The sequence below is a fragment of the Diadema antillarum genome, unplaced genomic scaffold (assembly GCF_040938485.1).
Source record: "Diadema antillarum isolate AM-2024a unplaced genomic scaffold, OU_Dant_1.0 seq00000786_RagTag, whole genome shotgun sequence".
In the NCBI taxonomy this organism is placed as follows: Eukaryota; Metazoa; Echinodermata; class Echinoidea; order Diadematoida; family Diadematidae; genus Diadema; species Diadema antillarum.
Window position 1 is genome coordinate 600,284 of NW_027271674.1, and position 130,156 is coordinate 730,439.

Below are 130,156 nucleotides of genomic sequence, written 5' to 3' on the forward strand. Positions count from 1 at the left end.
TCAGTTAACCATGCCAGATCATGTGCACTGTACATCATTCAACAGTCAAAGCTTTGTTCAGGTTTTCACTGAACTGTGTTTTGGTGACAACTTTCAAGCAATACAAACTTGGTCCTGGAATTCATTCTGCAAGGAGAGTTTCCGCCTCTCCTGTTCTACATACATGTTCACATACATTGTATACATTTGATATTTATTTACTCAAATTGATAATTGATCACAGTGTAGCAAAATGACATTAAGGAGCTCTTGCAGTGCAGTAGACTTTATAGACAATTTCTTCACTCAACAAATGATTACGATTATTTTATGTGTATATTTGAGTAAATAAGAATCTGCTTTATTTACGATGGCACCATGCTAATACAGAGTATTACCAACCTCGTGACCTATAGAACATGAGGCAATCCCATTATTGTATTAAATACACATTCAGATTGACTATTATTTCATGCTGAATGGAATTCTAATCAACCTTAACTGTGTGACACACATGCTATAACAATCTGTTTTCTGTATTTCCTTTCCCTATAAAACTTCTTATTGCACATTGCAATTCAGAAAAAATTAAACAAAAAGGCAGCATTCAAACAAAAATTTTGCAAAGTAAGATAAGCCTAACAGACTGCTTTTGCATACTAGTGCAAAGTCACCACCTATTTAGACTCTGCACCTTTTTACACACAATTTGCACGTACACTTAGCACAAAATGCCTTGTCAGTTCCCAACCTTACTTCCTGATCACATGGGAGTTTCTGTCACTTAAATCTAATGAGAAAACGTGGACATTTGATACCGGTACATCGTATTGCATTTTTTTTTTTTTTCCAGGGAAGGCGCACTAGCCACCAAATGTGTTCTCTCCATGATATGGCATGCAGTGTTTGTCACAAACATAAAAAAACCTCTACACTGGTTCCTAACCCATCATGATTGTCATGATTAAGAACACAATACACTGTAACCCTCCCCCTAGCACTCTAGAAGTTGTTTTGTTCGTTTGTTTGTTTGTTTGTTTGTTTTTTCAATGTTGACATCTACTTACTGAATGATGCAGCAAATTTCACATAATGTTGCACAGATTGAGATGGAGTGATTGCATATCTATGATAATCTAAAAAAATTTAAATTTATATTGCGCAGTGTCTAAAGCAGCATACTCAACTGTGCACAACAATACATGCATACTGGTAGTCAAAATACAGTGAGAACACAGAAAAGTGAAAGTACTGGTAATAGCATGTTATAATGAAATGATGGAGATAAACGGGCAAAGCAGGGCCCCGTCTTATAAAGCCTTCAAATCAATCACAAGTCCCCAAATCAATCGCAACTTGCATTGAAGCTCACATAAAACTTGTGATTGATTTCTATCACAAGTCTTTATAAGACAGCTGAGCAACACACATTTGTACAATGCTATATGTATGTGCCTACAAGACTGTAGTAAAGAAACACAAATTTTCACACACAAGGCTCCCCCCCCCCCCCCCCACACACACACACTCACAGACACATACATTGTCTATGCACACAGACACACATAATATATGCGCAAGGGTGACCCCGCAGGCAATTCAGTAATTCTGGAGAGAGGCAGCCTGGGTGGGTCAATGCCAAAAGACTTGACATCCCCACCAGGTCTCTGATAATCAGACTTGTCTCCCTTTGGTCTTCCTTTGTCATACATTAGACACGACACACATACACATTAATCACCAATACACACAGGAATGTGACAAGTGTTACACCCCTAAATTTTGTACAGTGATAGCTGAAAAATATGGCATATCTTCAATAAAATGCAGCTGTAATGTATGTCATATGGGTCCGAATTCACAAAGATGGTATAAATTAAGCTATGGTTTATGTAAATTTCTTCTGCATAAATACAATTGATAGACTGCGTACACCAACAGACGTCCAGTAACAAACGTAATGTTGTTACGTGCATGTCAAAGGTACGCCTATTTAATGCTTATTTTAAACATGGTCTAAATTTGTACCATGGTCTAAGTTTAAACCACCTTCATGAATTAGGGCCATAAAGTCCACATCATCATCTCATGAATAAATACATATTACTTGGGATAGCTTTTATTCATTATCACAAGGTTTCCCTTTAACTCTTTGTTACATGTTAAATCTGTTTCTGAAGAAGATACAGTGCACTCCCGTTATAACGAAATGCTCGGGACCGGCAGTTTTCTTTCGTTATAACGAAATTTCCTTATAATCAAACAAAGACAATGTATAACGAAAACAAGGAAACCATGCATATATATTCTGTTTACTGAATACTCATCATACACTGGAAAGATATGTGAAATGGGACGGGATTATTGTACAGTATTACAATATTAAACGCAAGCTCCCCTCAGAAACTGTGTGTGACACACGGAGCGAACACACAGTGATGTGAAGCGTTCGCCCATGCAGAGATGCTATAAATGCTTGTTCCGCTACGTATTTCGAAAGCAATTCGTATTTCGTTATAACGGAGCACAATTTTTTTGTTTTTCTTTGTCAGTGGCGCTCGAAAAAGACTTTGTTATATTGAACATTTGTGACCCGCTACAACAAAAGGGTCCTAAAGTCGCGCACAGTCGAAGCCGTGAAAATCGAGTTTGAAGTCAGAGCACCAAAATTGGTCAAAACTTATGATTTTCTGATTTTGACATATTATTGTAGTCTGACATATCTTCTATCATTTGTCGAAATTTTGAAGCAAAATGGTGAAAGGAAAGACCAAAAAATAGCGTTTTTCTGGGCCATGTTTTTTGGCGTTTCAACGAAGCAGAAACTGGTTCCAAAATTTGGATTGAGCGCCACAGATAGGCTCCACCCCTAGCAACGACCAGAGTGATCTCATTGGTCAGTTTGCTGCTTGCCGCTAACCGAAGCGTGAAGCTCACACACTGCCCAGTCGATTGGTGCGTGCAGGCGGGGTGCGCTATGCCCAGCCGCTTCTCCTGGCATACTGGTCACTGATTGGTCGGTGAGGAGACCGCCGACGCTGTGCTTGAATGAGCATTTCGGGAGTTGCTAGGGCTTGCCTTCTATTGTCCAGAGGTGAAAACTGACTTGCGTGTCCCTTGATCGCGATTGCGTCGCAAGGAAAACTTCCAGGGTGCTTTTTTCGAAACAGTGATTTCCCAGACGTCTCGACATGCTCTCTTTTAAACATCGATATCTCCGCAGCCGATTATTTTTATAAGATGTGTTATATATCAATTTAAAGCAGAAAGATTAGGAAATTATGCCATGCAATTTTCAAATAATTGACCTCACCCGACTTTAGGATCATTTTGTTATAGCGGGTCACATTTCGTTATAACCGGGTTCGTTATAAGTGAATTTTGTACCATAGACTTTAATGGTGATAATTTTGGGACCAGAAGTTCGTTATTACGAAATTTCGTAATAACCGCGTTCGTCGTTGTAACGGGAGTGCACTGTTGTATATCATTAATGCCCTGGAAAATGGGCGGCAAGGTGGCTCATCAGATCAGTCCACAGCAAGTCTGCCTTACAATCAAATGGCTCCTATTTTGAGTCCCACCGAGGTTGTCGAGCATTGTCATGTGTTATCATGCTGTCCCCACTGAGGCAAAACACTCTGTACCTTGGATAGGGCATTAAATGAAGCTCCTGAAAGTGAGGGGGTCACAAGTCACACATGTCAAAGATCCAGCTTCACTCTTCATTGCAGAGAGCGGGGTGCAAACCTGGTGACGTGGCCCCCCAATATACCCACAGGAAAATGGGCAGAAGATGCCAACCCCTCATGGTCCACACCAGGGGACTAGCAATAGTCATCCAACATTCTCATCCAGGCATGTGGCTCCACACATTAGATGAGAGAAATAAGATGAAAAAAATAAAACTTACAGTAGCTTATGCAATCTAAAACAAACTGCTGGAATAGCACTCAAAAGATCCTGATACCAATTAACTACCTCCACAGGATCTTTAACCTCGACAAGAAATTGATATTGAAAACACACAAGTTGCTGATGGTAAGAACAGAGTTAATGCTTTACTAATTCCATCTGAGTAGGAAAATGCGATGCCCATTATCATTCTCAGTCTCTTGCCCTTTTTGTTAAATCAAGGGCACCATCATCTTGTTCCCATCATTATTGTTGAAAGAAGCATCAACCTGTTACGAGATCGAAAGACCTACAATTGTAATATCTGGTGAAGATGGAAAGCTCAACTGTGACTCTGGCAAGAGTTGTCTCAATCCTCCCCAGAAGGCCCTTTCTTTGCCTTCATTTTCATGATCAAGAAGAGAATGTTGGGTAGAAGGGTGCGCAGCAACACCGCCGCTTTGTGATGGAAGGGTCCCACGAGGACATCGTTTTGTTTCCAAGCAACTGCATCCACAACCCTGTCTGCCATGTACGATGCCGACATTCCTTTGGCAATGGTAGAGTCCATTTCTACATAACACAAAGTGATGCAATGAAATCATGTATCACAGTAGTCATGGCATTTGTGATATATGACACTGCAAACATACTTTTCCATTCGATGCAAACTTTTAATAGGAGCATATGAATTGAATCACCCTTCAAGTATGGTTAACAAAGAGGGGAATACAAAGAACACAGCCCTGCAATAATGAGTGAAAATCGACCAACATTGCAAAGAGTTTTAGTCATTTTAATGTCACTTGATGATCACACTTGGAACAAGCAAGAGTAGACAGCTATGACATGAAGCTTAAATAAAGTAGACAGATTTGACATGTGGCTGTGGGCCAGCTTGTAAAGATTTCATGCATAGTTATCAGTGCATCATTCATTTCACATTTCCAAGACAGGTAAATCTGCTTTCCATAAAAATGGAAGGCTATCTTTTAAATTGTGTACAAAAAGTTATTCAGAGTCAGAAGGGCCTTTTCCAGGGAAAGAGAAGAATTACTGCACTTATCTAGTTTGTTCACAAAACAAATGAGACAGTCTGTTGTGACCTGCACACAGATCATTATATATTAGAAATCAGTGTGTGCATAAGTACAAAATGTATGGTCATGAAGAATTCAGATATTGCTGGCTGGTAAACCTCCCGACATATGAGACAATGTGAAAATACAAATGTACTGAGTAGAACTTTCCCACTTGTTCATTATCTTTGTGTAGGTTTCCCTGAAATATCTGTGACCAAGTCAGACATACAGCGCACTCCTGTTATAACCAACACATTTATAACGATATTCACAATACAATGAAGTACAGATTTAGGTCCTAATCATTGCCATTATATCTTTGTATACTTTACGGTTCCGCTATAACAAAAAATTCAATACAACAAAAGAAAGCTGCCGGTCCCGAGGACTTCCTTAACAGGAGTAGCTGATAAAATGACAACTTACTCGCATGGGCAGAGCCATCACCATCCAGAGCATTAAGAGAAATCTTGGTCCTGATGTAGCTGGGACTGAGCACCGAGACGTGGATGTTGTGGCAGGCCACCTCTGCTCTAAGGGAGTCGCAGAAGGCTTGCAAGGCATGTTTGGAGGCTGCATCTAAACCCAAGGACCAATAAGTTGTTTGTGTCAAAATCCACCATATTTTTCAAATTTCCTTCATGGGCTTCATCATAATATTAAAGCCAAACTAAGGAAGGGGTGTAAACTACCATTGTATTCAAAATCCAATATTCAATAGCAAATCTTTGTTCACAAGTTTGTGCATGTCTATCATCTGAATGTATAAAATCTGTACTGCTATCTATATCAAGTTCTCATATTGAAATCATTCTCTAAACATTTATATTAAGTGGGGTACTTAGATTCGAGAATTTAGTAGACCCTACAGCAGCTTCAGCTCATCTTTATTCTCCAGGATTGAAATAGAACAGGTGAGAGTGATAGAGAATGCTCAATGTAAAATCATACAAATCTGGCCATTTACTGGCCCTGACAGCTCATGCAATCTGATAACATTAGGGTCCTGTAAGCTGTTGCTTTCCCTACCCCTCCAAGGCCCCAGAAAATCAAACACAACAACACAAACACATAATAAACATGCAAACACACACACACACACACCCACACACACACCCACACACACACACACAGACAAATGCCTTATATGGCCTTACAAACTGGGATTCAAGCTTGACTTGTCATAATAAGAGTTATGAGCATATGGCCCAGTGAAGAAAAAAAATGACAGCAACGCTAATTTTTTTTCTTTTTTTTTTCTAATTGGGCTCAACACATATGTCGGTGAATAGCTGTAAGTCATAACTTGGCACAAACAGGGTAGCAACAAAGGCTACACCATTTTGAACAAATGCACAGGCTCTTCAAGTACAATGTATCATGATGTTATGCCTTCTTTGGCTGATGTCCTACCAGCATTTTTCACTCTGCTAACATTTGTTTGATATGACTGGGATGTGAAACAAGGCCGACATCATTCATATGGAGATTGGTAATTTGAGAGACTGCATAGTGCTAGGTACATGTACCTGATGAGTGACGACAATTCAATATTACTATTAAGCACCAACTGTCTGGTTACTGCACTGAATCGTATTACATTTATTTCAAACCGTGTAAATTGTATACCATAATCCTTTGAAGACAAAAAGATACTGTAAAACAAGAAATTTTCATATGCATGAAACTTCCACAAATTTCACAAGCAACTATGATTCGCGAAAGTAAATTGCATGCTAAATGTGAAAAAGGCTGGCGGATCTAATTCCCCAAAGTTTCATGCTGTGAATATTTCTTTTAAACAGATTTCTGAAAGTTCAAAGTGCCATATTCATGATTAAATATTCATTCGTTCTACTCTTGTAAATGAATGAGCATTCCATCAAACTATAATCGATAAGGTCTATGGTAGATCTAGTCACAAAAGATAAACTTACTGGTTTCAACCAAATTTTGCAGAGTTTGCAATTTCAGAGAATGAGGAATTATCAGTGGAACACTATTGTCAATCTTTGGTAGCATCAAAACAGTGCTTGGACAGAGGAAAGCTCAATTGGAATCCCATTTCAAATATGAGAAGTGATGACCCTTCCACACATTAAAACAGTGAACTTGCTTTGACTGCCCTCACATCTGTCACTTGCACTAGAAGTACATATTTGTAAAAACATCAACTTAACCAAAATAATTTAGACAACCATATCGTCGCTGGGGTGACAAGACCTCGTATCTGCAATTTTGGTGAAAATGACTTTTTTGGATTAATGGTCAAATAATGGGTTAAGTGATGTCCTGTCCAAATCCCAACTGTCTTACTCCAAAAATGAAGCCACCACGGCATGTCAAAGGAAAGGCTATCCCATTCACCACAGTGCTTTGGCCGCCATGTTTTTTGGCTCTCCTGAACATTTGACATTTTGTAGATACGAGGTCTTGTCGCCCCAGCAACGATATGCTTTGAATAATTTGTGGTTTGAGACAAGAGATATGACATTCTTAAGTACACTCCATTTTCCCGTTGGTTTTCTCATTATTATAATGAATAAATGTGGTAATGTATTCACATATCCAGAAAAGCAGAAAATTTTTCACCATGTACAGTTGAACCTCTCGTATCCGGAAAAGTCGGGACCGGGGCTCGTCTGGATAAGGGATTTGGCCGGATACGGGCGACTCAATGCTTTATACATACATATACATACACATGTACTGATGTAGCCCATTGTAGTACCACATGTAGTAATGTGTATACTGCAACCTTTTCATTGTTACACTCAGTAACAGATCCCAAAATAGAGGTTCGTGTTTGCAAGAATCAAATCATTTTCTTTTATAAATTCTTGGGATGATTTACCTAAATAATTATTAAGAAACGCATCAAGTAGATCTTGAAAATAAACAGTACGAGTCGACGAAACTACGCTTCAAAATTCGATCATCACGGCTCGGCAAAGTCGACTGTAGGTCGCCATTGTTAGATGGTCTCCCTCTCTCTCTCTTTGTGTGTGTACTGTGTGTGAACAATTTTTGAGTGTTCAATATCATTCGCTGCTCAGCCAATGACTCGAAACAATGCATTTCTATCTAGTCATATCGACGGCTATATGGACCTATATGTGGCAATGCGATATGAGAGGACTCGAGCGCATTATCTGCCCATGTTCTTGCGATGATTTGGGGATGTTAAAATGTCTGAAGGTGAGCAATTTGGAAGGAAATTTGAAGTAATTTATGTTAATCATGTTGGAAGTAATATGTAATTCATGTGTGTTAGTGTAGGAGTTCTCAAGGAGTTGGGAATCCCCCTTTCCTCCCATAATTATTTTAAAAAAAAATCATGGCGAGATTGCGTCCGTATAATAGAGAGATCCGGATAAAGGGAGGCCAGATAAGAGAGGTTCAACTGTAGCTGGTGCTTCTTTCACACAGTGTCATGGGGGAAAGAGTATGAGGATCAAGGTCAAATACCAGGAAACCAATTTGGATAAAAAATAGACCCCCTTGAAAACAAAGTTTAGAGGGACTGTACAGTACTGGTTGAGGTGGGGATTGATGTTTTGAACATTCCTAAGTGAGATAATGAGAAACCTCTTATGAAATATGAAAGAGCATGTGATTTTAAGAAGGATTCAACATTTGATGAAAATTGGTTTTCAAATGGCCGAGATATCCAAAAAGTGATAATAATAAAAGGCGGCAGGCCACGCCTTTTATTAGGATCTCTTTGTTTCACCTTGTTTTTGGATATCTCAGCCATTTCAAAACCGATTTTCATCAAATAAACTTTTGATACCCTTTAGAATTGCATGCTCTTTGACCTCTCATAGAGTGGTTTCTGAATATCTCGCAAAATGTTAAAAGCTAAATCCTCACCTCAACCAGAACTGTACATACCCTTTAATGCCTGAAAACCACTATCTACCAGTGTGCCATTGACTTCCCTTGCTCTGAATCTAAAAAGGCTGACAGCAGTTTATAACTCTAATCTATTTGTATAATCTATCACACTGGCAATAATACCTGCCAAGTTTGTAGAAAAATTGGCCATGCGTTTTCAACATGAAGATCAAATTGTGAAAACTAGCCCCCAATTTGGTCATCCATGGATTTGCCTGAAAGAAACTTAAAAGCAGACTCACTAATGTATGCTAAATTTACTCAGAGTATTTCTGCTTTTAGAAAAGAAGATTCACCCCTTTTTTTTTCTTTAAAAATTCGGTATTTGAGGGTTCTGTGACCCTGGGCGGCCCTAAATGGGGCATAGTGCCCATTTGTGCAAATAAAATACTTCACATCATAGCAATAGCACCTGCCAAGCTTGGTGAAAATTTAACAATGCATTTTTAAGAAGATAAAATTGTTTAAATTGGGCCTCAATTTGAAACTAAAGTTACCAGTGCACTTACTCATGGCACTAACTTAGCTCTATCACTTCTGGTTCTAGAGGAAAAGACTTTTAGAGATGAATAATTTAGGAGCTACCTGCCAAGTTTGGTGAAGAACTGCTGTGAGGTTTTCAAGAAGCTGATAATGTAAAAAGTTTATGGATGACGCATGCCAGATGTCAGAAGATGAAATATAGCAGTAGCTCTCTCTGGCTCAGGTGAGCTGAAAACAGATGGCAGTGGTGAATTAATAAGAACTCCATAAAACTAATGTGTATGAGAGATAGGAACCAGAAGACAGGTACTATCTTCACAGCATACTCACAGGCACTCCTGAAGGGGATGGCCATCCGACCCTGGATACTGCTGACAGCCACTATATGTCCACATCCTCTGGATATCATGCTGGGTAACAGAGCTGTCCAGTGGTGGTGGTGGTGGTGGTGGAGGGAGGAGGGGGAAGGGGGGAGGGGAGGTTACAGAAAGCAATTAGAGTTGGATACCAAGAACCTACCGGTTGTCTGGCTGGTAGAGCCTGAGAAATGCAGTAATGGCCTAGAATCATTTCATTTGACACGCCTTTTAAAAGGAGCCATTCCAAAACATTTTGCCCAACTGTTCTTCAAACTCTTCCAAATAAGCTTGGGACATACTTTCTTCTGACATTTACTTGAAAAAGATATCTTTTCCTTGCAATGTTATTTTACAGGTATTCATTGACTAAACATAATTATCTACCACATGAAAACATTTATGTCTGCTGCAGTCTTGTCTTGCAAGGCACCTTGTTCATGGTCACACACATTGGTTATCAAATGAACACACCTGTCGTTAAGACAAGTGAGCCGAAGTAGTTCACATTCATAATCTTCTGATGGACAGGCAGCAGCGTGTCTGACACGCCCCCTCGCATGCTGAGACCACCGTTGTTGATGAGAATGTCTACATGGCCGTGTACATCCAGGGCCTGTTTTGCCTTGGCGGGAAGTTCATCCAACTTCTCCAAGTCTAGGGGTACGATGTGCGGGGTGTGAGCCTCCACGCCTTGCTTCTATGTGTTTGGATGTGAGATACGGTATTGTTATAGTTGTCTATTTTTTTTTGGGGGGGGGGGGGTAATGGCATCATAGGGAAGTCAGGACAACTTTGAAAACTGTCTCACTATGGTAAAGTTGAGAAATTGACTGTCATGGTCTAAAATATGAACATTGATATCATAATTTTTTTAAAATCAAGATTAAGCATTATAGCATTGTTCACTGCACGAGAGTGACATATTTTGATGTCATATGAAAAGAATGAGTAGCAGAGAAAGAGAACAAAGAGAGGGGAGCTAGAGAGGGACAGAGACTATAGGAAATATTGAACATAAAGTCACAACACTCAAGATTATCACAGGTAAGTTTCATGTCATTAGGCAAAAAGCTCTAATTGCAGGTTCTAATTAAAGACAGACATGACGTGTTACGTATGGGACAGTTACGTATGGGACAGTTTGTCCCCCATTCATTTAGTGTGTGAAGAACCATGTTTACGGGTATTTTGCATAATTATTGAAGTAGAATCAGTTGAAACTACTCAAATACTGATCCAGATTGTCAAGGAAACAATATTCTACAAATATTCACCATCATAATCATATTCAATCATATTTTTATATTTTTATGACCAACCTGGGTATGCATGTTCTTTGTCTCCCATTCGTTTAGTGTGTGGAGAAGCATGTTTATGGGTATTTTGCAAAATAATTTTACAAAATACCCATAAACAAATTTTTGCATAATTATTGAGGTGGAATCCGTTGAAATTACTCAAATACCGATCCAGATTGACAAGGGAACAATATTCCCCGATATTTACCATCATAATCACATTCAATCATATTCTATATTTTTCATGAATAACCTGAGTATGTATGCCCTATTTTTATCAGGATAGTTACTACTGAAAAATTGAATACCTGGTAGTTTAAAGTGTTTGCTTCCATTGATGAAGGGCAGTTTGCCATTAAGTTTCAATAAAAAACAACTTGACACAAGAAATATTAAGTTTAATAAATAAGCAATACCTGCTGCGTGGAACCCCAGTGATCGAGTAGATATATGATGTCTGTCTAGCAGTCAGGTCATTGATTCGAGTCACACCTCAGTATGTATACCCATAAATTTTGTTGTGGCTACTACTGAAAACTGAATAAGGACAATTTGTGTATCACTTGCAATTAAAAAAAAAAAATCATTTTACTTTTTATTTTTTTTCTATATAATCACAACCATTTCAAATTGGATCTCCATCACATAAACTTTGAATTCTGCTAGTCTTAGGATTTTATGCTCTTAAGTAATTCATATAATTGGTTTCCAATCATCTCTTTAAATGTTGAAAACTGAATCCCACTTCTACAAAAAAAACTATACCATCCCTTTAATGCTGATTTTTCATTGTGTATTTTGCCATTTTCCCCTCCCCCTTTTTGAAAATTGTTCAGTCAAGTTCATGTATTGTTTCAAGTGTCTATAACTCAAAAAGTAGCTAGAATGTTGGGATGCTTTCTTCAGGATGATTGACCATTTGTGTACTGAGAGACCTTCCCAGCTAGCTACATGCATTCACATGCAATATGTATGAGGATGTCCCATACGTAACGCATTTGTCCCATACGTAACATTATTTCAATGCCTAATAAAAAAATGTTTCTTTTACTTTTTTTCTTTTTTCTCTGGTATTTAATTTCTCTAAACAATACATTAGAACTTTCCAAAAGGGCATTAAAATAACCTTAGCAATTTCAGAAAAAACCTAAAAAAATGACCTCATTTTGTTACGTATGGGACATCTCATGATAGGACACGAGCTAATTTGCATAATCAACACAAAACACGACTTGGATATCAAAATATACTTTCTTGTATTGACTTGAATACATGTATACAATTTCTCAAATAGGTAATCAGAAGAAATCTAAGCAAAATAAACACTGATACAGAGTGTACATCTTATATTTGGCAAAAGAATTTATAGATTAACTCTCCAACTTTACCTATATCATTAGCATTCTATGACTATCTTTTATTATTCTTTGATTGCAACTTTCTTGTGGTACTGATTATTTCTCAGAAGAGGGTTTGCAGCATTGAGGATCATGACTGTATCTTACCAGCTTCAGGGTCATGAGATCATTTTTTACTCTTTCCAATTCAGACACTCTCCTGGCACAGAGGATAACTTTGCAGCCAAGCCTGTGGAATGCTCTCGCACATTCTGAAAGTCAAAAACAGCCAATTTACTGTCAGGTAGAATAATATGGTTTTTAGTTAATATTCCATGTGAATTTGAGAATGATGCTGCTATATGGCTGCTACACTGTTTATGCACACTTCACTGATAGCTTATTCCCCATCATTACAAAGTAGGCCTAGATTCTACTATTCAATGCCATATTGGCATGTTTTCTGTGGATTTTCTTTGTCTATTAAAAAGTTTTTTAAAAAGAAACATTGCATATGAACATATACTCAATGATTTTGAAACTTCAGTGGTTTTCTTGATATTATATTCATCTTTCAATGGCTACTGCACAAAAGTAGTGTAGTGCAAATGAGAATGAAAACGCATACTTTATGGATTACACAGTTCATTTATGCAGAATCTCTCTATATTACCAATGTATGGGATAGAATAATAAGCAGAGATAGACACAAATAGAGAGTTAATGCAAGGGCTTTGCAAAATAGTGAATATTTTAGGAGAGAGTATCAAAACACAGAGCTACTGACACTGTATAACTTATTCACATCCTTAGAGACCTTATCAAATCAGATGTCAAGAGTCTACATCATAATACTGTAAAAAATGGAAATTGAAGGCAATTAATCTTCCAAAATAGCACTGTTTTTATTTTGCATTGAGTGTAATGACTTGTACTTCAAATATTTCCTGTTCATTGTAGATTTCTTTGCTATTATCAGTGAAATGGAAAACCTTTTCAAAACACTTTACAGACAATGTCATAGAGATAGAGTATCAGGCTTCCACATCTGACATACATCACAACCTTGTTTCTCCATTTGATTTTAGTTGCTGAATTGGATTTAATATACGGTACTTTACTAGAATCTATATTTCTTTTAATGTGTCAGCACTTATAGCTTCATACCTTCGCCTACACCAGAGCTCGCTCCTGTGATGAGCACCACTTTGCCCTGAAGAGCCGCCCTCCTCTGCTGGGAGCGTAGCCGCCGACAGAGCCACAGCAACCCCATGCTCCCGACGATAGCCGCCGTGGCAATGCCAACAGAGTTCATCATGATGTTGATGATGGCAACAGGATAGGATACGACACTTCGTACTCAGGTAAATCTGGCTTGGTGGATAACTTTGAACCAGCCCAAGTAAGAGGAGAACAACAAGTGAGAAAAGAGCAAAGGTTTTGTAAAGGTTCAAATATTTCATACAAGGAAAAATTCAATAATTTTTCTTATCGGAAATCACATCAGACATGAACTTGTGAAGGGCATTTCTCATAACGTATTTTATAACGTATGGGACTGATACGTAAAGATAACCGCCGACGGACAGAAGTGTAGGCCTAGATCTAACGTTGGGTTAACATAATACCACGGTAGTTGTTCATTTTTCTCTGACTGAATTCGACTCAGCATGCTCTGGGAAAATCTTACCAAGGTTGCTGCTTCTGATGACAGCTGAGACCTCGACCTGTCAGGGAGGTGAGACGAAGGGATTACAAGTCTCCGCAGCCGATGGTCGAACCATACTCCAAACTGAACAAGCGAGCACGAAAGGATTTTCTGATGATCGATGATGAATGATCGTATCGTCGAAGCAAAGATCGTGTGAGTGTATGAGTACGATCTTTGGTCGAAGTGCTGCGCGGATCCGCGGCGCCGAAGCAAAGATCCTAGGATCTTTCTTTTGGCGGAAGCATCGGATGTTCACAGGTTACCATGGTCACAAACCATCTGTGCTAAATTTATAACACCTGCAACCATCCAGGGGTTTGTTGAATGAGCTGTTTGACTGCACGCATCATCCACCACACCCCTTTCTCTGCTCCTTGACGTACTGTACATTGATTAAACTAGGGCCTATAGATTTGAATTGGCTTTTAAACACTTATTTGTGTCGGTCTAAGAAAGAAAGGGGGGGGGGGCTTCCACGTACACAATAAGAAGAAAATATGATTCAATGGGTTGTGCATTGAGTCAGGTGCCTTAACTTGTAAGTGCATAAATCAACTTTTAGTATAAAGGGTGTTGCTAGAAACTTGCAATTAATTGCAAGTCCCCAAAATCTATTGCAAATCCTGAAATACATTGAAAATTTGCAATTAATTGCAAGCTCCCTTCTTGCCACAGCAACTTGCGATTGATTGCTAGTTGCAATAGATCTATCTATTGCAAAGTTGCAATAGATATTTGCAATTAATCGCAACTCGACTTTCTTGCAACACCACTGAAAATTCTCTATCGCTCCCTCTCTCTTTCCCTAACCCTTATTCCACGAGACTCCCTTCATTGTGTTAATGTTATTCATTATCGGTTGCCAAACAGTCAAGCTTTGTGCATATTCTTTAGGCAATCGTTCTGTTTGCAAATGAAAGATGTTGACCTAACTCGTGTGATTATATTACAGACCGCGGTTGACGATAATTGTTGAAAATAGACATATTATGCCCTATTGTTATTTTGAATCGATGTAGGACCTACTTGTAAAAAAAGGGGGAAAAAAGCATAGAGAATAGATAAAATAAAATAAACATCAAATATAGATGTTTATTGAAATTCTTTATATATATCTAAATCTATATAGGCCTTTATATCCAAATACATACATGTATGGACCTATACCTGCGTACTTACATAGGCCCTTCATTGTAAATTTTAGGGCCTATATCCACACCGCAATATGACCCTTGAGTAACCTATGATATAGGCCTAATTCGATCTCAGTGCTATTCCCATTAATTTTAATCAATCCGAATGTGACTATAGTTGTCCCCTCTCATAGCTCTTGAGTTTATTTTTTATGCCTCCGCCACGAAGTGGTGCCGGAGGCATTATGTTTTCGGGTTGTCCGTCCGTCCGTACGTCCGTACGTCCGTACTACGTACGTCCGCTTTCGTTTACGCGATAACTTGAGTAATATCGACTGGAATTTTACCAAACTTGGTCCAAGTATGAAGTATGATGGGGCAATTATTCGATCAGATTTTGGGTGAAATCAGCCAAAGGTCAAAGGTCAAAGGTCAAGGTCAAATCATGAAATTGTATCCGTTTACGCGATAACTCAAGACTGGATCGAACAAATTTCACCAAACTTTGTCGGAGGATGATGCATGATGGGGCAATTACTTGATTAGTTTTTTAGTGAAATCGGACAGAGGTCAAAGGTCAAAGATCAAGGTCAAATCCTAAAATTTATCTGTTTACGTGATAACTCAAAACTGGATGAAGCAGCTTTCACCAAACTTGGTCCAAGGATGATGTATGATGGGACAATTAGTTGAGTAGATTTTAGTGACATTGGCTAGAGGTCAAAGGTCAAAAGGTCAAGGTCAAATTCTAAAAATGTTGCTATTTCCCCCATATCTATGCAATGCCCAAAGGTATTTTCTTCAAACTTAGTGTAGACATGTACTACTGCGTAAATATTCTCCAGAGAGAGTTTCATGTCATAAGGTCAAAGGTCAAAAGGTCAAAGGTTAGGTGAAAATGTTGCGATATCACTTTTCTCGCAAATGGTTCAATGTATCTCATACAGATAGTAATTCATTTTTGGATAATTTTGATGTCTTATTAGAGCTGATTAATCAAGAAAACAAAGATGTATATATTATGGGTGATTTTAACATTGATCTTCTGAGAGAAGAGCACATTCTTAGAAATGAATTTTGCAATATTTTGCAAGCAAATTTTTGTAATATTACAATTGATAAGCCCTCGAGAATTACGGTCGACTCATCAACGTTGATCGATAATATTTTTACGAATATTGACACAGATTATTCGAAATCTGGTCTTTTGTATAGTGATATTTCTGACCATTTACCTATATTTTTCATTTGTGGCGACACACGGAATTCTTATGTTAAGCAAAAACAACGTAAGAAAAAGCGGAAATTCACACTAGAAAATATATCATTACTGAACGATGATTTAATTACGGAAACGTGGGATGATGTATTTATACTTTCTGCAGACCCAAACATTGCTTATGACAACTTCTGGAATATATTCCTTTCTTATTTTGACAAACGTATCCCCACAATTGAAAAGAAAAACAATAAAAAAATCAACAATCCGTGGATAACAAAGGGAATTTTTCGTTCCATTAAGAAAAGAAATGTTTTATATAAAAGTAGTTTACGGTATCCTGATAATGATAATGTTAATCGATATAAAACATATAGAAATAAACTTACACAGATTATCAGGCTCTCCCGCAGAATGTATTATACGGAAGCTTTTGAAAATGCTACTGGAAATATATCAGCCACCTGGAAGGTTATTAATGACGTCATTGGTAAGCAAAAGAAGGTGCCAACATCTCAAATTACGAATAATGGACAAACGTTTTGTAATCTTAAAGATGTAGCATGCTGTTTTAATGAGTACTTTGTTAATGTAGGTCCTAGTCAAGCTTCTAAGATTGATCATACACAGACAGATTTCTCGCAGTACTTGGGCACGTCAAACGATAATTCATTATTTTTCAAACCAACAGATTTTAGTGAGATCCTTGATATTGTGCATTCTTTAAAATCAAGTCATACATGTGGTCATGATGAAATGAGCACGTCTCTTTTAAAACAAATTGTTGGGAGTATATTGACACCTTTAGTACATATTTGTTATTTATCATTGTCAACTGGTGTATTTCCGAACGCATGTAAAATTGCAAAAGTTATTCCAATATACAAAAAAGATGACTCTTCTTTTGTTTCGAATTACCGACATATCTCTATTCTTCCTAGTCTTTCTAAAGTCATAGAAAGACTCGTTTATAACAGACTGTATGATTTTTTGTTACAAAATGATATACTGAACCAAGACCAATATGGTTTCAAGAAATTTCATTCTACTGATATGGCACTAGCCCAATTGTATGACAGAGTGTCGACTGCCTTAGCTGAACAAAAACATGTCATTGGTGTTTTCATGGACCTAAGCAAGGTATTCGACACTCTTGACCACACTATCCTTTTACGCAAATTACATTGTTATGGAGTTCGTGGCATTCCACTTGAATGGTTTGATGATTATTTATCGAATAGACAGCAATATGAATCGGTAAATTCTGAAGTTTTACCTATACATTGTGGCGTCCCACAAGGATCCATATTGGGACCACTACTATTTCTAGTGTATATGAATGATATCACAAATTCTTCTAAGTTACTGCAATATATTCTGTACGCCGATGACACCAATGCATTTTGTTCCAATTCTGATTTTCAGTCGCTTTTAAGAACTCTTAATACTGAATTGCCGAAATTATCTACATGGTTTAAGAGCAATAGATTGTCTCTCAACTTAAAAAAGACAAATTTTATTCATTTTCACAACAAGAAGCATAAAAATGAAATGCACCATTTGAATATTATGGTGGATGGTATATCATTGGAACAAAAAGAAAGTGTTAAATTCCTTGGAATACATATCAATGAAAATTTGAAATGGAATGCTCATGTGCAATATATCTCAGATAAAGTGTCTCGTAATGTTGGTATACTCTGTAAGCTTAAGTATTATGTCCCAAAGAATATTTTACTCATGCTTTATAATTCCTTGATATTATCGAACATCTCATATTGTAACATTGTTTGGGCAACTGCAAAAAGTCACATTGACAGTATATTGCTTCTACAAAAGAAAGCTATACGTATATGCACCAATTCAGGTTATCGAGACCATTCAGATCCTTTGTTCGTAGAATTAAAAAACACTTAAGGTAAATGATATTAATTTTTTGCAAAATTCACTTTTTATGTTTCGTTTGTATAACGGTCAGTTGCCATCTTCTTTTTTCTCATTATTTCATTTAAACAAGGATATACATTCTTATCCCACAAGGCAATCTGATAAATTTCATTTACAAAATCCTAAAACGGTGATGGCTCTGAAATCTATCAGACACACTGGACCTGATATTTGGAACTCTCTTCCTTCAGAAATTCGAACTTTAAAGTCTATGTATTCTTTCAAGAAAGCTGTAAAGGCAATGCTGCTCTCTGGATATCAGTGATCTTATAATGTCAGTGCAATTGTATTGTATATGAAATTCCCTCGTGGAATTATCGTTGTTCTGAATTTATTGCGTAATGTTATGTAACCGACCATGACCTGTAACTGTTCACCTGTCCCTCGGTGAGAAAATACTTTGCCATGCTTTACTATTTAGTGATCCAGGTGATCTAACTTTGTGTATTAGTGAAAGCAGACAGACCTCTCCTCTCTCCTTTCTCCTATCCTATCTCTATGCAAGTCATCCCTCCCCCTATTTTCCTATATGTATTATGTACGAGGGCTGCATGCAAATCAAGCAATGCTTAAGCTGTAGCCCTTCTGCGTTATTCATTGCATCACTGTTCTGTTGGACATTGTACAGGCAATGAAGAAATGTATTGCTGTATGTTCTAAAAGTAATGAAAAAACCTCACTTTGTTAGCAACTAATGTTCATGTATCCATTTATATGTATGGTACCATTAATGTATATAATGGTATGTTTGTATCTGCATGAGCAATGATATACTTATCCGAAACAAAAACCCTGAACAAATCCCTACACTACACTAAGTCGCTGTCATGCCGGAAAAGAGAGGAGAGAAACAAAATAGTATGTGTGTGTGTGTGTGTGTGTGTGTGTGTGTGTGTGTGTGTGTGTGTGAGTGTGTGTGTGTGTGTGTATGAGAGAGAGGGGGGGGGGGAGAAAGCAGCTTAATGCGTGGTGTGAAGATAAGAGACAAAAAAAAAATAGAAGGACACGAGAGGTATAAGTGGATGGATGGAGCCGCTTAGCTGTAATTCCAATAGAATATAAGGTTGGATTTTACACTTCTTTGCAACCAATAAAGAATCAACAATTCTTATAACTGTTCAAAATATTTTTCTTCAGATTACTCTTAAAGGAACTTAAACTTGGAGATGTCCTCAAACTGTTAGAAAGGTTGTTCCAATATTTAGGTCCAGCAAATGTATATATAGAATGTGTAAACATTGTTCTAGTTAAAGGCAGATGGAATTCATCTGAAATGCAGGAACCAATAAAATCAAATCAAATCAAATCAAATCAAATCAAAATCTTCATGGAACTTGGTACATACGCATGTACTGACTGGCAGGGATTATCTAGGGAAATAGGGGTCATGGGTCAATAGTCAGGGGGTCAAAGGTCAAGGTCAACTCCTCAAAATTTTACTATGATATTTCCCTCATATACTAGTATATGCAATGCTTGCATTATTAGTTTAAAAACTTAATATATACATTCATTACCAGGTACCTAATGGAGATTCTCCGGGAAATTTCCAGCCAGAAGGTCAAAGGTCAAAGGTTAAGGGTCAAAGGCCAGGTTTCAATGTCCCCAAGAAATATATTTTGTACTGTAATTACACTCTTTCTTCATACCTTTGAAATTACTCAATGCATAAACTTATAAAAGGGTCTGTCAGAGGTCAAGCAAAATTGAGCACTCTTAGACAATTATAGCAAACCCAGTTCAAGGAAAGTGAACATTCAAGATATTTCTGACAAACCTGTCATTTCGATATTTTGCCAGTTATGTGAAACTGTCATCACACATTGTGAAGACATTGTACTATACACCTATTGGGAGAATCATGCATTATGGCGGAGGCATCAGTCGCCATAGCGACATTTCTAGTTTATTATTCATTTATTCATTTATTTTCATTTTCTTGTTCATCTATACCGATATATTTATTTATCAGTTATCGTCTTCCGGAGTATAATTTATTATGTGTCAACATGGTCTATACCATCTTGATCGCACTCATGGTAACTACAAACCTCTGATGTATATTATACACACTACAGTTGAATCCAATCCAGATAACCCTTTTCTGCTTAAACTGAATGAATATCACACGATCTCATTTACTTATCTAATCAAAAACACAGTAGGCCCTATAGTACACAAAATAATTGAACTTGTAACAGTGAGACCATGAATGATTGACTGTAGCCGGCAATAAAAGCATGCTATTTTCTCAATTGCCCATAAAAAGGATTCACACATTTTGATGGCGCACATGACATTAAAATGGATACTGATCAGTGGCGGATCCAGAGGGGGGCGCAACCGGCGCACGCGCCCCCTTTAATTTTCGTAAAAAACAAAAGAAATAAGAAGAAAAACAATGAAATGAAACCCGGAAGTGGCACTAGAAATATTAGTCACGCCCCCCCCTTTTTTTTACAGAATTCCTGGATCCGCCCCTGCTGATTCGTCATTGCAGCATCGCTCTAAAAAAAGAAAGCAAAAACCTGTTAGCTACCGTGGCAGCTGGAATGACGGGTCGTTAGAATAATAACGAAGGAGGTTGACAGGTGAACAGCCCAAAATAGTGTCGCCATTAATCACCATCAGTCGAGGCATGGTTTAGAATATTACCTCCGTAATAAACATGAAGACATTAGATTTTCTCCTGTTTTTAGATAGATCGCATCTGTATTTTCTCTTTGCTCAGTGTCATCAAATATATCCCAAATTACGAAGAAAAAAATGTCTTTCCGGAGCACATTCTGACTATTTTATATTCTATACTGATTTGATATCAATGCGAATACCTGAAGTGTGTTTTATTTGAGAAGATATCATTTGGCAATGGGTCACGTCAAAGTGTTTGAATGGTTTTCAATTATTTTGTGTACTCTATTGTGAAAATTTGATTAATATCAGTGTCATTCTACCATTACAGTGTTACCATGGCAACGGCGACAGTTTAATTTGCACGCAATCTCCAGCTCGTGATTGATCGTGTAAGTAATCAATAAAAATCAGAGGTCTTTATTAAACGTGCTGTCACTCACAAGTCAAGGGTCTAAAAGCAAACATAATTCCTCTGTATCAGGATACACACGACTTCTTTGTTGTCGTTGTTGAAATAGAAATTTATGATATGGCGTCAAAAGATGAGCTCTGCTGTATCATTTTCCGGCATGAATTCTCACCATGATGTCATGTTGCCAACAGTAGACGGATGCTGAATAAAATCTAAATGAAAATGTTCATAATACCTCCAAGGTGATACGACAATTCAGTGTATTGAGGATATTACATGTCAAAATTTGAGAATGATATGCATTATCATGGACCCCAAGACCCCTCAATATTATGAAAGAGATAATTTAGAATGATGATACGTATTTGATTAGATCATATCTGTATTACGTTTGATGAATCATGTATACATCTATATATATATATATATGTATATATATATATATATATATATATATATATACACATTAAGTATCCCTATATACAATTACTGTATCATTATATAATTGTGTCATATAATCATCATATGACACGATGCAAATATACATTAATTTATCAATTGTCTTGGATGGCTGACAGCTGATTAGAATCATATTGACTTGAGGTATTTCCCTAAACTTTCGATTAAGCTCTTCGTTTATGATCCACCAGTCATAATACAGGCATGCACGCTTGATTTATGATAATGTATAATAGGGAAGGGCGAGTGGGGGGGGGGGGGGCAGAGCAGATTTACCCAGAATCCCGAAATGTCTGAATTCCTTGACAGTCCTTTGAATGGGCGTTGGAAGCTACGGAAGCTCATTCGTGCCACGCAGGATAAGACTTTCAGTGGAGCTAACTGGCGGCCGCCACTTGATTATCTGGCGGCCGCCACATAATTATCGATATCGCTAAACGATAATTAAGTGGCGGCATCACTTAATTATCTGGCTGCCGCCACATAATTATCTGGCGGCCGCCACTTAATTATCGTTTAGCGATATCGATATCGATACTTATGTGGCGGCCGCCAGATAATTAAGTGGCGGCCGCCAGGTAGCTCCATCGATCCACTGAAAATTTTATCCTTGCGTGGCACGAATGGGCTTCCATAGTACGGAAGCGGTCTACATTAGATCATGTTTCATTTACACTCGATCCATTAAGGTTTCTGCAACCTTGGCTAGATTCTATCAAATCTTTATGAATCTGATTAGTCAAAAAAAAAAGAAAATAATGTCGCTATGGCGACAAGTATCGCATTAAGTCTGTTGTACACATTGGTAGTGTGAGACGACAGTTTCACACGATTGGTAAAAAACTTAAATGGCATGTATGAAATTTTGATGGCACAACCCCATTTGTTGTTGTTGTTGTTGTTGTGTTCATACATTCCTTGAACCACATTCCAATTGGATGATAAAGTGTTTCAGAGCGGCAGGCAGCCTATTCGGTAATTTGAGCATATTCGCTAGACATTTGTCTTTGACCATTGCCCTTAGACCCGCACATCTTTATTCAAATAATCACCAACTGCCGTGGTATCCAATTTTCATGACAATATTTTGATCCTTTTTTTTTCTCAAAATACGGGGAAAATTGTGACATTTCAACATGATCCACTAACCTTTGACTCCATGACCCAACTTTTCCTTACAGAATGATTGCGCATAATACAGGAGTAATTTCATTAAGTGTATGCACAGAGTAATTTGCGAGGTTTGGAGAACATGTGTGTAACATCAGAAGTATTTATAGCAGATTTTCGGACTTTCACCTGTCCTTTGATCCTTGACTTTTGACCTCATGACCCAAGATTTCTCAAGAGAATCATTGTCAAATAACCTTAGCCGTTTCCAAGATATGGAGAAAATAGCGAAATATTATATTTTTCACTTGACCTTTGACCTTTGAACTTTGACCCCCGTGGTCTAAAACTTGCCAGAGAGAATCTTTACCGGGGGTCCGTTTCATGAAGTCATCACATAAAAGCCTTTACGTGAATCTTAGAATGGCAAAAGTCGCTCCTATGTATAGCTATGAGAGATTTTCAAAGAGCAGTAAAATCCACTTCACGAAGTCTCTCAAAAGTGTGTCTTATGAGCGAAGAGTCTCTCATAAGACTTTCATGAAACGGACCCCTGTGATACATGACATGCACTAAGTTTACCTCCAGGTATGGCAGAGATATGGGGGGAAAGGTGATATCTTAAGAATTTGGCCTTAAGCGTGTGCATCCAAACGTTGGCAGCAACAATTTCGTCGATTCGTAGATACAAATCATGTGCCAAATTTCCTTTGAATGTCTTTAAAAAGGATTATTAAGTTACGCTATAGGACTGAGGGTTATAAACACAATAGGGAAGTAACTTCTAATATTTGCATTCAACGCTGCTGCTTTAGATACGCTATAATCTTCAAAGACGTCAGTCGACAGGTGTTTTTTTCACTATCAAGTAGTACTTGTCTCGATATAAACAGTAGGTGTTTAAGTTTCATGAAAAGTTGGTGGCAGACATTTGAATGTGTCAATAGATACAATACACAAATGTATAAGTGCGAGAAGAATATATATTTATTTGATATTTGACTTATTTTGACAGAATAATATTTACATGAAAATTAAAAACAAAGAGGTAACAACAACATCAACAAAATACATAGCTCACAAAACAGAAAAATCCAAATGTTGACATGCATCATTAACCTGTACCATTCCTAATGGAACGTACCTGAAAAATTCAATTTTCTAACGAGTAAACACCTACAAACAATGAAGTGTATGTATTATAAATATTAACGAAGTTGACCGTGATGCACTCGTTTTGTTCCTAAGAACTAGTAAGTTTATAGAATTAACTCCTTAATATATTGTGATGTTTGAATATATGGTTCGATACATGCATGTATGTACAAAAGTGAAGTTGTTTTAAGAGAACCAAAAGTTAGCGCGAAAGCTAGTACATGCATAACAATGCGTATAAACCTATTGCATTTGTTATTCACCAAATATTTCTACCTTGTATTCTTGTGAATGAAAATATAATGTGTATGTCATGCATTTCATGACAGGCTCTCTGTGTATTGGCTTTTTGGTTAATGTCCCTCGGCAAGAACTTCCTGAATTCAACTCCAGTACAAAATAGGATGTTGACAGTTACAGTAACCTACCATCATTTTACATTTAGGCAAATAAAGTAAGCCGTCCGTTCTTTCATCTCTTGTTGCATAAGAGTGTTGAATACACACTGACAATATTCTACCATAATCATGTCGTTTTAGATAGCCTGTCAGCAAAACAAACATAAATCGTTCAAGTGGAATATCTATCTTCATTCGAAAACACTCATGACGGCCAGTTTCGTGAAGATGGCTTTGGTCTTGTTCGTAACGGACTAAAAATAAATAGACGATCGCTCTCGTTGTCATTTTTTTTTTTTTTTTTTTTTTGGGGGGGGGGGGGGTTGACAACGGTGAAATGCAATTCAAACTAAATTTGCATAAAGTTCCCCACACCCCAGTTCCAGACATGTTATCAGGGGCGGATCTAGCTTTTTATAAAGGGGGGGGGGTTGGGGCGGTATGCGAGGGAGCGTAGCGACCGAGCCCGAGCGAGCGGAGCGAGCGAGGGGGGGGGGGGGGGAGGGTGTGGGAGGGGGGGTGTCCCCCCTCCCACAGTAGGGAGAATTTTTGAAAATCCGTGTGTGAAAATGGCGTTTTCTTGCATTTAAAACACCACTATTTTTGGTAAAATGGTCCCGGGATTTTTTTTGGACATCTTTTGTCATCCCCCCCCCCTCTAGATCCGCTTCTGGTTATGTTACTGAATGAATGTTTGTAAAGCAAATTAGAATTTGCAGTGGGACAATAACTCGTAGTCAGAAATTACGCCAACTTTCCCTTTTACACAAGATTTCATTCCATCATGGATGTGGTTCTTCCATGTAAAATAACTGTTCATGTAAATAAAAAAAAAGATGCCCCTCCACCTTTCTAATCTAACTACCTGAATTCATTCTCCCTTCGATAACATCCTGTCACCTTTGAACTTTTTATAATCACATGTCATTTGTTTTCTTAATTTTTTACTGTTTGGAAATCTGATGAACGCCGCAGAAAAAGGAACGACACTTCGTCAGTGTTTTCGTCCTGACAAAAGATGTCATATCCCATAAATATTCGTACAATGTATGAAAGAAAGTGGTAGCTTCACAAGAAAGGCTTGCAGACCTACAAGCTCGTTATGAGAGTCAAGTCTAAGACGTTTCCGTTTGGACCTATAGTATTATAGATCTATGCCGATTGGGTCGTCTCTACGGCATACATGTCCGTCGTAGATGATTGTTGCGAACTTCGGCGACAATGACACATATACTTCAATCCTTGCTGGAATTTGCGATACTGGAATGTGTACACGAAGGGGTTGATCCAAACATTGATAAATGCGATGCAAACGGTCAATGTGTATACTAGCCCATTTAGGTCTACGTCTCCTCCAAAGCAGAAGAACACGAATATGGTGACATTCGGCGTGTAGAACACGCAATAGCAAACGCTGACGGTGAAAATCGTCCGGATAACATTTCGGCGGGCTCGGCCCCGGTAGTCAGCTTTCTGATGAGTCGAGTTCATCTCGTCTTTACCCCCCATCGGCGTTTGGCGAAGCGTGCGAACAATTTTGATGTAAGCGGCAGTGATTATGCCGAAGGGGCCGCTGTATAGCATGACAAAAGTGAAAATTCCAATGGCGGGTTGCATAATTTCGTTAGGCCAGTGAAACCGATGGCATATTCCATCTTCAACTCTGGCTATCGTCATAAGATAGGTCATGTGAAGACAGCCGTAGACCCATGGTATCAATGCGAGTACTCGCATCACCTTCGAAGAGACTCGTCTGTATGGTATGGGGTAGACAACCGCCAGGTACCGTTCAAGGGCCATCAGGGTCAGGTTTACCACAGACGCTGCGTAAGTCACCCAGTACAGAAACTGGGTGTGCCAGAAGGTGCACACAAACCTTGCGAAAACCGTGTTGGTCGGCAGTGGTGGCATCGGCACCACAAAAATCGCTACGAGCAGGACTGAGGAAGTGAAATCGATTAGAGACTGGTTGACAAACAAGATGTTTGTCATATCGTGCAGCGATTTGACGCTAGCAATAACGAACAAAACCATCCCATTCCCCGTTATCCCCAGCAGACCAAACGCAGTGTATACAATGTTGGTCAGAAGTGACCAGTTTCTATTTTCGAAAATTTCAAGAGACGAAGTATTTGAAGAATTCATTCTTTCAGAAATTAAGTCGAAAAATTACAGATCAGCAAAGCGGCAATAAAACTATCGTCACGAGCTGCTAGATTATAATGCCCTACTCATCCCGCTCCCGGCTGGATGACAGCACGCAATAAAAAAAAAATTGCACAAGGCATCCTTGCTATTGTGATTGACAACTCGTACTTGTACACTCAACGAGTGTCACGATTTCCTTCCCCTTATTCTATATATTGCACGACTATTTTATGGGGGGGGGGCTGATTTACTCTCATGACGCGTTTCAATCGTGATGAAATGGATCGTGTCTTTTTATCTAAGTACTCAATCAAGCCATCAAATTAAATGGTGGGGGAGGTACATTGTGTGTGTCGATCATACTACCTATCAAAGAGAGCTAACAAAACAGACAGTGAAAAGTGGAATCAAGTGTAATTCACTAATTATAATTCAAAGAAATTTGAAAATAATGTCATTTCGAAGTTTAGTAGACATATCACATCAGTGAATTATCATATACCAAACACCAATGTGGTCTGTGGTATACGCCATGTACGTTATAATTTCGTGATCATGTCGGATCTCAAGAGTGTATGGTTGGGTCTTTGGTTTTGGACAACAGAGAGAAGTTTGGGGTATACATTATGAAGCTTTATTATGCTATCTCTATTACTGCTTTTATGATCCGTATCCCCTTTTTTCACTTTTGATGACCGGCGTTTTTGAAAAAAAAAAAATAAATTCTTTAAATGTTTCGTATCTGGGAATGAAATTCGCTAGGATAGTCCTCTTGAATAATGCAGACGATAAGAACTTTTCAGTCATTGTCTTGCTGCAGAGAGGTGAAAGAATCTACAAACACTGCTTTTTAGTGGACCTCTCAGTTCTCTTTTTTTTCTCCTCTAAACATAACTTTGTATTTTCCCGTATGTACACATAATTTATTTTTATTAGTTTGTTAACTATATTTATCCTTCGTACTCTGTAATGTATATGATATGCTTGTGATGGATTTTCTGATTTACCTTGTGTTATGTTCTGTTGGAGGAAAAATGAGAATGAAATAAATGAATTGAACTGAATTGAATTGAATTGAACGCATGTGAAGATGTATTAGATTATGAAGGATTCACTTTCACTATTGATCTCTAGTATATACCCTTTCTCGAAGAGTAATCGTACCTTTAAGTCGGACACCTCTTTGAACTGAGCTGCAAGAATTAAGGAAGTACCGGTATATGGCTGGGGAATGAGTGAATTCATGACTGTGCCTATACCGTATGGTAGTACGCAGTCATTCTATAGAATAGATTCTATAGATTTCACGTGGATTTATGATACATTCTCGACATGCTCGAAGTATATGGCCCCATTTCACAAACTACCTCCATGCCTGAGACTTAGATCGTACAATAAAAGCAATAGGACATCGAATACCATTCAGGATGTCAAACCTTGAAAATCGAAAAGACAATATCATTTTCATATCAATTTCAATTTCAATATCAATATCATATCAATTTTCTTCCTTTATAGTTAATGTTATATAGAAAGGTTTATTCATTCGTATCTTTTCCGATATATAGGCCCTACCTGGTAGCCCAAGGTATATTCACGCAAGTCCTTCACTTGAATGCCGAGAACCTAAACACTACGCGCCTAGAGTATTGACAAGGACATCTCTCAAAATATTTACAGAAGTTTGCCTGCCTAAAGTTGGTAATGACAAGAGGTGGAACAGTATATAGTGCACAATCAAGCAAAAAATATGTAATGATTATTTTGTTGAAACTCATCGGATGTTATTCGATTAAGAATGTTGCACTGTTCATTTATAGTGTAGCATCACATGTATTAACATACTAGATGCACAGCAGGCCCGTAGCCAGGGGGGGGGGGGGGGGGGGTGCGTCGGGTGCGTACGCACCCCCCCCCCCCCAATTCTGAAAGGTCCACTTTTTCATAATAACGGTTTTTAGCAATTCTCAAGATAACAATCCAAATAAATATAAAGACACATTATTATATGCTACGTAAATATGGAAGAGTACGTTTAACAATGTTAAAAATAATTGTACGAAACCCTTTTGTTGTATGAACCATCGGATCGTCCCCATGCACACAAACACAAATGTTATGTATCAAGTTGTGCGAGCTATTATTATATTGGCACTGCATGCCATGGCCCTTGGCGCGTGTGACCGGTGTTTTTTTTTTCCACTGGCCGCCCGAGTACGTGCGATTCGTGGATGACATTGAGGTTGACACTTGCATTTTTTCACAGGTACAGAGGTAAGTGGATGAAAATCTAATAGCCTCAAGTTTACATATGCTATGATAAAAATTAAAGAAATTCCTCGAAATTACTATAATCGAAAACCTGAGACATTTTATATCTACGTCTCACAAAGATATAGTACATGTACATATAAGTACATGTTGGCATGATAATGCCTGGGGATAGATTATTATGTCAACTATTTTCCATTATGAATGCATGCTCCAATCAAATTGTGAAAAGGTGGTCATGAATTAGCATTTCTTACGAACGATCAGGAGAGACGAAACAAAATGAAAGGCCTGTCTTACTCCAGTTCTCTATTAGTTATACATTTTCTCATGTTGTGACAGTTCGATTGGTTCTCATTTTGAAGTGAGCCAAAACCTAAGAACATTCTCACTTATAATTTCCAAAGAGTATTATGCAGGCACGCAAACTCAATTTAGTTGTATTTCATTTAAATGTAATGGGTAAGAGGGTATGAGAGAGAATGCTGAGCTATGAAGTAAAATGGTAAAGTAAAAAGTTTGTCAGATAGTATTACAAAAGCCTGAATATTGCAAGAGCTCCGGAGTAAAAACAGTCAGGGAAAAACCCTATGTATGATAACATTGTGAGAGCGTTAGACTGCATTGTGACGCGTCGTTATTTAATTTACATTCTTTATTCATCTTTTTCATAAAAAACACAGGTAATGAGCCGGATTGGGTTAAAATTCTTACTTACAGCTTTGTAGAAGTCTGAGTCAACAGTATCACACAGTACTTCAAGACGTATTAGTACAAACGATTTCTTGAGCCTGCACCGTTTCAGGCTCTGTTCTGGATACGGCGGTAGAAACTCATTCTTTTTTGTTGTTTATTTTATCTGAAACCTTACTTTAAAATCAATCTTAGATTTAATGAAACTGGTTTATGCTTTCACGTGCAAATTACCTCTAACCAAATTGTACACTATCCAGCTATTACTCATATCAATGACAGTTTTATCAAATGAATAGTTTTTGAAATATTTACGATCAAAAGTGGAAAATGTGTTTTGAAACACCTAGTATAAAACAGATAATGCACAGGCCTATTTCGAGAATCGGTGAAAATTGAATGCTCTCGTTTAACTTTGGGAACCGTCTAAAACCCACTCGCTGCGCTCGTGGGTTTAAACAGTTCCAGAGTTAAACTCGCGCATCCATTTCTCACCGATCCACTCTGTCCTGTGCAGGCCCGTAGCCAGGATTTTTCAAGGGGGGGTGCGGTCACTAAAAAAATGGACCTTCGGTACCAATACCAATGATGACACACACACACACACACACACACACACACACAATTATATATATATATTCTTTGGACGACCGAACTACAAAAGTTGTATAAGAATTTGCGCGCGAAGCGCGCCGCAAATTGTGAATTTTGACTGTTTTAATGACGTTTTAAAGTATCGAGGAAATTTGTATTTTTGTCTGTTGCATGCAATCGCGTTACGGTATTTCATCTAGGAAATAGTAAAAACTCATTTTGCCAGGAAGTTGCAAAGTTTAATTGTGTTCGAGACTCTGCGCGCGTAGCGCGCCGCAAAATTGAGAATAGTGATTTTCCTGGTGTTGTTTTAACTTTTATTTTTTCTATTGTATACCCGCGTTAGCAGGCCTGAAGCCAGGATTTTTAAAGGAAGGGGGGATTGCGTTAATTAACAAAACGGTCCTTTGATACTGTCCCGGGAGGGGTAGCGACAATTAAAAGGTGGACACCATGCTCATACATGGACTTTCAAAATGGCCCCTAAACGAGTAATGATCATATGATTTTTTTGGGCCTTAAAAACAAGTATTCCTTAAATGTTTCCTGCACCCTAAAGAAGTACTTCATCATGATTGAACAATATACCATTTTCCCAAATTTCGGCCTTTTTGATACCCTTTGATTATATACGCTCGTACATCACACTTTCCATCTAATCCGTGAGAAAAAACGACCCCTATTACGCGTTTTCTTTAGCGAGTATGGTCACGGTGTCCACCTTTCAGTTGGAGTTTTCCATCCCATTGGATGCTGTTTGGAAGATGAAACATTCACTTTACTATACAGTATATTAGCCGTTGGTATGCGAGTTTGTCAAAAACGAAAATAAATAAGAAAATTTTTAAAACAAAATGAATTGTAAATGTGAACCATTTATATTTTGCCTCCTTGTGGTAGGATATTTCCAGCATTTCCGAACTTTCAAATAATCATTTTAGATTTAATAATATTAAAGGTAGTAGATCCGATTCGCAAACATCTCCAATATCAGTCAAATGTCATATTAACCATCATGCTAAGAAGGTTTTCTTTGTGAAATTTGGAGGTCAGTGAAATTCAAAAATAAACATCCGTTAGCCATTGGAAGAAGTTAGGTGCAAATTCAGACCTCAGGCTTAGTGCTCAGATGTTATCCTATTTGATTTGATCTGTCTTACTGTGCACACTAAGATACATACTGGAATGGTTAGTTCTTATTTATTAAAGTAATTATAGTAGCCTATTTGGTTACTAGCTGTCTCTAAGCATTTTCGAATTTGGGCTGCAAAGAGATCCACTACCTTTAAGTTAGAAGAGAGATAAGTAAATAATGATAAAATAAACAAACAAAAAAGAATGAGTTTCTTTTGTAATACTATCTGACAAACTTTTCACTTTACCATTTTACTTCATAGCTCAGCACTTTCCATCTCTCTCATACCCTCTTACCCATTACATTTAAATGAAATACAACTAAAATGAGTTTGCGTGCCTGCATAATACTCTTTGGAAATTATAAGTGAGAATGTTCTTAGGTTTTGGCTCACTTTAAAATGAGAACCAATAGAACTGTCACAACATGAGAAAATGTATAAGTAATAATCAACAGTACATTTCCGAATTTGGCCTGCAAAGAAATCCGCTACCTGTAAGTTAGAAAAGAGATTAGTAAATAATGATAAAATAAACAACAAAAAAGAATGAGTTTCTACCGCCGTATCCAGAACAGAGCCTGAAACGGTGCAGGCTCAAGAAATCGTCTGTACTAATACGTCTTGAAGTACTGTGTGATACTGTTTACTCAGACTTCTACAAAGCTGTAAGTAAGAATTTTAACCCAATCCGGCTCATTACCTGTGTTTTTTATGAAAAAGATGAATAAAGAATGTAAATTAAATAACGACGCGTCACAATGCAGTCTAACGCTCTCACAATGTTATCATACATAGGGTTTTGCCCTGACTGTTTTTACTCCGGAGCTCTTGCAATATTCAGGCTTTTGTAATACTATCTGACAAACTTTTTACTTTACCATTTTACTTCATAGCTCAGCATTCTCTCTCATACCCTCTTACCCATTACATTTAAATGAAATACAACTAAATTGAGTTTGCGTGCCTGCATAATACTCTTTGGAAATTATAAGTGAGAATGTTCTTAGGTTTTGGCTCACTTCAAAATGAGAACCAATCGAACTGTCACAACATGAGAAAATGTATAACTAATAGAGAACTGGAGTAAGACAGGCCTTTCATTTTGTTTCGTCTCTCCTGATCGTTCGTAAGAAATGCTAATTCATGACCACCTTTTCACAATTTGATTGGAGCATGCATTCATAATGGAAAATAGTTGACATAATAATCTATCCCCAGGCATTATCATGCCAACATGTACTTATATGTACATGTACTATATCTTTGTGAGACGTAGATATAAAATGTCTCAGGTTTTCGATTATAGTAATTTCGAGGAATTTCTTTAATTTTTATCATAGCATATGTAAACTTGAGGCTATTAGATTTTCATCCACTTACCTCTGTACCTGTGAAAAAATGCAAGTGTCAACCTCAATGTCATCCACGAATCGCACGTACTCGGGCGGCCAGTGGAAAAAAAAAAAACACCGGTCACACGCGCCAAGGGCCATGGCATGCAGTGCCAATATAATAATAGCTCGCACAACTTGATACATAACATTTGTGTTTGTGTGCATGGGGACGATCCGATGGTTCATACAACAAAAGGGTTTCGTACAATTATTTTTAACATTGTTAAACGTACTCTTCCACATTTACGTAGCATATAATAATGTGTCTTTATATTTATTTGGATTGTTATCTTGAGAATTGCTAAAAACCGTTATTATGAAAAAGTGGACCTTTCAGAATTGGGGGGGGGTGCGTACGCACCCGACGCACCCCCCCCCCCCCCCCTGGCTACGGGCCTGTGTACTTGTGTAAAGTCAACAAACGAACATCAAAACAGGAAGGACCATTCATGTTTCAAGAGCCTATACACCCCTCAAATATTACATGCTATAGTGCATTCCCGCTAAAGCGAACATAGTTAAAACGAAACTCTCGTTACAACGTAGTCGAACTTCAGGTCCAAAATTTATTGTCTACATATCTTTATAATTATATTCAATTGTTCGGCACATACAACGATATTTCGATATCTAACGAAAGAAAACTGGCGATTCCGAGGACTTTGTATTCACTTGTCGTTTTTGCTTGACTGAAATATTTCCTACCATCAAAACAAGAAGTCCCATTGAAACATCATTACATGCAGAGTTACACTGTTAATGTTATCATTTGTTAGTCACATTAACAACAGGGAAACATGAAACTATGCTCAGTCGATTATAAGGTGCATTCCATCCTAAGACATATTAGTAATTATAAGCAATGATTGACAGATGAGGTCACATGCAAAATATTGGTTAGGAACGTTGTTGTTGTTGTTGTTGTTGTTGTTGTTGTTGTTGTTGTTTTGTGGTGTGTGTGTTTTCTTTTTTTTTTGGGGGGGGGGGGTGTATCGAGTAACCTGAAGAAAAAGTGGAGAAAATTATCGTAAAATAGATCGAACGATGTCGAATGCAATGTATCTCCAGTTTCGCACCACAAGTGATGTTGAGGGTATCAAGAATCAACACAGATTAACATGCATTTGCATTACTAGTCCATTAAGTTAACCTATGTGTCTGTTCAAGGAAGGTCTCAAGAGATTGTGTAACAACAGTATTATTCCATTTTAACTACAGTTCGATGTCTCCAGTCAAAAATAGTTGAAATGAATTATGCGATGTTGTACAGATAGGAATGCATGATTCATGTCTCATTGCATAATATCACTAGCTACTCTTTGAGGGAGATATGTGTTCGCTATGATGGCAACTACTTTTCGCCATCGCTACTTAATTAACCCGTTCCATACTGAATAATTCTGAAATCCCCATCCGTTGTAGACTTGATACACAGGCCACCAGGTTCCCGTATGGAGCAAGTTGATAACAGATGAGTGGTGTAGCGCTATACACCATCCTCATTTTTAGCAGATTTACACGTTGGGCATTGATTATATACGGCACATCATATGCCGTATTGACAAAGTGTGTAACCCAAAACTATGACTGTCCATGACCAGTTCATGATTAAAGGGATGGTACAGTATTGGTGGAGATGAGAATTGGGCTTTTAACTTTTTGCGAGATACCAAGAAAACACTTATGATATAGTACAGGCATACCATTTTTAGAGGAATTCAAAATTTATTTGATGAAAATCGGGTTTGGAATGACTGAAACATCCAAAAACAAAGTAAAACCGAGCGATCGTAATAAAGTGTGGGTCCCACACTTATTAGAATCGCTCTTTTTTGGATATCTCAGCCATTACAAAACCAATTTTCATAAAATAAACGTTGAATTTCTCATAGAATTACATGCTCTTTCATATTTTATAAGAGATTTCTCGGCTTCTCATTATCTCACCAAAAAAAAAAAAAAAGAAATTATAGAAACCTGAAATTAGGTCTCAACCAAAACTGTACGATCCCTTTAATGGCAAATGACATTCCTCTTTCTTATTTGGCTATAGGCTCTTCACTTGTTGTCAAAGCAACATAATGTATGACCTTGCTCAATGTAGCAACTTATTGAATTTGTTTTTCAAACAAAGAATCAACCTTTGTACAACAGCTAACCAAACTGACTCGCCAATTAACACTGCGGAAGCATCTATTTTGTTGTGTTTGCATTGAATGCACATGCATCGACAAACCTTTTGTGTCAATGTTGCCAATTAAATACTATAGGCATTAACAATAAACATTTTGTTGCTGTCAGGTATGGCTAACACCATTACAAGGATTACATGAATAACCATTACATCTCTGGACGGTTGCTTGTCAGTGAATTTAAGAACCATGATGCCTATTATCACAAATCACCTTTTTCTGCTTATTCGCAAAGTGGTACAAACTGGTGTATAGGCCTACAGACAAGCCCTATGCGTGCTACCGTATGCCCCCCCCAAAAAAAAAAAATACAACGGGACCCTCTGCAACGATAAGTTTAAAAACAGTGAATAAATCCAAATATAATTTCAGGGTATGAAACTTACTTCTCACATCTTTCAGAAAACTCCATCCGATTTGCTTCAGTGGTCAAAGAGAAATGAGGATCTTTGTAGAGCATGTCAGAAATCTCTTCCCTCCAAGTTTTGTCCGTTGTGTTCACACATTAACATGCAGTTCCAACAGCATAGTGCTAACATTGGAAGAAACAGACCCATGACATGCTTTACAACGATCCATATTTCTCTGTGACCACTAACCAAATTGAATGGAGTTTTCTGAAAAATACAGGAAGTTGTTATATATTTTGGACCCTTGAATAGCATTTAAACAGTTTAATCATATATTCATGCGGAAATCCGATTGTTTGTTTGTTTGTTTGTTGTTGTTGTTGTTGTTATTGGGTGTTTTTTTTGGGGGGGGGATAATTGTTGGAAAAACACGGAAAAGGAACATCGCCAGTGACTTATCATGTTGTATCAATGCACAATTAAACATTGCTTCGGTAGTACAGAGCATATTGCAAAATATCTTTATCAAAAAGAGAAATTTAAAAATGTCAGACTAGCTAAAACATGTGCTATGTTTGATGAAATGAAATGAAACATAAACGTAATGATCATGATAACTACGGTATCATAAATCATCCGTGCAAAATACAGATCCAGAAAATGAATACAATTTGTTTCCAAACATATTCTAAAAGACAAGGCTGGATAGTAGAAAAGCATTTTTCCTTTTTTTTACTTATTTTTTACTGATAATTTGCTTCATATTTTGCTTCTTTGCAAATGTCATTGATCTCTCAGAATATTAACCGTATGAAAAGTAGATTTGATCTTATTACATTAATTAACTAATTTTCATATTTTTGCATGGCTCTACTTATATTCCAGCATGGTGTATACAATTAAGTGATTCTTTTTTCATCGTATTGAGAAAACGGTCAGAAGGGAGTTTGGTCTGTCTCTGCTGTTCACAAGGTTTACATCTAATATATATCTATTCGATTTATATTTAAAAGAAACAAAATGAAATTGTCTGAGCAATGACAAAATACCTTCACAATAGACAAATTTCGATCTCTTGATGGCAGTGACATTTGATTAAATAAGGGAAAAAATGGTGTCGAGGAATTTGGAATGAGAGCCACTGCAGAACTCTTGCGAGTTCATAGGGAAACGTTGACACAATAATGAAAACATTAGCAACAGTGGTTAGCCTCTAGAGATTCACACCGAAAACAAATAATATAATACAAAGTCATCGTCTGATCATAAGGAATGCTTCAATAATTACGATAAGTCCTGCTTATTTGGCCTTCTACGAAGAAGGCTGTTCCCCTGGAACAATCTGTCTCACCTCTGTTCCGGTACTTACTGTGGTGGCGTGGTGAACTCCTGGAGGATTCTGGCGCCATCCAAAAGCAGTCGCCAGTCCCAGCTGGAATTTCCGATACTGCAGCGTGTAGATAAAAGGATTTGTCCACATGTTGATGAAACCGACGCACACCGTCACGTAATAGACCAACCCATTGAAGTCGACATAGCCGCCAAGGCAGTAGAAGAGGTATAGAATTTGATTTGGTGCCCAGCAGACGGCGTACGATATGCAGAGAAGCATCATGGTCTTGATGATGTTTCTGCGGGCGACGTTCCGGTAGTCTCTGGACTGATGAACCCCTCCTTTGAGCTTGCTCGAAAAGGCGGCGTCTTGTTTACGAAGCGCCACCACGATATGGCCGTACATGGTGATCATCGCGACAAATGGCAGAAAGAAAAAGATCACAAATGTGCAGATGCCGACCACTGGCTGCATGATCTCGCTCAGCCAGAGAAACTGGAAACAAAGAAAGTCGTCCACCCGCGTCAGGAAGGGGAGGTAGCTCATATACAGGAAGCCAGAAATCCATGGGATTAAGAAGACGAGGACAGCGTTGCGCGGTTTCATCTTAAAGCGGTAACGCAAAGGTTTGACCACCGCCAGGTACCGCTCTGTCGTCAGAATCGCCAGGTTGATGACCGTCGCCGGGAACGTGGCCCAGAAGGGATACTGCGTGTACCAGAAGCCGCAGAGAAAGCTGGCGAGAAGATGGTTGTGTCTCGGCAGAGGAGGCAGCGGCGCCACGAACAAGGCCATGAGCAGGAGTGACGACGTGAAATCGATGAGGGATTGGTTGGCGATGAGGAGGTTGGTGGTATCGCGGAGCTCTTTGACTCGCGCGATGACGAAGAGCACAATCCCGTTACCGACCACGCCTAGTATACCGAAACAAATGTAAATGATGAAAGTTGGTCGCGAAAGCTCGATTTCGACGACGTTGATATCACTCGCAGTGGTTGTCGAATCGTTCATTTTTTAGATTCAATCGTGAGCCACGATTTCGTGTAAATGAAACAGGATAACGCTGTATATCTAAAGCTCTAACTCTGGCTGTATGCACTCGCGCCGACACAACCGTGGTCACAAAAGTCAAAAGTTCAAAAAGCACTGATATTAGTGACTTAGCAATTAACCGAAGTGTTACTTATATAAGAAATCACTTTCCATCAATCCCCAGTGACTTGGCTTGCTATATATATATGTATTTAATATTAAACGTAACGAAGAAAAGCTCTCCTCTCCTCCTATTGGCTAGAATTCGACGGTTCTAAAACGTTTATCTAATGCAATCATTTAAATTAACATGTTGAATGATGTCATGAAGAAAACCCTCACTCGCAAATATGCGTTGACTAAAGAAAAAACCAAAAAAAAATCTCTTTTCTTATATTTTATTTGACCATTTGAACCTATTTTTAAATTGCCGTTAAAGCACTTTTGATTCACCCTTGTACGTACGTGACATATTCTATCCTTTACTGTACTAACAATCTCTCTGAAAAAAAAAGTTATTTAATAAGATATTTCATCGATTCACCATTTCTTTAAATTCACCTTGAGAAAGCAACTGTGTGCAAGGAGTTAGTTTAAACTTGGACGATGCATGGGAGTAAAAACGAAGATATAAAAAAAAAACTAACAATAAACCTTTGAACAATTGCCACGATGGCCTATCGGTGTGTTTTCCATGTACTCATTTTGAGGATAGCCATTTCTATAAAGCAACTGAAAGCTTGCAGCCATATACTGGCAATTCGTCTTGGCCATAAAAAGCACACTCAGAGAGAAGGCAAAAGTTAAAACGAATATATCGAATGTCATCTTTATCTTTTAAAATTTAATACCCCTTGCATCACATTTTTTTCATAGGTATCTATGGCTTTTGTGGAAGTTTCTCTAGTCTGTATGCCATGATCACTTCAGCATTGCTTTTGTACATCAGCTCAGATCAATAAAAATTATCGACCCATCGCTCGATACGCGTTTTGAAAGAGATAATGGAAACTACCCATTCTGGAGTGATGACTTCAAATCAGTAAGTGGTTCTTTGAAACCGACAGGAAAGAGATGAAAGTAGTTCTACTTTAATATCTCTTAAACTGTTTCTCCTTTCCCTCTTTTTTTTACTGCGCTTTCCTTTCTTCTACTGTATTTCCAATGTTTTCAATGAAGCCAAATAGCCGCATTGCCTCACTTTTATTTTTATTTTTTTGTGTGGCTATGGTCACGTAAGTGGTATTTTGTTCAGTTTAACAACATATCAATTTACAAAAAAAAAGCTCCATGGAAAATTGTAAATGCACGATGTTTTCATATCATATACTGATATAGACCTATCGGTCGTTTTACTTCAATCAATGTCATCCACTGCAGTTTCGCTCGCTGAAATTGTACTTTTGACACGTGAGGCTCGTGGGACTTCAGCCTCTTGAGCGTTGAGTGCTAAGCACTGCTAAATGTGCACAGATTTCTTGCAAGGTCTACTAGAGTCCAGTCTAGGTCTCCGATAATCTAATCTGTATGTCAACATGCTCAAGATTGATTCGCTGACTAATTTCGCAGAAGAAAATCAGTCAAAACATTTTATGTTTTATCAAGAAGGTTACGAATTAAGAAAATTGCAAAATAATGAACATTCTTTAATCATTTCTTCTTATTTCGTTTTCGTTTAAGCTACCAATAATTTTATTTGCGGGACATCTTCAATTCTTACAGTTACTCTCAAGCTTCTCAATCTTTACGGTTCTGTGTTCTTGTGAAGACAAAGTAGAAATATATTCAACTCAAATCAAATCAAATCAGATGGGTTTAACGATCCATCACTGAAAGTAAATCAGACCACCAGATTTTTCTTTTCCAGTTGCCACTAAAATGAGCTGAACTGAACTGAAAATGTGCGCAGCTACGAGGATGATGTGAGGGCAGACAAAAAGGATTGCAAAAAGACTTTCCTTTAAATACATTATGACCCCGGGATTACGACTCAATACCAATTTGTAATTCAAGCTGGCATGATCCTACTGCCGCTTTAAAAGTCGATTCTACGCCCATAAGTATAAATTCATCCACGTCATGAAAACGTCACTCGATATTGCAAAATTGAATCAATTACTACCATAGATAGACTATCATTCATCTTCTGCAAAGAAAAAAAAAATACAGAGGGAAAAAACACTTGCCTTATCGGCCAATTCTCCTTCGCCTCATAGTTGTAACCGAATCTTTTACGAATAACAAGACATCTTGAAATATTTGGAATATATAGTGTTTACATTTAGAATCTGCAGAAGATAATTATGATTACTTCTTTATAGTTACCGACTACTGTAACGATTTTAACAGTTCATAACATATCGTCGGGTTAAGTTGTAAAATTTTTTATGTCATGCTCATAACTATATTAGGCTACTTTTCAGTTTTAAAATCCGAGAACCCCGTTCGTTTGTAAATCAGTTAACCCATTATCAACGGCGAACTGCTAAAAAAAAAAAATGTGGAGAATTCAGAATCTGAACTGGAAAGGATTAAAGGACAAGTCCACCTTCATATACATAAGGATTGAGAGAATGCAGCAATATTAGTAGAACACATCAGTGAAAGTTTGAGGAAAATTGGACAATCCGTTCAAAAGTTACAAATATTTTTAGTATCTGCGCAGTCACTGCTGGAAGAGAAGACTACTACAGTGTATGATGCCACATGCGTACAACTATATAAGGAAAATAAAAAGAGAATTTCACAAAACTTTACTTTTTGAATAAAGTGCACAGTTCTTCGACTTGCTACTGACGTATGTTAAGGGTAATATTATTCCCCCTGCCTTCTGAAAGAGAGAAGTCGAGTGTTCTTTTGTTATGCGAGAAAAATTGAAATATGTTGAATTTTCTTTATTCTTTCTTTGTATCGTTGTACTCATGTGACATCACAAGCTATAGTAGTCTTTTCATCCAACCGTGACTGAGCAGAAACTTCAAAAATTCATAACTTTTTAACGGATTGTCCGATTTGCTCAAACTCTCACTGATGTGTTCTACTAATATTGCTGCATTCACTCAACCCACATGTCTATGATGGTGAACTTGTCCTTTAAGCTTGAATAATTCCTTCCTGGGATTCAGCAGTTGACTCATGTTGAAGCATATTTCCTGTGAAAGGAATATACTACGTGAATTCATTTGATAACGATGATGCTGTTTTGCATCTATTGATATGTTCATCATGTATAACCTCACAACTCCAAATCAAATTTTGCTATCTAGGAAGTTCCGTCTGAATGCTATATCCAGCAGCAATCTGGTACTACTTTTAGTTATCATTATACACTTCTGTACATCTGATGTGAATTATTGTTTATCTCTGTGGATATGTGAACATTTCGCTTAATGCTTTTATTTATCGTATTTGCCTAACTGTATACATAGTACGTGTCAATTGTCCGTTAACCTCAAGAACCTTTATGCGCACGCACCAATGGTAATCAACTATTGCGCCCTCTATCGTGGGTACAAAATATAGAATATTTGATGACTTGCACAGCTAATGACTCATATATAAAAAAGGGTAATTATTTCTACAGGAACCTGTTGTAAGAAGAGCAGCGTCAATGTTCTAACTCTTGTGTTTAGCGTATAATTGCAATTTTACTTTAAGCATTATTGAAACACATTTCGAAAATAATATGAAAGTGCAGAAAGCAATTGGCGAGTAATTTCATTGTTACAGAACATGAGGTCAAAAGAGGTGTTGACTGTTACATTTGGAGAGATATTTTCTGTTTTCACTGTGAAGCTTTGTCGCTTAATGAAGTCACATTGAAGTTGTTGTTTAAGTTTCAGCTTCAGTTTGATTTCATTTGTCCACTTCTTAAAATATACAAAATGCGCACAAATACACATTGAGAATGACAAAATCAGAGACTACTAATCCTATTCGTAATATAGTGGAAATGTACAATGCATAGCTCAACATATTTCAAATGTACAATTATATATACACCTGTGTTAGAAGCTATCTAATATAGGCCGGCTAGGTCGCCTATGAATCATAATAAATGAACTTTTCCTTTTAGCAATATCAAGGATATCAAGCAAAAGAAATAAGTATGTGTATTTCATTGCAAGTCGAATCTTAATCTATTTGTAGGTGTCAGCAACGACACCCGTTTAGAACCTTGTTATCATTCATTTACCACAACAATACTAAGATACTCTGCTGCTTCGATGATGCTGTTATAATGTTTATGAGCAATTATGTCGCAAGATATCACACTCTGAGAACAAGTGATCACTTTTTGGAAATCATATCGAAGGCTTATCCCAGCTATGATAATAAAACCCAATATTTATGGAGAAAATGTAATATCTGAACGTTGCCAAGTTATTTGTTAGATCTTAATTGGTTGTTGTGAATTAAGAGAACTGATCATCACTTCTGCTTTTATAAGTATCAGATAAAGTTGCTAGCACTGTATAAAGGATATGTTGTAGTTTTTTTATTTGACTTTTAACCCTTTTATAAGTTAATGCATAGAGTAATTTTCGAGGTATGGAGAAAAAGTGTAATTTTTGCATTGAATAGTAAATTGTTAACATTTAAACCTGTCTTTGACCCTTGACCTTTGGCCCTATTACCCTAAAATTCACAAGAGAATCACTGTCAGGCAGAACATGTATAAATATGTACTAAGTTTCAAGATACCTTGAACCACTTCTGAGATATGGAGAAGTGCAATTCAGCACTTTCACTTGATCTTTGATCATTTGACCTTTGACCTTTTTGGCAAAAAAAAACTTCCCAGAGAATCTCTGTTGGGTAATTACTGTACATGTATACACCAAGTTAAAAAAAAAAAAAAACCTGCAGGCATTACATAAATAAAAGGGAAAAAGTAACAGTTTGAAGAATTGACCTTGACCTTTGACCCCCCTGACCTTAAGCCCCATGACCCCAAAATTCCCATGATAATCACTGCCTATTTACTGCACATGTAGGGCCTACTACGTTCCATGAAGATACCTTGAACCATTTCCGAGATATGGAGAAAAAAGTGACATTTTCACTTGACCTTTGACCTCATGACCTAAAACTCTCACTAGAGAATCTTTATTGGGCACAACATGTATACACTACTAGTAAGTTTCAAGAAAATACCTTCAGGCATTGCACAGATATGGGGGAAATAGAGACATTTTGAGCATTAAAATGACCTTTACCTTTGACCTTGAGCATATGCACCCAAAAGTTGATAGGCATAACTTCACTCCTTCATACATGCCAAATTTCATAGGATACCTAAAAAGTTTTTTTTTTTTTTTTTTCACGTAGGCTGTCCACAAAATTGATTACAGACGGACGGAAGGACGGACAACCCGAAAACACAATGCCTCCGGCACCACTTCGTGGCAGAGACATAAAAATGGCAAAGTCGGATTGATCATTATTAGGCCAAGTAAAAAAAGATAGTAGTTTCTCGTCCGGGTTTTTTGAGCAAGGCGATGAGGGAGGTCCTTACTATTTGATATCTTACTATTTTTTCGAGGATTGTCAAAATGAAAGTGTGTTTCTCGACCGGTAATTCTGAGAAAGGTACCTAACGAGAGAGGGCTTTACTATTTTCTATATCCAATTTATGAAATGAAATATCACTCTGGTAGCTGTGTTATGAGAGACCTGGGGGCATTTCATGAAGCGTTTTGTCAGATATTTCATCTGACAAAATGTTAAAAGCTACTGAAGTCCTTGCATCTGATTGGCTGGGAGCAAATTTGTCCGACAAGTTGTCGGACAAAAATGCTTCATGAAATGCCCCCCTGGGGGGCATTTCATGAAGGAACTTGTCGGATAAAATATCTGACAAGTCACTTTTATCCGACAAGTTTTGAGAAATTCTTTAGTCTGATTGGCTGATTTCTCTGAACTTGTCGGATATAATTGACTTGTCGGACATTTTATCCGACAGGTTCCTTCTTGAAACGCCCCCTGGGGGGCATTTCATGAAGCATTTTGGTTGGATATTTTTCTGACAAACTGTTACAAGCTATATATTGAAATCCTTGCATCTGATTGGCTGAGAGCCCAATTTGTCCGACAACTTGTCAGACAAAATGCTTCATGAAATGCCCCCCAGGGGGGCATTTCATGAAGGAACTTGTCGGATAAAATGTCCGACAAGTCAATTATATCCGACAAGTTCAGAGAAATCAGCCAATCAGACTAAAGAATTTCTCAAAACTTGTCGGATATAATTGACTTGTCAGATATTTTATCCGACAAGTTCCTTCATGAAATGCCCCCCAGGTCTCAAGTGTATGTTTTGCCTGCACTCTGTGCATTTTCAAACAAATAGATTATGTACCATACTTGAAATGAAACTTCATGCATGCAGAAATACATTTGCTTTTTCTTTCCACTACAGATGTCAAGGAAAAATGACCATCTTAATACTGGTATTTAGTGTTTATGACATTTCTGATACCAGTGTACTTGCAATTCTGATGTATTGCGCTATTTAGAAACAGGTATAAAACATGTCTTTCAACAAAGAATGTACGACTGAAATAAATTCCATGATATTCAAAAAACTGCTTTATTCATCATTGGTGTTTGTGACTTTTTGTGTCCACACAGCTGGTATGTATCTGCATTTCTTCACAGTACAATTGTAGCACATTTAACTGGAAACTGTTGTACAATATTGCAGATGGATGTCAAAATGATACTGATATGTCATTATAGTATTAAACATTTAAAGATGTTTCTTCATGTTCTAAAAAGACATTTGAAAATCACTCATCATTTGGATGACGAATGATTGTATACCACACTACAGATGATACGACTCACGGCCGTGTCCGTGAATTTACATCGTAAAGAAAAGTATCCCGCAGAAATACGAGACAAACCAGAATCCGTGGAAAAGTTATTTATTTTGTAGATACACCCATTCGATAATTCTACATTTGCTGGAAAAGCGCATTCATTTTCTCTTCAAAATAGAACAATAAATCGCTCAGCGATGCAACGTTACAGAGCAGAGTGTACGGGCCTCTACACATTCGAATGTGTTCATGCGTGCGTGCAGACAGCTGACAGACCAGGGGATGGCGACCCTGGACAGCTACAGACACGCACACTTTGCCAATACGGTGCGGCACGGCCACTGCACCGGCACCGTACCTTCCGACACTGCACACACATGCACATACAATTGTAGTCACAATGACATGAAAATGTATACAAACTCGATACAATCCTTACAAGCATTTGTACAGTGCAATTCATCCGCTTGAAATATGAGAAACGGGGAAAAATACGAACAATGCGCGAAATATGCGTGGAATATCAGCGATTGATCGCAAAAAATGTTGCCGCTATCGCGCTCACGACGTACCGAGTGCGCTGTACATCACAGCTAGCCCAGGCCCGCGCCCGCGCCCATCCAACTACAGTTCGACTGCTTTGTGGGTCATTCCTTCTTGCCGAGCTCGCAGTGAAATGCATGCGTTTATATACATGTACATACCAGAAGCTACAGCTGTACTACAGCTAAGTAGAGGACGCAAGGCGTAATTAGAAATGAGACATCACGATTGGTAGGTGAATTGTCGATTTTTTTTTTCGGCGGCCGAAAAAATAGTAAATATCAAAAAAGTCGATGCGGCAACTGAAAATCGATGCGGGCGGGGAGCGGGCTGGGACGAGAATTATGAATTTCTTGGTATTTTCAGCGCCATTTTGAAAATAGTAAATAGTAAAAAAATCGATGCGGCGGCCAAAATCGATGCGCGCGAGGACGAGAAACTGGTTTCTTTTTTTACTTGGCCTTATGTTGTTTGTGCTGCTCTCTTGAGGTGCACATACAACACAGGGCCGCTGATGGGGAGGGGGATAGGGAGATGCTGGGGCTGCACTCTCCACATTCATTTCTCTCAAGATAAAAATAAAAGAAAAACTTATGTAAATCGAAAAATAAAGAAAAAGTAAAACACACACAATAGCTGCACTCATGACTCACTGCTAGTACTTCCCTCCCTCCATTATTATGAAACGCCCGCGGCCCCTGTATTGAGCTGTCTGATTCATAACTCACTAACGTCTACGTATATGACCACAAGCGAAGGTGAAGGTATGCGATACATTAAATCTTAACATCTTTATACGACATTGATGTTATAAAACTGTATTCCGAAAAAAAGAAAGTTATGTATATTCCTGCATTTACCGAACTTCACGCATGCCGCATTCTTGAGGCTGCTGTCCCTGTTGGGTTTTTTACAAAAAGAAAGTCTTCAGCTTCCTTCCGTGACACTATAGTAACATAGTACACAATTCCTGTCATAGTAGTTACTAATATTAGTTACATTTACTATTGATTCATTTTTGTTAAAATTGCTTATGGTCTTCACCAATCCTTTGATTTCTAATGGAATGATTTAACACAGTCCTAATACAATGCATTGACTTCGTAACAAAACCTGTATTTTTTAGTTTGGACAAACAACCTCTGAGCATGCCCTCACTGTGACACATACGTTTTGTACTGCATGCTAAGCGGCGTTTATGTCAATCTAGATCATGTTCAAAATGAAGCGTACATAAAGTACTTTGCCAGTTTCAGGCTGCCGCTAATGACAGCAATTGTGACGAGATATTCTTCCTATATAATAGCATAAAAAATCAGCAGCACGCGACAGCAACAAAAATGATGAAAATCAAAACATTGTTCTTCATTACTGCAGAACCTCTTCGTTATAGTGACTTTTGTAACGACTCTACGGATCGAGTCACAAAGCCAAAAGGAGACGACTAGGGCTGATCAGAGTAATGTACACAACCATGACAAAGGAGCCCGCCGTTCTCACCATGTATTAACGATTTTTGTTTTCATAATCTCGAACTCCCTTTCATCCTCGATCGAGTTACATACCGAATTTTGCACGAGTGAATACACATCGCCTACGTACATGGATGCAAATCAAAAACACATATGCCTCTCATTTTTTTTTCTTAGCTGCGTTGCCAATGTGAGGGTGGTGTATTGACAGTTTCATATAATTTAAAGGTTATGTCATATCATGTCCCCTTCATACATCGGGTCAAGATAAAACTTAGCCTCTGAGTTTGTATTGGGCGCGGTTTATCTACCTTGGGCAGGCTCAATTTATCACATCTAGGTAATGAGGTTTTTAATTGTTTATTGAAGGATATTATGAACATGAAAAAAATGAATTTAATGTTCATTTGCTTACTTCAATGCCGGTATAGGGTTACGTGTTAATTAGGAGTGCAGTAGCTAAGTATGACTCCCGACTCCCAATCGGATAACCCGAGTTCGATTCCCGCCCGGTGCTCGCGTCCTTGGAGAAAAAAAATGCTTTTACTCGCCACGCCCCTCTCGACCCAGGTATGATTACAAATCCATGGGTAGGACTTACCTGGCAACGCTAGGGCAATAATAATGGCAGGACTGTGTGGTAGAGCAGTGGCAACACTGAAGATCGAGGATACCCTGGACAATATAAGGCATAATCAAGAAGATGATAACGGTACTGACAACTTCACATAATAATGTTCGAGCAGGATTTGAACCTACGACTTCTGATCAGAGTGTTTTAGTAGTAGCCATGACCGGTAATGAGGAGGTCGCAGGTTCGAATCCTGCCAGAGTATGTAGGCTATGCCCGTGATTTCATTTGTCATGGCCACTACTAAAACACGCATCAATTCAGTACTTATTTACGTCGATGTAGGGCACTTTGTCAATCAGTTGCAATGAAAACAACTTGACGCAAGAATTTCATCAAATTGAATGATTATGCCATTGTTTCGTATGAATTGTTATATAGAATCCAAAATCTATATGTTCACTCATTTGATAAGTGTTTATCAAACGTCCACTTCCTTATCACTTCCCACTAATTGTTTCATAACATTCAAATTTTATATATTGACTTATTTTGATAAGTGTTTATCAGACGCGCACTGCCCTATTGTTTCCCATGGATTGTTTCATAACATCTTATTTGATAAGTGCTCATCTGGCGTGCACTGCCCTATTTTTTACCTTGAATTGTTGCATATAACATCCGAAATGTATATGTTGACTAATATGATAGTTATCAGACGTGAGCTGCCTTATTGTTTCCCATAAATTGTTTTATAACATCCAAAATTGATATGTTGACTTATTTGCTAAGTATTTATCGGGCATGCACTACAATATTGTTTCCCCTCGAATTGTTTCAAAACATCCAAAATGTATATGTTGACTTATGTGATAGTTATCAGACGTGCACTGGTTGTGACTTTGCAGTCAAAGTGTATAAGAAGTTAAGAAATGCAAGATGCTTGAATATTGAGGAGTGATACCCCAATCAATATCACTCATGATTCGTCTAAACCCAGAGAGCTGTCTTTCAAGTGGAATGGGGGAAGGTGCATATACAATAATTTCTCAGTTCGGCTACACGGATGTATTAACCTTACTGTTTTTTCAGGAATTACGGAAGGAAAGTATTTATGAATATGCAAGCCAGGAACAGTTAGATCATCGTTACTCTGAAATTTGTAGGTCTCTTTACAGGCTACACAAGATATTGGCGTGTGTAAGTGGAAACAGTCAATGACAGCATAATGTGAATTCTGTGCCACGATAATGCTTTGATGCTGCCCATAAGGTGTAGTAATTTTCAGAACCAGGCTATAAGAAGGAAAACCCACCTAAACAGAAGCTTTGGAGATAATGTCGTAGATTTTGATGTTTGAGAAAGTGAATTGCTTTTGGCAAATAAGATATTCCTTATTTACTATATAAAAGGAGACAGATGCATGGTGAGGATGTGAATGCTCTTTTACGGTCTTTGGCACGGTCCAAATAAGATCGGCAAACCTAAAGTATAAGTACATGTATTGGGATCTTTTAAACAGTAAGAGTTGTCAGACTATAAGTGCAACCAATGTTTCTTTAACTGAGCTTTTACAAATTATGAATACTCATGGAAGTGGAATAAATCATTATCTTCCGGCGGACGGGCTCTGTGTGGATGCTGACAATGTGACAATACAACATGATTGTTTAAACGCACCATTACATTAGAAGGGGTTGAAATAATGAATAGTATATAGAAAATGCTCACGTATGTAGTAATGATTTGATACAAGATGATTTTTATTTTAATTTTCCTTTGGAAAATGTGCACCATACAATACCATAATTACACACATTTTGTATCAAAGATGCTCGAGACATTATGAAGTATCCAAATTATAGCAGAATTTTATGGCTGTAAACAGGATTGATTAGATGAATGACAAGGAGTTTGCATTTACATTTACATTTACATTGTCAAACCAAATGTAAACCTCATAATATCCTGGAGGAAAAGGTAAGTATTGTGTCTTGTTCAGTACATGCACAGGTGACTGCATGTTTCGTGGTTTGGATAGAGGAAATGGATCTACGGAATACATAAAGCTGAAGGGAAGCAGCCAACGAGGAATTAAAAGTTTCCTTAAAATCTGACCGACCCGGATAATCAATAAAAAAATGCATTGATGGTAATCATTTTCATATTTTTACACAACGAGGGATGAACAAATACACAGATGCAAGAACAAAACAAAAGAAATACAGCAATGATATACAAAACACTACATTACATTACGAAGACAGTACAGTACAATCTTAGTACTCGCTGCTTCAACGTCAACAAACAACTCAATTACTTGTCAAGAATGACTGCTATAACTTCTTGTGATTGAGATTGTCCTGCTGCTACTGGTAACATATCACCTTGTTCTACATATATGAATATTTATCAGAGTATAGTAAAAAGTTTTGCCAGGATGTCATGATCTATAGCACATCCGATATGCAAATATTCAGTGGACCTTTCTTGCTCTCGCAAGAAGTCTTTCATCTCTTTTATTTCCTTCCATTTTATTTCATTTCAATCCAGTCCATTCCAACCCATTCCATTCTATTTCATTTCATTTCATTTCACTTTTATTTCATCTCTATCCCAAATGTAATTACAGTGTAACATTTTACAAATATATCTAAAGTAATGCAAATAATTTCATATGATCAAGCAAAAGATATTTTGAACGGAAATGCAATCATATTACTGTGTAGCATCACTGCATGTACCAAAATCAAAGTTGTTACAAAACGGAGGGGACTGCTGAAAAGATTAAAAAAAAGAACAACAAATAGACAGCTTCGAGGAAGTTTCGGTAAGATATGAAGGCACAATATCTCCTGAAAATGTTTCCGATTGCTGCAACTAGCGCTGTATAATAAAATTACTGGAGGCTACATGATTAGCCGATTCCTTGCAGGAGTCAAAAGTTAATTACACGATGGCTCTTAGCGTTACGGCAGCTAGTCGAGAATAAAAGCTCATCCCACGTTTGTCTGTACGTGCTTCATTGGGCGTGACATCCACTTCAAATTTTGCGCGCACGAACTTCAAAGGACAACTGCCTGAATTCGATGTTATACAATTGAAAATATTTCAGTCACCATTTTTTATTGTCATTTACGTTGATGCGGTTTTGAATGAATGGAGGAAGGGAATAAACCAAAAAGAGCGACAGTATACACAAAACATCCGCGTCGAAATTACCCAGCCCGTGGCAATTTGCCCAAGCACATACATACATACATTATGCATACAAACATGCTTCCATATAAGTATCATACGTCTTTGATTCAACAACAATTCTCATTATCTTATTTTGATAATTATATATTATGTAAAACCTGATTTTTTTTTTGCTAATATGTTCCTTTAAGTTTATCACCATTTTTTTTTTTCGTCATGCTGTGATCTAATTTACCTTTAACACATTTGGAAATGCATGATCTGCCAATGGCCCTGTGATTATTGTTGGGGCTTACGCCAGCGTTCACAAGTGCCATATCTTTCCCAGCTAAAGATGCCTGCATTAGGCAAGATGCAGCCTCAGAATATCCTCAAAATGAGTCCTTAGACTCTTATCGACTCACACCGCGGTGTTCCCACAAGAACACAACAATAACATATCTATCGTGAGTGGAGATCAACTTACAAAGTAACACGAACTGACTCAAGATATTTCTTTCAAAGGAATGTGGCCAATGTATAAGGCTATAGTAGATATGAAGATCCACTTTTCTAAGTGATTCGTGGAATCAACAACAATTCTTTATTGATGCATAATAATGCTTTCTTTGAAGATGAAGTCGGGGGATTAACGGCTATTGATGAAGCATATGATTTTGTTTGCTTTGCATGTCTTCGTTTGTTGTTTACATTGATATTTTACAAACAACATTCTGTCAAAATCACTCCGGCACCAATAGTAGTTGTCACATCTGAGTATTTGCTCTTTTAAATCAGTTTCGTGTTAACTCATTTTCCCAGTAATTCTATGGATTTGAGTGTGGATGTGTCATCCGATAACACCAGATGAAATCGTGAAAATACAGTCCTTCACACACATATAGAAGCACCCGGTCGTGTACAAATGTCACATACATTATAAATTGGCGATGATTCTGATAGAGAAGATATACTCTTATGACTTTTCAATCATATTATGAAAATAATTCCCAGCTGCGGTGAAACCAACGACGAATCAATTCCTCGAACTTTTTTTAGATGGTCAACTCTAGCATTGTCTGGACAGGCAGCGATAAAATGATTAAGTCAGATCTGGCCAAATAAGATAAGAAGTAGACAGCTTTGTAAAATACATAGAGTAAGAACATTGGCAATGCCCATTACATTACAAGCTAAAACTCAGTTAAATGCTAAATTTGATTCTCTCTCTCTCTCTGTTCCTTATTTTCCTTTTTTTTTTGAGGGGGTCATTTTGTTTTGTTATAAAACGTCCTATATAGATGATAATAACCAATAGAGGTCAGGTATGTATATATTCACCCCATTTACCTTGTGAGATGAATTGTCATATATTTTTTTCTTTTTCTGTTTAATTTCCAATCCGTAGTGGAACGTGTTTGAATGGTATATGAAGGCCATAAACATGGCGAATTTAGCTCGAAGGCTTACTTGTTCGCTGCCAACGAAAGGTCCCTTTTAACGACTGTCAAACAATCCAGGTACTATTGAACGCCCAGTAAAGCTTTATATGAAGTGGGGGAGTAAGGAATGAGATGAAGAATAGATATGAGGCGTACAATAAACACGGTTTCTTTTTATGAGTACGAAATTCTGTATTCTAAAGTAGATTCAAATCGAATGGTTGGTTGAGAGCGTACACGTGACCAGCTATTTATTTTGCCTAACACGTAATTTTGCTTATGACAGGTCATTAGTTAAGAATAATGACTGGTCATTAGCACTTTCACGTCGTGATGCATGGTGGCCGAGCGAAATGTCATTATCTTTCAATATTTACGAACGATAAGGTGGGTTTATCAAACGACAAGGATTTAGTTAATCATTCACTTGTCTCATATTACTTGACTCATCATCATTTAATAAAGCAAATATTGTTCATTAATTTGTTTGGACTTAAGTTAATGAAAGAAAAATTACACACACCCGGTACCATCGAAGAAGTCTAAATGTGTGCACGTCACGAGTTCGACACCCATGAATCCTACAGCCCACGAGTCCGACACTACGCAAACAAGACCATTCACGATTTTGACACTAAGCGAACAAACTTTCTCCCTCTGCAGAGCTGCTTACTATTCTTTCTACCTTCATAAACGCCAATAATATGAGTATTTAAATTCATCCTATCAAACGATGGCAAAATGTCTTTGTGGTTATTCTTGATCTGAAATATCATAACATTATCATATCAATTATCAAAGAAATAACAAATCTAATCTGGAATGGATTTCGGGAAGAAGTTTAGATAAATGTGCGCAATCCATATGTGTAATTTATGTTGCATAAATACGATGAAAATTCCCCATACATCTTGAACTTTATTTCAATACAGGAGTAAATGTGAATATATTCCTCCCAAAATCATGTCAACATAAGTTTAATAGATCTGCCAAAACATATTTTCAGTGGTTGTACTTTGGTGTAAATGAAGCCGTGTAACAACTTATACACCCTGGAGAGTTCTTTGTTTATTCATAAAGTAATACGTCTTATACATGATATATTACTCTAATTTCTTCATCGTTGTAACCGAAAACACTCATACCATCGTTTACCAACGGATTGTAGGAGTTTGCAGGCCATTAACCAACAATGCGTATTTTTAAATAATATCACAGGAATTAATTTTTTTTTGTCATACAATGTTTAATTCCATATTAATTTGGCATATCCACATTTTGAAATCTATAGAAGACGACTGACCACCAAGAATCTTCAATCTCATTTTTTTCAATTCAAATGAATTATTTTGAATTTTCTGCATTTAATATATATTACCAATGAAATACAGTCACTTCTTTTTGTTTTCAAGACAATAAAACATATTATAGTGTGTACATCCGAACATAACTAAGATATACGTGTACAGATTAAAGAAAAGAATAAGAGAACAAAAAATTAGATTATGAGAATGATATTATGAGATTTTGGGTTAAGCACTTGGGCAGACCTATATTGAATGTCTCAGAACTCGTTATAAAAGGATGCAAGAGTTGCATCATCCAGATTCGGATTGTGACATCAAAAAGCATTGGGCGGGCGGTAAAACAAGGTTTAGCCCCCGGCGCTCAGCCATGGGAACCTATCATATAATTCATTAACGAAGGGCTGCACACCTATAGGCTGTTCCACTTGTATAGCCTCTAACTTTATACTTCGTATTTGTTTCACACTTTGTGTAATGATAGCACAAAAAAGAACCCAAATTACAGTAGTTCAGACAACAAGAAACATTAAATACGCATTGACACCAAAGAACCTAAATAATACATAGGTCGATCGTTCTTGGATAGACTGTTTGTTTCGTCTGTCATCAGAAAATGTATTTGATCAACGGCCTACACAATTCTGTGTAATGTTCATATCGGTGGACGTTTCGATGCGAAGTGGAGTATTTACTCTATTAAATCGTACCGATAGCTACTATATTAGGACAAAAATGCCACAAGAGTATTATTTCCAGACTACCATTATTTTGACCTATTGTTAACATGGCTCACTGCCTTCAGCCTTCGAAATTTGTTTTATTCTTACATTTTGTTCTTAACCATCACTCGCGGGGTCGCACCCCGCTGCCAGGATTGTGATATTTGTCAGCTTTCTGTCTGCTATAATTCTGCTATGACCCAGTTTATGATTGAAAAAGCGTGAACAATCTATCACCCTTTTGTTGATAATTTTTAAGTCGCATACACGTAGGAAACGCACGAATCAGTTTAAATATGATATCCTTTCCGGTCGCCTATCAAAACATGGTTGATGAGACTCATGATGACTGTATAATTTAACAAAAACATCCTGTGAAAGTATTGGTTGAAAGCCCATCAAGTATACGTCCTAGTTAATATCTGCATTGATCTATGTATAATGTATATGAATGTGTGTGTGTGTGTTTGTGTGTGTGTGTTTGTGTGTGTGTTTGTGTGTGTGTGTTTGTGTGTGTGTGTGTGTGTGTGTGTGTGTGTGTGTGTGTGCGTTCGTGATTCAACTATGGATTTTTGGTATCGCTTCGTGATTATGACACATCTCTTATTACATTCACGCATTTGCATCCTGCCACGCCCTAAACCTAGCGGGATCGGGAAATGATGTAAACGTCATTTTGTTTTCGCCTCCTTTTTAGTAAGTCAGTGTGTGTCTGGACCAGGCAATTTAAACCCCATGACAGACGAATAAGGATGATTAAGATCTATTAAGATCTATAGGATCTATTAAGATTTAGCCAAGAGTTCTCTTTATTAGAAAAAAAAGACGCCGTTAACGAGGTGCGCAAACTTACTGCGCGTTTGCTAATTATGAGTGGGTTATTAGGAGCATTAAAACAAAGGTTTCCGCCAAGTCACCCAGAAAGGCAGGCTATTAAAGCGCTCACTATGTGAATACGCCTATAAGCTGATTCTATGAACATGAAATCATCACCAGATTCCGAGGCGTGGCGCACTTAAGTGCGCCGGCCTACGCAGGAAAGGTTAGCGTTGCTCTTTAACCAAAGCCTCCATAGGTGAAGGCGAAATTCAAAGGCAGATCATTTATCTCTTTGTTCTGCCCCCCAAAATCCATAATGGCATACAACGCCCAACCCTGTGGGCTTAACAATACCTTCATGGTGTAGTGCACTCTCTGTCAATCCATTGAGGTATAGTTCTGTCGAATACAATCGTGTTATCGGCGGTATTGAAGCAGGCATTAGAATAATATGCACGTCGACAAGGGGAGAGGAAAAGATATACTGCGCAATGAGAGAGAACCCCCCCCCCCCCAAAAAAAAAAGAGATTGAAAGAGGGTCATGGATAGACAGACAGATAAAAATTGATACAAAGACGGAAGAAAGACGGAAAGATAGATAGAAAGAAAGAAAAAGGAAGAGGGAGGGAGGGAGAGGAAGAGAAAGGTGAAACTAGACATGCAGTAATTATTAACAAGATACAGTTGTCTTTGAAAAATCATTCGAAATCCCATGCTAGGTAATTATCTTCTTAACGAGAATTTTCCTATGTCATGTTTGTTATCCTCGCAATTTTGTCCATTACCTGCATAAGATTCAAGATTCTTTATCATCTGTTAACATAAAAAAAGGTGTTTTCCAATGGCAGCGAAAATTGCATTTCCTCATCTTCCAGACATGGAATTAATTTCACGCCTTTTTCCTTTCCATCAAATTGGATTGTGTGAATTTAATCAGTAAGTTGGATTATTCACAATAATATCGTACTCGAGATTAAAAAAGTGATAAACACAGCTTTCTAGAAGTGATAATGTGTACGTTTTGAGTGAAATATGTCTAAAACTGACTCTCAAATCCAACAATAGAGTTCAGCTTGCTTTGTGTTGCTAACAAAATATTATCACACGAATATGGTGAAAAACTCGAAATAAAACAAAACAAACAAAAAACGGGCAAACCTCAACTAACCAGGTCTTGCAGAATAAAGGTCAGCATAGATCATGAAGTGCTAGAATAGAGAAAGAACTGAAATAGTAGAAGGAAATGTCACAATACCCGGAGACCTAGCAATTTTGTTTCTTTAATCTTTGATCTCCTGGAGATGATAGGTGATTTAGAACAAATATTTGAATAATGAATACATTTCTAGTGTAAATAATTGAATGAATAGAATTCTGCTGGTGAAAAGAAAAAAATCGGTAAGAATGTCGTTGGAAGATCTGTTCGTTACAGTATTGTCATTTCTACGCACTTTTTTTTTTCCACACAGGAAAAAAAAAAGTTGATAAAGGATGTGTGCCTAACTCGGTATCAACGCGGGCGTGTTGTTACGATCTCGAGTAATTGACGATGGTCTGTATAGGTGAATGGACTCCAGTACTCGCGCAACCACACCTCTGTCTCGCTCACTGCGCAAGATGAGTCGCATTAGGGGTGCTAGCTCTGATAACACACACACTAATTAGGGGGGCGATTTTGGACTGCCCGTTTAGTAAGAACAGAAGTGCAAGTCCAGTTTGATGTACACCGAAAGATTTGCTGTGAACGGACGAGAAGACTAGCAATTGTTCTTGCTTTGATTAGGGAACTTTACTATCCACCAGCACCGCGCAAAGCGGAATTGTGAAACGTCTGCAGGGCTTATTTTAAACCCGGACTATCGGCAGGGGCGTGGGATACACTGTGCTCCGAGATCTGCTGCAATTAACTCTCCGGCCCAGAAATGAAATTAATTTTACTCACTCTTCTCTGTCTGGCGACTCTGGCGTTGGCCCAAGGTAAGGCTTTAAATGAAATGTTTGTTCAGCTGAGTGAGAGAAAGAAAGGGAGGGGAACCCAGAGAACATAATATCAACGAAAGAAGCATAATTATATGTGTTTTTCTTTACTTAACTGAAACGTTTCTGTCTGCTGAGACTATCAATGTTCAGAGCGTCACTCTCCTCGACCTGCATTCTGTGCGTTCTGATTACGGAGTCTATACCTGTTGTTACGCTTATTTAACTCTGTCTTTTCTAATAGCACCCGTTTCATATAAAATGTTAATGATATTTAATTTTGAAAAAATATAGTGTAGCATTTTGCGGTAGTTAAGCGGTCATAGTTTCACTTGTTGCATAAATTATGGATAATTACAGCCATCTATAGCCCATTACTTTAGACGGATCGTTAACTTACAGTTTATGTTTTGGGAGAATGATAACCATTACATAATTACCACTATCGATAAAGACATGAAGCGTACATGGCTCACCAAAGATCGATAAATCTTAATCTTGGAGAGAAACGTAAATATGGAGAGTTCACATATAAACCTATCATAATTATTTTGCGCAACAGCGCAATTCTTCTGGATTTCCTTTATCGTTTCCCTTTCTTGCCTGTCCCTCTTTTATTATTTCATTTTGTGTCAAGTGCATGTTTAATGTTTCTATTGTGTACATATGCTCACACGCTGATGTATATAGTATATACACATATATATATATGTGTGTGTATATGTGTGTGTGTGTGTGTGTGTGTGTGTGTGTGTGTGTGTTTGATGTGTATTTGATACCGGTATACATCCATTCATTCATTCATTTGTTGAATGCAAACATAAACACATAATCTTATATTTCATTTTATTACATAATTAATGCAATATCCCTGTGCACTTTAAACACGTTCACGTGTTACTATTATTTATATTCTTTACTGTGATTCAAAGCATATTGCATGTCAACATACTTTCAAAGGCTGATTTTGAATCTTGTCGTTAATGATGCCAACGACTTGTCGAGCTGGAGCCTCGAAAGAGTCATTTATAGAACAAATGAATGAATGTTTCTCTTCTGAAAGCAAGGCACAAACCATATTATTATTCGGGCGCGACTGAATCAGTTTTTTGAGGTGATGCCAAATCTTGCGGTTAATGACATGAACTGTGTCCTATTAATGTTCCCTGTGTCATTTCTTGTATATGTTTGAATAATGTCTTATTTCTCTATCTGAGAGTGTCAGGTCCGGATTATGAATATGAAAAGCCAGGAAGAATACTTACAAACACATGCATACACATAAGAGGACACACACTCATTCTCAAGAGCTTTAAAAAACTAGTGCTTCTGTGTATGTATGGGGAGTGGTTAGATAGACCAGTGCCTAATATCCATAGAGCAAAATTGCTTTGTCTTGAGGTTCCCAGTTCGAATTCATTCGAGTGGATTAATAGGATTTAATTGCTCCCCAGTGGGCACCTGTAATATCAATGATAATGATGATTGTAGACATTCATCCACTAAGATTAGTAAGCAAAGCAGGCGCAATCAATGTTCCCGATAATATAGACTGTCTCACAGTTGTTGTTGTTGTTGCTTTTATTTCCGTCTTCAGATAAAAAATACACACATTACAAGTTGCATATACATTGCATATACGTACAGAAGAAAAGGGAGAATGCCCGTTTAGTGTTATTTGCAAAATATGTCTGTTCTTCCACAGGGTCCCGTGTTGCATGCATATTATGCAACGTGTTCATTTTTAAGCAAAAGTGTTTCGTCCAAATGTGTATATTTTTAAAGCAAAATCCAGGTAGACAAAAAATAGATGTAATGCAGTTGATAGGAAGTCTTATTCAGTTGCCATGCAGAATCCTAACATGTCTAATTTCGTGGATATTCTCTGCATGTTGGTATAATCACTGTTTCTGAGTGTTTCTTTGAGAGAATATAATTACTATCTTGCTACCCCGTAGTGTGTGCTGTTATTCATGCCTGTGCTTTTTAAGCCATTGAAAATGATCCTGCAGAGAGCGGCTACTCAAAAAAAGAAAAAAGAATACAACTTTATGAAACATGATAAGATAATTGATACTGTAGAAAAGGGTGCGTACTAGTACCCAGAAACCATTCTTCAATTTCTTTTTTCGGGAATAGAATAATACAGACTTCGTGTAACATGTCTTGATGATAACTTATGGAAATTCGAATAGCTTACTCTTTTTACTCATATTAAGATGATGATAAGAGACACACAAAAACTGTGATAGTATAAAAAATGGTAAAAAACAAACTAAAGGCATTTGAAAACAGGGTCATTCTCATAAGTTGCACTTGAAAATAAAACTTTGAAATGTGCAAATACTTGAGCTTTGCAACTGATTGACAAATTGATTGACAGATTGACAAATTTACGTCGATGTAGGGCAATTTGTCAATCAGTTGCAATGAAAACATCTCGACGGAAGAAATTCATGAATTTGAATACTTAAGCTTTCTTTCAACTTGAAAATAGACGTTGGCAGTCAGAATGAAAACAATAAAAAGTTTACGCGAATATGATGGTTTAAATAATACCTTGATGTTTTCAAACTAATCAGAAATTTCAATATGATTTCATTACGGCTTGGTGTGCTCTTCCTCTGGCACCGAGGACAAATTCTACTTGCTTCAATGACGTCACAGCTGTGAAGTAATTCTTAATCATCCATAAAATACGTCAACTCACTGAATTTCATACCCCCACATCAGAAACCTTCTCATATGTAAAGCAAATGCTATTTTGGACTGTAATGACCCTGTAATGAGACAGTATGTTTGGATGAAGGCTCGAAAACTTTAAGGACCGCAAAGACATTGTTTTGTTTTTCAATGAAACGCATACCCAACACACATCAAAAGGATTTCCTTTTTTTTGGGGGGGGGGGGGGGGTGAGGGTGTATCTAGACATAGAAGATACTAAAGTGACATCTAATGAATGATTAGAATAATAATATGAATATGAATATACAGTCCAAAAGTTTTGTTTTGTAGTTTATGAAACTCTTCAAAAATGTCTGTTGGATCTAGGTGGAAGATGTAAATTTTGTAACATCCCCCTCATCACAAAACGGAAGTTGACTCTTGCAACACTTGAGGACTGATAAAGGAATATCATTAGAGAAAGTATTTAAGAGGTTTTAACGTACATTGAAAATGGGGAAAGTTAAAACAATTTATTCCCATTAGAGAAAGTATTTAATGCAATTTAAAAAAAGAAAATGATGTACAATAATGATCATATTCACCGTTACTCACTGGAGTTATCTAGATTCATTTTAAGAAAGCAAAGTTAAAAAGAAAAACCTACAAACACACTTTCGAAAAAAAGGGGTCAATATCAAATCTTACTCATCAATTATCTTCTTTTTTTTCTTGGTGCATGATTGAAAGAGACAATTGTAAACAGACACCAGTCATGAACACAAAGGAGGCATGAATTTTGTGCGAGCTAGTGACTTTTTATTTGCTAAGAGGAACGAATCGCTAGGCACAGGCTTATATCCAGACGACCTCGCACTCTGTTTATTTTCTCTTTCTTCCCGACCCAATCAGCAAATAACGATTGTTTCTTTGCGCAAATAGATAGGAAATTCCTGGTTAGGGCATTGACTAACTTTCTCTCTCTCCCCGTGAGAAGCAGTGGCCCAATGAAGTTGCAAAACAAGTTGCGAATGATGAATTATTTGGGGCTTAATCATTATGATCATGTAAAAGCAGCAAATCGCGTCATGCGCGGCAGAGCCACCCTCTATGGTGAGGTCAAATACGGGGCTCGCAATGCGAGTTGACACAGTTTTTCAACTTGACTGAACTGCCCTCAACTCTATTCGCGGCTAGACAATCTATCATAAACAGTTGTATACTACTCATGAGATCGCAACAAGACCACAATATTTCACCGCAGTATATACATCTAGAGGCAAAAGAAAAATAGGCCTAGAATTGGCCCAGCCCATATAATGAAACACACTTTATAAGCACACAAATAGAAACCAGGACTAGTATCAAACCCAACGTTGCATATAGCATCGAATCACACAGATTTCATTCGTATATTCATTGACCCGCACCTTTGCTTGGTCAAGCACAGAACGATCTCCATACCATCTGGTAACCATGGCAAAGGAATGTGAGCTTCTTATTTATGTAATGAAAAATGCCCACGCAAAGATAAACATTGACATTCTATTGTAAGCCTAAAAAGAGGTGACGGGGATGGAGCATCAGTGGGAAAAGGGTGCGTTGTAACTTCACGGCAAGTTGAATGCACTACAATAATCCGCCAATCGCATAATGAACTGCTTGGAAACAAGCCATGAAATATTTTTTGCTCTTATTTTATTTTTATTTTTTTTTTGTCTACTGTTCATTTGGTAAAGGCGATTACAATTACGACAAATATCCAATAAAGAGAATTATACTATATCTCGGGGTAACATTATCAAAGTGGGGCGTATAGGGGTGTAGCTTGTCATGAAGAACATTGTTCGCATCGAGGCCCTTTACATCAAAATGGTGAATGTTTAGCTTCAACGCAATGCACGGAGTTGAAGAGGAGCATTTTTAGACGTAAGGTATATACTTATTGTTCCAGGTTAGATTACGGCGCAATCTTACGTTGAATGTTGTTTCTCCACGATCATATCTTTCACCACTCTTTTCTCTCTCTCCCTGTCTATTAGCCTGTTTCAGGAAGTGAGCATCATTTGTTGTATGATTTTTTTTTTTGTTCTTTTCTCGAGAGGAGGGGGGGGGGAGTGTTCACAGGGTTAGGATGAGAAGTGTGAAGTTTCACAAATTTCTCTTTGTCATGGAAATAAACATGTAGAAATATATATTCATGTACAAAAAAGTTAAAGTATATAATGTAGTACTAAAACAAGTTGTATATATCGTATATATATTATATATATATATATGTATATATATAATATATATATACATATCATATATATACATTGACATAAAACATATACATACGCATATACATGGATATTCTATAGGAGTGCTTCTGAAGTGTGTATGACTTGCCTCATGGCTAGGCTAGGCTCCAGTGAAGTTAAAGGGACTGTACAGTACTGGTTGGGGTGGGGATTCATGTTTTGAAAATTCTTAAGTGAGATAATGAGAAACCTCATATGAAATATGAAAGAGCATGCTATTTTAAGAAGGATTCAACGTTTATTTGATGAAAATTGGTTTTCAAATGGCTGAGACATCCAAAAAAGTGATAATAATAAAAGGCGACATGCCACAACTTTAGGATCTCTTTGTTTCACCTTGTTTTTGGATATCTCAGCCATTTCATAACCGATTTTCATCAAATAAACTTTTGATGCCCCTTAGAATTGCATGCTCCTTGACATCTCATAGAGTGGTTACTGAATATCGCGCAAAATGTTAAAAGCTAAATCCTCACCTCGACCAGAACTGTACATACCCTTTAAACTCAAATCTCCCAACTTGTGAGTGTCTTAATAACTCAATAATTGGGAATGTCTTTTAATGCATTTCAGTTCTATTATAGGGTTATATCAACTCCATACATATTTATTTCCGTGAAAATTGGCCGTGACCAATGTATATATATATATATATATATATATATATATATATATATATATATATATATATTGAAACAAGGAAGGGAAAACTGACCAGAAACAATTGTAATAATAACAAATAGCGAAAACTTTGAGCAAAGAAAATGGGTTTTCATCGGGATTCGAACACGAGACATCCGGATGTCTCGTGTTCGAATCCCGATGAGCTTTGCCATGTAGAAAGGCGGCGATTTGGCAAACCATTTTGGTCGCGGCAACTAGCTGAAAAGCGGGCAGTTATATCAAGGAGAGATAAACAATAAAATCCATGTACACACTCATTGACTTCGTGGCTGTTAATACACACCTTACCGATTTCACGTCCGATTTTGTTCAAACTTCTTTGATATTGTCTTGTTTCAGTTTACTTTATCTTTGTAGGTCAACACGATTACTGAATGTGATTTCACATTTTGGACACTGTTCCACAACATGGCATCTACATAAAACAGCAACAAACAAAACCGAACTTCGCAGCCTGAGATGCAAAATATAACTCAACTTAGTGAGAAACACTCCAGTTCATCCTACTCCAAAATCTGTAAAAATGATTATTCATCCATTATATCATGTTATCAAAGAACAATTATCATGGTATTTATTTACACTATCGTAGTCCTTCCAATCTGGTCGCTCACTTTTATGTCACCTTCATAAACTGGTAATGTTAAACGGCTATTTTGGGTAACACAGTCAGAGACAGGGGCGGATAACAGTTAGTATGTGGGTTCGTGGAGCGCTTATTTGTAGCTCAAATTGATAACACCTGAAGGTATTCATTCCTATTCACACCCATACAGTTTTAGAGCTTGACAATCTCCCGCGCCTAGACAAGATAATCATGAAATGTACAGGAACATAATAGGAAGATGGATCTTAAAGGATGGAGCCATCTTCCAATAGTAAAAAGCTCTGTTTTTCCTCCAAAGGGACCCACATATTACACGCATTGTCTTTTCAGTGGGTCCTTCCGTACATTATTTCGTACATTACATCATTATTCTCCTTCGTGATTGATTACAATTTTTTGTCATTATAATGATATATTATTATGTTTGCAGCTGTTGTACATTCTGACTCTTTCAAACTTTACCGTTTACATTACTTTTGTAATAAAAAAGAGCGAAATGTTTTCTATAGTGTTCTGTCAAAAAAATAAAAAGAAGTTTAGATTGCATTGAAAAATCGTCATGGTGCTCTGCATTTACAAATTTTTCTTAAGATTTTATTAAAATGTTTCCTCTGTTAGTATTTACCTTCAGTATGACATGGCATTACATCTTTACCTTATAACCGTTTCGTACGACCGTACAATATGAAAATGTATATCGATGCATATGTAATTCACATAATTATGCCGACATATGTTACACTGTATTGACAATAGATTACATTATACAAAAAAGTAACTTCCCGTTCATCAAAATAGATTAACTTTTGAAAGAACCCATTTTGAGCAAAATATCTTTGCAGGACTATTTTTACACTTATTGACTAACTTCTGTGTGAAAATGAAATTGATTTGTTTAATCATGCATGAGTAAGCACATATCTAAGATAAAATAGTCACTTCAAAAGAAACAAGAGTAGCTTTTGGGAAATCTATGAAACATTCTGTTTCCGGTGAAAGTTAAAGTACTGTTGTTGTTTTGTCTTCCATTGCTTGACCCTCTGTATACTATTGTAACATTACACTTTAACATTTTTGCTTCATTTTTATGGTGTGTTCTTTCAGCCACAATACAACTCCCTCATGTTCACACAACATAAAATTATGTTTGGTAACAATATCGGATGCTCGTTCTTTATCTCTGAACTAAATGGAGTCTTCTTCTTTTTTTTTTGTCTCTACTGTAAGCAAAGGTCTCTCACCTCGCTCTCGTAAACCGCTGTTGAATACTAGTATCTCAGCTCCCATACGTGCTGTAAATAGCGTTGGTGAACAATTTTGCCATTGATGAGAAAGAGAAAGATTGACAATGACAAAATAGGGGGGGGGGGGTATGAGAATCAACGAAACACCAACTTAAGCTTACAGATGTATTTCCGCATTTTTATGTGAATTGTAGATTGCTTCAAGAGCAGAATCCTCATTCTACTTACGTAACCACCCAAACACAATAGCTAGTCTCTCACTACTACACACACATACACACACGCACACACGCACCCACACACACACACACACACACACACACACACACACACACACACACATTTACTCACATACCGCATTACACACTCACGTAAACTTATACAAAGCTGTCATGATTCAGACATGGGATGGGATACTCGAAGTTGAGTTCATAGATTTCCATCCTATCAAAGCAGGTATGGCTCCCATCCCCTCAAGGCTTTTATGTATTATCTCGTCAGTGAACATGCAACAAGGGATTGCTTCGTGTGCAGGTCTAAATGCAAACACAAAGCTTGCTTCATCCGCTTGGAGAAATATTCCAAAATGCACCGACTGTAACACATGCATACGTCTACACCTATAGTGAATACCTACACATGCATACGCCTACACCTGTAAGTGGATCCTTTGTTGACAGTGACAATGAGCTGGTAATGAATGACTATGTTGCGGAACAAGAGAAAACAACACCACACCCATGGATTATGATTATTTGGAATGTGTTGCCATGGTACACTGACAATAAAGAAAACAGCAGAACACAATGTTCGTACGTGCGTGCGGTGTGTGTGTGTGTGTGCATATATATATTTGTGTGTGTGCGTATGTGTGTGTTTTGCTCATTTCAAACAGAACACCATTGCTGTACGACATTAGAGCAGTTGGCCCTATGGCTTTCTCTGCAGGCCATCCTGTCATAATAAAGTGGAGCTGGTTAGATACGCGCTCTAAAATCGGTCAAAATCAAGAGATGAAAATCAATGGCAGAGTTGTAAAGAATGGTCATGTTGTATACAATGACATATCCCCCTTTCAAATGTAAAACTGAGTTGAGTCACATCTGAGTACATCCTAAAGGTGCAAACACAGAATTGTTGTATCATATCCTGCCGACATGTTGCGGTAAATCTTATACAATCAACTCGGACTTGGTTCCATACTATCACAGGTTTGGGGCGTAGGCCCTACTACTTTGTAAACGAGGTAGTTCTGTAAGAGGACCTCGGGAGGAATCAAAGGGAAGAAAGAGGGTTTTTAAGGATTGAGTAATTGGCAGGGAGATGTATATTGCGATGGAGGTACGTGCAGGAGGAGAAATGATGGAAGAATCGAGAATATTTCGATAGATGGAGGGGTGACAAGAACCGGTCAGGTGGTGTCGACATTTCGAATACGTTGACAGCTCATCTCCACCACGTGTGCTTAACATTTTAGATCAATCTGGTATACATTCTGCACTTTTTTAATATTGCAGATGTTTCATCTAACTGTTTTCATTATTGCATTTTTAACTGTTATTAGTATATAGTTTAGTTTAGTTAATTTATTCTTTATTAGAAATCACACCCGTCACACGGACGGCCGGCCTAAAAAGGCCTATGAGTGATACATATACATCAAACATTATAAGTAATACAAAATATATAAATGTATCATGTAAGACATACAGACAATAAAAATAATTTAACATAACAAAAGAGAGAATATGGTGGGCTAAATAATACATAAAAGAGATATTCAGTTGTGGGAATATAATAAATTGTTACGGCACGTTAAAATAAGGCTGGCAAAACTGGTTACTTGACAGCACAGTGACTCTGATGACATTAAAAAAAAAGAATTGTTAGTAAATATGTAATCGAGAAAGAAATCCAACAGACAGAAGTCTCCTATTACAGCACAAAAAGTGCATAGTGTATGTAGCAGCTGCGCTCGAGAATTGTACCTATCATATCATGATAATCAACACAGATTACAAAAAAAAAAGTTTGCCAGGATACTTAAGAAATTTAAAAAAATCGCATCGTTTTGAATACAAAATGATATTCACCTTTGTTGTTCCAGTCCGTGATCATCGAATGGAATGTTTAAATAAACAACGTTCTTATTGTTTCTGTTTTCGAGGGGGTGTCTTCTACCTCTTTGTGAAAAATGATGACAAAAAATGTTAAATTAATATGCCTGTTTTCTGTTTGTTTTTTGTTTGTGTGTAACCAATGGTTTAAGTCCGTCTTATACCCACTACGCTACTTATTACCGCCATTGTCATGTCAATCTTCATTCTACTGTAGACAAAAAGTGAACATTGCTAGACAAGCGCAATCTGTCTTTCTTGCCTTTCATGCTTGATGTATTTTCTACTCTTATTGTATTGCTTTATTGATGGCTTTCTTGTGAAATTAACTTGAATCTAATTGAATTGAAATGAATTGAATTGAACGCTGCTCAGGTATTTTTGTCCAAATAACTGGGGATGGAAACATCCAGTAGGATGGAGTCATAATTGGTGCTTGAGATACTTAGTAAACGGTGAGAGTATTCATTACTGCACGTGAGTATTTATTTTCTTCTGACTTCCCTAATTCAATTCCTTTTTTCTATTTCCCCCACAGAGCCCTGCACGCCGGATTACTGCCAGAACGGGGGCACCTGCGTCGAGCGCTTGGACGAATCCCGAATGTGTCAGTGCCCATCACGTTACCATGGCGACACGTGCGAAACAAATGACCCAGGTAAGCGGCTGCAAATGATTGTCTCGTATGTTTGCCGTGCCTCATTTCTACTGAGTTGTACAAACCATTGAAAACTGAATGAAGCTTTAAAATATGATAGTACTTTGATTTATATATCAAATTTTTTTGACTTTGTAGTTTTGACTCTGCGGAGTTTTGACTCTGGAGTTTGTTTCATGTGATTAGCGGTATGGTTACCAGTAAGATATCGTTCAACACTTTAAAAATGACGATTCTCTAGCAGTTTAACATAGCTACAGTTTTCATGAGTTATCTTGCTCTTTCAGGTACTCTCCTGACACCCCCCCCCCCCCCAACATACTTAGTTCAGAATTTTCCTAGTGACCTTGTTCTCTGTTGCCTCTGGCATACGATTGCTATTGCAGCACTAACGCAAATTATGACAGACAAAATTAATTGCACCAAATTGTTCGTAGGGTTATTAGACTCTCCTACTCAATTACTTAGGATTAATGAAAAAATAGGTTTATAGGGAAGAAAGTGCATGGGAGCTCATCCCCAGTAATTTGAAGTTTGACATTTATTGATAAGCCAGTTCGGGGTTCCAGTTTGAGCATGAACAGAAAAAGGTCATTTGTATCGAGAGACAGGTTGGTTTTTAATTTCACTGAGATAAGCATCTGTAATGTAAAATCCTTGGAAAATGGTGCCTGCCAGTACATCCACCTGACAGCAAACCTGGTATTTGGCAATGTTAACAGGAAAAGTTTGTTAATGTATTCAAAACAGCACAATGAAATGGATAACTGCTTCCCAAAGTGTTGATTGACGAACCATTCTGGTCACTTCATCTACACAGGTTCATTCTTTGTTAGAATACGAGTTCCATGAATTGCTATGTTGGGCAAGCTGCTGCATTATGTCGCTTTGAATAGAGTGAAGTGCCTAACCAAGTGAGAAAAATGAAAGGTCATTGTACCCATGTGCACATGAGCTATCTCCGAACTGGCTTATTTTATCAAAGTTTGTGACACGTGCTAGCCGAACGTTTGGTATCTTGGAAAATAACTGATAAATAATAATTTAAAGAACAACCATCATTACAGAGCTAGCATAAATTGGATTGAATTTGGAAAGCATGCATTGTTATATAAATGGTACGGAGGGGGGGGGGGGGTGGATGGGGATAATTCGTTATATCTTGCTTCATAGTCAGCAAGGGAACTTTCTATGTTGTCTTCAAACATGACATCCCATTGTGTTTTCCTTTAAGGAATAATGATAATAGCAGTAGAAGTAGTAGTAGCAACAGCAATTATGAAAATGATAATAATGATAATAATAATAATAATAATAATAGAAATAATGATGATAAAATGATAATGATGATGATAATAATAATAATAATAATGATAATAATAATAAGAGAAATAATGATAATAAAATGATAATGATGATGATAATAATAATGATAATAATAACAATAATAACAGAAATAATGATAATTATTTGCATTCAAATAGCGCATAGTAATCTAAAAAGATTCTCTTACAGTCTGTAACGCGCATTGAAATTCTCCCTGTAAGCAGTTGTTGAGTAACAAGTAGAAACCCGGACTTTGCAAAGTCTTCTGTGCCCCTTTTCCTTTTTTCTTTTCTTCTCTCTTCTAGTACCGTGTTGTTTTGTAATATTATTGTTTCCTCTTCCTTGTATAATGTTGCGTCTGTTGTGTGTGTATATGTTTTTTTCTTGGTTTTAATTTATTTCATTTTTACATGAGTGGGCAATCGCATGCGCATGTGTGCATGTATTCACTGTTTAACATTTGAAGATTAGTCTGAAATTGTTTTTTTTTTTTTGTACTCAGTGATTACCGTTTATGATGATGTTGTTTAGCAACATATTAGGTTTTGAGTGATCTAAATAACACAAGCCTTGCTTTTTAGTGGACCATTTTTTTTCCTTATTTCCTTTTCTGTCAACCTTTCAACGTATGCATTGATGTTCTTAGTTATTCTACTGAATTGTACATAAATATACTTCACGATTCACATTGCATTACGCATTTTTTTTTTCAAACTGATCAAACAATGTTATGGTGTAATGCATGCTTAGTATTTTTGTTTTACTCTTTGTTGGATGTTGGATGGAAGATAGACTAAAGCTGAAATGAACTAAAATTAAGTGAAGATATACCATGACTTATACGCTGAGTAAAGAAGTTCATTATGATTTTCTCTTCAGAGAATTCGGAAATTTCAACCTCATAAAATCGAAAACTTGAAAAATATGCTAGCTATCATTTTCTTTTGCAAGGTGATATCCAAATTGCCCCTCACACGGACCCTGTTAGATAATGCTTCAATGTACGTTTACCATTTCCTTTCAATTCTCTCATAATCAGGTCGAGGAAACTGCAATGAATATTTCTACAACCAAACAACGGGGAATCTCACCTCGCCTAACTTTCCACTCGAATACAATGATTTTCTTACCTGCAACTATATCATCTACGCCCCGAACGCCGAAAGGATCCGTTTGACGTTCAACTTTATGCATATTGAGCAGTTTAAAGACGTATTGGATGTCGGTCTGGGGGACTGATATTGTTGCTGGGGTAATCTCCATCTCCATTGCCTTACTTCGCGAAAAATGCCAACTTGCAAACTGTATTATAAGAGTGTCAAACTGAAGCAAATGCATTTTGGGAAACAGTGTTTCAATCACAAGCCACAAATGATTGCGTCAGATCTTTTACTCGGCTTATGTATTGAAGTTTAACATTTAACATTTAAGGTGTTGCTGTCAAGCCAAGGCTAAGTTGAATTACAATTTGGAAGATGCTGCAAAAAAAAAAAAAAAAAAAAATCTGCAAAACCAGCTGCATTTCCCCTTCTGATTGCCAGGCTTTGGTCCCGAAATGCGCGATGCGTGATGCATACCATACTGGCACAGCACACCACTTCCAATGCCACCCCAAGACCGAGCTATATGGGCAACCATTCGAGTGTATATTTCCCCTGTGAAACTATAGTATTGAAACATAACGACGTTGGAGCAAAAGACAATGATGCAAAGATTTCAACTTCATTTCAACAATTTTATCTATGTTCATAATACAAATTTTATGTCAAAGCGTACCGGCTTGATGAAATATAATTTATGCATATCAATATAATACAGTGCGTGTAAAAAGAAGGTAATCCAACTGTAGAGGGCTACGTTTTCATAATTGTGAGAGCGTAATGTTAGTTGAGAGGAAGGGGAAAACTCTTCCTCTTTCCACTGATACCAAATTACGTTGACAAAATATTTAATGTCATTCATGACTGAGCACATGAACTTTACAGGCAATCAAAGGAGAACAAATAACCAAATGATTAAGTCGAGTTATTTGACTTGACAATGATGGCTTCCAATAGGTAAACAGATGCTAAATTTTAACCAAATAATTTAACTTGCCTCTGTGTACAATTTGTTGGAAAATTGGACGTGCAATTCATGACTATAGCTATTTCATAACCTCGTCTACTAGCCTACTCAAAGTCGATATTTTGTGAAAATCCCCACAATTCTGTTTGATTTGATTTGATTTGATTTATTTCCGCATTCAATCAGATACAAATTGAATATAAATTTCAAAAGCACAACGACAAAGAATAGCAAGTGAAATAAATCGATAACAGTACACAAATAGACACACATAAGTGATTGCATTGAGCAGTATACATACGCAAAAAAAAACATAAAATAAAATATGCAGTATTTTTTCAGTAAATAACAGAGATAATTGAATGCAGAAGACCGTCATCGCAATCGATTAAGCTTGAAATGAATGCGCCACTTTTTTTTTTCACTTAACGTTCAGCATGACATACTGTGGGAATTACACTGTAAGCCCTTGGTGTTAATGAATTATAGAAAGAAAAAAAATGCGATTCCGGCATGACAGGTTTTCTCTGACGATTATATTACAGGGTGGTCAGTACGAGTTCTCCGACGAGTACGATACCGCAGATTACGGATTACCCATCGTTCCATTGCCGGAGCCAATCACTTTTTTTGGCGATACTGTGTGGGCTAGCTTTTTCACGGACAGGAACATCGTTCGTCTAGGATACCACATCAGCTTTGCTGTTGGTAAGATTTACGTGTGTGGACTTGCCATGATTCTCTCTCTTTTTTTTTCTTTTTTTTTGCCTATCCCTAGTCTTTTGCATTGGGTAGTTGTTTGGGAAGTGATGATGTAATATTTTTCATTCGTATTATATATATATATATATATATATATATACATATATATTAGTATAAAACATCCATAAGGGGAATATACGTCGGAAAACGAGGTATCTTAAGGGGGAGTTCGTTCCAAAAGGGAATTTTTGATTCCCCTTAAGGTTTGGACAATGTTTTTCAAAGCCTTATCATTGATCTGGGGAATCAGGACTACTCCTCAGTAGGGCAAAGATGGCGTAGTGTGTGTAGATTGAAGACTGTACCATCAATACAGTTTTAGGGGAGATTGGCAGCGATGCAACAAAGGGAAAAAAAGGTGGGTGTATATATTGAATGTTGCATAGAAAACGGAACTTTTTGGGGAATTTTGGTATATCTGCTTTTTCTCAAAAAAAGTTTTTCTTATTATTACTTACATACAGAATTTAGTGATATTAGATGCATTTTCTGCTCTTGTCAGTTCAATGCTGCATTGAGCTCATATCAATGCATAATTTTTCAAAAAGGACAATATTTGCATTTTTCCTGAATATTTTGATAATTTTTTAATCAAAATTTCCCCAACTATCATTTAATTGCGCATTTTCCCTTAATGCTGGAAATAGTGTTATATATATATATATATATATATATGATATTGCAAGGATGAACAGTATATCATGGAGAGATGCTGGTATGTGAAGCACACCCCTCCGTTATGACAGATTTCTTCCTTTCTTTTTCTTTGATTCATTCGAATGAATTGACAACGGCACTATAACTATTCCGTTCAACCACACAGTAAAACTTCTTGCACTTGGAATTCGCTTGTACGACCTTTGATAACAGCTCTTTCCTATTATTTTACTATAGTATAATCTCTCCTATTGGTGCCTTATTTTCATTTGAACACAAGAGGGCGGGTTTAGCGTCATGTTTGCCGGAGTGTTGATTTGATTGCGTAGAAAATTTTGTTGTGCTGTTCTGTGACTAGAATATTCTGCATTGAGTAGTATATGGACAAAGACGGTAAAGAGACAAAAGTTTCCATAAGCATGATTAGTCAATAGAGATGAACTTGTGACAAACACATTGATTTCTTGTCGTTAGGACAATGAATTCCAAACTGTCACAAACAGCCGATGCACGACACAAAAGTTCATCGAATGAAGAAGAGCCTTTATTATGCGCAGTCTATTTTCGTATCTCATACTATACTTCTGCAATAAATGTTCACAACCTTTTCCGTCTTTTCAACATATCTTAATTCAATTGCTCCCCCTTTTTTTTTTCTTTCTTTCTTTTCCGCAGATGATGACGCATGTCTCCGGGAAAGCTGTCCTATCGGATTCAATTGCGTGGATGGAAATTTTACCTACGAATGCGTTGGTAAGTGCTGCTGGTCGTTGACCATTGGTTTAATAACTAAAAAAGGTGTTTTGAGTTAATTGTCATATTATGTACTACCTTGAAAAGCTTAGGCTATAAACCTAATAGAAAAGGAGCGCTATATCCTAGCGTTAGATGTAAAAATTCGTTTGTTTCAGAAAATGCTGCACTTTGCTCAAGCACATCTCATCACTATTTTGTTTCTCTCTATGAATGCAGAAATCGATGAATGTCTTTCGGAACCGTGTAACAATGGTGGAACATGTATTGATCTAGTTGGAAACTACACTTGTATGTGCCCCGCAACTCATTCTGGACCTAACTGTAACACTGGTAAGTGTATCGTAACTATTGCGTTTTGCGCTCAGATATTGCATATTGAGTTGGTCTTCATCCACGTAAAATCTGGGTTTCTGTTATGTCATTATAGGCATTATCTTTATTCATATTATCCCAAGAAAAAATGGTTATCAGTGATTCAGCCCTGAGATTCTTTCCATTAAGGTTGAGGGGATTAACTTTGACCTAATAAGAATATTTCTACCCCCCCCCCCCCCCCCCCCGCCAGTGGAGTTTGGGCCGGCACCGTTACATGCTTACCGTCAGTGATTGTGTGTTCCTTCAAACAGTTTTGTATACTAGGCATAGCTATACACTATTGTATAACTATAGTTTCCCCGCACACACAAAAATGACGCTGCCATGAAGTTAGTAGCAAAAGATTGTTTTAACTTTAAGCAGTTGATACACCTACTAGTATATAGATAGTGCAGTTTCATGACCCTCTCGGAAAACGCATAAGACTATAATATGTCTAGGAATATCTCTTATCTTTGAAACCTGGAGATTTTACGCGGTAGCTTTCATCGTAGTCATCACTGTTGTGTTGATATGTTTGCAGCACTTTTTCATCTGATAACACAGACACACACGCGCGCACACGCACACACACACACACACGCACGTATATACACATATACAAAATCAAATAAAGTTTTTCTGTTCGGTGCATTTACATGATTTTATGTTACATGATCTATGATATTGCAAATAAGTTATACGTTCCTCCTTTCATCTTCTTTTTTCTGTCAATACGACTTTCTGTTATTTGACTTTCGGTTGTTCTTTCTTCCCAGAAGTTCTTTCTCTAGTTTTATTTTTATGTTCTTTCTCTAGTTTTGAATGATGATTATTTTATGTTGTTTTATACATTGTCAACTGCTATATACGGACTCATTGAAAACAATGCTGTGGCTGGTAGGTTTTCTTCAAAAAAAAAAACTGGATTTAAATAACACACACACAACAAAACAGATATCTATAATGACTGCGTATTTCATGATGTATGAAACGGATGAGTTCTTCACCTTCACCTTGTATACAGTGGTCGATCCTTGCGTGAGTGACCCTTGCATCGCCAACAACACCGTCGTATGCGAGAACCTTGTGATTGCATATCAATGTAGATGTCGTGATGGGTGGGATGGCACCAACTGCGAAGTAGGTAAGTCAGGCCATGAGTGTGGACAGGATTGGAGTTTTAATCACCCATGGAGGATGACTATCAAATGCATGATCTTTGCAATGACACTCAACAGTTGGCAAAGTAACACGCAACACACACGCTCACACATTCTCACACACTTACACATACAGGTGAAAATTTCATGTAACGGTACTGTACTTTGAGTGGTTACAGTGTTTCCATCCGTGGTTCTGTAATAAACAACAAAGGGACAAAAGACGGATAGGATTAGTTCGGCTTCCAAAGATATTCAGCATGTTTAGTCTGTGCAGTTCCCAAAAGACAAGGAACATAATGATATTATTTCCACCAAGATATCGTTATGAAAAGAACGAGCTCGACATAGGGCTAAAATCATATCATAATCAACAAAGAAAGAAAATTCAGCGTAAGGAGATAACAGCATACAATGTAGAGACTGATTTTGTTAATAAATCAGTATTTGACTGAACATGTTTTCTCACTTTATATTATCCTACTTACAGTATCAATGTATTATGTCGGCTGATCAGCTGTAACTGACACTTTAATTGTCTTACTTAAAGGGTCCTACTAGTTGGGTAATATTATTAAAACATTTCTATGACATTTGCTCCTGCGACAGTTGCTCCGATGAAATGTCTGCACGCTAAGCCAAGCGTAAATTCTACCCCCAAACATAACCCCAACCCCAAACCTAATCCTCACATCAAACTAACCCTAAATCCCTATTAAAACACTAACCCTAGCCCTAACCCTTGGGAAGTTCCTGGAAAGTGCTTGAAAAAAAAGATAAGACCGGAAAAGCTGTCGCAGGATCAAATGTCGTGTCACTATTATGATATAGAAGTGATGCTCCGAATGACGTTGTGAATACAGTGTGTATTGTATATCTATACAAGCAGTTTAATGGTGAACTCTTCCTTGTATATGGCGTCATTCAGAGATCGACGAGTGTGCCTCGGACCCATGTCTGAACGGAGCAACATGCGACGATTTGATTGCCGCCTTTGAGTGCACATGCGCGCCAGGTTTCAGCGGACCCACATGCAGCATAAGTACGTAAATTTGAGCAACTCCACTTAGTGTTCAAGTTAACTCGAATGAATTGAGCAGGATGATAACAGGGTTAATAAACTGCTTCACAACCGCACTAACGATGTGAAAGTCAATCATGTGTTGAGAAACGGAGGCATTCCGCACCAACAGTTTGACTCAAAGACTAAAAGAATTGTTTTTAGATTTCATACGACGTTAATCCTATATACCGATTGGTATATTCCGTGTTCTGATCCCTTAGGTTGCTTCACTGCTGTTACGTGTAGTCACCTTACTATTCCTTGTACCTACCTTAATATGTTGAATGATTTATGGTAGTCGCTTTCAATATTCGAAATTATATCATTGAAGACGATTATTTGTATTTCATTGTTAAACCAAATTTAAACTATTAAAGTAGAATGTGTTGAAGGAAAGGTCTGACGAAGAATGAAAGACGTTTTGCCTTCCTCGTGTTAACAGACATCGACGAGTGCTCTCCCAACCCTTGCATAAATGGAGGATCATGTACGGATCTCATTAACGGATTCAGCTGCACTTGTCAACCAGGATTTTCAGGGACAACATGTGAAATAAGTATGTTGGCTTATGTAATATTTAATACTTGTATTTCGAGATTTCTTTGACGAGTGTTTGGTGTACGACTTGTAAGACAGTTTTGTTTAAGGCTAGTGAAATATTTATCTATTTATCCAGATCTTTCTTACTTTCAACTACTTACAAGTTTTGGATTTGTTGATTATACACATCCCATACTATTCTACTACATAAACACACAAATCTGCCTTGTTCTCAGGAAAATGTCTTGAAGGGATGATATATAGTTTTAGTTTAGGCCTATATAGCTTCAGGTTTCTGACTTTTCATGACATAATGAGAAGCATCTTCTGAAATATGACAGAGCATGTAATTCCAAGAAGAATTCAACGTTTGCTTTGATGATATTGGTTTTGAAGTGACTGAGATATCCAAAACCAGCGATATTAGAACCACTTTGTTTTAGTTTGTCAGCCATTTAACATGTTTAAAAACCGATTTTCATCAAATACACTTTGAATTCATGTTAGAATAGTATGCTCTGTAACATTTTATAAGTGATTTTTAAAGCTCAATCCTCATCCCGCTAACATTATACCATCCCTTTAAACCAATTTGCATCCCCCCCAGATATTGACGACTGTGATCCAAATCCATGTCAAAATAACGGCGCCTGCACAGACCTGATAAACGACTTTGCATGCAATTGTGTTGCGGGTTACACTGGGAAAGACTGCGGAACTGGTATGTACTTTAAATCAACTCAGATATTTAGTAAGAAAAAATATATGTGTAAACGTTTATTACATTTGTATGGCTTATTCTATATCTTTCTGTCTCTCTCTCTCTTTACACCCAAGATGTATTAATTTGTACAAAAGTCTTGACAAATCCGACAACCGTGGTTCATATTTTACCTTACTTGTCGAAATAATCCCCCAAAACCGTGTTTATCCTTGCCTGAAATGAAGCTTGAAATCAATGTTATCATGTAACTAATGGTGAAATACCCCCCCCCCCCCCTTGCACTGTTTTTTTAAGACGTTGCATAATTTCTATGCAGCAACATCAAATGTGGTTTAACCTTTCCAGTAATGTCAGGCTGGCTATATGCTGTATTAATCTAGCCAATAACAGCCCTTGTACATTATCATCACATTCTTTCTCGTTTTCTTTTTTAAGGTACTATTTTTTCTTTGATTCATGATACCCTCAGTATCCCCTATTTGGCCAATTGACTATTTAAATATAAGTACATGCGTTAAATCTTATAAAACTTTCCACTATATTTGTCCAGATATGCAAGGAAAGGTGCAAGTTACGATTGCTCTCGTGGATGGTGCATTCCAATGTCTTGTTAATCATAATAGTGCTTTAGCCTGTGAGGTGCCCACATAGTACAAGCACAGTCTTTTGAGTGGGTACCTCCACTTTTTTTTTCGCAGAATGTATGAATATGTTTGTATGACAAATGCCTCACTTTGTAATGACTTCTGACAAATGTTATTCTTTGCTATCTATGTGTAATTCCTTCAAATGCATGTCGAATTTATACTTTTTGTACATTCTGTTTAAAGAAGTGAAAATAAAACCTTTGAATTTGAATTTGAATTTGAATTGACATAATGATTTAGATGTCACTGGCAGAATATTAATTGGTTTCAAAGTTTATCGTGAGCGTATCCAAGTAATCTGATGTAGAATAGTTGAAATATTATTTTTAATCATATTGAACATAATTATCATGATATTCTTTTGATCATGTAGTGATGATCAGGGAATCATAAGTTAGTACAGGTCAACATGCGTTTGCTCATTTCTTTAAATCTAATGAAGTATGAGAGCATTCCTGTGTGCTATCTCTCTCCATATTGATTTGTTCTTCTCAATGAATTGTACAGAAAAATATGGATGTTTATGATTCACCAAATTCTTATTTGGTTTCCCTGTTGCCAATGCGCAGATATCGACGAATGCGCCAGTGACCCCTGTCTCAATGGTGCCACTTGTATGGACCTCGTCAACGGGTTTACTTGCGCATGTGTACCCGGCTACACTGAAGTCCTTTGCGATGTCGGTGAGAGTTGTGGGAATTGCTGCTGCAAACACCCAAAGCCAGTGATGCTGGGGGTGCATGTCTTGTGCAATGTGTACAGTGCGCGCGCGTTTTTTGTACTTGCGTGTTTGCTCTTGCAGATGCCTATCTTTGATAGAAGTAGAGAGCAGAAAATCAAACGAGGGATAACACTTAATTGTCTCAGATTAGTTTGTCCACAGTGAAATAGCTGAATTCATTTTTTTTCTGTTCTGAATGCTTTATAACAGCTTATGACTAAACCAGTACTACTGCCCTCACGTAATGAAGTTGAAGTTCATTATCTATCTATATTCACATGTTTACATGGCATAAGACAACAAAAGACACATACATGAATACTGGAAAAAAAGGTATCAGAAAATAGCATGAATGCTAATCAAGGCCGATACCTGTCTGAAACAAGGATTGTAAAAACGTAATAAGTACAGTACAATAAATAGTTCTAAAATTGCAGTTTGAAAATACATGAAACATGAACATATTTACAAGTATTTACATTACTAAAGATTTAAGTTAAAAACTTGACATGATAGTTCATCTCCTACAATAAGTGTAAATAAATATGTGAGTCTACAATAGTGTAACTATAATAAGCAAGGAATATATATATATATATATATATATATATATATATGAATATGTTGCTTTATGATATTCAGCTGTAAAATTGGTGACACACATAATAATATTTTTGGTATTACACAGCCAACAAGTGCGATTTTAGTGATCTACGAAATGAATATGTTAAGCTGCACTCCCGTATGGGTAGCGGCAGATCATTCCATAGAGATACACCAACAAAATGACAAAGAAAGCTTTCCGTAATTGGTCTTAATTTTAGGCAAGTTCAAATCTTATCTTGTAATACTTCGAGTATTGGGATACAAATGAACAATATCTAGAAGCTGAATGAGGCAGATTACCATTTATAAGATTGTATATAGATGAACAGAAACACAACTTTTGCAGTTGAAAAATATTTAGAAGCTTTAAATTAAAGAAAAAATTGGCATTGATGGACTTATAAAAGGGCTGAAAGAAATAACTCTTCCTGCCATCTTTTGGGTAATATACAGGCACTATAAATTTGATTCATAAGTACTCCCCCCAAACTTCTATTCCATATTCAAGATGAGGTTGCAATAGTGTCTTACACAGTGTATCAAGATATACCTCGGCACATAATGCCCTATTCAAAATAATATACCAACCTTTTTCCTCAGGTTATTGTTTATCTTTTCAATGTGAGTTTCCCCATTTAAATGTTTATCAATATGCAGGCCAACAAAAGAAACAGCATCTACTTCTTTAATTCCCGTATTAGCTATTGTCATTTTCCCTTCCACTTTGACCGGTCGATGTCTTCCCCTAACAATAATATAATTTGTTTTTGATAAATTAATTGTCAATTTTTTAACAATACACCACTTAGCTACCTCCCAAAGATGCACATTGACTTGAGACATATCTACTCTACCATCTTTGACTGGGAAAGTATGAAATAAATTATTGTCATCTGCAAAAATTTTGAATTCAAAGAAATTAGTTGAATTAGGCAGATCATCAATATAAGTAAGAAACAGTGATGGGCCCAACACAGATCCCTTAGGGACACCACAAATAATAAGTCGTCTGCATGGGAGACATTTATTTTTCCCATCATAAGTAAAAAAATTGATATCTATTACTCAAATAGTCTCGGAACCACTGGAGAGGTGTGCCTCTGACTCCATAATGATCTACTGCACAAGATATCATGATTTATTGTATCAAATGCTTTCTGGAAATCAGTAAACACTCCTAGTGTTACTCTGCCTTCATCTAAGGATTTTGACATCTCATTCACTAAACTAACCAGAGACAGCTTAATGTTGATGTTAGTAATGATGTTGTTTACTTTGACACTGGATATTCCCCTTTGCCTTATTGGAAAGCTTTCTGGGGTTTCTTTCTTACCCACTGGGTGACATGATTAAGTATTTCAAGTGCTCTTTTCTTTTTACTTTATGACCTTACTAGTAATTCATTTGTACTGTTTCAATAGTTACTTGTGTACAAGCAGTGTTCACTTCAGATCGCCGCAGTACACGTCTGAATAAGAACTATCTCCTGACATATTATGTTTATTTCTTTGTTCCTCCTCAGACATTAACGAATGCAGTTCCGACCCGTGCATGTTCGGATCCTGCAATGATCTCGTCAACAGTTACACATGTGACTGTATCCCTGGGTACACGGGAATGAACTGCGATATAAGTAAGGCACCAAGAACTCGTACTCCTCTCCTCCGAATACCCTACTCACAATCTTCTTGTATTGCGTCTCATTCCCGTCCACGAGTCTTTCGAGATATAGCAGACATTTGATTGCCAACCGCGTATATCAAAATTGCTGAAGCAAGTGCCCGTGTGGAAATGAAATGAATTAATTAATGAATCACTATGCTAATGATGATGATGATAATGATAATGATGATAATAATAATAATGATAATCATAATCATAATAATAATAATAATAATAATACATTATCTTAATAATGATAATAATAATGATTATTATCATTATCATCATCATCATCATTATCATTGAATAGTAATAATAGGAACAATCATCATACTAATATTTTCAAAATATATCGTATAAGAAATCAATGATTCATGGCTGAATACACGTTTAACGTAGCATTAAATCTGTTCTTCATATTCCATTATTAAGGCAGGAAATTTTCTTGACGATCGATGCCTTAACTGAAAATTGGATAACCGGTATTAGGATTATGTAATTATGAAACAAACATTGGAAAAAAAGTTCGACGAAATATCACATTTACGTCACGTATAGAAACACTTTAGTTTATCCTTAATTGTATAGACATATATATTCAACCTTGTGTTAGTATTATCTGATGTGTGCTTGCCAGGGCAACTTTGCCTATGAATTCCCCGAGGTGAATTAAATTGGTCTTTTATTCGTGAATTCGTGTAGTATTCTTTTCAAGACAGTTATCAGGTGATGTGTGAATTTTTATAATTCTGAAAGTTTACAGCTGCAAAACCTTGCCACGGGATCATGGGGTTGATCACATAGGCCTATATAATTCATAACAGGTCCCAGATAAAACATGATACCGACATTATTTCCAATATGTATATATGAAGGGTTTGTTTGCAAAAACCGATAAGTCCATTTTTGAAGACTTTGAAGTACGATCTCTGTCATAAAGTACAAAATAATACCTTTTAGATGATATATTGGTCACTACATATAAAGGTATATTTTTGAAGTTAGGTCAAAAGAAGCGAACATTTTCTTATTATTCTCTTTATTTTTCTTGACCTTTAATCGCAAATATCTCCATTTGGCAAATATGGACTTATCGGTTTTTGCGAACAAACTCTTCATATCTATGTATCTTATGTATGTATGTATTTATGTGTGTATATATATATATATATACATATATATAATTATATATGAATTTGTTTGGTGTCAGTGTATGTATTCACATACATATATTTATGAATGTGTATTATGTTGTCTTTATTCCATTTTTTATACATCTTAATCTTCTTTGCAATAGATATCGATGATTGTAATCCAGACCCATGCGTGAACGGGGACTGCACTGACGGCGTTGACTCTTTCACGTGCATGTGTGTTGCAGGCTACACTGGGACCCTTTGTGACATTAGTAAGGCCCATTAGCCATATAATAGAATTTTCATGTTTCTATATAATAGACATTTCTACCCATGCCTTAGCGACCTTTCCTGAAAACTGAATTGTAGACCACTCGTCTTTGTGTCTCTTCCTTTCTTTGTTATGCCTTATCTTTAGTTTGTTTTACTGCCTGTTCCGTCCCCGCTTTCGTTCTTGTCCTTGTCATAGTCCTTTCTTTCTGTTTGTTTCGTCTGACGTCATGATATCAAAATGTTCATACATGGCGTCCTTGACGGATCTTGAGAAGCCCTCATCTTCGAGAGTAATTCACAAAATTTGCAAACTATGCTTCGTTTGTGAATTCCTCTTTTCCATGCAGAGTTACGAAATGAAATTGTATTGCTTACATGTCTATTTATCTAAATACAGAGTTGATGTTACTTAGTTAAAAACTTATGTAATTCAAAGTTCCTTAAAATATTATTTACTCATGTAAACGTTATTTATATTGCATTGTATTACTTTATGTGGAAATAAAATCACTTGAATTGAATGGAAATTGATTAATTAAATCAATTAATTAACAAAATTAATTTGAAGAAATCATTTAAACGAACCCTGTACTTCAGGCAGTTTCTTGCTAGTAGCATGCACAATGAAAAAGAAAAAGAAATGTAGATATTAATCCAAAAATATTGTTAATGGCCTATTCCTGTAATATAATTATTGAAATCAATGGAAAACTACACTTAGTATCATACAAGGGAATGCAGTCATGTCATCAGCAAAAGTTGCTGCCATCGAAATTCACAGGGATCATACACAATAGGAAGAGAAATATGACGTCATATGTCAGTGGGTTTTAAGCGACAAATATGAATTCAAAGAAGCAAGTCAAAATGTTGTTTTAAGACATTGGATCTACCAAGTTGTTTGACGTATAGGTTTTAATGTCTTGCCGATGTTTGAGAGGCAGGCCTGCAATGAATAGGCAAAACCTATTATTGACATATTTTTATTTTCACGGTGCATTAATAGAAGAATGGTGCAACGGAGTTTCTATGTTTGCTTTTGCTTTTGTTTTTGTTCTTATTTTTCGTGTTCATTTTTACTAGATATCGATGACTGTGCGCCGGTACCGTGCCAAAACGGCGGCACTTGCGACGATTTGGTCAACGATTACACGTGTACCTGTTTGCCTGGCTACACCGGAACTAACTGCCAAATTGGTAAGTCAGATCTATAAGAATTTTGTAGTGTGACGTGAAAACGCATTTCTGTGTTATTTCCCAGTGAATGAAAAAGAAGCCGATTATATCTAAATGATTTTTTTCAATACCTTTAAAACTTCAGTCCACACCACAAGTAGTCATTACTGTTTCGGAGATGAGCCCTCAATGGTCGAGTCAAAAAAGACATCCGTGTTTGAAGTTTTGTCAGGGCTTTGACTGTTTGATCTATTAAAAGATACCAGCTTTGTTAGTCCTTGTATGGAAGTCAGTACGACGAATGCTTTACAAAAAATAGAGAGAAGACGTTAAGAAAATGTACATTTTCAGACGCTCATACCTGACTTATTACCAATTAATTGACCTCCCATGATGAACTGGTAAAATTACACTTAGCGCGAAATGATGAGATAGGGTAAATATGATTTGTTTGTCATGTACCGCTCTTTTTATAATATCCTGCATTAGAGCTGCATATAGCCCGTAGCAATGTGTAATGAATTATGTAAAATACGGTGACGTATTCTCTTTGAAAAAAAAAAAAAAATTCCTGCGAGAAATATCTATGTCATGCCCGTTTGTGTTTTGTAACATTTGCCTTGTAATGATAAACATAGATATCAACGAGTGTGACAGTGACCCTTGCCTCAATGGAGGTACCTGCGAAGACAGGATCAACTCTTTCTTCTGCGAGTGTCCAGTCGGTTACCAGGGCGCCACCTGCGGCGAAAGTAAGTTAAATTTGAGCAAAGAAGACTATACAATTATTTTATTGTGTTTAAGTGATATTTTTATAGAACCCCAACCCCCTCAACAGTGAGAAAGATAACACTCTGCTGCGAAGTACAGCGTGCTATGCTGATATAATCAAACCCGAATTTAACTGAAATAAAAAAAAATCAACCTAAAAGACAAAAAAGTGTTTGGAAATACAACGATGAGAAAACAGTTATTTTGAGTAGGTTTGGATTAATGCGCTGAATTTTATTTATTGATGGTAAAATACACCTGTAAAGAATATTGAAAGTCTCAATGGATAGATTTATCTCGATTTTTCCAAAAGAGTATTGCACGTGTACCCATGATAAAAGAGCCTCCATATCTACAAGACAATATTGAGATCAGAAATATTTTCTTAAGATGAAAGATCCCAAAACTACAAATCTTACCCATTCAAATTCCATCTAAAATACATCCTCAAACCAGAATATTTAGCGTTTAACCCTTTTTGTGCCAGGTAGTCAAATGTGCACAGATTTCACACGTATACTGACTAGAATTAGCTGTGACACACAGAAGGTTAAAGGGGATGGCTGGTAACTGATCAGTGGGAATCAGTGGGAATGCTGGAGGATGATTGTTCCAATCCTTGTGGGATTCATTTGAGAGTACATTATTTATCTATTATTGTGTGAAAATTATTTGCTTCAGAATGGTCTCATATTCAAGTAATGAATCCCACAAGGACTGGAACAATCATCCCCCAGCATTCCTACTGATTCCCACTGATCAGTTACTAGCCATCCCCTTTGATAATCATGAGTCATTAAGACATTGGCTCGTATTCAGTTTTGAAATTGCTTATATGGTGCAGTTATATTCATTGTTCTGTCATATTCATATTTCATAATTATGTGCATAGATGTAAACGACTGTCTGACGGACAGTTGTAACGGCAATGGTCAGTGTCAGGACGGCGACAACACATTTACTTGCACGTGCTTCCCAGGGTGGACCGGACAGTTCTGTCAAACATGTAAGTTCAAACATTTGCGTCACGTTTCCTTTAAAAAAATGAATAAACAACTCAATGTCAACAAATTTGAAAATTTAAAAAAAAAAAAACCCGTTGAACTGAAAGTTAGCTATTTGAAAGTGTTGGGACTGTCATCGGAATAGTAATGATGTCGTATGTCTTGTATCCCGCACGTTTTGGGACGCATTCAAGAAATAATACCACTGAAATATATCTACATATATCTACATATATCTATATAGAAAAGATGACGAAGTAGGGTAGTAATGCATTTCAGTCCAACAGTGCTATTTATTCAGATATGATTATATATGATTATGCCACTCAATGGTGTATGTATATTATATACATTCATATTCAGGCACCTACACATATTATATTCATTTATTTGCTTCATCATTTATCTCGTGTGAATTAGTAATTGTATAGACTATTACATTTTTCAATGTTATCAAATCTTGTGTTGCTGGACCCGGTGGGAGAACAACACTTTTCTTGATGTTAAGGAGAAAAAAAAAAACTGTTCATATGATTACTCGTTTGAAGTACACATTAGAGTTCCTGAAACATATTCGCATGCAAAGTCTTTTTACCGATATGTTTCCACTTGGTACTCGAGAGTAGTATGCTGTTTTTTGTGTCACAACTTTCACTGAATATAATGAAGTTTCGTGTTAGTCACCACCACGAACAAAGGAAATTGGATAATGACTTTCTCTAAAATGCGAACACCAATTAGGTGAATAACTTGTTGAGACGTTAGTAACCATGGTAACAGAACTTGACAAAATCCAGGAGGGTAGGTACTTTAAAGGTATTTTCGAATCGATGGATGCATTACTGTAAAGTTGTATGCTGAAAACAATCAGTAGAACGATTCGTGGTCTAGGCCGAGTAATACTAATTTCTTCCATTGTGATTATCTTCTAGCCGTGGATGACTGCAGCCCACAGCCTTGCATGAACGATGCAACCTGCGTCGACCTCCACAATGACTTCCGTTGTGACTGCCCACCCGGCTACACGGGTACACTTTGTGAAATAGGTATGACAATATTATGATACGAGATCACAATTACTTTGCGTTAGATCCATTCGCTGTTGTAGGGCTTCCCTGTGTTTACTCTTTCCTGCCTTGTCTGTTTGCTTGTTTGCTTTTTGTTTTTGAGAAATACTAAAGACGATAACATTGTGGTTTGACTCGTAGACCAAGACAGATCCACTGTTAACGAAATACACTCTAGTAGTTGAATCGCCGCGTCATTAGATGGGCCTTCTTTCAAGTAACCTCGTTAAAACTGAATGTCGCTTTCACGTCAAATACTTCTTCCCCTCACATCGGATTACATTATTAGTTGGGCGAGGCATGGACCAAGGTCCATGGATGGGCGAGGCAACACAGTATCGCCCTGTCAAATCCATAAAACCCATTCGGAAGTGAAAGTTATAGTAGAAGTGTTAACAATTCTCACCACTTCTCGTCCTTTTCTCTAACGACAGATATCAACGAGTGTGCCAGTGGGCCTTGCCGCAACAGTGGATCGTGTGACGATTTGGTCAACTCATACCGCTGTACTTGCCAACCGGGATGGACTGGGACTGTTTGTGACGACGGTACGTATAGGGCCAGAAAACAATCTGTGTGGGTCGCCCCGATCTCAGAACAGCAATTCGACGCCACATCGTTGTTCTCATGCTAAACACATTATTCTATCAAGGACAAAATTTTCACTTTCAGGATATGTTATTTACTACAAAGTAATCGTGGTATCATTATACTGTAAGTACCTGTTTAAGTACCAACCTATACAAGCCTATTCAGTATTTTCAATTCCAGGATTCTCAGTGTAAGTAGATTACAACAGTACAACAGTATCCATGACTCCAGTGCGTGAGTAGATGTCTTGAATTAGTACTCAGTTAACACCTTAATATAAAAAATTAGTCGAGGTTATGTGACAACAAAGGAAATACGAATATATATGTATATATATATATATATATATATATATATATAATTATGAGCGTATCTGAGGCGACTGTGGTTACGGCACTACTTCTTATCCTCACAGATTAACCCCAGTGTGGGTGATTTCAGCACTGTGGTAAAGTTGATGAGAACATCGGCTTTAACAGGAAGGAATAATGCTACTGATGGTCATGGTAATAAAACTGGTAAAGATGATAATGATGTTACCGATGATACTTCATCAGAATTACTATGTCAACTTTACAACAAATAAAATTATCTTCTATTGGGTATGACACTGAAACAGATATTGACGAATGTGAAAGCACTCCATGCGACAACCTAGGTTTCTGTGTGGACGCGGTCAACGGATACTCTTGTGTGTGTCAAAATGGCTGGACGGGGACAAACTGTGAAATTGGTAAGGAAATGGAGAGTTTGTTCGCAAAAACCGATAAGTCCATTTTTGAAGATTTTGAAGTACTGTCTCTGTCATAAAGTACAAAATAATACCTTTTAAATGATATATTGGTCACTACATATAGAGGTACATTTTTGAAGTTATGGTCAAAAGAAGCAAACATTTTCTTATTATTCTCGTTATTTTTCTTGACCTTTAATCGCAAATATTTCCATTTGGCAAATATGGACTTATCGGTTTTTGCGAACAAACTCTTCAAATATTACTCACTGTCTCTAACAAGGATCATATCTGGCACCAACCTAAATAAAAGAAAAGCAAATCAAAAAGAAGCCGGCCTATTACGATAGTGATTTTCCTTGTTTTGCGTGTTTGTCAGGTGTTCGTCAGCCGCTTTTGAGACATTCAACACTCTTATTTGCTTCCTTCTTTCACTGATAGGACTTTAATTCAGCGCTTTCAGTAAATGATACAGTAACTGATATTTCACAACATTTTACAACATAAAGCTCATTGGCTGCAGATAGATATAGCTGCAGATAAATGTACTGAGGTATAGAACATTAATGTCAAACTATAACTCAAAACTAAGACAAATAAATAGATTCAAGTTTATCTTGCATTATGAAGGAACATTGATAGCGGTAATAGAAAATGCAGATGGTTGCCAACGCAATCATTGCTTCAAGGAATAAATGGCCGGCCTAATATTTGATATACAAAGAAGTACAAGAGGCTGCATGATTCATAATGCAGCTGCGTGAGGAACTGAATTGTAGTAAAGTGCATGTGGCGTCAGTAATTGCATGAAATATATAGTGACGATGCACTGGGGCATATAAAATGGAGTACACATTTTATAATTATGACCAACATTAGTTATAAAACGTCTTCTAAAAGACCTATACAGTGCAAATGCTCTTTGACCTGTGTTATTATAATATTATATATGACCCCATCATCACTTATATGGAAAAAATTCTGAGTAGGTGCCATAGATTTCATTTTTTCAGCTATTTTTCTTCAAATTACTTAGATCCCGCAAACAACAACTTTCAAAACAAGTTTATGTCAATGACAATTCATCATCTGCCAAGCATTGTTTAATTACCAATTTGATTAACGAAAATGTCGTAATGCACGTTTTCCCATAGCTGATGATGACTTGCATGTTTCCATTCGACCAATATGACTAACAAAAGAAACTCTTATCTCGCTTAACAGGTTCACTATTTCCAAAGATTTCATGTCATGCAAATCCATATGAATCATCACAATTTCTGTGGAATTATGTACTCCATATCAGATATCGACGAGTGCGATTCCTCGCCTTGTCTGAACGATGGTACGTGTATCAACGGTCGTAACGAATATGAATGCGTGTGCGCAGCCGGATTCACGGGAACCAACTGCGCCGAAGGTAATTGCCATTCCCTCCTCAGTACACCCCTCTCCTACTAGCTTTAACCATTGTGTGATGTAATAACGTTCTTACAACTTACGGAATAAAAATGAGCGTTTGACCTAATAATCACTGATTACATGATATCATACATTATGTTCAATTAGACTTACAGAGAAAGTGATGCTTCAGAGTACGTTGCCTGTCATTCCAGCCAAAATTTGATGTTCCGCTATAAGTTCAGGTTACACGAACACAAGATAACATTCCTTAATCTTCACATGGTTTGATAACAAAGTTGCCCACTGTTGGAAGAGGTTTGTTTGATAAAATGAAATGTGAATCCTTTTAAGACTACAGTTCCACATCACATGCTGATAAAAATTGTAAGCCGTAAAAGTATGGAGTGCTTGATTTTATGTGACAATAGAGGATATAAGTGAAGATAGCTAATGTAAAGCAAGACTTGAACTTGACGATCACGTTAGGCAGGGGTATGGGAAGAGAGGGGAAGAGGTACGATAGAGTCGATTTGACCATCGCCTACCGGCTGTTATGGGAGGTTTCACAGTATAGTAAGGAACGGATGACGTTTATCATGCTTAGTGTTTGTCAATGAAGACGACAAACGAAGTAGCTCGTTGAATGAATGCAGCAAAATTAGTAGAGCACATGAATGTCTTTTGAGAAAATTCCGAAAATTCGTTCAAAAGTTATGGATTTTTCAAGCTTTTGTGCCGCCATAGAACAGTACTACAGTTCGACTCATTTACTGTAGAGCAATAACATAAAGAAAATATAGAGAGAATTACAAAAAAAAAAATGAAGGGACACACTCCTTTGACTTGTTACTGAAATAATTATGCTACAGGCAGTATCATTCCCCTTTGAAAGAGGTAAGCTTACTGCTCTTTCATTCTGTAAGAAGAATGAAATTTTGCAGAATTTTCATAATATTTTCTTTAATAATTTCGTTGTTTTGCCATGTCGCCAGGAACTGTTTTAGTCTTCTCGTCTAGCTATGGCGGCACTGCAACTGTCATAACTTTTGAACGGATTGTCCAATTTTCCTCAAACTTCAGTGTGTCTTCTTAAACCTGTATTTTATTTTTGTGTGTTTTCAATATTCAAAATGTAAATATGGAGAAAATTTTCAATTTAATGAAGATGATAGAGAAAGTGTTCTCCTCAAAGTGGTAGTCTTCAATATGGAAATTATTATTTTGCCGATTATCTTCCAAACACAATAAAAGTAGTTTACTGCAATGCTACCGGAGGGCCGCAGAGACTTCATTGTTCACAGACGGGGTCTCTGCCATACAGTCAGTAAAGGAAAACTAGCAAAGAGTGATATAATTTTCTTGTTGTTGAAACAGATAACGATTCTCAATTTTTCTGAGATATAGGTTAAGACTTCATTGTTCATAGAACTGGATCGCTACTGAAGTCAATCAAAAAAAAAAAACATAATCTAAAGAATCTCATTCTAGGTTTTCGAATCCGAAAATCAAAATCATCCTTCCTTTTTTTTTAAAGATATCAATGAATGCGCCAGCAACCCATGTGGAGCCAACGGATACTGCCGCAACGACAGGAACTTTTACGAGTGTACATGCTCACCAGGATACACTGGTGTTAACTGCGATCAAGGTATAAACAAAGTCCAGTGTGTGTTAGTGCGTGTGCTTGTGTGCCTGTGTGGGTGTGTGTGTGTACGCGTGCTCGCGCGCCCGCGCACGTGTGTGTTACCCTGTTCAATGCTTGTTTTATGGTTCGAATTTATTGTTTTTCACTGTTGTTGTTGTTGTTTTTTTTTTGTTGTTGTTGTTGCTCATGCAGCTATTGGAGTGTCCAAGTCCATAATTCAGGATATGTCCTGTCAAATGAATTACTGGACATTTGCAAGATAAAAACAAACTCAATTGAAAATGCTCAACTGAACACCAGACACTGCCCATCTGTGGCCACTCGCAGAAAAGAATTCAATCGACTATCAATTTCATGTAATCAGTAATCCTGCACAATTTTGTTTTCATTCTTTTTCTTCTTATTTTTGTCCGGTTTGTTTAATCTGCAGAAATTGATCTGTGTTTGACCGATCCGTGTCTTAACGGTGCTACGTGTAACAATGAACGAACGTACTACACGTGTATCTGCGCCCCAGGCTTTGAAGGCTACAACTGTGATATCAGTAAGTGTCACAATCCAGGACGTATTTTACAGGCGACGTGCAACATTATAGACTTTTGATGTTCCGTGATATTCAAAATACATACAGAACAATTCAGAAAAAGATGATCTAAGGTTGAGAATGTTTAGAATAGAAATGTTATGGATTATAGGCTCATATAATGGGGAAAGTGCAAAACCTAACAGACTAAGAATCACCGTCCTTCTCTTCATCCAAACAGGAAAAGGAACAGAAATCTGAGTAATTTAGAAAAGGAAAATTGCCATCATTCAGTTAAATCTGTATTCGAATTTGTGATAACTTAACTATACACGTATATCTTTATGAACGATTACAGAAGTAAAGATTAAAAAACAGGAGCACATTGAAGGAACAAAAGGTATAATAAAAAAAAGATTAACTAATAAGGGATACATATAGAGCGTTGAGCTCAATTTCAAAGTTTTGTGTTGGAAAGTGATATTTGCGTAGAAAGTAAAAGAAAACGCTTGCTATAAATTCAAATCCTTTCATAACCATAACAAATTCATGATAACGTCAAGAAGACACATGGATATATTTTTGTAATGTCTTTTAACGAACAAAAACCCCCGATTCATTAGTAAGAATAAACATGACGAACCTTTCTCTGGTTTCTTTCCTGGTAGACACGGACGAATGTATTGGTCTTCCCTGCAACAATGGTGGCACGTGTGAAGACGGCATCGCCTCCTTCACATGTAGATGTCGCGACGGATGGACGGGGACGACCTGTGAAATCAGTGAGTATAGCATAGCTATCGGTACAGGTTGTATAGGTTCGTTATCTTTTTTTATTTCCGAGAGAGAACTATGCGATATTTGCGTATGCGAAGAAACAGACGCCGGTCTATATTGCCAGATCTGGCTACAACTGCAGTACCATATAGCTTCTATTCAAATACAGTGTTAGTTCGACCTTCAAATAGTCAGCGTCAATGCCACTCCTAACACTGATAGATCGAGAACTATCTCAATTAATTCTGTCTACAAGATTGCCAAGATGTAATGCTTGCTTCATCCATTTTAACCGTCGCGAATCCACATGTCTTCTTTTTTCTTTTAGTTTTTTCTTCATTTTCAACGACAATTATCATTGCCTTCTCGACTGATGTCAAACAGACATGCTTGAAGAAAAAAAAAAAACAGGTCAATTTTACTGATTAAAATACGTCTGATTTTAGAGCTTCCATATTCAACTACACTTCTTGTATAAAGCGATCCTACGAAGAATAGTGACAATTGACGTAGTGTCACACGATGAGAAAATATGCGTTGTAATATGAATATATTTAGAGCATTGGTCTTATGCCCAAGTAAGTTGTACGTCGTCATGGGAACGGATGGTGATCATTCAGCATTATTTGGGCATTATTATTATCATTATTATTATTATCATTATCATTATCATTATTATTATTATTATTATTATTATATTTTGTTACGACCAAAATCACTCTGAGAATGATCGCACAAAAGAAACAATCAACTGATGTTCAGGCGGTTTATTAACAGTGATATTGTGGGTACAGACTGGTAATCGGTTTCACATCAGCACAATAATGATCAATATAAACAATTACAAATCGGTAATGGAATCACTTACATGCATCCAAATCTTAAATCACAAAGTCCCTTCAGTTCCCTGGTAGTGTCCAGGTACGATGTTTGATGCACAGATGAACGATCCTTGACGCACCGATGAATAATTCCTCCAACGTAACTCCAGAGGCGCAGGTTGCGATAATCCTCGGTATTAATCCAGGTATATGTCCACGTTGTAGGTCCACGGTATAATGTTCACAGTGAAATGTGCGGAATCCAACGTTATGACGACCACGTCCAGTCGATGCGGTGAATGATGATTTGCTCAATAATGTTCAGCTAGGAATCCAGCCCGTCACAGCTTTTCCGTAGCAATGTCCATTGACACAAAAATGGAGTCTATCTCCAATGTAGGCAAATTAATTATTTGCAGGCAAAATGTCTCCCAGGCCTTATCTCCACAAACAAAACAGGTCAGCAGGTAACACAGGACTGACTATAACAAGTCGCTTAAGAGCCAGAAGTGACGTAACTCTCAGAGCAGAGGTGTTGGGTACTCTGCCTACTGCAGAATTTCTCTGGCTTATATACTATCCATTCACCCCCTTCTAGCACATTCTGTAACTCTCTCCAACCTGGGGCCACACACCTGAACATACTGGCAAGTCCAAGTTCCAGGAATCCTGGATGACTCACTGCATAACATCATTGCCAAAATTAACTACCAATCACATTGGGCTACAGGGACAGTGCCTCACTCAGCCAAATATGTTAGCACTTCCCAGAACATTCTGGAATGGGTGAAATCATTCTAGATTGAGTGAGCTATAATGTATTTCCTGCTACATGCATGTACTGCATGGCCACATTGTATACCACCTAGAAAATTCTCCACTGATCTGGTCAGCCTGTATGTACTATATCTATACCACATAGAATGTTCTCCATTAATCTGGTCAACCTGTGTACATACACATTAAAACAACCATGCATACAGTACATCATACATGTACATAACTACTAGTGTGTACATTTGTGACAATATTATTATCATTAGGCATGTTCGACCAATTTTCAGATCTATCAAATGTAAGTCTATCAAGTGTAGCAACCCTCTAAAAAATCCATTTGCATGTACTTTTCATTTTTTTTAATATCTAATTAATTTTATCATTTGAAATATTACAAAAGAAAAAAAAAACTTATAGATGCCAGAATTTACAAATTATAACCCTCACACTTTGTTGATTGCCTTAACTGTTTGTCCATCAGATTTTCAAGTTTGTGGTATATTAAGTATTCATATTTCTCTTTCTCAGATATCGATGAGTGCGATTTGGACCCATGTCTGAACGGTGGTATATGTGTGGATGGAGTCAATAGCTTTGAGTGCGTCTGCCAAACAGCGTACATGGGAGTCTTATGTGAAAATGGTGAGTTCATAATGATCAAGAAAACACGCTTTAGCTCGTCACGTTGATCAATAATAGAAAACATTATTTTGTGAACAGTTCGTTAAAGATATATAAGATTACACAAACTGTGGCAATTCAAATTGTACTAAGTCAGGTTATTGCAGGAGAAATATTTAGAGACTGTAGACTATACAAATGCTTGTGTGTGCAAATGCTTGTGTGTGCAGATTACAGTGTATAGTTACAGTATTGTATTATTGGAAAGTAATAGATAGCGCACGTTGTAATGCAATAACCGGATATTCATCGTACCAAATAAAAGATGTGGAATGATAATTTCTTCAGTATTCGCTGACATGATTTTTTTTTAACGTCAATCAGAAAGGGACGCCTGCCTCTCACTGCCATGCCAAAACAACGGGACATGCAACGACTTCGATACCTACTTTACGTGTGACTGTCTTCCCGGATTCGGAAACTTCGACTGCGGCAGAAGTGAGTATGAACCCCATGGAACCACGGCATTTTCATGGCAATAACATGGCCTGTTTCATGTAGCTTCTGGATATGAGTGCCTGTAGCGGTTATTTTTAAATCCTTTTGCCTATTTGCTAACTTCTGAACAGATACTGATCTGTTTTGGGCCGCCATCAACAAGTAATAGAGTAATCAAATTAAAACTGTCACTAAGCACCATTCGAAGCTATGTTAAGGAAATGCATGTATCATCTAGCACTTTGTTGTATAGGCTAAAAGTGATGGACTGGTCTCACATTTTTGATTATATCGTTTTTGAGCATTTGGAAATTGCCAACGTTATACATGTATGTTATACAACCACTTTTTCTGTAATCATAGAACACACTCAGGAGACCTAATACTCCCATTCCACAGAGATTTTTTTTTTCTCATCGGTCACTCGTCCGAAGTAAAGTTTGTTGCCTTCGGCCACCCACCGAAGTGCATCGGATCGCATGCAGTCTGATGAATCCGACTTGGGTTGGTCAACTATCAGGTCAAGGTCAGACGTGTTGCGCGTAATTTCCGTCGGACGATCTTGCTTCACCGGATTACGCCTGACACGTCTGACATGTCAGATCTCCGCATGGAATGGGGGTGTAAAAGAACTTTAGGATATGACCACTACACTGTTCGCTCTGAATCAGGTCATTCAGCCTTAATTTCTTGTTACTTTCTGATAACGACTTTTCTTTTCAAATATTCCATTCCTGCAGATATCGACGAGTGTCTGAGTTCTCCGTGCCGAAACAACGCCCCTTGCATCGACCTGATAGCGGACTATCGCTGCGACTGTCTCCCAGGCTACGCGGGCAAAGATTGTGGGGAAGGTCAGTTTGTTTTCTGTAGTTGTCATCTGTTACTCTGAAATTATTAGCAGTCTACTGCTTTATTCAAACATGTGAAATATGTCTATGAGAATTCCTCATAATGCCACGACATTTGTAGAAATCTTACACAATCAACAACTCCCCATATCTAGAACGCTCTATCTTATTGTTCTTTGTTTTTAGCCTGTCTGGAGGACGGCAATGTTTTTTTTCATTATGCTACAAAAATGAAAGTATGTTGAATTTTCTTCATATTTCTCTATATTCTCATCATGACGTCATGAAGTGTGGAAGTCTTTTTATCCAACGATGACGGCACCGAAAGTTAACAAAAAATTATAACTTTTAAACCTATTGCCCGACTTTCCTCAAACTTTCACTGATTTATGATGTTCTACATGAATATTGCTACTTTCGCTCAATCTACACCCTTACATTTGTATTTGGCCTTTGGTTTCCTTTATTGAGTCAATTTACGATAGCGCGTAAAGGTAATCCGCAGATTTTTTAAATGAAGTAATTTCTTTCTTCTTCTTTTTTTCCAGACATAAATGAGTGCTTGAGCAGTCCATGTGGAATTGGTGGTCAGTGTACTAATCTCATCAATAGATTTGAATGCACGTGCCTGCCAGGATATACGGGGACAAACTGCGGTATCGGTAAGAGAAACGTTAATTTCGTCACACGAAAAATTGTTTGACCTTGATCGAAATAATTATTTTCTTTTTTGTCTTTGTGTCAGAGATTGCTGCAGATTATCTCCTCTTTTTAGTGGATTGATATTGATCAAAGCGAATGAAACTCTTGTGAAATCCAGTGTACATTTTATACAGGAGACCACTCCTTTTCGCTCCGGCAATTAAAGGGATCGTATAATTTTGGTTGAGACCAAATTTAAGGTTTCTGACATTCTGGTGAGATAATGAGAAACCTGTTATGGAATGTGAAAACGCATGTAATTCCAAGAGTAATTCAACGTTTATTTGATGAAAATATGTTTTGAAATGGCTGAGATATCCAAAAAAGAGTAATCCTAATAAACGCTGGGACCCACCTTTTACTACAATTGGTTTGTTTTACTTTGTTTTTGGATATCTCAGCGATTCCAAAATTTGAATTAGTGGTTTCTTTGTATCTCGCAAAAAGTTAAAAGCCCAATCCTTGTCTCAACCAATACTATACCATCCCTTTAAAATGCGTCATGAGGCAAAAGTTTTTTCGGATTTATGAAGTGATGTCATAAAAATAGTGTGAACATAAAGGGCAAAATACTTCCATTTTGATCCTAGGAAGACTGCAATCTTGTAATGCCACTGACATCCATGCAATAAAGTTTATAGATGTATTGACGGCGTTAGACTTGTCGAGAAATCGGCCGTTGAATGCAATCACGTACCTTTTCGATATCATGCTTTTGACCTCACTTCTGGCGTGGCCAATCAGATATTGATGAATGCGCCAGCTCTCCATGCTTCAACGGTGGCACGTGTACGGATAGAGTCAACGGATTCGTGTGTGCATGCACCGTCGACTGGACAGGCACACTCTGTCAAACAAGTAAGTGGTCTTGAAGAATTCTCAGCCGACAAGGTCCGAGAGACAGAGGTAGATATATATAGGGTGAAAAACAGGCTGACGCTGTACTTCTATATCACCTCTACTCTAGCTCCAACGTCTTTGAGACAAAGTGTCATTTTTATGTGTCATGAGCTTCTGATTTAAACATTTCGATTCTGTTTGTAAGTTAGTCTGCAGTTGTTTAACTCAAATGTTCATGCAAAACTACCTAATATTGCTACGTTCATCAAGTTGTCGCTAAGACTTAAGACTTAAGACTTTGGCGAAATTAACAATTTTTTGAACAGCTTGATTTTCAATGTGTATCATTGTCAGCTGAAATGTAGCCATTGTAATAATAAGTATTATAGTTTATTGTAATGTTGGGAAGGCCTAAGAGGGACTAATGACCAAAAGTGAAAACAAAGTGCAATGTCCATGTGACAAAGAAGGGCCTGACGGAGATTGCATATCTGAATGTCACCTTTCAGGCCTGCGTGTCTGCGGCAGTGACCCCTGTCGCAATGGAGGAACCTGCAATGAAGCCGAAGACGGTTTCACATGTTCCTGTCCCCCCGGCTGGATCGGGTTCACGTGCGACATAGGTAAGAGCCTTATTGGCAGGTGTACTCAAAGACTTGTCTTATGAAGGCTTAAGATTCTAGCATATGATAAAATGAAATATGATGTAACGCAGTATGATAAAGATCAAGATCAACTAATCATCTTAACACAATATAGTATGGTATAGCATAATTTCATATAACATGATTTGATATGATATGATATGATATGATATGATATGATATGATATGATATGATAATGATATGATATGATAATGATATGATATGATATATGATGAAAGTGATATGATATATGATATGATATGATATGATGATATGATATGGTATGATAATAAATTATGATGATGTTGTTTAACGATGTATAAGAAAAATATGTGCCCATATGAACAATAATGATCTTATAGCCTGTAATCACAATGATATGGAACCATTAAATTGACAAAATATCTTCCATAATCTAATGTAACTGTTATAATTCGGTGTAAAAACACTGTAGTCTTCTGATTTTTACTCTGTTTGTCACCTTAGTGTCTTTGCTACTTATGACAAGAGAAACTCTATTCTTTAAAGGATATAAAAGCGGTTCAGTGCTCGTTTGAAGCTGTTCTGTAAGCTTTACAGGGCAGGGCAAAGGACGCTTGCATATAAATTATAGTTTCTTTTTTTTTTCTACGAAGGAGAAAAAACAATTTATGCCTTTGCGTGAATACGAAGATCGCAAGTAGACCTCGCATATAGGAGAGATTGCCAGTCACCGATTTCTAGCGGCATTGTTCTTGATATTCTTAGAATCTTTATAAGTTGCCTGATGACTGGGTACTGGATGCCAAGAAAAACAGCGGTTTCTTTTCTTTGAGCTAACTTGAAAATAATTTTACGTCATTCTCTTATATCTATTAGATTACAATGAGTGTCTGAGCTTTCCTTGTCAAAACGGGGGAACCTGCCTGAACGGACCTAATACAAACCAGTTCACCTGTCAATGTACTGATGCTTGGACTGGACTGAGGTGCACGGAAGGTGAGTGCAGGTTCATTCAGCATTCATGCATAATGTCCCTTTCCAATTTATCTTACTTCAAAAGACGTCATCATTCATCAGCGATATGCGAATTCCTTTCCTGGGAGAGGTCGTACATATGCCTATATCACCAACCAAACCTGAATGTGTATATTTTCTCCAACTTACCACGCAAGTTTCTATATGACTACGCAGTCACACACGTACTTGCGTTTTGTATATCTCCTGCTCATGAACGAGTCATTGTGTGAATTGTATCTCAATATCCATGCGCAGTGGGGCCCATGTTTCTATCCACGGTTCCTTTCGACATTTCAATCCCCATTTTATGTTGTCCTGCATGTTTGATGTTCATCTCTCTGATTTCTTGTGTCTGGTCTCCACACAACATTATGGACACTGTGAAGACCCTATAACTGTCTAAAAGAAAGTGAAGCCCTTGTGTTCCTCCTGTGCCTCAATAAACGATACTAGTACTATATGGTGTATAAACATTTGTGATTGCTGCGATATTGTATAATAATATATGTTTTGGCAACTGTCTTCAAAGCAGAAAGACAGTATCTTTGGAGGCGTGCTCTTGAGGAATATGCGATGTTGGAAGTGATTCCTTCACAATTCTTCTAATATCGTTTTCTTAGGTATCAACAGCACGGAGAGGGAGGATGATTTTTGAGTAGTATTAAGTGTCTGTCCATAACTCACGTCAACCAGCACTCTAATGCATTGACCGGTCATAAGATGACAGTATTAGTTATGATTGCTGTTTTTGTCTTCACCTCGCCTTGTGTTTCAGAGGTGGATGAGTGTTCGAGCTCACCTTGCAGAAATGGGGGAACGTGCTCTGATGAGATTGGTGGCTACACTTGTGCCTGCACTGCCACCTGGACTGGATCCCACTGTGACGTCGGTGAGAGAAAAAAAAAAACAAACTTGTATTTTTGTCTCTTTCAGTGTTGGAAATTGTTGCAAGTTTGATGTGGAGTCATATTCCAGACATGATATGCGCCAAACAAACGGACATCAACATCTAGTGTAAAATTGCAAAAATCACGTCATTCATACCTATCAAGGGTTTGCATATCTTTTACTTTGCAGTTACATACTTGTGGATTTCATTTGAGGCTTCAGCAGATCTTTTTCCTTACTCGAAAACAGAGTTAGCAATTTTACAAAAACAACGAAAGTAGCGACGCCAGTCACAAGAATCTCTTTAAAACTGATGGCTGATCTCATCTGGATGATAATAATAATGATAATAGAGAAATATTTCAACAACCAAGATCGATGGAATTTTATGCTGTGTTATTGTGTGTATTCATTTGTTATGATTATATATGTTGGAAATGAAAGAAACGAAATGGAATAAAATGAAATGTTCTTTACGTCTTCCTGTGCTGAATTTTAATCTCAATTTTAAATAGTAATTCTCTAGAAGAATGATCAGCTGGTAATGCACGAAAAAAGACTATTCTGACCTAAAAATAATCAAAATAACATATACCCGTCCAACTATACGTATTCAGAATGATTAACCGTTGTCAAGATGTCTTGAAAATTCTCCACCTGCAGCTGTGGAATTTTGCATCAGCAACCCTTGTGACAACGGCGGAACTTGCCGAGAAGAAATAAACGGCTACTCCTGTTTCTGTGTACCTGGTTACACTGGCACCGAGTGTCAAATAGGTACGTCCGTAAAGGAGAAGATATACCTGTTGTATTGGTCTTTATTGATGACTCAAGGAAATATTATTCATTTATTCTTGCAGTGATATGTTCATATGGTATTATGTATTACTGATTTGTGACTTTTTTCTACGTATCGAGGAGAAAACTAATGATGCTCAAGGCAGGACATAATGTTGTGGACTTGGAATATGCATAATATGCTGTACCTCACATACTCTACGTCTGCTTTAAGGCAGCTGTGATGATACTTTGAATGGGAAAGTTAATTTCCGTTGGTTCCTGCCTGATATTAACAGAGAGGGTAATTGGCAACATAAGACTTGTATTATACATGGGAGCATGGCAACACAGTGAAGTTAGTAGAATTATCATACTTAGCGTTGGTTACTTCTTTAATGCCTTTGCCCTTACTTTATTTTGATTTTAGAAACGAACGAATGCACCCCCTCAAGCTGTAACAGCAACGGTGACTGCATCGACGAATTGAACGGCTTTTCTTGTCAGTGTTACGCAGGATGGACCGGTGCAGCCTGCAATTTCAGTAAGCCACGAGATTAGCTGTTTATGGTTTTAGAACGAATATTAGTAATCATGAAAATGCGAGAAAAATACAATGGTAGTAAGTGTTTTGATGTTATTTAGCTACACATAAAATAACTCTTTCATGTCTTATCGAATCTTCTCTACTTGCATTTCTTTGACGGTAAAGCATATAGAGTATAGTGTACGAATACCAGCTAGATTCATAATGTACTTGCTGTTGAAGTTTATTCTATCATGTGTTGTAAAGGGTTGATTATCACAGAACATGTCTTCATCTTTAATTCTTGTGATCATTTAATTTTTTTCTGTATATGAAAAAGAAACGTGTTAAAAAATGTAACCACGCGTTCTGAGTATCCGAGTAATCATATTGAAGAGAAGGGATAAGGGTTTTAGAACCTCCTCATCGAAGTGCAAATATGACAATATGACATGAAATATCTTAATGACAGTGAGTGGAAGTACGTATAACTGTAACAGAAGACTACAACAGTGAAAGCAATTTGATTACTGTTTGTTCCCGTTTCAGAGACTTTATATCGCAGGACTCTTTGCGATTGGATGACCCATTGATCACGTGGTTTGTAACATTATCTGCACCATTATGTCTCTGTCTTTTTCGTCAGACATCGACGAATGCGACAGTTCCCCTTGCGTGAATGGTATCTGCAGGGATCTAGTAAATTCCTACGAATGTGTCTGCTCTGTTGGCTTTGCTGGAGTCCACTGTGATGAGAGTAAGTCTCTTCATATTTGCCATGTGATTCAGTTGAAGGCTTTTTTTTTCAAAAGATGTTCCACGTCGTAGCCCCTATGTTTCTGCAGCGGTAATCTCTTAACTAATAGTTATGTACTACAAACAGGATTAAAAACAAAAACAACAACAACAACTGTTTTTTGAAGGAAGGTGTTTGCATGGTTTAGTACATAAGATACACTAGGTTTGCGGTTCACCATGTATAGTCCTTAAAAGGACTGTTGGAATGACAGGAGAAAGATAGGAAGAAAGGTCGGATGAGAGGTGAGAAGATTGAGTAAGAGTAAGAGCATTCTTTCTGGAGTGAGTGTAGTCCTGAAAAGGACTATGAACCAAGGAAAATAGAAGAGTTTAGAAAGGACTCAACGTTTTGGACAGTTGACTGTCCGTCCTGAGGACTATAGACCTATTACGAGAACCATGCATTATGGTGGAACATACCAGTCGCCACAGCGACATTTCTAGTTTTCAATATGACTTTCATCTGTATCTGTGGTTTTTTTTAATATTTGAAAATAAAAACTGAATCAAAGGTTGAAAAATACTAATCTACAAGTAAATTGAAAAAATAGTAAATATATTTCATCCTGATTTGTGATAAGAAGATTGGATGAGCTAGTTCTTCAAATAATGGAAGCAAAAGTTTAGCTCGCATGAAAATGATCTCTATACACTGTAATTACCATTTTGACGTGAGCAAACATGATTATTATGCTCGTTGATTCAATATTGTCTGAACTGCAGTGCAAATCGAATGTCGTTTCTTGTGGCAGGATTAGTAAAAAATCATCACACCATTACAATACTGAATTTCTTGTATGTTTTGACACAGACGTCGATGACTGCGCTGTGAACCCCTGCCTTAATGGAGGAACGTGCAATGATGGCATCAACTCTTTCACTTGTAGTTGCTTGCTAGGATTCTCGGGAGACAGATGTCAAATAAGTAAGTTCACCTTGACGATGATGTTCATATCATGTTAATGTTGTGGAGGATATCCCTGCTGGAATGAACACAGTGTCCCACTGTGTGAGACACAGTGTGACAGTGTGAACACAGTATGAGCACAGTGTGAAATCATCTTCACACTGTTAAATTCTAGCTTTTCACTTGATCGACTAATTACTATATGAGTAAACTGTTAACACACTATGGGACACTGTGTTCTTTCCAGCAGGGATAATCATTCTGATAAAAATAACAGCAACAATCATGACAATTAAAACGCCACCCGTTAGAGATAATGGTGAAAGTATAGTATGAACAATTCTACTGGAAATTTAAATATGCAGCAAAACGTAATAATTATTGTTATGTCAACACTTTGAATATCTTTATTGTCACAATGCAATTATTACCAATACTGAAATACTTTGCTACGACAGAGTACTTAGAGAGCGTTCAAAAGTTAGTATATACAATGCGTTACACTGAAAGTTAAACTTCTAAATGTATATGTATATGTATATATATATATATATATACATATACACTGTATGTCTAGAAAATCTCTCTCTGTCGGACATTCATACGTATATACACTCATACATAGTGTATCTAAACATATATATATATATATATATATATATATATATATATATACAGGCGCGCCGGAAGCAGTTTTGGATGGGGGGGGGGGGGCAAACATTGGAGGGGGCTAAAGATTAGACCATGCATATGTTACACAATATACACATACACACACACACACACACACACACATACACACATATATATATATATATATATGTGAAGTGGCGTACGGTGGGTCGAAACATGGGGGGAACCATACAGTAATTTTAGACGGTCTGTATGCTTGTGCGTGTGTGCGTGAGCAATAATGGGACTACAATACATTACGAAATGTGACACATTCAACAACGCAGTCATTGAGGAACATTGTAAGTTTTCCTTACATGGATTATGGAATATGACGGTGTGAAACGATCGACAAATTATATACTGTCAGCAACATAAGGTGAATGGCATAACAATAAAATGCGAGCGAGCGAAGCGAGCGAGCTTGAAAATTTTGATATTCTACAGTTCCAAAACTGGAGTTTTAATTGTAACTATATATTTCGCTTTGGAAATAAATGGGGGCGCATCGGGCGCAACTGCTGGCAATTATTGGCAGCAACATTATAGGAGAATGGCATAACGATTCAATGCGAGCGAGCAAAGCGAGCGAGATTGAGAATTTTGACATTTTACAGTTCAAAAACTCCCGTTTTTAGCTATATCTTTCGCTTTGGAAATTAAGGGGGGGGGGGGGTATCGGGCGCAACTGTTGGCAAGTACTGGCAGCAACGTTAGGAGAATGGCATAACGATTCAATGCGACCGAGCGAAGCGAGCGAGCTTGAAAATTTTGACATGTTACAGTCCCAAAACTCCCGTTTGTAACTATACATGTACCTTTCGCTTTGGAAATTAAGGGGGGGGGGGGCATCGGGCTCAACTGCTGGCAATTATTGGCAGCAACATTAGGAGAATGGCATAACGATTCAATGCGAGCGAGCGAAGCGAGCGAGCTTGAAAATTTTGACATTTTACAGTCCCAAAACTCCCGTTTGTAGCTATATTTATCTTTCGCTTTGGAAATTAAGGGGTGGGGCATCGGGCGCAACTGCTGGCAATTACTGTCAGCAACATTAGGAGAATGGCATAACGATTCAATGCGAGCGAAGCGAGCGAGCTTGAAAATTTGACATTCTAGAGTCCAACAACTGCCGTCGTAGCTATGTTTTTCGCTTTAGAAATTAAGGGGGAGGCGCACCGGGCTCAACTGCTGGATGCGAGCGAGCGAAGCGAGCGAGCTTGAAAATTTTGACATTTTACAGTCGAAAAGCTGCCGTTTGTAGCCATATTTTCTCCCTTTTATTCATATATATATATATATATATATATATATATTTATTTTATTTTCTTTGTTTATTCATTTATTTTTATTATTATTGTTATTTTTTTTTTTTGGGGGGGGGGCTTTTTGGGGGGCAAAAATGCGTTTTGCCCCCCACTTTTTGGATTGGGGGGGGGGGGGGGCGGCCGCCCCCCCTGCCCCCCCCCACTTCCGGCGCCTATGTATATATATATACAACTTTGAATACCATGTGCAATCAAGAAACCCACTTATGCAGCAAGATTATCATGAAACACTGCACCACAAAGATTTATCTATGCGTGCTTTTCACCAGACGATGATGACTGTAGCCCCAACCCCTGCCGTAATGGTGGCATCTGTCGAGATGAAATCAACGACTTCTCCTGTATCTGTTTGTCTGGATACACCGGCAACCAGTGTGATATAAGTGAGTATGTGTATTTCTGTGTAGTGTCCGTGTGTACCTCACTTATGGGCTAATCCATTATTCAATGGGGGTGGGAGTGAAAAGGGGAGAGAATACCGTCCGTACTGTGGTCCACACTGGAGCTGTCAAGCATCAAATAAAATGTATATAACACATGCACAAATATGAGTTCTAATCTAAAACAGTACTTCCCGCCGTTGCTGCAGTGATCTTACTACATCACTAGTGCGATGATATGCTGGCTCTGGCTCCAAGCGTATTCCGTTGGGTTGGCCAAAATATATATTGGCAAGACACGCATCGTACATTTTTCTTTACAGTCATGTCCTTTGCATCTTTGCCTCTACATAGTGGATTGTTCCATTGCTGATTACATTTAACACAACAATCCCTTTCTTTCCTTATTTTTTTTTTACTTTGTACTATCTACAAACTATCCCTCTCAAAGTCGCCAACCTTGACACAACCTTGGCGGCAGGTAGTAAACACAGTTCTGTAACTATGTCCTAGTTAATTTCATTATGAAGTTCAGAATTAAAAAGAAAAGAAAACCTTCCATCGATAGTTAGGAACAATCAATCAGGAATATGTATCCTTTGTTGTTGTTGTTGCTGTTGTTGTTGTTGTTGTTGTTGTGTGTGTGCGCGTTTTTTTTGTTTGTCAGGAGTTCATGTGATTGAATGTAATACATGATACATATTTTTTCAAGAAAGTTATGCCTTTAATGTGCGTCCATGTGCAGAGTTTAAACCTCGATTTTGTACCAGCACGTTTATATCAAGTGAATATCATCTCCGCAGACATCAACGAATGTGAATCGAATCCATGCGACAACGGTGGAACGTGTGCAGACGATATTAACGGCTATTCCTGCACGTGCGTCTTGGGCTTCAGAGGGACTTACTGCGAAGAGAGTATGACAATATCTTACCTTCCCATTTCCTTCTTCTTCTTCTTCTTCTTTCGCTTAACATGTAAATGGATTCAAATCTGCTTACATAACTCTGCGTAAGCAATGAAGAAAAGTGTTGCATGCTATGTAAAAATCATACTTCAATAGAATAAAGTGTCCAGAGAAGAAATGAGGAAATGATAATCGACCCGTTAGATTCTGCAATATGCAGATAGAGAATAAGAAGAATGGTAACACTTTTATTAACAATGAAGAAAAGTCTGTTCGGACAACTACAGTATAGGCCCTACCTACGTGATGCTTCGGATATCTTGGGTAACAAGGAAGAGGGAAAATTTGAAATTGGTCCAACCTATCCACTTTTACTCCTGCAGATATCGATGACTGTGCCAGTAATCCATGTCAGAACGGAGGCTCGTGTATCGATGGTGTAAACAGCTATGTCTGCCGGTGTGCCACGGGTTGGACTGGACTCCAGTGTGAAATCCGTAAGTGATATTTGTGACAAGAACTGATTAGTGATTTCTTAGCGCTGATTCGAAATCCATCCCCTTAAATAGATAGAAGCCACTTTTCGAATGGGCCTTTGTGCAGTATATCGACTTAATTTGCAACTGCATTGTGACCTTTTACTCTGGAAATGTGTGACAAAAATCGCAGTGTAGAAATAGAATGTTTATATGCTATTATTATACGTTGTTTCATGCAAAACACAAAGTCTGTAATGTCGTCAGACAGAAATAGTACGTAACGAGTTAATTGTGAAAGGTATGGAATGCACGTCGTCGTAACACACCTTAATGAGTGCACCCGTTATGGGTATGGGGATACTCGGGTACTCACTTGTTGTTGTACATTCGTGATTACTGATGAATAGGTGGGGAGTGTAGCCGCAACTATACGCTCACCAACGCCAACCCGACCGTAGTCGTGAGTTCAACCAACTACCCTGCCAATTACCTCAACAACGAAGACTGCATTTGGTTTGTCAGCGCCGAGGCCGGCCACCACATCTACGTCCAGGTCATCACTTACAACACCGAGCTCCTGTACGACTACCTTGCTATCGGGAACCTACTCAACGTCAACGACCTCGGCTCGGCAATCATTCAAACCTCGGGCAACTTGGAACAGACGGGAACGGAGAGGCCCCCACCGTTCCTCTCTACTGGTGAAGTGGTCTGGGCCTTCTTCCACTCGGATGGCTCCAAGACTGAGTCCGGCTTCGCCGTCAACTTCACCATACAAGCCAATGCTGGTATCTATATCATAGCATGCACCCTTTGAAGCACTATCTTTGGCAAACATGTTCAAATTTGCAATAGAATTGTTCATATAATAAATATTATCATTATCTCTAGGCTTGCATAACATTACAACCTATTGAAATACTCCCATCATTTCACCCATTTCGAACTTACAAATCGATAGTTTGACTGATATATGTGCATGAAAAATATGTTCACTTGTATATGAGCGTCAGTATGCGTGTGGGTGTTTGTGTGTGTGTGTGTGTGTGTGTGTGTGTGTGTGTGTGAGAGAGGGGGGGGGGAGGGAGAGAAAGAAAGTTGCGTTCAAGATTTGGAAAAACGTCAATTTCTGTTCATGGCTGAGAAATTTCGCGTTTCTGTATTGTTTCAGGAAGAGAAGACACCCTAAATCATTGTTTGAAAATAATGAAAATAAACACTTAGATCACCATCTGTAATACCATACACTTAAAATGTGATATTAAGAAACTGATCTGTCAAATCTCCAGTTCCTGCTGTTTGCCATATATTGTATCATCATCACGCATCTTTTTAATCGCTGACGTGTATTTAATATATTACCTGTGTGCACGTCATGTAGTATTTTTTTTTCTCGCCTTGTTTTTGTTCCGCACCAGACCTGGTGGACGAATGTCAGGCGGGACTAGACAGCCCTTGCCTGAACGGCGGAACATGCATCAACTCTATCGGGCGATATGTTTGCCAGTGTGATCGATTCTTTACGGGCACAAACTGTGAAATTTCTGTTGGTGAGTGGTCAGACGAGTTTTTATAATAATTAAAGGTCATCATAACGTCCAAGCCTCGCTTGTAATACGTACTGATGGATTTGGATGTCAGTGTGGATGAAAGTCCTACCTTCGGATCATATCACAGTCATACTGTCTGCTTCTAAACGTTCAGCTGAAGACCAGTCTGTGCATGCAGCAAGGTCCTAAACAAGGTCTCAAACAAAACACCAATAGTGGTGACTATTTCATACAACAGGGAGGGGGCACAGGAAACAAACAAACAAACAACAACAACAACAAAATAAATACACTCGTTCGGGAACAATAGTGCCTGAAAATACATGGGGGAGGGATGACCCCCATAACAACAACAGCAACAACACAACAACAACAACAACAACAAATAAAAAATATGTAGAGGGACACATCACCATATCCCCCTACCCCCTCCCCCTTTACTCATCTCCAATCTCTCGTTCGCAAGTCATCGTTTTGGCTAGAATATATGAGATGTTGTGGCTTGTTATTAAAATAAAACCATGGACTATCAAAATTGAAGTCCCCGGTTCGAATTCCCTTTGAGTAGCAGCTGTCCAAATAGGCAAGGCACTTTGCGTACTAGCAAGTACTCATTGATTCCTCTTTTTTAAGATTCTTTTTAACTATCAACAGCCTCTCAGTATTGTTCTCTCATGGGTCACCCCCAATGTACTCGACAGTCATTTCTCTGTGTTTGCTGTGTGGTTAATAATTTGTCTACTTCTTACCTCTTACCTCTTTTCCCCACACTTCAGAGAGGAACTTCTGCTTTGACAACCCGTGTCCAGAAGGCACCCATTGTGAGAGTGGCGATGGTTCTTTCATATGTCTGTGCCCTGCCGGAGTCATTGATGACAATTGCGTTATAGAAGGTATTATTTGTGCATCATTTGTATATTATATTTTGCCATTTTTTCTTTGTGCTTTACTTTCAGTCATAATATCGTAGTGCACTTGCACTGTGTCCCACTTGTCTTACAAGGTACTGCAAGTCTACTTGTAAACCTTGTGGGGTATTTTTGGGGAAGATTGAGCACGAACTTGAATACGAACTTGAATTTATATCTTAACATCTCTTCAATCCTATATCTTTCGGGATTGTTACAGTTAGAGGTGAGGGTTATCGTGTCACACATTTGATTTATATCTGCATGCTTAAGCGATGAAGAAGAATTCATAAATAGGTAACTATGAATCGATTCATTCTATTACAACAGTTGTTGCTGAGCGAACTCCGTGCGAATCGAACCCGTGTGCTAATGGTGGGACCTGTGCGGACATCTCAGATGGTAGCTACGATTGCACCTGCACACCTGAATGGACAGGCACAAACTGTAATATTGGTAGGTGACCAATGCGGATATCGCATGAACAACAACAATAACAACAACAACAACTATAACACTGCTGCTGCTGCTGCTGCTACTGCTACTACTACTACTACTACTGCTGCTGCTACTACTACTACTACTACTGCTGCTGCTACTACTACTACTACTACTACTACTACTACTACTACTACTACTACTATTACTACTACTATTACTGCCTCTGGCGGGAGAACATCTAACGATGATATTCCTATTCTAATCACGACGATTACAATGATGATTCTATTTGCTGACTGAAAAGTTAGAATGACCAATTCGATTGATGAAATTAAGAATAGTGATACAAATGTATATCATAATCAATAAGCGAGGCGTGACACATGCCACCGGGTCATATGACGTTGCATTGCATGAAAGCTGCTTTGTCACCTATCGCAGCAGAGCTTGTGTTAGTGTACCGCAGGTGAGGATGATCGTCACTTGCCTGTCCGCTCGCCTTCCCGTGGTCTGCATTTCATATCATTTGGAAGACATTGCTCTCGAGTCAGTGCATTCCCAAGTATTTGGACAATACGATGACTTGATTATGTCCTTTTGTCTATCAAAGCTCCAACCACTTCATATGACATTTTTTTTTCACTTGTCACTGAACACCTCCCTCAGACGTGGACGAATGCGCTGATTCTCCCTGCCGTAACGGTGGCACCTGCCTCAACCTGGTCGGCACCTATGAATGCCGCTGCTGCGAGACCCTCTTCACGGGACCCCAGTGCGAGATTAGTGAGTATGCCCAGCCTCATAGTGTTGCCACAATAGAAGTTTATTAGGAACAGAAAACCTACCTCTCTTCCCGTTTACGTTCAATCATCATATCCACACTAAGATGTGTCTTCTTTCTAATTAGTAGACGTGCCCAAATGTATTAGATGTCCACGCATATTTCAAAGTGTGTTTTTTTTTTTATTACTCGTTTCAAGACCTAGAACCAGATCTAGATCTAAGCCTAACTGTTTGTCCTCCTCTCAGATAGGCTAAGGTTACATTTATTTTGGTATTGACCAGGCCTATACTGTGTGTTGTATAAAACAAATATCCAATATTTTATCATTCGTGCCAAGGTTCGAATATTACATTCCGTGCAAGTTTAACCGTTCTATTCAACTCGCTTCGCGTCGTTGAAAACTTGTGCGCTCATGTAACATTCGGAACCATCGCACTCATAAACATTGAAAGTTGTATTACATGTACGTATTTGCATCGCTACTCCTTCTTTCTTCAGGTCTTGCCGCTTCTATCTGTGACACCCAGCCATGTCAAAATGGCGGCCGTTGCCTGCCCCCTCAGAGTGAGAGTAATCTCCAGTACATTTGTCAATGCCCGCGAGGATACACAGGGGCCGATTGTGAGATAGGTGAGTTATAGAAGTCCCACGGGAGACTCTTCCCTCTCATAGAATTACTCCTGCCTGGTGTGACTGTGTAGTAATATGTCTGCTACTAAGACGCAATGAATTCGAGAAATTCTGAGAAAGTTACAAATGTTTTGGATGTTAAAACATCACCCAGTGCGGCATCCCTGCAGTAATGTCTACTATATACACAGACGAGATTGTGACGTCATATGATTCGTAAGCGTCTGCCTTGTTTAACAATCATGTAGTCTTGAAGAAGTATAGGTAAAAGAAGTACATAATACAAAAGTTTTGTACTGTATACTTCGTGTTCAATTTCTATTGGTTTGATGTCTCCTCAACTTAAAACATGTTAACCTGTACATCAAAAGGAAAAACCTCGCTTGATAGAAGAGCATGCGCAAGATAGGTCCATGTACTTCTACTTCAGAGTAATGATATAAATATATAATACGGCCAATGTTCCTGCTATGTATATCACTGCTGTGTATCATGCGATGCTCTATGCTGCAGATGTAAACGAGTGTGCCAGCAATCCGTGTCTGAACGGCTACCAGTGCGAGGACCTGGTGGACTCATATCGCTGTAACTGTCCGACGGAAATGGGACCCACATGTCGGGGAGGTAAGTCTTGTCTCTTAATGATGAAAACAATGAAGTGACACTATACTATATTGTTATTCTTTACATTTTCTTCCCCTTTATCATTATTGTGATTATTATGATTATTATTATGATTATGATTGTTATCATCATTATTATTATTGTCATTATCATTATCATTATTATTATGATGATGATGATGGTGATGATGGTGATGATGATGATGATTATTATTATTATCATCATCATTATTATCATTATCATCATCATCATTGCTTTCATTAATGTCATTATTATTATTACAAATTCGCTGTCATCGTCACAAGAAATAACCCCTCTTTTATCATAAACACTTCCTGATTCCTATTCTGGTGACATCGGTCCTTTACTCATCGCTAACAGCCAACTGTCCAAAGGATTACGTACAATGTGTATTGATGTTTATTTACTACCTTCTATTGTTATCATGCAGTGATCTGCCTCTCTCTACCGTGCATGAACGGAGCGACATGCCGTGAAGTCCCCGGGGATTTCTCCTGTTCGTGCCCCTCTGGATGGACGGGCAAGACGTGTAACACCCGTAAGTGCAAGATTTTTCTTTTTTTATTTGTTTTCAATTTGTCAAACAATGTCGCCATCCGGTAGTTATCAAACAAAGAAGAGGTGAGATTACAAAAAGTAACTATAGTAAACCGTAATCAATTTTGCAACCACACAAAATGGTATAACGACATATTACTTTAAAAAAAAATAAAAGAATCCTACAGTTCATTTCACAATCTGGTAAAATAGGGTTCACCAATAAATCGAAAACATTTTGCGCATTCCTGCTATATAATATAGTTGTATCTATGAATTAATGGGGAAGCAGAGGCGATGCTCATAGCAATTATTAGATGTTGACTTTCTGAGATGGATTTTGTACTGTACAGTATGTCCAAAAAATACAATCCACTCTTCGCATTGATAACACCCAATATGATTAAACTGTCTAAATGCTACTTCAGGGTCTTAAAATATGACATCTTAGCTCTGTTTTGCAGAAAACCCCATTCAATTTGGTTAAGCGGTCACAGAGAAATGTGGATTGTTGTAAAGCATGTCATGAGTCTGATTCTTCCAAGTTTAGCATTTGGATGTTCTCGGAAGTGCATATTAATGTACTATGTAGACAGAACGTGGAGGGAAGGGATTCCTGACATGCTCTACAAAATTCCTCATATCTCTTTGACCACTGAAGCAAATCGAATGGGATTTTCTGTAAGATGTGGGCAATGAGTTATAGTTTCATACCCTGAATTTGTATTTGGATTGATTCACTATCTTTAAATTTATCGTTGCGGAGGGTACCATTGTAATTTTTGGGGGGGACATAATGGTATATTGTGACTGGACGTTCCTCTTTGGTCATTTCTCAGTTAGGTTTGTGTCGTGACTTTTTTTTTTCATATCCCCGGAGTAGAGTCAGATTACAGCCTTCTACCACGTGGTTCATTTGCTCCCAGAATTTCAGGTTGCGGTGAAAAGTGCGTAAAACTTTTTGTTGCCTATCTGGGTTTAGCATTTTTGAAAGAATAAACAATGTGTAAATAATGTTTCTTTTCTTTTTCTTCGTCAAATTTTAGTCGAAAACACCGTTTGCACTGAAAATGATATCGACTTGTGCCAAAATGGCGCCACCTGTATCAGACAGAATGGAGACACCGTGTGCGTCTGTGCAGCCGGCTATACGGGGCCGTACTGCGAAACGGGTGAGCTGGAGTACCTACTGGTCAACAATCCTTTTCTGTGATTCACTTAAAGTTTCACCTTGGGAGGGATCATTAGGTGCTTTTTAATACATTTATTTACAACGTGGCCTATGACAGTGTATGTCTTGCCACGGCTTCGTGTGACATCATCAGACTTTTTTTCTCTCTCTCTCTCTGAAGCAAAAATATTTTGCAAAGGAAAATATACGTTTCCTTTTTTCACAATACAAGATTGACGGGAAGCAGTAGAAGAAAATTGTAGTAGAAAAATATTGAGTTCTGACGCTTTGAGTATGTAATCTATCTATCATTGTAGTCTCTCAGTCCTTGTCAATTTTGGTAATAACAAACTGGTTTGTTCTTATTTCAGTTTTGTTGATATAAACTATCACAACGTTCATCCTTATTCAAGTGCTGAACGCCGCGAACCAAGTTAATCGTGATATCATGCAAGGTTGTAATCAACATTTTGATTGTAACATGTCGTTTTGATTCTTCAATTGACACAGTCATTGTCGTGGACGCCTGTAACAGCACGCAGTGTCTGAATGGCGGCCAATGTGGAGCGGACGGAAACTGCGTGTGCCTCGAGGGATATACAGGCCAATACTGTCAAGAAAGTGAGAGCCCGAAATAAATACAGACACAAGCACACATGCAAATCAAGAAATGTAGCTATATTAGACATGCATGTATTCATAGTCCATATTGTCAGAAGGGTTTATTTTCTCAGAAATACTTTTGACTATCCTATTTAAACTGGAAGGCATTTCGCTTTTCAAATCGAGTATCATTCGGTCAGTAATCGGTCACCAAACGAGTTCATGGAGACATTCTTGTTCCTAGTATAGTGTTTTCTCTCTTTGCTATGATTCTAAGCAATAAAATACTAAAAATGAAGCTGCTTGGTGTAAATGTCTCCAGCACGGGGGAAAACCAGTCATTCTTTAATTTCTTGTTTGCCGTAAATCTGGTATATGCCTCTTCGTGGTCAGATATGGATGGTTCCCGTTATTTTGTCCTCACCTGTAACGTGCGAACTATTCAGAGCATTTCTCTCCAGCCCCCACCTCCCGATTTTCTTCTTGGTCAGTGCATTTATCTTTGGACAGGATTTGTTGGGGTTTTTTAGAATGTCCGTTGTCTCATGTGTATACATAGGACCATGGTAAAGTTGGTGTAATCATAATGACGGGAACTTGTGGTTGAGCTCATTCACACTAAAGAGTGCTAAAGAACGCTATCCACTTTGTTGACATTATTATATGCGTTCTCTATCTTTCCATCCACGAATGTGGTCACACATACAGACATAGATGAGTGCGCGAGTAATCCATGTGCCAACGGCGCCATTTGTTACGATCGGATCAACGACGTGGAGTGTGAGTGCCTGGAGGGAACCACAGGGCTGCTCTGCAATCAAGGTAATTACACAATCATGCTCACCTACTATCTCAAATCTTCTTCTTTTTTCTGTGCTTGTAGTGCATCCATCGTCCTAGTTTACTTTGTTTCCAGATTTACATGCTTCATATACTCCAGCAGGATTGGCTTATTAGGTTTCAGGTCCAGTTCTCATAGTGATTTTTCTCATCAACAGATAAAAATCACATTTCAAATGCTTGTTCTTACAGATGAAATCGAAACTTCGATTGATGTACCGCTCTATATTTCCCTTCTATTCGTCCTTCAGCCTCTTTCGTATTTCACACAAGGTGGTGCAGACAAACCAGGGGCGTCACCAGCTTTTTTTCAAGGGGGGTGCGTTTTGACCCTAATGTAGCGAGATTTTTTTTTGGATAGACATTTGGAATATAGGAAGCTCTCAATCCCTAGACTTTTACTGTTGTTGAGGGAAACCAAGCGGGGAAAGGGCACCGGCGTAGCTAGGATTTCATCTTTTACAGTAAAAAAAAACCTACCATTTGGAGCTATATTTTTTCGCTTTGGAAATAAAGGGGGGAGGGCGCACCGGGCGCAGCTGCCGGCAATTACTGGCAGCAACATCAGGAGACAGGCATAACAATTAAATGCGAGCGAGCGGAGCGAGCGAGCTTGAATATTTTGACATTTTACAGTAAAAAAAAAAACCCTGCCGTTTGTTGGTATATTTTTTCGCTTTGGAAATAAAGGGAGGGGGCGCACCGGGCGGAACTGCTGGCAATTACTGGCAGCAACATCAGGTGAATTGCATAACGATTAAATGCGAGCGAGCTTGAAAATTTTACATTTTACAGTCCAAAAGCTGCCATTCTTAGCCATATTTTTTCGATTTGGAAATCAAGGGAGGGGGGCGCACCGGGCGGAACTGCTGGCAATTACTAGCAGCAACATCAGGTGAATTGCATAACGATTAAATGCGAGCGAGCGAAGAGAGCGAGCTTGAAAATGTTACATTTTACAGTCCAAAAACTGCCGTTCTTAGCCATATTTTTTCGCTTTGGAAATTAAGGGGGGAGCGCATGCCACCGAGCGCAACTGCTGGCAATTACTGGCACTGGCAGCAACATCAGGTGAATTGAATAACGATTCAATGCGAGCGAGCGAAGAGAGCGAGCTTGAAAATTTTGACATTTTACAGTAGAAAAACTGCCGTTTGTAGCTATATTTTTTCGCTTTGGAAATTAAGGGGGGGGGGGGCGCACCGGGCGCAACTGCAGACAATTACTGGCAGTAACATCAGGGGAATTGCATAAAGATTAAATGCGAGCGAGCGAAGAGAGCGAGTTTGAAAATTTTACATTTTACAGTCCAAAAACTGCCGTTCTTAGCCATATTTTTTCGCTTTGGAAATTAAGGGAGGGGGCGCACCGGGCGGAACTGCTGGCAATTACTGGCAGCAACATCAGGTGAATTGCATAACGATAAAATGCGAGCGAGCTTGAAAATTTTACATTTTACAGTCCAAAAACTGCCATTCTTAGCCATATTTTTTCGCTTTGGAAATTAAGGGAGGGGGCGCACCGGGCGGAACTGCTGGCAATTACTGGCAGCAACATCAGGTGAATTGCATAACGATAAAATGCGAGCGAGCTTGAAAATTTTACATTTTACAGTCCAAAAACTGCCATTCTTAGCCTTATTTTTTCGCTTTGGAAATTAAGAGGGGGGGGGGGGGAGCGCATGCCACCGGGCGCAACTGCTGGCAATTACTGGCAGCAACATCAGGTGAATTGCATAACGATTCAATGCGAGCGAGCGAAGAGAGCGAGCTTAAAATTTTTGACATTTTACAGTAGAAAAACTGCCGTTTGTAGCTATATTTCTTCGCTTTGGAAATTAAGGGGGGCCGCACCGGGCGCAACTGCAGACAATTACTGGCAGTAACATCAGGGGAATTGCATAAAGATTAAATGCGAGCGAGCGAAGAGAGCGAGCTTGAAAATTTTACATTTTACAGTCCAAAAACTGCAATTCTTAGCCATATTTTTTCGCTTTGGAAATTAAGGGAGGGGGCGCACCGGGCGCAACTGCTGGCAATTACTGGCAGCAACATCAGGTGAATTGCATAACGATTAAATGCGAGCGAGCTTGAAAATTTTACATTTTACAGTTTTGGAAATTAAGGGGCGGGGGGGGGGGGGTGGAGCGCATGCCACCAGGCGCAACTGCTGGCAATTACTGGCAGCAACATCAGGTGAATTGCATAACAATTCAATGCGAGCGAGCGAAGAGAGCGAGCTAGAAAATTTTGACATTTTACAGTAGAAAAACTGCCGTTTGTAGCTATATTTTTTCGCTTTGGAAATTAAGGGGGGCGCACCGGGCGCAACTGGACGATTACTGGCAGTAACATCAAGGGAATTGCATAAAGATTAAATGCGAGCGAGCTTGAAAATTTTGACATTTTACAGTCCCAAAACTGCCGTTTGATGCTATATCTTTTTTTGCTTTGGAAATTGAGGGGGCGCACCGGGCGCAACTGCTGGCAATTACTGGCAGCAATATTAGGAGAATGTAAATGCGAGCGAGCGGAGCGAGCGAGCTTGAAAATTGTGACATTTTACAGTCCCAAAACTGCCGTTTGTAGCTACATATATTTTTTTGCAGTAAGGGGGGGGGGGCACCGGGTGGAACTGTCGGCAATTACTGGCAGCAACTTCAGAAGAATGGCATTACGACTAAATGCCAGCGAGCGAGCTTGAAAATTTTGACATTACAGTCCAAAAACTGCCGTTTGTAGCTATACTTTTTCGCTTTGGAAATTAAGAGGGGGCGGAGACGCCCGGTGAGCTCCTCCCCCTGGATCCGCCACTGGTAGTCAAGGGTGTCGGTTTATGTTCATGACTGGGGGGGGGGGGGGGGGGGGGTATGACCAGCGAGGTGGCGTCGAAGTGACCAAGCATGGGAAGGATGTCCAAAATCCAATATAGTCAACACTGTATAGAATACACTTGCACTAGTAGATAATTATGTATAAAATCAGTGCTGCCAGAACCAGGGGTGCGAATTGCTTTTGCCCACGATTTTTTCTTTTTTTTTTTTGTTTTTGTCCCCGATGCAAAATGTCAAAAAAATAAATAAATAGATAAAAAATAATAATCATTTAGTGTCCGGCGTTGAGGTCGCTCGCAGACTGAAGGTTTTTTTTTTGTTTTTTTTTTGTTTTGTTTTTTTTTTTTTAGGGTCTGAAGGGGGGTGCGTTCGCACCCAACGCACCCCCCCTGGTGACGCCCATGCAAACAGAATGTATAGATTATATATTTGATTTCCCCACTTTCCCATTCTCAGAACCAAGGAAAGGCCACCAGAAACCATTCACATAAATAAACAAATGTTGCATTATATTTTGTTGAATAACAAATAAGTAGAGTGCTTTTTAAGGTATTTAGCAAGTTTGGCATTTTTGATATCTTTTTTTTTTCGCTTCGGAATCCCTCACTGCCGTTGTATTCTCACTGACTGTTACGCACATGCACTCCCCTCTTTCACCACGCCTAGTTATGGTGACAGCGGCACCACGAACATCGCAGGGAACGCTGGAGACGGATTGGATCGTCATCTTCGCCGTGCTCGGTGTTCTCGCCTTCATTCTCTTCATCCTCCTCATCATCGGCGCCGTGTACTTCTCAAACAGAGATAAATCATAGTGTCGGGACCGCGCTTATACGGAATAACGAACTGAAATAAATACTAGTAAACCTTCATGTACAACTAAACATGCACAGCCTATAATAACTGGAACTTCCCATACACATTCTACAAAAGCTTAAATCTACGTACGTGCATAGTGGAAAATGGAAAAAAAAAATCCATTGTAATCTACTTATCAGTTCATCGGCATGTTAAATAACACTTCGAGGGCTATCCGATTTTGTGTTGAGTGAAGTCATATAGCAATCTACAAATGAATATCAAAGTCGTAATCACGCGTAACATGAACTATTTCCTCACACGCTTAATGCAACACAAACATATGAATAGATTATCACATACTTAATACAAAACAACACAGGACAGATGAATCCACATAACATATTATACTCAACTCCTGAGTAGGCCCTACGTTGTATTTGCAAACTATATGTATCTGTTTATGTCGTATTCGTTCAGCTACGGCACAACTACCAAAGGCACTTTTCTATGAAATATCAGTCTTTTCATGTGTACTGTAAGCAAAGGTGCCACTTTTGTATCAGATACTTTGCAGTAAGGATTTGATTTTCTTGGGTGCTTTTTCCAATATAAACATTCTTGCTTATGTATGTGTGTGCATTTTGCCTTGACTCCGGAAAGTGTAAGCATTAGAGTATGTTTAATATAAACCATGTTTTCATTGGTTAGGCTTAAAGTTTAACAATGGACTTTATCAGAGCTATGCATGCCGCAGTATTTCAATGAAACTATGCCAATAACGGGATATCTATTTTTTTCATGGTATGCCAAACACACTTTTTGACAGTACATAACTTTGTATACGTAGTATATATGGCTATAGTATTAGTTCTATAAGCTAATCACTTTCTTGGATATGACATAACGTGTTTCTATCAAAAGCATGCTACAACCACCAATGTTTTATTTTGCTACCCAGCTTCCATCTATTTCTTTCTTTCGGCTTATACACAAATATCTTTCTTATAAATATCAGGCTTAGTTGAAAAAAAAAGAATACTAGTACTTCTTGATTTTGTTTTTCTTTAACAGAAATTATCAAATACTTCGTGACATCGTTGGACCTACAAGGAAAAATGGGGGAAAATAGAACGATATTTTCTTTTCTGAGGGTGATTGTGGGCTTTGGAAACCAAAAATATTCTGCGAATATGCAAAGATTTGATGTGACCTTACAATACTGACATATGACGATGTATCGAAAATAAAACCATGGATTTCTTTTTTTTTTTCTAAAGTAAGTATTATTTCTGTTGTTGCTGTTGTTTTGTTGAAGCTGAAGATGAAGTTGAAGCTATTATATATATATACGTGTTTACATGGCGTAATACATAATGAAAGGCACATGCATGAATACAGGATAAAATGCACCAGAAAATAGGATGAATGCTAATCAAGTCTGATACCTGCCTAAACCTGAAACTGCAGAATACTGACTACCAGGCTTTCGGAAGGGCGTCAGAAGAGTGTACATGTCTGTTTTAAAATCCACTTAATAGTAGTCACGTCAAATACACGATTTAAATGTTAGTGTATGACATTGTAGAATATAAATTTACAATAAATACCATGTCTTTCATGAAGTAGCCATTATTCATCATTACTCAGGATTACGCTGGTATGATTTATTTCTTTTTTTTTTTCTTGGCGCTCGGGAATATAAACCAATACATACTTGATGAAATCGACATTCGTAGCTATAAACTTGTGATTGTTGCGAGTTTTGCATTCTGAGTAATCAGCGGTTGATTTCACAAGATGTATTTTCTGTCTTTCAAAATTTGATTTCATTTGAAGTTTATACAGCTCATGCTGATATGTTTTATTCTATTGTTTCTTGGAATTGACATTAATGCGTATTTACTCAATATTGAATAAGTTGTCGGTATTACTGATCTGAAATCTAAGGTTTAATATGTTAAACATAGTGGCAACAGGTTAACAGGGTACTTTCGCGAACAACCGTATCACATCGGACTTTCTCCTGGCTTTGAACTTTGCTATTTTATGTCAAATAATCTGTTGCTATGGCAACAGACAGATAAGTACGCATAAATGTTAGTAATATGCAGTACTAAGCATTTACCTACTTTGTAAACTATCGCATTTCATTGCTTTGAATTTTTCCTCTGAAGATATCTTGAAAATGAATATCATGCAAAAAGGTGTCATGGTGAACGTGAATGTTAAGATGTAAAGGGCACTCGCTATTCGATTGAATACTAATCAAGCAAAGCTCGCTTTAGAATGTAAATGCTACATGCATGTGTTCTGAATAGTGCTGTTTACATATCAGGTAATGGTCTTGGGAAGTGTTACGGAGGTCCTGCGACGCTGGGCACTTTCCACGGTTACCTCACCAGGACCAATACTGAAGTTTGTCGTTAATTGATATTTTGATAATGTTATGGAGGATATAGCCTGAATTGCGTATCTTTCGTTCAGACGTTTCTTTGTTCAATAAGTAAGAAAAAGAGATTACCATAATTTGCCGAAGACATTTAACTTTTTTTTTGTTTAAAGAAATAATCCCTTTAACATCATAACATCTACGATCATGGATACAAGCAGGCTAATTATAAGTCTGTGCAATGTGCTCATTGATGTTGTTGTTGTTGTTGTTGTTTCTTCATATTTGTAATCAAACTGTTTGTCCCCATTCAAGAAGAGTAAACAATTACATTGTTTGAAAGAGAATTCTGAGTCAATTCAGTTCCTCCGCCACATCTCCTTTGTTTTCTACATTTATTGGGTTGTCCATCAGATCATCGATCACCATTAGCCCACTCTGTGTCAATGAGTCAAATTGAGTCAAAATGAGTCAAAATGAGTCAACACAAACCTATGGACAGGTAGGCCTAATTAATGTGGCACACAGGGGGGTTAACAGTAAGAAATCTCGAGAACGGCTCTATGTGACTAGACGTCATTTGATTGGTGGTGTCACGCGTGTGTTTGCTTTCTGATTATCATGGGCATCAAAGTTGGACGCAATTTAAAGTATAGATTTTGCACCGATAACACATTGCGACGTGCACATTTGCTGTTGTATAACCGTTTAGGCCCGCTCTGCAGCCATCAGGAAGGCATGAATAATAATTTATTACAATGATGATCACGTTTGCCTTAAAACCAACGGTGCCATCTTATATGTATGGCATTTGTTAAAGAGAGTTTAACTGAAAGTATTGTATGAAGACCAATCGCGTCAACGATTCGTGTGGAATAAACAATATACCATGCTCCGTTATGATCGAAAGTAAATTTTATTACAGTGAGAGACTTCACAATGTAATTTGTTTTAGACCGTTTTCAGGTCAACCATTTGCCCTATAACGAGATATCAGAGTAAATACTTTGTAGACAACAATACCCCCCCCCCCCAGTCTTTTTTTCTTTTTCTTTTTCTTTTTTGAAAAATATGTGTCTCGGGCATAAAACGAAAGAGTTGTGTTTGTTTTTCCAACTCTCAATCAGCATGCAAGGTATAATCGGCATGACTAATGTTTACATTCTATTGAGAAACTGAATGTACAATCCTGTATGAATCTAACATCCCTTGCCTACCCCTGGCAAGCATCTTGTCTAAACATGAAGAAATATACCCGTGGAAAGCGCAGTGGGTTCAGCTAATCCTCTTATATATATATATATAATAGTTTTTAAGAAATGGGCTTCTAAAGAATGAATTAAAGGTCTCCTGCGTTCCAGTTCTGCTAAGGTGAATTGGTCTCCAAATCACAAATTCTGAAACTGTTTGTGTTTGTTTGTTTGCTGTTCGTTTGTTTCATTTTTCCATCTGAGAAGATGGCTGGATAGCCCATATTCAGCTACACTAGCTGGTCTTCCACGGCGCCCAATTGGATGTGAAATGCGTAAGACATGGATTTGAAATCATTTTCCTTTTTTCTGCTCCCATGGCGTCTGCCCGTGGAAAAAAAAAATCCTGCCTTTCATCGTCCTTATGATATCCAGCTGAAATAAACTTCACAATCGCTAATGTATTGTACCATACATTTACCACTGCACTAAATCAAAATAGAAAGAAAGGCAATTAGAAAAAAAGTGTCACAGAATAATTGAACACACACACACACACACACACACACACACACACACATTTAATTGAGACGTACAATGTAGCCATGATATCCACGCTGTCTAATAGCGTTAAAGTCTTAATACCAAACAATTACGAGATATTTCGTGTGCGTATGAAGACTTATGTTTTAATTCAGTCTTCTTTTATGATATTTTTTTTTTCTGTCAGTTACAATTTGGACAAAATCTCTCCTATTGGTGATTCATTCTTTCAAAGAATCTTAGCAGAATAGTGAATTTTTATTTCTTTGTTATCATTAAGAAAAGTTAGGATTCCAGTGGCTTCTGATTCCTACGGTCCGATTCCTATTAGCTGTTTACACATTTTTAAGTTTCTTGACATTCGACGCACATACAAATTCTGAAAGTCATCAGATTTCGAAAATCAGGGTTGGTTTTTGTAATGCAGGTGGCCTTTGTTAGATAAAGGTTGCTTTTTTATTTTCCCCACGACATTTCTTTGTCTTTATTGTCATTCTGCTCGATTTGAGGCTTCTTTGTTTCGTTGTCCAAACGGAGCTGCATTGTTTGCTTATCATTGTGCTCAACAATGAGCAGGAAATAGCGGTTGTTTGTGCTTTTGTCTGTACGCATTTTTTTTTATCACGATCTCGTCACTGTGCACCCCATTCATAGCACTCGCGCAATGGACCACCAAACAAGACCACACCTTTTCACGCATAGTATCAATCATGCGTGACTCCTCGTTACATATGTAATTTCACATGGGTATTTCTACACTACTTTATCCAACAATTTTCCATAAGCTTTCACCAGGAGTGTAAAGCTTGCCAGCGACACCTTAGAGGAGGTAATGGAACTTACCGTTATAGTCAGTAGAATTGTTAATTGAATTGATGGCCAGTAAAGCCCAGAGTTACTTCTTTGCGTAGAAGCAGCTGAAGTACTGTTTTGTGTACTATGTAAAACAGCACCTTCGCTTGTAATTTGATTTAATTTTTATTTTTCACCAATTTCAGCAATCTTTATTTATCTTTCGAGAAACATCGTTAACAATTTTTAAGTGTGTCAATGCCTTTGTATGATATGTATTGTACTATACTGAAGGTTTAGCTGAACGAACCACAAAAATTTATATATATATATATATATTATAAATATATACATATATATGTATATATAAATGTGTGTGTGTATGTGTGTGTGTGTTTAGAGAGAGAGAGAGAGAAATGGAGACAGAGACAGACAGACGGACAGATAGATGCGAGAAAGTGTGTATGTATACATTGTTACGGTCAAGTTCACACAAATGAATGCAAGGCGGTCACAGTGAATTGAAATGAACAAATCTTCCGGATCTTTATTAAGAAACTGCTTAACAATCGGTGTCCGACCGGAATAACAAAATTCTTGTTTAAAACATTACAGCGAAATTAACCATAACAATTGAATGTTAGATCGGATCGTTTCAACAAAAGATAACTCAAAGACAGATTATGTGATACCTGGCCAGGGTTTTACCCTAACAGAACCAACGTCGGGGCCCAACTCATCTGCGACGTGACGGGGAGGCGACGCAAGACGCTATCACGTCGAGATCGCGTCGATGCACAGGGACGTCGTCGAACCAGCGGGCGACGCTATCTCGGCACAGCTTGCCGCTCCGCGACTACGCCGGGTAAAAGGGCGTTGGCTGCCAGGTGCGCGTTGCCACTCACACAGTCTCGACGCCCTGGATCGACCTCGGCGTGGCTCCCACTAGTAGCCGTGTAGCAATCACAGGAATCACAGGTGGGCGTTGGCTCCAGACCGCCTGGTGGTTCGCCTGGCCAAGTCAACGAAAACCTATCGACGCCGTCGTCGTCGAAGGGAAACGGGCAAGAAGCAGGTTGACATCTCCTGGATTACCCTGCTGTTTAGCACTTTAACTCAGTCCGCAGAATACTTGTCTCAGGGAAAGCAATTTCTCCCAAGACCATGGACGGGAGGTTGAGAAAGTTATAACGGTCCTCTCTAACCGGAGTCCGATTGTCGACTGACGCGAGCACTGGATTTTTAACATGAGCAATATTACATACATGGAAAATTCCGTCAGGCACTCCCAGCTTAATATATTCATAACATTAAACTCAACCTGGGCGAAGTGCGTAAGGCTGCGGTTCGAAACGAATGACTCGAAAGGAGATTACGTAACTGGTGGTGTTTACAAACATTCGCGATCGTGCACGTGTGATCGCATACACATGATCATAAAACATAAAGACCACATTGTTAAGGGATTACATGGGCAATTTCGTAACAACATACACATGTGAACAGAATAGCTTTTTAGAAGTGTAAAGGCATATGTAATGCAAAAAGTAGGTCCTACGAATGTAACAGCCGAACTGTGGTTCCAGCCCGATAAGTAGTACTTCTTGTTTTCTCGGACCTATCTAATGTATATACATGTCATTTAAACCCATACTGTCCTTTGAGTGCCGATTGGCCAGATAATCCAATAGCTAGGCCTTATCAATATAGATGTATGCACTGTCAAAAGTCCCTGTCAGAGAAGTGGCTAATCAACTCCGTCATTACAACAACAACAACAACAACAACAACAACAACAACAACAACCAGAACAACTTGACCATGGATATTTCAGTTGGTGTTCTTAAAATGCTTTGAGAGGAGAACTTCTGAAACCACCCTTTTTCAAGGGCTTGATCTAACTAACGACTACGACAGGTTTTGAGTCACAATCCGCTGCATATTATGATGCACTGTTGACCCCCAAGTCGTTCATGAACCCGTCCTGAATTATCACCAATCATGCCAAAAGTGTCATCACTATGCTGCTTTTACTTATACAACTGCTGGTGATTGATTTTGCTGTTGTTGTTTTTGTTGTTGTTGTTGCTATTGTTGCTGTTGCTGCTGTTGTTGCTGCTGCTGAGACTACAAGTAATCATATGTATTTCTGATCTTGATTATACACTTCATGATAAGCGTTGAAATAACGTATATGTGTGCATTATGTTATGAATAGTATACTAGCTAATGTGATGTATAATCAGAAACCCCGTCGTACACTGCAAAAAGTCCGGTGTTAAATAGTGAACACCGAGCTGGTGTTAAATTTTCGGTGCTCATTTATGGTGTTAAATTAACACCTCCGGGTGTCATTTCCAAATTTTAAACTATTTTTGAAGAGTTTCTTAGTAACTGCACTTCTTGTTGATTTTTAATTTAAACAAGACGATCAAGAATTTTAAATTAAAATACTAGATTTTTGAAAAAATGTGAAAATAAATTTACACCAAAGTAACACCAGCTGGTGTGGTCTCTTATTGAAGCTGAACGGGTGTTAAACCATTGATATTAACACCAACAAATATCAAATCAACACCATGTGGTGTCATTTTTGAATTAACACCAGTACAGTGTCAAAATAACACCAGGTACAGTGTCAAATTAACACCACGAAGTGTCAGGTGAACACTTTTCAACACCATCACAGTGCATTTTCAACACCTGTGGGTGTGGTCCTTTATTGAAGTTTGATCGGTGTTAGATTTAACACCCGTGGTGTTAAATCTAACACCAATGTTTTGACAGTGTAATACTTCGCATACTTGCACTATCGTTGGTACCAGTACAACGAGTGATGTTCGTTATTCCTAAGATTCGTTAATCCGAACATCTGTGGCGTTATCCGTAAGTTTTATTAATCCGAAAATGAAAAGAACGTACACTGCAAAAACTAGGGTGTTAAATATCTAACACCAGCACAGAATCGAAAAATATTAACACTCTTGGTGTTGATTTTAGGTCCCGTTCAGAAAGAATCACACCAACTGGTGTCGAAATATTCAATTACAGGTTGATGTTAGAGTTTTGGTGTTATTAATTGGTGTTGAAATTGCACATGCGCATAAGTCAGAGAATTCGAGCAAAATCATTGGACGAAAGTTGTCATGTGACCTCGCTCTGCGCTCTCGGATCGCGCTGCTGGCCGGCATTTATGGCTAGCTAGCTAGCTGTGTACAGTGTGCGCGGTGCATGCATATGTTATGTGTAGTATGCATTATCAAGGCCATTTTTTATCGATGAGGTTTTCTTCGCCTTCGGGCCGCGGGTAATGAAAATTCGACTCAATAATATCCTCATTAATCAGCAGTTAAACAGCACAATCATGCCGATAAGTGTAAAGATTTGTTCTGGAGATCGCCGAATCAGAAAGTTGCTGCCACTAAATCCAGAAGACATCGTAGGATTCTTTGAACTGAGTAAGTGTACGGTACCTGTTTTTCAGGTGTTTGTCATGAGTCGACTGTACAATACTGCTAATGCATGTGGAGCATGTGGAGCTGCAGCTAGAGTGCGTGCGACAGCGTTGCACCCAAAAGTACTTCTCCTACTATCCTAGTCTACAGACTACAGGTAGTTTTCTAGACTTAGAATCTAGTAGGTCCTAACGTTAGAAACTAAATCATCCCATTAAATTTAGAGTCTAACTGCTACAACGAGCCTTGGGCTTGGACCAAGCCTTCCTGAACTTGAAGCCTTGAGCCTGGGGACCACGCAAAATACTTCTTTATAAGCGAATTTTGTTTGGCAAGAGGAGTTCATATCATGTGCAAATGTACAAAACTACAATTGAAACCTTATCTACTGGTATGTTATGTGATACAATGCATATAGATCTATAGCCATAGAGTCTAGTGTTACTGTAGTTTTTAGATGATAACTATTTCTCTATTTGTGGTAGGTGTCTATACTTTACGTTAGATCTAGACTCTGTAGTCTAGTCCAGGTCTACAGAAATTACATTATCTTCTTGGATAATCGGTGTGCTCTCCCGATGTGCTCCGCTTGTAGTGGGTGCAACGCTGTCGCTTTTGCAATAGTATGTGTGTAGCTACTGTATAGTGTAGTCTGTAGCTAGTCTGTGCAGCTAGTCTGTTACTAGTGTTAGTCTGTTGGTCTGTTTGTTACTTTAATATTAGTCTGTAGTGTTGGTCTGTTACAAAAATGTGAAAGTTTTTGTTGAACTTGCTCTCATTTAATTCTTTCTTTCTACATCAATTTTGTTCTATCTTGGAACAAGTGATCCTTGGGCTTGGCCGGCCTTGGTAATACCAGGTGTGAGTTAATGAGGTCAAATGTCATCTAGGGGGTCAAAGGTCAAATGATAGGTCTGTTAGTCTGTTACAAAAATGTTAAAGTTTTTGTTGAACTTGCTCTCATTTTTTTATTTCTGCATCAATTTTGTTCTAACTTGGAACGATTGATCCTAGTTGGGTTAATATCAGATTTGAGTTGATACGGATATTGTCAATGGTCATCTTGGGGTCAAAAGGTTACTTGTTTTATTGATTGCAAAATCAGGCGAGACTTGTGCCGGCCATGGTTCGAGAACCACCTTGTTATTACAAAAAAGTTCTTGGTTTGAATGTTTTGAATGATAGGATTTGATAAATTTTATGGACATCTTCAGTAAAAATGTAGGGACAGCTTAAGCCCTAAGGGGGCCGCTCACTTGGTCTAGCCTATCCTGGTCTATCGAGGTAGGCCTTAATACTGTCACAGCCGGGTTCAAAAAATTGCATGGCTATGTAATTCTTTCACCTGGGGTGGCAGTAAGGCCTACCTCTAGACCAGAATAGGCTAGTCCAAGAGCTAGTCTCTAGGTCAATAGGGTTAGAGCACCAGCGAACGACTCCTTTAGGCCTAAGCTTTTCTACATTTTTACTGAAGAAGATGTCAAAAAAATTTATCAAAACCAGTCATTCCACTGGCATTAATCGGGGGGGGGGGGATAAAGTATGTGATAAATGAGATATGTGTCATTGTATTAACATCATATACTTAAAAAATTGTCAATGTCTTTCCCAAAAACACTGAAAATTGCCAGAATGTTCAAACACACTAGCGGTATAAAAGTTATAATGCTACTACAACTGTAGCTATTATCCTGTCATGAAACCATACAAACTGCAAAGTATACTTAAGTCATTTTTTATTACATTTGTAAATTGTAATAGTTTTTCTCTCCCCACCCCCCCCCCCTTACAGTCAGAAGAAAATTCAGCATCAGAGATGGCGAAGATCTTGTTTTAGTGGATGAACATGAAGGCTTTAGTATCGACGATGATGTATTGGGAGATATTGTGACCAGCCAGCCTGATGTTAGCCTCATGGTCCTGAAAGAAGATGAAGAATGGTCCAGTAAGTTTTTAATAAGAGCATTACATTTCTGGAGAAGTAAGCAGTATGCGAACAATTATAGGAATGTTCCTTTGAACATTCTCTGTATTTGCAAAAGGTGCTACTGGATACAGCCACTGTGTTAAAATGAACAATTCATTGCAAATTAAAGACAAAGGAAGCTAGTCTTCAGCATTGCAAACTTGCATTTTTGCAGAAATGTTTTCAATGCGATCATCTTGAAATTTGTTGGAAATTTCTATCTATATGTCCTACCCATTCAAGGATGGTATTTATTCATGAATGTACGGCTCACAGTTTCCTGGACCTACATGTGTCTTGAAGACACCTCAATATTGTGAATGTTTGATTTAAAAAACATTTTGGTGTGATGTTTGAGTTGAATGATACTGTCCAAAGGATTACATAAAAAAGAATCTACAAAAGTCTGGAAACTTATCATTGTTCATCGGTGTTGGGTATTACCAGGGAGGTGGCCATCTCCCTGGTATCACCAAGTCCCTGGCTGGTGTAAATTTACTCCTAATTCAAGAAGATCTAGTAATTGCAGTGTTTCTAGTATAGTACGCCTTTTTAATTATTTGTTGTGCCTAGCATTCTTATGCTATAAATGTATGATTACGTATTTCAAATCTGGGCGGACAACTCTGTCAAAGTTTACAACAGTAGCATATGACACGAGTGCTGTTTTTCCCATGGTTGGCCCCAGCTGATAAATACTGTGGGGTAAATACTGGTCTTTGCCGGATATTACCGTCTCGCTATTTATGATGAGAATGGGAAACACAGGGGAATAATCAATAAGTCATTTCATGAATTTTGTTAATAAAGGAATACACAAATCATTGTACATGAAGTATGATTAACCAAAATAATAATAATAATAATAATAATAATTTATGGCAGGAATTCATTCTTATTGCTGGGACAAATTTTTGCGCAACGTTTTCTGATCTATGTATCTGATACCATTTTTGCTGTGTACAAGAATTCGAAAATTGTAGCAGTCACTTGGGAAGGAATTGCTCCTATTGTAAATGTTTACTCCAATCATTCAGTGGCACTTGCTCGACAACTTCTGAAGCAGAATGGAAACTTGACAGTCATGGAGCTCCTGTCATCTTTTGACAGTTCTGACCAGAACAAAGAAGGTATTTTTGCACATTCCCTGGAATGCACCCTCTAATTTCATAAAGAGTCTGAAGTGTCATCAGAAGTTAAAATTAAACCAACCTTATCATTAAACATTCTAGTGATGGTCAATTTTTCATGGAGCATAATCACACTCCCACATAAACACAACACAAATGTGGGCCAGGAAGCTTATTTTCGAGTAGCCATACACAATTTTCCCCACCCTGAGAGGGGACTCCCTCCCGGATCATCCCCTCATCTAGTTATTTCACTCCATAGGATTTTTTTTACAAAAAACAATTTCCAATACTCTGAAAGTATATTGTACTCACTTAAATGTGCATCAGAAAAAGTTTATTTCTAAGATGCCAATTGCTAAATTTTCCCTACCCTTAGATGGGGCAGTCCCTTCCAAACCTTCCCCTGCATTTTACCCATCTAACTTTAACTTTTAACATTTTTAAGTCGTCCAAAGGAAAGACCTTATGCCGTCATATTTGTCCGTCTGTCTCTCCGTCTGTCTGTCAACAATTTGGTATCCACTTTTTCATCGATCTATATCTTGGCTCCGAGTTAACCAAACAAGTTCATATTTGGTATCGGTATCCTTTAGGACTTTCCTGATATTAAGCTCATTTTTGTGTTGAGGTTGAGCTTAAAGGCAAAGATCAAAGGTAATTCAATGTCACATGGGTTATATAAAACAAATGAAAATAGATCTTTCTCGCAATATCTCAAGAACGGTTTGGGCAAACAACTTCAAACTTGGTATATGTATACCTATGGAGGTGACAATGATCTTTGACCTCAACCTTTGACCTTGACCTTTGACCTTGATTAAACATGAAAATAGCTCTTTCTCGTAATATCTCAAGAAAGGTTTGGAGAAACAACTTCAAACTTGGTATATGTATACCTATGGACGTGGCAATGATCTGTGACCTCAAGCTTTGACCTTGACCTTTGACCTTTGCCCTTGATTATTTGTAGACAACATTTTGAATACTGTCCATATTGGCACGGTTTTCAATTACTCGACATTGGACGACTGCTTTGGACGTCGTCCATATTATTATACACTTGGCTTGATTTCTGCTATTCTGATGGCAGAACCCCTTCCCACACACTCCCCCTGCTTTGTCCCTTCACTCCCTCACTCAGTGCCCCCCCTCCTTTTTGTCTCACCTGAACAAAGTTCTGGCAGAGATTGACATAGTAATCACTTTTCCTGTTGCTGTGTTAGAAAAATGTTAAAGGCTTTTGTTGAACTTGCTCTCATTTCTCTATTTCTGCATCAATTTTGTTCAAACTTGGAACAAATAATCCTTGGGTATTACCAGATGTGAGTTGATGAGGATGATGAGGTGAAAGGTCATCTAGGGGTCAAAAGATCAAATGATGCGAGGCCATGTGCATCATTTTTAGCTCACCTTAGCCGAAGGTTCAAGTGAGCTGTTGCCATCCGTTTTTGTCTGCCGTCCCTTGTCCGTTGTGCGGTGTGCGTCATCTGTAAACTTTTATATTTTCATCTTCTTCTGCAGAACGAATGGTCGGCTTTTAGTCAAACTTGCAGAGAATCATTCTGTTGGGTAGAGTTGTTCAAATGATAACTGTAGCC

At 37.8% G+C, this 130,156-nt stretch overlaps 3 protein-coding genes across 3 annotated transcripts; 1 reads left to right on the forward strand and 2 right to left on the reverse strand.

Annotated features, from left to right (window-relative positions):
- Nucleotides 1-4,243: 4,243 nt before the first annotated feature.
- Nucleotides 4,244-13,683, reverse strand: LOC139739191 (dehydrogenase/reductase SDR family protein 7-like). Its single transcript, XM_071649807.1, has 6 exons — nucleotides 13,497-13,683; nucleotides 12,498-12,601; nucleotides 10,166-10,391; nucleotides 9,666-9,758; nucleotides 5,382-5,534; nucleotides 4,244-4,446 (listed from the first exon to the last, which is right to left on the reverse strand). Exons 1-6 carry the CDS (start codon nucleotides 13,645-13,647, stop codon nucleotides 4,244-4,246), a joined length of 930 nt encoding a protein of 309 aa, XP_071505908.1. The 5' UTR covers nucleotides 13,648-13,683.
- A 22,914-nt stretch (nucleotides 13,684-36,597) lies between these two features.
- On the reverse strand, nucleotides 36,598-37,629 carry LOC139739180 (galanin receptor type 1-like). The gene has a single exon (XM_071649795.1). The coding sequence runs from the start codon at nucleotides 37,627-37,629 to the stop codon at nucleotides 36,598-36,600; it is 1,032 nt and encodes a 343-aa protein (XP_071505896.1).
- Nucleotides 37,630-64,400: 26,771 nt separating this feature from the next.
- Nucleotides 64,401-117,104, forward strand: LOC139739181 (uncharacterized). Its single transcript, XM_071649796.1, has 50 exons — nucleotides 64,401-64,464; nucleotides 66,664-66,783; nucleotides 69,149-69,321; nucleotides 70,722-70,884; nucleotides 72,271-72,348; nucleotides 72,568-72,681; nucleotides 73,733-73,852; nucleotides 74,797-74,910; nucleotides 75,374-75,487; nucleotides 76,079-76,192; nucleotides 77,412-77,525; nucleotides 79,692-79,802; nucleotides 81,129-81,239; nucleotides 82,324-82,437; nucleotides 83,055-83,168; nucleotides 84,080-84,193; nucleotides 85,124-85,237; nucleotides 85,693-85,806; nucleotides 86,469-86,582; nucleotides 87,889-88,002; nucleotides 89,521-89,634; nucleotides 90,062-90,175; nucleotides 90,823-90,936; nucleotides 93,058-93,171; nucleotides 93,535-93,648; nucleotides 94,389-94,502; nucleotides 95,048-95,161; nucleotides 95,946-96,059; nucleotides 96,551-96,664; nucleotides 97,545-97,664; nucleotides 98,461-98,574; nucleotides 99,237-99,350; nucleotides 99,781-99,894; nucleotides 100,523-100,633; nucleotides 101,486-101,599; nucleotides 103,851-103,964; nucleotides 104,765-104,878; nucleotides 105,252-105,365; nucleotides 105,755-106,135; nucleotides 106,766-106,897; nucleotides 107,674-107,790; nucleotides 108,136-108,261; nucleotides 108,913-109,029; nucleotides 109,529-109,660; nucleotides 110,174-110,284; nucleotides 110,736-110,843; nucleotides 111,889-112,014; nucleotides 112,524-112,634; nucleotides 113,325-113,438; nucleotides 116,956-117,104. Exons 1-50 carry the CDS (start codon nucleotides 64,401-64,403, stop codon nucleotides 117,102-117,104), a joined length of 6,087 nt encoding a protein of 2,028 aa, XP_071505897.1.
- Nucleotides 117,105-130,156: the final 13,052 nt, after the last annotated feature.

Bases quoted from the DNA above. Each gene is read 5' to 3' on its own strand.
- LOC139739191 (XM_071649807.1), bottom strand. From the start codon at position 13,647: ATGATGAACTCTGTTGGCATTGCCACGGCGGCTATCGTCGGGAGCATG. The intron at 10,392-12,497 runs GTAAGATACAGT...CCAAACACATAG, and splicing joins ATCTCATGACCCTGAAGCTG to AAGCAAGGCGTGGAGGCTCA. The intron at 5,535-9,665 runs GTGAGTATGCTG...CCTTGGGTTTAG, and splicing joins CATCCCCTTCAGGAGTGCCT to ATGCAGCCTCCAAACATGCC.
- LOC139739180 (XM_071649795.1), bottom strand. From the start codon at position 37,629: ATGAACGATTCGACAACCACTGCGAGTGATATCAACGTCGTCGAAATC.
- LOC139739181 (XM_071649796.1), top strand. From the start codon at position 64,401: ATGATTCAGACATGGGATGGGATACTCGAAGTTGAGTTCATAGATTTC. The intron at 90,937-93,057 runs GTGAGTATAGCA...TCTCTTTCTCAG, and splicing joins GGGGACGACCTGTGAAATCA to ATATCGATGAGTGCGATTTG. The intron at 100,634-101,485 runs GTAAGTCTCTTC...GTTTTGACACAG, and splicing joins TGGAGTCCACTGTGATGAGA to ACGTCGATGACTGCGCTGTG.